The sequence below is a fragment of the Lissotriton vulgaris genome, chromosome 5 (assembly GCF_964263255.1).
Source record: "Lissotriton vulgaris chromosome 5, aLisVul1.2, whole genome shotgun sequence".
Classification (NCBI taxonomy): Eukaryota; Metazoa; Chordata; class Amphibia; order Caudata; family Salamandridae; genus Lissotriton; species Lissotriton vulgaris.
Genome location: NC_141693.1, coordinates 1,580,928,649 through 1,581,072,827, shown reverse-complemented (window position 1 = coordinate 1,581,072,827; position 144,179 = coordinate 1,580,928,649).

Genomic DNA, 144,179 nt, shown 5'->3' with positions numbered 1-144,179 from the left:
ATTAAAATACTTGAATTTGATGACATTCTAAGTTGCCATTATACTCCATGCTACCTAACGGTTATTTATAGTATAGGAATACGTGAATATATTCAATTTGTATGAATTCATTCATTTACTGTTTTTTTAAAATGCCACGGGTGATTTGACTTATTTTTGGTTAGTTAGGTTTAGTTTATCTGGAAATCTATTTCTGGGGGCGTTGGCCTTTTCACTATCTTATTTTTCTCCTTTGGTAAATTTATAAAATGTGGGACGAATAATTTCTGTTACCTCATGTGTTATACTCTTTTGATTGTAGACATATATCCCTGATGAAGGCTCATTAGCAGCTGAAATGCATTGGAGGATGTATATGCTATAAGGATGTGATTGAACATAATTCGTTTGGATTTTGAAAATGAGATACATTTAAGAGAATGAAGGAATCCTTGAAAATAAGAAAAAATAAACGAATGTGAATCAAATAACGTTGTGATTAATTGGAACTTATTATCAATTGGAATACCCCTTCGGGGCGAAAGAGCTGTGACTAGGGGACGTCTCCCAGATGGGACACGCTGTTGAATTTTGATTTGGACGCACTCCAGCACGGAGGGTGCACCCTAGAGCACGCTGGAATTGAATATTTAGAGAAAACAGTGCAAGTGGGACAATTATTCGAGTTGTTTTATAACCCAGTCGCTGCCCGAGTCTCCTCCACCACTCCCACCCACTCGCTGCTGCTCTGCCTGTCGCTCTACTCTGGGACTTTAAATGCAGGAGATTCTTGTCTGGCACCACACACATCTCTCGGGAGTCTCTTCTTATTTGCTAAGGCAGTCACAGTCATACAAGGCAGCCGTGTATTTGGCTTTTCAAACATCAACAATTATAACTTCTGATGAAGTCGAATGACTACACATTTCAGGTGCAGAGTTTTTAGAGCTTCCACCTCCAAACACTGCAAACAGTGCCACCTCGTGGTAACTGTGCAGCACTCCAATATCAGGTGCGTCAGCTGGCTTGTCCAGGGGGAGCTAAGACTCGCACTTCCCTTCCCCAACCATTCTGGGTGAGGACACATGCTGCTATATCCACGTTTCTCGCTATAAAAGCCTTTTTAGGTTTTACGGGTTTCATTCAGTTTGTAGGCACACATCCCATTGTCTACAACCACCAGGCCGTAAAAGCCTGTTTTGGACTCTTAAGGCCGACTACAGCCCTGGAAAAGTGATGTATGTGTATGAGGTGGGCGATGAGGGGCTGGTTCGTACTGTACATCACCGAGGTTGTTCCTTCGGATATTGAATGGGTGCGAGAGATGGCTAGTTCATTATACTCTACATCCCCAAGAATGCCCCTTCCGATTTGAAGATTCTGCCCGGGATCCATACTTCTGAAGGCGCAGGGCAGAGTCTAAGAGGAGTGGAGGAGCAGGGCAGGCGCCAGAGGGGTCATTTGGAAGAGCTGGGTGCACACGGGTGAGAAAGGCACTCGAGGACTGCACACTCAGAATCTCCCAGGGATCCGGGCCGGGCCTGGCAGCAAGGGCCGCGGAGACGTGCAGGACGCTGCCGGGTTCTCATACAAGGCAACCCTGCTCTTGATCTCGCAGCCCCTCCTCTCTCCAGCTGGACGTGTAAAGAGGGGGTCGGAGAACCTGTCCGACCACCAGGTCTGCTGCCCAACACTGAGGGAGAGGCCACGAAATTCTGGAGAACCACTGGACAAGAGGATACGAGAAGGCATGTCCGCAATGAGGGGGGTAGGGGATGGGAGAGATAGAGGGAGGATGTCAAAGGGCTGATAAGACCAGCAGGTGACCCCGCACAACAGTACTAACCTCAATGCCGGAAGCCATGAAATGTTGCATTCACAAACATTCATATTCCGCTGTAGGTTCCACCCAACCCTTTAAATCAATGCTTTTTTGTGACCCCGGAGGCAAATGAAAACTACTGGGACACTTTTACTCAGTTGCTTTGGGATGTATTAGTGTGCATACAGACCAGAACAATGGATAAGATGCCAACGCTCATATCTTTACTAAGCAGTCGCAAAACTGTCTAATACAGGACAACAAGTACTCGCCATTTGTCTCTAAGGCCCGTCCTTTTCAGACTGGGCGCCCAGACTTCCTGCTGGCATAAAAGGTTCCTTATCTTCTTTATGGGGCCATCTGGACCCATAAAGAAGATAAGAAACCTTTTACTTCAGCAGTAAGTCAAGGAACCCAATCTTTAAAGGACGGGGCTTAAAGAGAAAGAAGAACGTCACTAGGACCTCTTCTCCAATGTCTCGCCACCGTTTAGGAGGCCAGCCAATGGAGAAGAGGGGCGGGGCTTAACCTCGCAGTGATGTTCTCTCTATCTCATTAAATCTCGCCAGCGAGACTGCGCATGTATGCACAGCCAATGCAGGCTGAGACCTAAAAAACACTCACCGAGGAAATCACATAAACAAAATAAAATGTTTAATACAGGTTTGTATTGAAATGAATAATATCTTAGGGCCTGATTTAAAGTTTGCAAGACGGGCATTCTGCAAATCCACTCCGCCTTATTAAAAGTGTATTGTTACATACGGACTGGAGTACCGGCCACCAAATTCTCAATCAGGCTCTTAGCACAGATACCAAACAGGAAAATGTTTTCAAAGAATAACAAAAAGAATATGGGAGTATTCCTCACATTCACGCGGGAGGGTGAGATGTGTGGTATGCCCATGCAAATTATATAGAACATGTGCGCTTAACTAAGGTGTACAGGAGGAAGATATGGTGACAAAGTCTGTTTCCTACAGCTTGCGTCCAATTCCAGAGTTGAAATTCACAGAACTCTCTGTGTCTCTCTTGAATGATACACCGACTAAATATGGATGTAGGATTGCCAAGAAGGAGAAAGAAAAGCCCTGAGGTGCTGGAAGCATCTTCATGGCAAATCACAATAGGAATATCTATAAAGAAAGATCAAGTCTCTTACTACAAATACTTGAGGAAATCTTCATCGCTCAAATCCAGTAACCAACAGGGAACACAATAGGAGGAAGCTGTGCACATCAAAAATGATTCCTGCTCAGTACCCATGAACCTAAATGTATCAACACAAGATATACTAGATCTGGACACCTGCAAAACAGAAACTACACTGTGGAAATTTGAAAAAACAAAACTGTATTCATGGAATGTTTAAACATATTGAGGGATATCGATTTTATAAAATTCTTAACAAGACATGAAATTCTAGCGCTACATGAAACTTGGATAATTTCAAAATGGGAAATTCTGAGGTAAATAAACAGTCCAAAATGCGCGAAACACTTTCAAGTCGTAAAAAACAGCAGAGGCTTCTAAATATACTGTAGAAGCAACAATTGTGGTGTAGCATTTAAATCAGGGGGCAATCTGCATGAGAACATACAGATGTGTGATATTATGTTATTAGATAAGTCCATTCCGAGTTTACTCAAATTTTATGCGCCATAACAGAAACTGGAGGACTTTACACACCTGCTCACTTGTATCAGCAAAGCATGACTGAAACCTGCTAACTCAAAACCATTCATTGTATCTGTGGAGATTTCAACAGCAAATTGGGTAAATGGTACTTACATAAAGAACAAGCATTTGCAATGCAATTTGTCTCGTATTTATGAGAGTTTGAGCTATTGGCATTGTAAATGACAATGCCTTTTATTTATGTGTTGTTTTATAAACAAATAAATGAAAGGCCTTGTCATTTATATTGCCAATAGCTTAAACTCTCGCAAATGCAAGACTAATTGCATTGCAAATGTGCACTATTAAAATTTTTAAAAAGCGTTAGGAGACAGTGTGTCCTGCCTGCTGTAGTAGTGCTCAGAAGCTGTTATTAAAGCCTAGCGAGCAACAGCACATATAAAAGTGTCGCCATCGGAGGTTACAAACTGAAACAAGGCGGTACAAAGGAGGAGCTACTGAGCCTTTTGACTAATGAACAGCCATAGTTTAAAGTGGACAATGACACAAGCCGTTGAAAAAAGTGGGCCAGAGTGGGCGGAGCTCCTGCCCCCACCTCAATACAACATGCCTCGCAGAGCAGCACATGCGCTCCCCAGGCTTGACCTAAAAAAGGAGTGCACATTTTACTTTATACACTTGTCTACTGCCACAATGTTAAACTCCTATAAAATCCTATTGCGGACCATGCGACTCATGTACAAAAAAGGAGTCTAATGGAATGGCAATACGTGCAAAGGTTACTGAGATATGCTCCTCCTTCACAGGTTGTAAGAAGAAATATAACCAGAATTTTATTTTGTCAATATCACATTTGACATGAAAATCTGCGGTCGTCAGTGCATTAATCAATCTATCTGTGAACCATTATAATTAATTTGTATAATAGTGTCATGTTAAACGGTCCAATATACCCAGGAAATGTCTCAAAGCAACTCAGGTAAATCTGCAGGACCCAACCAGCGTTGCAGGGAGTATATGAAGAAATTAAGTTACTTGTCAAAATATTTGGAAAACTGGTTTGATGTTGGTCTTCAATAAAATGTGTAAATTAGCGTTGCTAATGGTGCTTATTTTGTCAACCTGAACTTTAGAAAATGAAATTAAACCCTGTGCATTCTTTATTTAAAGCAAAAAAGCAAAAAAGTAAAAGCCATAGTCAGCTTAACATCTACTCTCTTGAACTAAAATTAAGACAAAATCTAAAATAGTATTCCAATTAAAATCATATCTGTCATAATTATCTTCATCCCATCAATAAATTATGTTTAATAAAGCACCCCAAAAATTTTGAACCACAGTACGATGGGAAAAGAAACTCAAGTGTGTCTGGCAATCAAGTAACATCTGCATATGAGCTTAAAAAAACCATAATGGGGATTTTGGAAAGAGCCAGGGGGCATGCTGCTACTCTATGTCGGAATAATCAGTTAAGATCATAATTTAAAAAACACCAATGAACATGGACACACACAATTCCTTTATGCCACTTTAAACAGGACACTCATATCTCCTGCATACCCCCACTGGAGTGTAGGTTTACTGCTTGCCACAGAACACATATCAAACCTGCACTTGCATTTGTAGTTCAGATTATGGTGGGAACATTAAAATGGCTTCCATGCCACAATCGAGCATTCTGAAGCATATTCGCTTCAAAATCCTTAAAGTGCTTTTTTGGAAATCATGAATACATGTAGAAAGGTCCATAGAAGAAAAGCCACTGTTGCAGCGCTGTTGCTGGTAGCGTTTTGATTCTGCGGTGTGTGCTGCATCCACTGGCGAACTTTTCTAAATCAAGGGGAAAAGAGCTTCTGAGCTCCGACAGGAGTGTCACCTTCTGCGCCCTGCGCCCTAAGTGAGAGAGGCGCTACTTACATCCTTGCTGTTGTTTCCGGGGGACTACGAGTCCCAAGACTCCCTCTGATCCTACACACCTGGCCCAGACCATCGGCACGCCCCCAGCCTGAGGCGTAATTTAAGGATCTTAGTCTCCCGCGGCGCGGGAGCGCGCGGTAGAATCCCGGGACAAGGGCGGGACCGTTGTTGGCCGTTCGTGGCCAGTAGAGGCCGGGCTGGGCCACCCCTCTTGGCCCCCCTGTGACTTGTGTGTGGGGCCAGTATCTTTCGGTAATCATATTGGGAGTTTTACTCTACTATATAGCATTTATTCTAATATAATCCCGGTATTTGTGCTTTGTTTGGGGATTGTAGGAACCAACTATGGGGAAGCGAAACACCGGGACCCTGGCTCCTGCCCCTGAGGCCACAAAAGCCCAGTTCCCTACACTTACGGCTATTGACCGCATGCTCCAAAAGACAATTGGAGTTGTGGCCAACGCCATAGAAAATACCGAGCGTCGCCTCTCGCTCCCAGCGGGCTCCATTCCTCCCTTACCATCTTCTTATATGACTATCCTGTCCATTAATTCACAAGACTCGATACTCGCACCATCATTTGTTGCCCTCCCTCGTGGAGGACCCCCACTACCCCTGATGGACATAGTACTCTCGCTCAATGACCCTAACCAAAGCATCACTCCTAGGCTGTCAATGACCCCCGCATTTTTAGCTCCCAGATCTCTGTCTGCAAGATTCCACATGATGCGGGTAATGATGATATTTTGTTAACCGACTCTGCCAGTGCCAATATCTCTCTTTCTGACACTGACCTTAAACTTGAGACAACTATAAAGAGCGCGACTCCTAGCCCTAGCGTAAAAACTAGAGGGCAGCTGGCTAGGCGACAGCTGAAAAATGCTGATAAGGATTACTTAACACCTAGAAGTGGGACTAGATTAGCTGAATGCTCAAAGCAAAGAAAAGTGCCTGTCAGGCATTGCACAGTTAAAGGGAAGAACACTCAGACCAATGTAGCTGGGAATGCCCCTATTATTAACGAGGATTCGGCTCTACCCCTTGATCTACGCTCCCTAGAGAGGCAAGGGATCTTGTTAGCTGAAGCTCCTGCTATTCAGGAAATTAACGATCCTGGCAGCGGAGGTGTAAATCCAGCCCATAACTCTGATCCAAGAATATCGATTCCCCCCAGCCTTGAAGGTGATATGCTCTTAACTAATAGCATCGAGCATATTTTAAGGTCCCTTATTCTACCAGTAATAGAGAGGCTCAAAGAGCTATCAGCAAGGCTGGATCGTTTTGAGCAGGGAACTCTGGATAACTTCTTTTCTGTGAAGACTCTTATAAAGACACAATCCAAGATTAGCCCTGTAGTAGTTTCCCAGAAAGAGATACCATCCGTACCTCCCACTAAACATACTAAACCTTCACCCCTGAATAAGGGACCTCCAGAGCTGCAAATACCGTGTTAAGAACGGCACCAACGCTTAAAACTCCTGTGGTAGCCGCTCCAAATAAAAAGGCAAGTAAGCCACCAGTTCATTCTCCATCTGTCGAAGATAAGGGGGGCTCCGTCTCTACACCAACACAGGCCCAGAAAGGCAGGCTTAACCCCGGCATTTTAGAGGGAAATAGTAAAAAACTCCCACTAACTCCCGAATTAGCTTACAAAAAGGAAGAAAACCCCCCTTGTATCAATCTGCCCCCAGCCTCTATGCCTTATGTTGTTGCTTTGGCAGGAGTCCCCTGCCTTAAGCACGGGAAGTCAGAGTCTTACGTCGAACTCAGAAATAAAATTTTATTCTGGCTAGCAAGTAATAGACCCCTTCCAAGGGATCTAGACGGCCAGATCATTCGAGTAAGACGAGTTGGTTGGCTGGGCAAAAGACCAAAGGATATCGAAGGAGATTGCTTTATAGTCAACTTTAAGGATATTAGAGTGGCTAGGTACATTTGTAGTCAGCAGGACATGGGTGCCGATGATGGCATCAGATCTCTTGATCTGGGGTATTTCTACTCACAGCATTCCAGCTGGTGGCAGAGGCAGGCCCAAGGCATTCCTTCACGGGGATGGCAAACCAGTAATTTTAATCCCTATGATATACCTGCCACCGACAGAACTGATAACCCGTATGGGGGCCAAATTGATTATCGAAATTTTCACCCAGGCTATATGCATTCCATGGGCAACCCATATTCCACCACAATCCTTATATGAACTATGTGACTGATAGAGGCGATAGATATGGTGAAGGCTTTAATGATCATTTTAGCTTTTACCCAGATTACCAGCCCGCAAGAGGGGACAATTTTTATCGAAACAACTATGGGTATAGACGCGGCAACCATCTTCTTTCAACTCTGCCTTTGGTTCCCGATGACTGTAGACAGCCCAATGAATGTAGGCCCCCAACTTCCCCCCACTATATCTTAACCCAATCCCAAATTCAAGAACCAGCAGAGGGAGCTAATGGGGGGAGGTTGGTTTTGCAATCACCACAGAAGGAGAAGATCAACAAGCATTTGATTACTCAGGAAGAATGTGGCACGATCTGCCAATCTGGAGAAGGATCTCTTTCCTGTAACAATATGCCAAATATTCCACCTAGGGCTGCCATTTTTCTGGTAATCCCATCAGCCCAGGTTCGTTTGCTCCCTTTCACACATGTCCCAATGACAACATCTCTAACATCAGACACGGGGCAGGTACTTTATCCATCACATTGCGCAAACTACCCTATTCAACCTGGGGACGCAGCTGTGGTTAATGGGCCTGTTCTGGGGGTCATGAGTTGGAACATAGCGGGCATAGCTAGGAACTTAGGTCTTCTCGAATGGCACTTGCAAGTAGAACAGCATTCCATTTGCATCTTCCAGGAAACTTGGAGTCTTGAACCCGTTTATAAACCTGGTTATTCTACATATTTCTTGCCCGCTCTGCTGTCACCCTCGGGGAGGGGCCGGCCCTCGGGTGGACTCCTTATATGGGTGGACATTTCCCTGGGGTGTAGCATTACCCAGAAGCATAGTGACTCAATGGATATCCTCAGAATCTCACTGAAAGGCCCAGGTAGCAGGTGGCCGCTTGAGATCCTGAATGTATATGCTAGAGGCACTAGAGGTAGCTCCCTCTCCCCCACTGTAGCCCTGCTTGAGAGAGCCTTAGATGATTGTGGCGAGGGTGTACAAGTTATGATTGCAGGGGATTTTAACTGCACGTTTGAACCCCTTGCGACAGAGGATATTTTGGGTGTTTCTGAGGATGACCTGAGGAGGGGTATACCAATCCTGGCTGTTGAGCCAATAAAGAGATGGTCTCAGAGGGCGATCCAAATAAACGCCATGACCCTGGAATATGGCCTGCGAGCGGTAAATTGAAGAACTGACCCCTTGGGCACCCATACATACAACAGGGTAAATCACACCTCCAGGATTGATTATATCCTCCTCGATCTAAATCTCTGGCAGCATGTCATGGACATGGTTGTAACACCTACCACAGATAGTGACCACAACTTCCTCTCGCTGACCCTAAAGCATCTATGGCTAAGTACTCCAACTTTATCGATTGTAAATATGACAACATCGAGTACTACCCTGTCTAACTGTGGTAGGCGACTTAAGTGGCGGAAAGTGGCCCTAGACGAATCAAAACTTCAGGCCATAGACCAACTCCTGGAAGTCTCACTGAGTAAGATGGCAACATTTTCCTTAGAACATCCTGGCACATCCAGAATCACGCCATTATTCCAGGAGACCATAAACTCGATAGGTAACCTGTTTATGGTACAAATGCAAGGAGGTAGGCCAGCTGGACACCAGAAACCAAAAGCAAAGCAGGGGTGGTATACACCTAAATGTAGAGAGAAGAAAGCGAGCCTCATTAAAGCTGTTAAGGCAAAGTCACAGCCCCCTGTTCTGCAAGCCAGAGCAGAATATAAACGAGTGATCGAATGTGCTAAAAAGGAATGGGAGGATGCCTATTGGCAAACTTTAAGAGAGGCAAGCGCTGGGCGGGATGCAGCCCACTTTTGGAGCACCATAAGGGCTAGGAACAGGCCTGACAGTGAACGTATAACCTGTAACATAACTGGGCAGACTTGGTTTGAGTATTTTTCTAACCTGTACTCATACCAACCAAGGGCTCCTGCCTCCCTTGCGCCTTATAGATCTCCAGTACCCACGGGAGACGAAACGACCTTCCCATTTACAATCAATGAGGTAGAATATGCTATTAGCTGTATTGTGCCCCAGAAGGCAGCAGGTCCCGACGGAATTCCGTGGGATCTGCTTCGTTCCAATCTGCAGAAATGGGGGAAGCTTATCCACATTTAACTTACTGCGATTGACAAAGGTTGAGCCATCCCCACTCTTGGAAGGGGGCAGAGGTCGTCCCTATTTTTAAAAAAGGCCGAAGGGAAGACCCTGCCAACTATCGTCCAATAAGTTTACTGGATTCAACCCAGAAGGTCGTGGGTAAGGTGGTGCTGGAGAGAATCCTCCAATGGGCAAATGATAAAGAGATCCTCTCGGACTATCAGGCTGGCTTTAGGGCTGGCACTGGTACGATAGAGCAGGCCTTTAGGCTCCTATTACTATATTGGAAGGTAGTGGTTATAGGCAGATGGTAATTTTGGCAAGTTCGATGGGGCACTGATGGGCAGAAAACTAGCAGGATACCGGTGGGGAAAGGGGTACGACAGGGATGTGTTCTTGCTCCAACCCTTTTTTTCACTTTATGTGAATGGGGTTGTGGAGCACTAACTAAACATCCTTCAGATGCACCATCCCTGGCAGGGGAGAAAATCCCCACTCTTCTCTTTGCAAACGATACGCTATTAATTTAAAAAACTCCGGCTGGCCTCCAGGGCCTCTTAGTCAACTTCCAGACCTTTTGTGACCAACGGGGCCTAGTAATAAATATGGACAAAACGAAGTATTTGGTTTTAAATCCCCCCAAAAAACTAGGTTGTCCCCCTGTACTAAATAAAACGCCTCTGGAAAGGGTCACGGTTTTTAACTATCTAGGTATCCGGATCACGGATACTATGCAGTGGACCCCCCATCTGCTGAAAATGTTGCTCAATCATAAAAGGGTCACAGGGGCACTCGCTAAAGAACAGTGATCAACTTCAACTAAACCTATTGCCCCTGTTATGGACATTTACAAGGCAAAGGGTGTTAGCTCCGCCTTGTATGGCGCAGAACTTTGGGGCATCTTTAACACCGATCTCCTAACTAGGTCTGAGAATACGTTTTTAAAAGGTATTATGTCCCTCCCACAGAGCACACCTACGCTACCCCTCCTGCTGGACCTTGGATGTCAACAAATTAGCGATGTGGCAAGACTATTGCCATTACTTTTATGGGCTAGGCTGTGGCGTGTTCCCGAACTTGCCAAATATGCCATAGGCCTAACGGAGGTGATGTCATTGGCGGGGTGGCATAGGATAAGAAGGCTAACTGATGTTAAGGCTTTGCTCGATAAAATGGGACTCAGTAAAGCTTGGGAAAGTCGGTCCTCCCCGCCGAAAGCTGTGCTAAAAACTATGTATTGGAACTGGGTCAGTAGAAGAATCACTACGGACCCATCTCTTGGTAGGCTTTCAGAGGAATTTCTAATACACAAGGACATACCCTACCGAGAGCTCTATTTGGATATGGTCTGGAAACCTTATGATAGGGCCCTGTATTTTAGATTCAGAGCGGGGTCTCTTCCTGTACGTGCCCTAACAGCCCACTGGAAACCACCGTACCAGTCAACTGCATTCTGTCCCTTCTGTGGCACCATCACGGAGTCAGTAGAACACTGGGTACTAGGCACTCTTCCGTGGCACTTCGAATCTTAATATCAGATACTCTGCCCATGTATGTTTTTGGCCTTGCAAAATTTTTATCATGGGCATGCTCCATCAGGACTAAACGGCTATTAATTGTTGTTTAATTGTCAGAGTTTTAATATTTCGACCGATTGATAAATGGTTATTCCTTTTAAAGATTGTTAGGACTTGTTTTTATTCTATGGAATCAGGCCATTTTAAATCTGTATTTCTTCTTAACTTTTTGGATGAAATTTATAATGCATGTAAATAGTTTCTAAATGTATCCATGCTGTATTTCCTATGTCTTGCTTTTATGACGTAACAATCGAAATAAAGCAGTTGAACTGAACTGAACTGAACTAGACACATTTACTGGACCAAGGATCCTCAATGCACAGCCTTGCTTTCAGTGTGATGGTACCTAAGGGATACATGATCTAACTTAAAAAATGTGGTCAGCTTTTTCTAAGTACACAAAAGCCCACCATCACTTGCAAAGGTCATGGGGAGGATGTTTTGAATGATTCGGCAGGAGCAATTAAAGAGAGGATTTTTTTAGCTCCGGATTGGTGGTCTAATGAAATAAACAACTAATAATTGCTGACTGTCAATAACTGCAGCAGGTACAGTCGGTACTTCAACCAGCTTAAGGTCATATTCTGTACCGCCTTGAGCTAAGATATGGATGCTTGTTTTCGGTACAGGGAGGACCTGGCTTGGCAGTTTGGTCTGGACTGTTCCCATGAGGCACACAGTGAAGACTGATTTGCATATGGCTGGGTCCAAACTGGGGTAAAGTAGTGGGCAAAAGAACAATGGATTTAACACAGATCTCTTGACTGGGGAAGAATGTTTGAATAATTCAGCATTCCGTCCATCATTTGTTGCAGTTACACTTTTTGCCCTAAGTGGGACGGGTATGCCCAGACGTTGGTCCCTTGCTCACTCGGCCTCTGCATTCAAGCTAGCCTGGCTGATGAAGGATGAAATACCCCAAATCCTGTCCAAGGATGCTTGTTTCTGGTCCAGGGAGGACCTGGCTTGGCAGTTCGGTCTGGACTGTTAAAATGAGGCACAGGGTCAAGACTGATTTGCATATGGCTGGGTCCAAACTGGGGTGGCGTAGTGGGCAAAAAACAATTGATTTAACCCAGATCTCTTGACTGGGGGAGAATGTTTGAGGCAGTCAGCATTCCGTCCATCATTTGTTGCAGTTACACTTCATTCAAATCAAGGCTGTTCTACTGTCCTGTGAAGTTGGAGTACTGTTGCCATCGTCTCATGGTGTTGCCACCCTCCTTTTTGTTTTTACGTTTTGTAGGTATGTGTTTCAGTCATCATTTGTATGACTTGTGCTGTGTTTTTGTTTACTGTTTTATTACCTTCTCTCTAATGTTACTTTATATGGCTCTACTCTCTCTTTTCATATTTCCAATCCTTTCTCCTGCCATCCTTCTTTCCTTTCCCCACCTTAATAAGCAAAAGTCTTATTCTTATTTCTTCCAATATTAGATCCATTTTGTTCCTAAACTTGCTACTGTAGACATATTAATTGCTCATTTTACTGTTTTAACATTATATTCTGAGTTATCACATGCAATATTAGAGGGTTAGGTAACATGCTATAATAAAGGTTTAGGTAACCCTATTAAAAGACAAAGGATGTTATCTCATTTAGCTAAATTAAAAACATATATTTCGTCACTTCAAGAATTGCATCTTTCTGATCTTGAGGCTACCAAGTTAAAAGATGGTGGGTAGGTAATGTGTTCGCTTCTCCAGCTTTAGGGAAGAAAAACGGAGTACTGATTCTTTGCCATAAAAAGTTACATATTACAGTTGTTAACCAAGAATATGATTCTGAAGCTCGATGGTTTATTGTTAAGCTCCTTGTTGATAACATACCTTCAATTATTTTTAATGTCTGAGGTCCAGTATCTATTGATAATATTTTGTGGATCAGCATTTCTGCAAAATTGCTTTTATGTGATGAGGAATATATTATATTTGGTGGTGACTGCAATCAAAATCATGATCCCATTCTGTACAGGCATTCGATAGTCAAGTTTGTCCATACTACAATGCACTCACAACTTGCATCCACAATAAAACGTAAATCATTCGTTGAAATTTGGTGCTTGTGTCCCCCGGATCTCCAGGAATCCATTTTTTACTTAGCTCCACACCACTCATAATCCTGCACAGATGATCTTTTTCTTTGTAAACCTTCAGCCCAACAAGCCCTCCGGTCTGACATAGGATCAATTTTAATATTGGATCATCCACCAATATATATATGGATCTTGAATGTATATCCTTCTCACCGCATGCAGGCAGATGGCACTTTAATAACTCTTCACTTTTGGAATCCAAATTCACAGTCCATTTGAAGCTTTGGCTTCTGAACTTTTTGCTGTCAACACTACACCTGACTTCTTTTGCAATGATTTGGTATTGCTTTAAGGCGACTGCAAGAGGTTTTATAATAAAAATTTGTCTCACAAAAGAAAAGTATCTATGGATGCCTGAGCTAATCAATTACTTGTCTAAGGGCCAGATGTAGGTGGCCCAATACCGGTCGGTAACGGCCGAAATTACCGAATTTCAGCAGTTACCGACCGGTATTGGGCATTTGGTATGTAGGTGGCCTAAATTGCAAATTTGGTAATGTACCGATTCGGTATTTTAAGGAATCGGTAAATTACTGATTCCTTAAAATACCGAATCGGTAAATTACCGAATTTAATGTAGGGAGCACTCAAATGAGTGATTTTCCCATTTTAGGATTCGTTATTTACCACCAACTATAAGTTGGTGGTAAATAAGGAATACCTTTGAAAATGCAAAACTGTGCATTTTCAACTGTGCCATGTGGCAGACAGACATGCCCTTAGGGCACTGAAACTGTACTGAAACTCAAACATTGACTTTCCAGAAAGGGAAGGCTTTCAAGTCCCTGCCCCTTCATACTCTGGCGACGAGGAAAGACACCAAAGGGCCTCCAAGCACAGCTCTTCTAGAGAAGTGCTGCTAAGAAAATGAATTAAAAATAAGCAAAGCAAATACAATGTAAAGATCTCCAGAAACAACAGAAATTCTGATGATGTCTTCAAAATCAATTACACATGACTGCAAGAAGTAAAAATATTCACATACCTAGGACTGTAGATTTCTGACAACATTAATGGAATATACACATCAAGACAGCCATGAACAAATCAGTAGCCCTCTTTAAGTGCTATTCGTAAAATAACCAAGAAACTAATGTGCGGAATTATGGGGACTGGCCAAACTAATAGAACAAATGGGAACCCGCGAGGAAAGTCAGTTTCTCCTGAATTCAGAGAAGATGGGAAACTGCACCAATAAAATATGGGACGAAGATGCTAACAGTGGCACGAAACAGCTGTTGACAAAGCATGGAGAGAACATTTTAAACTCAGCAATAAATCAAACTGTGCAATATGTTGGATTAAATAAAGCAAGACACTAGGCCTAGATATCTCTGGAGCAAATCTGGGACAGCAAATAATATCAATAAAACATTAAAGAAGAAAATCAATAAAACAATTACCACACTAGGACTAGAAGGGAAACTGAAAGCTCTCAAGTCCTTTCGGCTATTAGGACAAACTGGCCCCCTTTGACCCATCTGTTCAGCCTTTTCTAACAACCCTGTGAATCGAAAGGAGCCTTTTTGCTCTAGCAAGTAAACTCCAACACCTGTTTATGCGGATAAACAGGAGACCTGAGCCACTTCCTGCTGAACTTTACATTTTATACAAGGGTCGGAGGCTGCACTTTCAAAAGCTTGATTGACAGGGAAAACTGGATGGTGATGAGCGATTGCTCAGAGAAACAACTAAGCCAATGGGAAGATTTCTTGTAAAAAGTTGGGAACTCAGAAACAAACGGCAGAAAAATAATGACCAGGATGAAAATAACTCTGGAACCCCTGCATAAATATTTGTATGTATAGAGGCAGAGGTAGAACCTGTAGAGTTTGGCGTGCACTAGGCCCACATACTCATAGAAGAAACACACAGACACATATAGTTGGGGTAGATAACTGGCCACGAGCACGTGCGCTCAGCCCTTTTATTGTCAGGGTCACCTGACTGGTGACGCCTGTGGTGGGTGGGTGTTCAGTGTGACTCAACAGGCAAAAACACTAGAATGTATCCAGCCGGATACTACATCCCTCCCAAACTTTAATGAAGGTCCAAACAAATGACGTCCAAACCTGTGGGAGAGAATACAATTTGCAAACAAAACCATAACATAATAATGACGACTCCCACGTAGTCTCTTTCACTGCTGGTCAACCACTGACGATGGTGTCCTTGCCTCCAGGACCACTAGTTCTCCTTGGCACGATGTCAGGGTGCTGCGTGGATGTAGTCTTTTCTTGGACTTGAAACCTGGACGTGGGATCTACAGTCTCTCTCTTCCTGTTCCACATCCAGTGAAAGCACAGATGGAATGATGGTGGATCAGTTATGTGCTATTTCCACTGTACAGTCCTAGGTGAAGTACTTTCTCCATCTGGTAATTCTCTTCATCCAACGGTATTTGCAGGACGTCCCTCTCACGGATGCCCCTCTCTCATGGGTGTCTCCTGTCACTGGATAACCCGGAGGCCCTTTGCTGCCAGGCTTCCACTGGACCGGTGGGCTGCCGCCTTGTTGCTCCAACCGCGTTGGAGGAGTCGCTACGGGTCCTCTATCCATGTCCGAAGCTCCACCTGAAAAGGGTGTTATTGGCACTTGTTCCTTTGCATGCTACCTTTGTTCTCCCCGGATTTCCAGAGCGAGCTTCAACAGTCCGTCTCTCGTGTTGGGACCCGCTGCCACCGGTGTCCCAGAGGCCTCTGCCCCATGGATTTCCACGGCCCTGTGTCCGTTCCATCCCAGAGGAGGTTGTTACCAATGGACCGGCTTGCTCGCCTCTGTCGTCACCGGGTGATCTTGGGATTCACAAGTAGATGTGTACTGCCAGTGATACTGATGTTTCCCAGGCACTGTGTGCCGATGTTCTTGCACCTTTGCACTTTCTTCTTCAGGTGTTCCCCTTCTGGTGTGTATGTTGATCTGTCACGCACACCTCTTTACTCTTCTCCTCTCATTTTCATCTTTCACCATGGCGTCTTGCCACTCAAGTTCTGTCTTCGCTTTCTTTCTTTCGCGACGCGGTCTGGTCTTCTCTCATGCCTGTTCGCTCTAACCAGGCTTCTCTGTGTAGTGTGCACTCCACGCATTTCCCCCTGATCTTGTCCTAGCACTAGGACAGTCTTCACTTTGCTCTGTGACTGGACCTGTCATCGTGACCTTCTCTCGCTTGATTACTTCTGACTTCTAGTTACTGTTGTGAGACTTCTCGCCCGTCTCTTCCTGGTCCTCTTTGCGGACCTCACCTGGGTCCTCTTCATGGACATCTCAGTCGTTCTCTTCATGGATGTCTTCTCCGTCCTTGTCGGACATCTTGTCAGATCTCTTCTCTCTCGCTCTGACCTCTTGTAAGTCTTCGTCCTCCTTGCAACCATCTGGCAGGTCGGTTTCTTCCCGTTGCGACCAACTGGCGGGTCGGCTTCTTCTTTTTGCGACCATCTGGCTGGTTGGCTTCTTCCTCCTTGCGACCATCTGGCAGGTTGGCTTCTTCCCGTTGCGACCAACTGGCAGGTCAGCTTCTTCTCCTTGCGAACATCTGGCTGGTCAGCTTCTTCCTCCTTGCGACCATCTGGCAGGGCGGCTTCTTCCCTTTGCGACCAACTGACGGGTCGGCTTCTTCTCCTTGCAACCGTCTGGCTGGTCGGCTTCTTCCTCCTTGACCCTCTGGCTGGTCGGCTTCTTCCTCGCGACCCTCTGGCTAGTTGGCTTCTTCCTTGCGGGTCTTCGTGCTTCTGGTGGTCCGTGCAACCACGTCCTCGTCTTCTCTGCGGTCGCATTGCTTCGGCATGCTTCTGACTGCACCCTCTGGTTGCTGCGTTGGATGCATTACTGCGCATTCTCTTCAGTCCTTGCATTCTTGGAGCTTTAGATGCTGTTCCTGCGCTGCTGTGCAGTTGCTTTGTGCTGGGTTCCTGAATCGCCCTTGTCTGTCTGGTGGTGCTCCTGCCCTTTTCCTGCTGCTGCAGCGATGACCTGTGGCCACCAGGCACCGCTGCATTTTCTGTCTTTGCTATGTTCAGGACTCCCTTATAGTCAATACCCTTCTCGCTGTCGGTTAGTTCTGCAGCTCCTGTTCCTGAGCTCCCTTTCACCTTGGACGCTCTTCAGGGTTCTCTTGACGCCATGAGCTTGCTCCTCGTGCGCTATCTCTTGCGTATCTTCATCTTGCTCTGCTTCCGGATTTGCTTGTCCCAGTATTCAGAGCTTGTGTACTGCCTTACCAGTGGTTGTGGGTTGCACATATTTTCCCATCAGCTTTACTGTTTGACAGTTGTTCCAGAACTGCTGCACATTTCACCTGGCCCTCTGGTCTTTTCTTTGGTTTGCCTTCTCTTAAGCAGCCTGGATCTGCCTCACTTTGTACCTCATATTGGTGCCTCAGTGTCCTTTACATTATTGCACACTTTGTACTGCTTATTCGACTGCTGGGCACAATATCCCCTGCTGGCCACTAGGTGGCAGTGTTGCTTTCTTTCCCCTCCGCCTCAGAGGCTTTCCATCTGTTGCAGGCTTTGTGCGCTTTCACTTTTGGGCAGACCGTGCACCTGGCTCATTCGGGCCTGCCCCCGGACTCTTGATGGTATCACATTTATTACCCCATGAGCGGGCACATCCTCAGACGGTCGCCCTGCCGCTGGACCACTTCTACCTTCGCGGTGAGTCTTTTATTATTTATTTCTTTAAAAAAAATTATTTTTATTAACAAAAATCAACAAAAAGACACATCAGGTAACTTACTCATAGATCTTTCAAATTACTTTGTGACTTTCCAGACATCCAAAATATTATACAGTGATGACAGGTAGCGGATCAAGGGGGCTAGTTCGTCTCTGCATCCTCATGCCCACTGGTGCCGCGCAGACACCCCCCTATAGTGATTCAATGCTCCCCACACCTTACCCCATTTCCCTGGGCACCCCCTAGCAGAATAAACAGACCTCTCTCTAAACATACACCAGTCTAAATCCTCTTTCCATTTCTCAATCTGGGGCGGCTGACTGGCTCCCCACAGTTGAGCAATATTGCGCTTCGCTATCTTAAACTTTAACGTTTCCCACTGCTTTTTGTCTCTGGGTTCCCAAACGTTTAGGATACATCTGCGGGCCTCTGGTCACAGGCCCGTCCCCAGGACCTGCCGCAGCGTACGGAGTACCTCCCGCCTGTAGGCTTGTATCTCTCGACAGTGCCACAATATATGCGTGAAAGTCCCTAGTTCCCCACAGCCCCTCCTGCACTCTCCACTTTCCGAGTGGCCCATATGTACCAAGACTTGTCCAGTAACGCATGACCTGTGCATTATCTTGAGCTGCACCAGTCTCAACCTCATCTGAATTGCCACCACCCGCGGGGAGGAAACTGCTTCTCACAAATCCTCTTCATCTAGCTCAAGACCATCGTCATTCCAGTACTGTAGCTCCGTGACTAATGGATCATCCATGTTATTGATGAGCTTCTTATAGATCAGAGAGATAGTTTTCTCGGGAAGATGCCCATCTAATACTCTATCTTCAAGGGGAGAGGCCTCCGGAAGCATCGTACCCCCGGGGATGTGTGCGAGCAGCGCATGTCGGACCTGGAGGTATCGGAAGTATTCACCATCATTCAATTGGTACTGCTGCTTAAGGGAATTGAATGTGTGTACCGTCCCCTCCCCCATATGTCTTTCATGTGTGTGATACCTATCATGTCCCATTTATCGAAACCCTTGGATTTCCATAGACTCCCCGGCCTCTCCGAGTTCCAAAGCGGGGTGGCAAGTGTGAGCCTCCCCTCCCATTTGAGGTGCCTGTTCGCAGGATGCCACACCTGAACGGCATGTGCCGTAGGCCCTGTGAGCAGGAATCTGCGTATCCGGGATCATTTGGGGGTCCGTAGATCCCATGGTTTACCACCGCCAATTGGGAGGCCAAATAATATTTCCTTAGGTCCGGCAGTCCGATTCCCCCGTCATACCAAGAAAGGGTGAATTTAGAGAACGCTATACGGAGCTTTCCCTCCCAAAGTAGCTGCCTCTGGAGAGACTCTATTTCCCTGAAATAGGACGCAGGAACCAGATCCATAGCGTTCTGTAGTGCGTACATAAACCGGGGCAGAGCCAACATTTTAAAAAGCACTGCCCTGCCCAAAAGGGAAAGCAGGAGAGCCTTCCATTGCGTCACATCTTCTCTGAGGCGCATCAGAGGGGGCCCATTTTATTGGCAAATCGGACCTGCGGGTCTAGCGTAATATAAATGCCAAGGTATCTGATTCCTACAGGAGCCACCTGTATTGGTCAAGTGTCCGGCACGACACTAAGGACATAGAGCACCGATTTGGACCAGTTAATCATGAATGCCGAATACCTCCCAAAAACAGCCAGCACATCCAAAAAATAAATTTGAGAGCCCCTCGCGTTAGTTAGGTAAAGCAGAATATCATCGGCATAGAGTGAGATTTTATCCTCCCATTCGAGTGTCCATCTCATGCCACGTATCGAGCGGTCCTGTCGGACCCACACCGCCAATGGCTCCAAGGTCAGGGCGAAGAGGAGCAGAGACAGGGGACATCCCTGTCTGGTGCCCCTACTCAACAGAAAGTTGCAGTTGTTCACTACGACTCGGGCAATCGGAGCCGAATATAGCAGGCATAACCAACCCATGAATTCTGGGCCGAACCCCAGCCTGTCCAGTACCGCAAAAAGGTATGGCCACTCAACCATGTCAAATGCCATGGTGGCATCTAAGGATACAAGTGCCACCGGTTCCTGAATCGTCGGGCCCTTCCGAGGACCTTGTGCAACCGCCGCAGATTGAGGGCCGTATTCCGGTGTGGCATAAAGCCCGATTGATCTGGATGTATCATGGTGGTAATGACTTTGGCCAGTCTCGTCGCCAGCAGTTTTGCCAGTACCTTAGGCTCCACGTTAAGCAGCGAGATGGGACTATAAGACGAACAGCTTGTCTTAGGCTTGCCCTCCTTGTATATGACTACTATATTAGCTACCCGCTGATCATATGGGAGTTGACCCCTGAAGCAACCTTGTTAGAGTTTAGTTTATAAAGCTCCACAGGAATGTCGTTCGGGCCTGCGGCCTTCCCGGGGCGCACTCCCCTGTTCGCTTGCACCACTTCGTCATCTGTGAGTGGGGCGTCTAAGTATTCCCGACTTTCGTCTGAGAGCCTGGGCAGTTGGATATCTCTGATCATCCCTATATTATCTGTTTCCGTATATACACCCGTCGAACTATACACCTGACCGTAGTAGTCCGCAAACGCTGTGGCAATGGCCTGCGGGTTCGTGACAGAGGCAGTCACCCCCTGCAGCTCCGGGACCAGCCGCTATGCCCACTCCATCCTTTCTAGTCACGCTATGAGCTTTCCCACCTTGTCTCCATGTTCATATACCCTGCTCTGGATCTCTCTCTCTGCCTTAGATCTGTCTCTGGTAAGATCAACAAACTCAGCCTGGCCCAGACGTAGACGGTGAAGACCCTCAGGTGCCACTGTTTTAGAAACCTCCATTTCAAGTCTTATCACTTCCTCCTCCGCTTTTCCCAAGTCTGCCTGCTGTTCCTTCTTTTTCCCCGTGATTAGAGATACAGCTTCATCCCAAACACTATTTTATATGCCTCCCACAGAGTCAGCGCCGAGTCTACCGTGCCCTGGTTCTCCTGAACATACCTGTCTGTGGCCATAACTATTCCTTTCTTTGTGTGAGAGTCTCTCAAGTGCCATGGGTTGATGGGAGGTATCCTACCCGCAGCGACCTGGTCGAACTCCATCCAGAGCCAGAATGGGCAGTGGTCTGAAATGCCCCTGCCAAGATGCCGCACCTCCCAAAGTGGCCGGAACAAGAATATAGTCCATTCTGGAAAGGCTTTGGTGCGCATAGGACACGTGCGCATACTGCACACAGACCGGGTTCCGCAGCCGCCAGCTATCTACCAAGCCTATTGTATTCATATAATCCGGGAGCCACCTCTGCGCCGGTCTCAGCGTTCGGGCAGGGTGTCTGTCCAATGCACCGTCCACCACCGTGTTAAAGTCACCTCCCAGCGCCAGAAGGCCCACGGGCAGAGTCAGAAAAATGGAGCCCAGGTCATGAAATGTATCCGACTGTAAGCCGGACGGGACATATATAGAAACAAAGGTGGCAGTCTTCCCCTCCCACTGACCTGATATTCCAACATATCTACTCCTCTGGTCGGACCATGTGGCTTGAATTATCAGGGGAAATGTGTTTTTCACCAGTATGCCGACTCCCCTCGACCTTGTAGTGAATCCTGCGTGCGCCACTAGCTTGTAACCCCCTTATGTAGGGCCATGCACCTGTTTCCTATGAGATGTGTCTCTTGTAAGAGCACCACATCTGGAGAGTGTCGTCTAATAAACTTGCTGACCATCCCCCTCTTTATTTTGTCACTCAAGCCGTTCACATTCCAGCTGAGCACACTTATCCCCGATCCCCGTCTAGGTGTCGACATTAAACCGGTACAGATAAGTCACTGGCACCCTGATGTCTCCTGATTTGCGAACAAAAACATAAACTACAAACAATCCCACAAACAATGAGATCCCCGGAAACAAGAACCCCACTAATCCCGGATCCCTCCCCCCCTCCCTGCACCCCTGTACAAGACGTACGCCCATCCCCAACTAGCAGTGTGTCTTTCTCTCCACATTCTAAACCTAGTGGTTAACTGAAGGTAGTAATGAGGAATGAGGCAGGTGCCCCGTCACTCCCCCCAGCCCAGGTTAGAAGTTCCACCAAAGCCTTCATCACCAAATCAAATCGTTAATGTCTCTATGGTCTGGCCGACTCCCAGGCCCGGGCCACAATCCCAATACCTGGCAGTATACACAAGTCAGATATGTCACGTTTCCGCCCTGATTCCTGGTCCTGCAATGCGTCCTCTCCGCCAATCTCTTGTTCGCCGGGGTTGACGGGGAGACGACTATCGATCCAGTTTGAGGCCACCTCCGGGTTGTCAAAAAACCAGACCTTCCAGTCCAACTCCACCCTCAAGCGGGCCGGGAACATCATGGCATATTTCAGTCCCTTGTCCCTTAATTTTTTCTTCATGGCAAGGAAGCTCTGGCGTTGTTTCTGCACGAGCTGCATGAAGTCGGGGAAGAAAGTGAGGGTGGGGTTCTCGTACCGTAGAGGGGGCCCCAGACGGGCGGCCTGCAGGCTAGCATCTCTGTCTCGGAAATTTAACACCCTGGCGATCATGGGGCGCGGGGGTGCACCAGGTCTAGGGTGCCCCCCTGGGACTCTGTGGGCACGCTCGATTTTAAAGAAATTACTCAATCCCTTGGGTTTGAGGTGCGTGAGTATAAGCTCTTCCACAAATAAATCCGGGGCCAGACCCTTGGATTTCTCGGGCACCCCCAGGATTCGAACGTTGTTCCGCCGGGCCCTTCCTTCATAGTCATCCAGTTTCCGCTCGGTCAGCTCGTGAGACGCCCTGAGGTCCCTCACCTCCAGCTGGAGTAGTGCCACATCGTCGGTCAGACTGACAGTTTTAATGTCCAGCGACTTGACCTTCTCATTAACTTTAGTGAGGTCCGCACGGATGAGATTGACCTCGATGGTAACTGTGTCCAGTTTATTGTCAAGTGAATCCATCTTCTACCCCAGCGACGACTTAACCCCATCAATCGCCGCCATGATATCAAGCAACGTCGGCTCTGATGAAGGGCCCAAGGGGTCACCCCCGGCCTGCGACGCCTGTTTCAAATCAATGGGGGGCCCTTGGGCATCATATACCTGTCCAACTTGTTAGACTGGACCTGTCATGATCGCTTAGACGTCCTCTGCTGGAGTCTGATGCCCTCAGGCCTAGCCGCCTTTTGAAATTCCGGGCACAGGCCCCTGCTGCCTTAGTCTCCTTGCACTCTCTTGTGCTATTCATTCTATTTCTCTTTCCTCTCTCTTCTCCCTCTCTGATCTCTTTCTCTCTACCTTTCCTCTCCCTTCCTCTCTTTTCTGTTTCTTGAAGCCTCTTCCTGCCTGCTGCCTGCAATTAACCTCAGGGTGTTGAGGACATTGACAAGTAGGGGCCCTGGATTTTCAAAGCTGGTTTCCAAGGGCTCCAGCCCATCTGGGAAATGTCTAGCTGAATAAAAGGCCTGTCTAGCTCTGATGTTGATTCCACAGTAATCTGTCAGCACAAATGTTGGTGGAAGCTTGCCTTGTCACCTGTGCAAAATAGCTGCGTGACTGACCGATGGCCGTGGATCTTCACTTCATCTGTGTTAGGCTCTACACTGGACTGTGGTAATGCACTTAGGCAGTCCCAGCTAGGCTGGGGCTGTAATCCAGAGGCCAATGAATTTACCACAGAGGAAGTGGTGGCCAGTGTTGACAGTGCCACAGAGGAATTTGGGAATTCCATTCTGAAGAGGGATTGGGTTGAGGCAATGAAACAGAATGCAATGCTAAAACAAGTTGTGGAGTTAGTCAGAGGTGATGTAAGGAGAGAGAGCAACCTATCAGTGGGAGTGAGGCCTTTCCTCAAGATTGTTAATGAGCTATCTGTGATTGATGATAATCGTATTGTGAGAAATGAAAGGTTTGTGCCACCCACTACACTTCGCACAAGATTAATTAATTTAGCACATGAGGGACACTTGGGGCAAACGTTGACCATCAAAAGATTGAGAGAGAGAGAGTTATTGGTGGCCCCTCATGGACAGTCAAGTCAAAGATTGGGTAGAGTGGTGTGAAGCATGTAAGGACTCGGAAAAACATGTGTCAGAAGTAAGGAATGTCTAGGAGAAGGTGTGCCTTGATTTTATCGGACAATTTGGGTATCTTCCAGAACAAGAGAAATTTGCAGCTGTTTTAGTTGATGCCAAGTCAAAATGGGTGGAGGTTGTATTTATGAAAGTGGTCACCACATCTGCCACCATTCAAGTGTTAAGTGAAATATTTAGGAGGTTGGGGGTTTCTCCAGTACTACTGACGGCCAATGGCACCCAACTGCCTTCACAAGAGATGAAGACTTTCCTAGACACTGTAGGTGTGAGACACATATGTTTCTCATTGTATAACCCACATGGTAATGGGTTAGTTGAAAGGATTAACTGATTGGTGAAGGGCACAATGCAAATAGCATATAATTCAGGTTTGCCTGTGAAAACTGCTGTCAAAGATATGTTGTGGGCGTATCGCACCACCACGAATAGCAATACAGGAAAAACTCCCTTTGAAATGATGCAGGGTAGATCACCTGGAACAAAATTGGTACCTTCATTGATACAGGAAGTGTCATACAACGGTTTGATAAATGGAAGTACTGATGCAATTGAGGAGAAACTTTAATTAATACTGGAGTTTGGATGAAAGTGAAGCCTGTAGGTGGTGGTGAAATTTTAAGTAAATTCATGGGACCTTTCAGAGTAAAGGCAGTGGGAGGCAATTGGGTCAAATTAGAAAATGGCCAGACATGGAATCTCAGGCGCGTTGCTCTATACCAGAGGAAAGGTCATGTTGATAAAAAGTCTTTGGAAAAGGATGGTGTAGGCAGTTCAGGTTTACCTTGGCTATTGAAGAGTGACAGGGATTTTAGAAGTGGTCAAGGTGATGCTAGATTTCAGAAGGCCACATTGGAGATGGGTTTGTTTTAAGAAGAGGAGATGAGTCCATGAGTACATCACAAGTCAGGAGGGAAGCAAGGGCCAGAAGACCTCCTGCCTATTATGGATGATTATGTTTGTGAATAACATCATTCACTCTTTTGTTTTCCTTTAGCAAAGTGACTGGTGGTAGTGTTTAAAATGTTTCACTCATGCTGTCTTATATGTGGTTCAATTGTGTGTCTGTTCCTTTCCGTGTGTTCATTTTGTTTGTCATTCCTCCACTCATCTTGTATATGTAACACTATGCCGGTGTTGTTTCAGGTCTTTATGTTGGGTAAGTTGGGGGATTTCTGATAATGCACTTAGTCAGTCCCAGGTAGACGCGGGGGTTGCAATCCATTATGATGTACATGTGTTCTAAAATGATCTAATGTGGTTGTATGGATCGATCTAGCAGTTGAGCCCAGCTCTACCTGGCATTACTGCGGTGTGGGGTTTTACCTCTGCATTAACAAATCTTTATACCGAGTAAAGCAGTGTCCGAGTTTTATATACATCACAACATGAACATCATTGCAGGTCCTCTCACCACATCCTGCACCGACCTAGTTCAGCTATGCACTACATTTGGCCTGGGACTATGAATACTGTATTTTAAAGCTGTGCTCCTCACCCTCCCTGAAAGATACCAAGATTAAGCCTCAACCCTCCATTAGTTTATAGGTCTAGCTTGACAGCCCAGTGGTCTCCTAACCTTATGTGATCAACCTCAAAAAGAGTTTTCAGGAGTACTACAGAGAGGGTCTTTGTCTCAACCCAAATGTTGGTAGACAGGAGACCATGTCTTGATTTGGCAGAAGTTGTGTGTGTCCACAAAAATGCTTTTCCTCCATGCAGCTGTAATTATTTTGTTATCTAGTTACCTGAGCAAGCAGCAGAAGCTTCCTTGACCTTTTGGGTACACGCACATGGCACTGTTATTCTGAGGTAACATCTTAGATGAGTATATAATAAGGGCTCCCACTTTTTTTGTATTTTCTTTTATATTTTCATGTATATTCATCCATATTTATTTTTGGGCATCTTATTGATATCTAGCTATATTTATTTTGTATGTTTGAGGATAAATGGAGTCGTAAAATGGTATGCTTCCTTGAAAAATAAGCACTCAAACCTTGAAGCAACCAAATATAACCAAACACTCCACCCAAAGGTAAATATTAACATTTTACACAAAAATATGTTAACATATGCCTCTATTTAAGGAAATCTCATCCATTTATTTAACTCCCCATGTTGTCTATCAGCTCTGCTGTTGGCCTGGAATTTATGATGGACAGTATAGAGAGCCACTTTATATATATATATATATATATATATATATATATATATATATATATATATATATATATATATATAGTGATTATTTCTCTCTGGTATCTGGCAGCAGCACAGATGGGAGGTTAACAGTCTTGAGGAATGTATTGCTATTTTGTAGTGCCAGCTCCCTCCCCTGCCCGCCGGAAGGTAAAAGCACAAACGGGTTTTTGCACCGGGTGGAATATTCCAAATGCCTTCTATTACTTCTATTCTCTCACCTGATGGTTCCTTCGAGGACATTGCTTTATTTAGATGGTGCAATAAACTTCTAGGTTGAAGAAGACCTTGAGTGCCAGGAACGTGGTAACGAACAAGTGGCTGCCTGTAAATAAACACCATGCTGTCATTATTTTCCTATGGTTGCTGCATCTGACTTTACGTTCAATTGGCATCACAAGCAGTACTAAAGTGTGCAAAAGGCACAGGAAAATGCGAAGTACAAGAAACATTACACAAGGATCACAGTAGTCCCTAAAAAACACAGACACAGAACATAGGTTACAGTGTAGCACCTGAGACCTAGAATACAAAGGTCAAAGCATATCTCCTGCACATAATAGGCCCTTAGACTACAACTATGCATATGTCAAATCAAGAATACAAAGATCACTACAGCCCCTTAAACAAAGTGCAGGGGCTGGTGATGACCAAGTGCTGCCTTACAATGAATGACCACCTTGCTGCCCTTAATGTACAGCTGCCGCTAGGCTCTGCAGGACAGTGGTAATTAAAATAGTATTAAAGTGTTCGAAAAGTACAAGAAAGGGCCAGCTACAAACTAGAAACATCACACAACAAGCCTTGGCATAGCCAATAGGTCTCGCCTTTGGGACCTTATAAGTGTTTAGCCATGCAACACTTCATGTTGTTGCACCAAGGATATTGTGCTGGATAACTAAACAGTTATAGGGTCCCAAAGGCGAGGCCTATTGGCTATGCCAATGCTTGTTTTAACATGGTGTTGTTCTGTCAGGGTCGGTCTGGGACAAAAAATAAATCCAGGCACCAAAATAAAAGTGGCCCCAGCAAGCTAGACAGCTAAAAACTAGTAATGACACACTGTATGATTATTTTGCAAGTTATGGGAGACTGAAGGAGGCTCCGCGGATCCTCCGGCCAGCTCAGCCATGCTTGCGCCGAGACAAGCTGAAGTTGACTGCCAACTGTGCCATAAACCAGCAGGTCAGTCTGGAGTTGTTTTCGAATCTACTGGACGCAATGGGCCAGGTAAAAAACTGTAAAAAACCCTAATACAAGGGCAAGAATGTGTGTGTGTCTCCCTGGGAAGGAGCCGGGCCTGTGCAGGGCGGGGTGGGGTGCCTTTGTCATCTCAGAGTCACCACAAGCTGTTAATCCACCTCTGTCTTTGTTTCATTTGTATTTTAGTTGCAGCTAAACTTGGTGTCTGCGAGTGATAGACAACAAGGAAAGACGAGGGAAAAAGAAACCAAAGGTGCCCTGGCCGCCAGACACTGAGAACAGAACAACTGCACATGTACGCACGATGCGTGAATGTTGCAAAACCAAAGGAGAAACGTTTATGAGTCACAGAATCGTTTCGAGTGGGAGATGGCCAAATAAATGCAAGGTTTGTTGCCAGTTGCCAAGAACATCTGTATGTGTGTGACAAGCTGATCAAAAGGCATGATTCTATCCTGTGCAGGACGTATTACATGCACTAAAAGTGAGGTGCACGGCCAGGAGCTAGAGGTCTGTAACTGTGGTAGTGAAGTGCCCCCACCCGACTTTGGAAGGAATATGGTAAAACAATCAGTCTTGAAGGCTGCCTCACAAACACACGAAAGCCTTACAGGCTCAACCCCCTTGCAAAGCAGGAACTTCCCTCTAAATTTGCCGTGGGTTCGCAGTCGCCATTAATGCCCATCACAGAAAACATTTATAATCAATTTTCTCATTGAGACCCCTCGGTTCCTGTGTTTCTAAGTGTTGCAGTTCACCTTTACTTTGATTATTTTTATTTTCGTTTTTATGTCAAACGGTGCGAATTACAGGCAGGACAACACGTAATAAACGTTGTGACCCATGGCTGATTAAATGCTTAACAGTGAAAGATATGTGAAAAATTCAGTTCATATAGATTGAATGTTCATTGTCAATAAAGTTTTATATTTCTTTAGTTTTCAGGCCCCTGAAGAAGAGCCCATCGGGCTCAAAATGCATTGGGCATTCATTGGAATCAACAAAATATGTCAATAATATTGTTTGTTTACTGTTTAAAGTCTATTGTTTAACCCGTTTACTGCGACCCCAATTTTCCCGCAGTGCAGCACTTCCGCAAAACGGGCGGGGCCGCGTCGGCCATTGGCCGACGGCAGCACTGGGGAGGTAGTGCTGCCTCCGGCTAATGGCCGACAGCAGCAAGGAAGGGGTTAAAATGTGGCAAATGCTGATATGATCATTTGTAATTCAAAGATGAAGCTGGAGTTGAAGCTTTACTGTTTATGAGTACTATTTTTGTAATTTCTAATATTGATGAAGTGGAAGATTATTTAGACAGTTTGCTCAATTATATTGTGTTTAAAAGTCAAAAAGTGTTTTTTGAGTTCAGAGTAAAGTAAATCACACTAGCAACAGTGCACAGAGGTCGAGCTTTCAGAAAGCCCATTACTAAAAGTAGAGCAAGCAGCGCATGTGCTGCTCTAGGCTCGACCTAGAAATTACAATATAGTCCTGCATACGCCAACTACACTGGTCACACTCAGATGAAAACTTCTAAGATCGAAGAATAGACATTCTGATCAAGAATTCACAGGTCACAGTATAGCTCTTTAGATTAAGATTAAATAGGACATGGTAGTCTCCCTTCGGGCGACTAAGCCCCTCAGGTCTAAAGTAAGAATACACAAGCCACTGAGATCCAGATTACACGGGTCAATTTATATGCCTTGAGGCCAGTGTTAAATTTGAGGTGGTGTTTGCAGGTTGGATACACCGGCGCTTATTTTTGGGGATGGGCATTTTTAATTTTCTCTACGGACTTTGACCCAGAGCAAGAGAGAGAAAACAGACAAGCGTTGGCAAACTTTTAAGTCTTGGCTTGAAAAGGAATTAGCAAACCTTTTGGCTTTGTAATTCTTATTGCCAATGCTGTTCATCGTCGGTATAAATAAAAACATCATGCTGCAGATGCTGAACAGCCTGGCAAAAAACGCCGAAATGAGTACTGCGTCTAGATGCACATGCATTGCCATGCATGCATGCACAAACGTCATGCTGCATCGCACATTTTTGTTGGTATTTTTAATTTACTGTTACATGACTGAGCACATCCATATTGATTAGTTAAATAAACAAACCTTTGCAATGCAATCGGTCTCGCCTTTGGGAACTTATATGTATTTAGCTATGCAGCACATTAGGCTGGGTGCTGAAACATCTACTGTTATTAACATGGAGAAAAAGTAAGCACCTAAATGCGTGACACACCAGGTATGGGAACACATGGAGAGAAATATTGCCTTTCAGTGGAAAATTATATAGTCCAAAGCTCTGTTTTTAATATAAAAGCAGGGCCTTCAGTGGTCATATCACTTAAAATACAAGATTTGACAAAAATATTATTGTCTACGGTTGCTTGTAGAAGACAATTTCTATGGACTGGAATCTAGAGAATGCTAAAGTAATACTGGTATTTTACTGACCTATGCTGGTCGTTTTCTATCAAGAAAGTTCATTAGTGGCAGTTGCAATATTTGTTTTTAAATAAAGTACCTCAGCCAAAAGCAATTCTGGTATTTTACAGACCTCTTCTGGTCGTTTTCTATCAAGACACTTAAATAGAGGCAGTTGAACAGAAAAAAAGTCCCTATGCGGAAGCACACAAGTCCTAGGGCTGATCTCCAGAGCCCACAAAGTACTTACACATATAAGTATATACTAAAGTATGTACAAGAGGTCTCGAATTCTCAATCTAAAAAAAGGTGAACCATGCACATTATCTGCAAGGGCCCTGTAGTAGGTTGCAACTGCCATGCCCTCTGAAAAAGAAAGAAAGTTAGGAGAAAAAAAAATTCCACAGGGAGGGATGAAGAGTAAAAAAGGATCGGGGTGGAGGGAATGGATCAACGCTGCAGAGGATGAAACGAAGGAGCTTGGGAAGGGGGTTTAATTTGTTATTTTAAACAATTAAAAAGATCAGCAGGACAAGGAGGAGCAGGGGAATCAAAGGAGAAACATGGAAGGTGCAGGTTCTGGGATGTGAGAATATTGTCTTATATATATTCAGCTTACAATACCCAGTCTCTGTTTTTTCAGCTGCTACATTATTGTCTTTAAAGTAAAAAGGATCAGCAGTGTTCCTTGTTGCAGGTTTCTTTCTTTTACATAGAAGTCTATGCACGCACTTGCACATCTGAACTGTTCCAGTAGGAATAAAGTGAACCTGTAAGAGCTCGGAGTTGCATTCAAGCAGGGAATATTCGGCCCTTCCCTTGAGTGGAGATTGGCTGAAAGGAAAAAGAATACCCTATTTATGAGGTTTAAAGTTCAAACAAAATTAAGCCTACGGTGGAATTTTGCAAAATATCCTTTTTAGTGTAGAAGTTTCACTTCTCCTTTTCACTTTCTGCGCTGGTTGTTTTAGTAAATATAAGAAGATTGTTAAACTGCTGCAGAAGCTGTGTGGGAAGGTGTACCACCTATGTTGTAGGCAGTGGCGGCTACCATTTAAAAAATATAGGGGCATAATATCAAGCACGGCGTTAACATTATCGCCGCTTTAGCGGCCGAAAACTGCAGCTAAAGCGGCGATAATGGGCTTGATAATACGCCGTAGAGAATTCACAAGGGCGTATTATCAAGCCCATTATCGCCACTTTAGCTGCAGTTTTCTGACACTAAAGCGGCAATAATGTTTACACTGTTTCTTGATAATGTGCCCCCTAGTGAGTCCCGATCGCTCCAACCTCACCATATATGCCGAACTTCTCTCTGGCGTTCCACGAGAAGGAATGAAAGGACTTCCTTCCTGCTCAGTGAATTGCAATCCAACCAATCCTGGAGCTGTTCTCATCAGCGTGAGAGCAACTCTATGATTGGTGAGACCAGGCTAACCCAGCACTCATTTTGAGACTAAGGGCTTGTGCCAGCAATCCCTCGGCGGTTTCCCAGCCGGGGGATTGTTGAGTCTGCAGTGCGCATGTCAGGCTGGCCAACCCAATATGCACACTGAAAGGGGTAGCAGTAATCCTGCATTAGCAGCATTCAGCCCCGCCCCCTGCCTCAAGCTTGCGCTGTACACAGCTTGAGCTGGTGGCAAAATAAAATGCCATTATTATGCCATTTTTATATTTGTGTGTTTGCCTTCTGCGCTCGCGGACGCTCCTTTGCTCTCGTGGAGGAGTCGCTGCTGGTTGTAGGGTATGTGCAAGTAGATGTCTCTCGTCTGTTGTAGGTGCTGAGAGAACAGATATACCACCTGTGCTGTAGGGGATTTGTGAGCAGATGTACCACCTCTGCCATAGGGGATGTGTGGACAGGTGTACCATTTCTGTTGCAAGTGCTGTGTGGGCAGGAGTCCCACCCCTGCCATGGGGGATGTGCGCACAGGGGTACCACTTCTGTTGTAGATGATGTGTAGACAGGTTTACCACTCCTGTTGTAGGTGCTGTGTGAACAAGCCTACCACCTCTGTTGTAGATGATGTGTGGACAGGTGTACCAATCCTGGTGTAGGTGCCCTGCGAACAAGCCTACCATCTCTGTTGTAGATGATGTGTGGACAGGTGTACCACTTCTGTTGTAGGTGCTGTGCGAACAAGCCTGCCACCTCTGTTGTAGATGATGTGTGGACAGTTGTACCACTTCTGTTGTAGATGATGTGTGGACAGGTGTACCACCTCTGTTGTAGATGATGTGTGGACAGGTGTACCACCTCTGTTGTAGATGATGTGTGGACAGGTGTACCACTTCTGTTGTAGATGATGTGTGGACAGGTGTACCACCTCTGTTGTAGATGATGTGTGGACAGGTGTACCACTTCTGTTGTAGATGATGTGTGGACAGGTGTACCACCTCTGTTGTAGATGATGTGTGGACAGGTGTACCACTTCTGTTGTAGATGATGTGTGGACAGGTGTACCACCTCTGTTGTAGATGATGTGTGGACAGGTGTACCACTTCTGTTGTAGATGATGTGTGGACAGGTGTACTACTTTTGCCATAGAGAATGTGTGGGCACATTTACCACCTCTGCTGTAGGGGCTGTATGAGCAGAAGTACCACCTCTGGTGTAGTTGCTGTTTGGACAGGTGAACCTCCTCTGGCATAGAGGATGTGTGGACAGGGGTAACACTTCTATTGTGGGTGCTGTGTGGACAAGTGTAACACCTCTGCCACAAATGATTAGGAACAGGTGTACCGCTTCTTCTGTAGATGATGTGTGGAGAGGTGTACCACCTCGGTTGTATCTGCTATTTGGACAGGTATACCACCTCTGCTTTCAGGGCTGTATGAACAGATGCACCATTTCTGCCATTGCTACAGGTGCTGTGAGGGCACGAGTGTTTCCACTGCTTTAAGTACAACTTATGCTATGGGTGTTCCAGATGTGAAGTATGTAGCCATGCAGTGAAATGTGTGGGCAGGTGTACCACTTCTGCTGCGGCAGCTGTGTGACCAGATGTACCACCTCTGCCAGGGTACTTCGGTGCATCCTCTTATGCAATTCGCTGAACACAGGTTTATTAGCACAGTGTACCACAGGCCCCCTAGGTGCTGTGCAGTAAATGAACCACCTCTGCTCAATATGTTGTCTGTAAAAGTGTACCGTCTCTGATGATGGTGCAATGCTGACAAATGTGAGGGAAAAAGGAGAGGTACCCCTTAACTCAGGTCAAGGGAGATAGGGTCAACCAACCAATATAAAACAATTCCCTTGAGACAAAATCACATGTATGGTAATTAAAACTGGCAAAATTTATTGTATACACAAAAAATTATTAAAAAAGCAGGAACAAAATGTACTGCTCAACACAGGTTAAAACAATTATAGCAATAAAATAGCAAACAGAAGAGTCTGTACAGTGTGATTCATAACTCAGACACTGATGTTGACACATCAAGTTTTAAGAGTGCACAACATCGGTGTTATAAAAAGAGACCAGAACACACATCCTGTATTGCACAAATTGCATGTCTTACTGTTTTTCTGTCTGCCCCTAGCAATATTGCTGGTCAATATTGAATGAATGTTTGCTATTTTATTGCTATAATTATTTTAACCTGTGTTGAGCAGTACATTTTGTTCCTGCTTTTTTAATAATTTTTTGTGTATACAATAAATTTTGCCAGTTTTAATTACCCAATATTTCCTTGTAATAGTCATTAGCTTTTGTTTTACACGGTGTTCATACATGTGATTTTGTCTCAAGGGAATTGTTTTATAATGCTGACAAATGTGCCACGTCTGCTGCAGTTGTTGTGTGGAAACATGTGCCTCTTCCACTGGCTCTCCTGCAGGCTGTATTGTGTGCAGAGCGTCTGGACCCTGCTGCAGGTACTCTGTGAGTCCTGATGGGCATGCAGTTTAAGGCTTTGGTGGGGTGTGGCGCATTTTGGTGGTTGTGTAGTCCACTTGATTGTTTAGTACAGCCCCTCCACTCTCGCCAATATATGTGTACATACATTTAGAGTTAAGGAAACAAGAAAAATGTGTAAGGACGACCAAAACATCATTCTTTATCCCCCAAATGTTTCTGCTGCTTTGAAGCAAGAGCCTGGCTTGAAGGCCGAGGGTGGAGGCAATGTTGTGAGAGCTTCAGAAAGAGGATACATTAACCAAGGGGGTGTCTGAAAAGTATTCACTTGTGAAACCAACAAAGCGACTTATGCTTTTGCACTTAAAGGAGCAAAGTGCTTGTAAAACTCACCTGCACACAAAACAAGCATTTGCAATGCAATAGGTCTCGCATTATTAAAATTTAGACCTATTGGGGCAAGATGTATCAAAGGTTTTTTTAGTCGCAAATGCTGTGAATCGCTAAAAAACAGCGTTTGCGACTAAAAAAATAGGAAAATTGTATGTATGTAGTAATTTGCATAGCAAAATAAGTAATCGCTATATTTGCAATTACTTATTTTGCGAAAACACATTTTCTGAGATTTTTATTGCGATTCCTTATTTTGCATGGTTCTACATTTGCGAATTTCGCAATCTAGAATTCGCAAATTAAGATATCGCTAAGAGATGTATTAAACAAATCACAAATTGTGAAAACATGAAAATCGCAAAATAAGAAATCGCTATTAACACAACTACATGCAGGTGGTAACCATTTCCAAAGTATAAAAAGAAACCCACAATGCATTGTCAACTTACAAAATGGCGGGACTTTACCTGATAGCCAGGAGGCTGCACATCCAAGCCCTTGCACAGAGGAGACAGAGACAGGAAAGAATATTTAGACTGCACATTACGCTGTTCCAACAAACTGAAGAGGACATCTATGACAAATATAGACTTCAACCTCATACTATTTTGGATCTCATTGATGAATTGAAACCTTTTTTGGATCATCAAACATGCAGGACACAATCAATTCCTACTCATGTGCAGGTATTGTGCTCACTGCACCTTTTGGCTTCTGGTTCTTTTCAAAGCGTCATTGCAGAGGTTGGTGGGGTGTCCCAGAGTGCTCTGTCACGCTTTTTTCATGCCTTTCTGGATACAATGATGAGTAGGCTTCAACATCACATCTACTTATCAAACTACCAACAAGCCTTGCAAGAGACTAAACTGGATTTTTATCAAATTGCGCATTTCCCACATGTAATTGGTTGTATTGATGGCACCCATATTGCCATCACGCCACCAGCAGCCACAGAATATGTATATAGAAATAGAAAAAGTTACCATTCACTGAACATCTAGATGGTGCGCAATGCAAAATATATCATCAATGACATTGTCGCAAAGTACCCAGGCAGCACACATGATTCCTTCATTTTCAGACATAGTGGAATTCATAGACGTCTGAGTGCTGGACAGTTTGGAGAGGGATATCTACTAGGTAAATGAACCTCAAACATACAGTCATTCACACAACAATTACTCATTGATGTAACGCACACTCACTCTTTTTTCTCCATCATGCAGGTGACAGTGCCTACGCAGTGCGCGATTTCATTCTTACGCCGTATTTGAATCCAACAAATGCAAGTGAAAGAAAATATAATAGGGCACATCGGTCAACACGGGGTGTCATTGAACGCACATTTGGAATTTTAAAAAGCCGTTTTCGTCGCATACACAAAAGTGGAGGTGCATTACAGTACAATCCTGAAGGTTGTATGACATGACAGCGCGTGGTATTACCAAGCGTGCCATTACAACGCAGGAATTACAACGAAAGTCGTTACAACGGCAGTGCGGGGTAATCCCTGCGTTGTCATGGCTGTTCACCATCCGAAAACATGCTGTAAAATTGTAACTAGCTGTGCAAAGCTACATAACATGGCTATGAGAAAAGGTACAGAAATTGAAGTGAGTGACTCAGACTCATCTGATGATGATGACATACCTCCACCTAGAAGGGCTACAGCAGGAGTAGGAGCTGCGGCAGGCCGCCAAAGACGGGCTGAGATAACATGAAACTACTTTTAAGTGACACAAGGTATTTGAAAACATGTTTTTCTTTTGAAAATGAATGTTTTTATTTTCGTTACAATAAGCTTAGTATTGTTTGTTCATATGACAGGTTACTGCACAGTCATATTTTTTGTTAAGTTGACAACAAAAATATCCTAAATGTTGCTAATGTTCAATGTCTAATATTTAAATGCACAATGTCATTTTCTACGATGGCGGCTTTGCGCAGAGCGCTGCTGACATTCTATGCTCTCCATAGATGCTGCATATCCAGAATTTCTGCCACTTCTGCGCTGCGTCAGCTGTGAAGTAGGAGTGGGATTGCTACTACGTTTGCTGGAAGTGTCCTCACTGTCTGCTGCTGCCAAAAGTGCACTTGCGCCAGAGTTAGATGTTTGAACAATTTCCACAGCAGATGTGACCATCTCCAGGCCTTTAGCTATGTTTGGTGTACAGTCACAAATTTCTCTTTGCATGTTAATGCTGCGCCTTGTAAATTTGCATGTGACAGAACATAATCTGTTAATGGCTTTAGTGTAGCCATGCATTCAGCCATGCGCACAGTGTGCTGCCCTGTTGCGTGAATTTTCAGTGCGTTCTAGAGTCACACACAGTCTGTCTATGGATGCAAGCCATTGTTTTCATTCCATCCCCCATGTTTTTTTGGTTGTTGTTTAATTTTAACAGTTGCCTATTAATAGACCTCAGGGCCTTATGTTGCAGGCGCTGCACATTCAACATATCCTGCTCTAACCCTGCAAATAATGTTGGAGTTTCAACATGCCCACTGCTGCTCCTTGATGCTTGCAAACTATAGATTTGTGACCTTCTAGGATTTTGGGCTTAGTCCACGCGGGACCACTGTGTCCAGATCAGTGTCTCTTGTAACATCTTCATTATTGAAGTCATTATCTAAAGGAGGCAGAGGGGCAACATGTCTGCGCGTCCTATGCACAATGGGAGTGGAGACTGTCTCATCACTGCTGATGTCTTCTGCAGCAGAAACATCTTGGACATGTGAATCATTGCCCTCAGTTTCATCTCGTGAAAGCCTTGACTGTGCTGTGGATGTAGAGTGAGATATATAAGTTTCTTGTTTGATGAACTTTATAAACACAAGAAAGTTTTTCAATTTAAAAAATAAACATCACGAAGAGTAGTTTTCAATCTTCTTTTGAAAAGTACTATGTGGGTCTGTGTGGTAATTGATGACAAAATCAAAATGTGAAAGGTAAACTACAACACCCATGATGCATTGCTGTCTGTATGTGAAACAGTGTACCAGTACTTAAACTTTGCTACCTCTGTGTACTTGTACTAGAGCAATGCACATGCTTTACACAGTAATTTAAAGACATGAAATCATGCCTCTTCCCTTGTGCACTTTGTGTAGGGTCAGAGCTGTCTATATCAGCCACACCACTCACACTCTCAGGCAAGAGAGTGGCCTCCACCAGTTCCTCGTGTGGGGTAGGTTGCACTGCAGTCGAAGTACCACCCCCAGTCTCGTTAGCCTCCTTTAGTCTTTCTACAACCCTTTCTTTCGGCCTCTGGCGCATGTCGTACCATCTTTTGCGCAATTCCTCGATGGTACGGTTTGTCACTCCCACAGAATTTACTTTGTGCTGTATGTCCATCCAGATTTTTCTTTTTCTTGCTTCTGGCACTTTTAGTGCTTTTTAACAGAAAAGCAACTCATGGCTGCAAGCCATCTCTTCAATGAGTATTTCTTGTTCTTTTTCGGAAAACTTATGCTTCCTCTTTCTTTTCTCTCCAGCCATTCCCTCCTGTGTTTCTTGGGACTCCATCTCAGCTCAAACAGGTCTGTTCAGCCTCCAAACAGTCTTCCAACTGCCACTGGGTGTGGCTCAGGCAAGTAGGTGCAGGTAATCACTCCCACTTCCTGACTGTGATGTCATCAACCAGTTCCTGCATTGCAGATTCCCGATTTTTGCGATTTCTTAATTTGCAAATTTCGAAATTTAAGAAATCGCAATAAATTCCGGGAATGTTTCGCGATTTTTAGGAAATCTCAAGAAAAACGCAAAATCGTTCATACATCGCGTTTTGCGAATCTGCAATTGCGAATCGCAATTACAGATTTGCAAAACACATTCTTGATCCATCTGGGCCTTGTTGTTGTAAATGATAATGTTTTTCTTGTAAAATAATAGCACCGCGGTAGCATACGTTTTTAAATAGAATCTACGAAGAAAGGAAAGGGCGTAGGTCCACAGGCAGTTACTAAGGATGACACAGGGCCTTCAGAACAACACTTAGGGCAGGTGATGCACATCTGGCACAGGGATGCACAGCAGTATGCAGGGTATGCAGACCAAGGCTTAGGCAGTGCACAGCTGCCACAGGGACACACAGCATGACACAGGACCTGCAGACCAAGGTGTAGGCGTTCACAGATGGCACAAGGGATGCAGAGCACGATTAAGGATGTGCCAAGCGTTGTAGAGCATGCAAAGCATGCCACAGGGCCTGCCGACCATGGCTGAGGCAGGTCAGAGCATGACACGGGGCCTATAGACCAAGGCTTAGGCACTGCACGAGCATGACGTATAAGTGTCCTCCCACACTAAGCTCCAAATGAACTGGACTTTAAAGAAACATAAAAGAAGTACTTGTGTATGTTCAAATATTAAACTGTTCTGCTGTTTTCCACAGTAATAATGAGATTATTGCAAATACGTACCTGAACCATTGCGTATTGTCCAAGGAAAAGGCGGGCGCCCTGTAGGAAGTACACAGGAGATATGTTTTTCAGCATAGATGCAAAGCATATGCTGGAGGTATTTACACGTGCTTAAAAGCCTTGACCTTCTGTAAAACAAGTGATCTGAAAATGATCCACTTTTTGTTATGTAGTGGAAGAGATGGGAAATTGCAACTATTATTTCCCTAGAAGTGACCATTCTTTTAAAACACTTTTCCTATAAATTTAAATGTGGAGAAGCTATAAAAAAGAATGCGGGGTGCAGGCACATGGCCGCACACCATTTTCCAGAATGCACTGGTGAAAGATTGTGCTAGAGCAGAAGGCCGCGAGGCCAGCTCCTTCTCCTCAAACGTGCAAGAAAGGTGTTTCTTTTACACTTGCAAGGAAGGAGGCGGGGAGGGCTAGGTGACTACCGGTGAAAGACAGTGCATGGCAGCACCACACTTAGTTCAGGTGGCACAGCCCGAGCCTGGAGCTGGGGAGGAAGTGCACGGAATATGGAGAGCTTGAGGTGCAGAATTAAGCATTTTTTTGGGGAGTCTGACCCTACCCACCCTCCTGGTTTTATCTGGTCCACGGGGCAGTGGGAGGCCGCTGGGTAGGATGGACTGATGGAAATGTGGGCGATCCGTCTGCTGCTGCTGGTGGCCTACCCCCTGCCGGGCTCCAGGGCAGACACCTCTGATGATTACAAATGAATTCACACTTGCGAAATACATGAATTAATAGTGTTTCATTGCTACTCCAGACTATTGTGTTTGCCTGACTAGCAGATGCCATTACTCCTCCTTCCAGGCCCATGTGCGTCAGACGGCGGAAGCAGCAAGGGTCCTAAAGCAACGTTAAAAAAAGTTCTGTAAGAAAAGAGATGAAGAAACTAAGTGTAAGGAGGCCGTGCTTGGCCAGTGCTCCTTAGCCTTTACCGGAAGTCTTGTATCACTGTGTGAACGACTTAGGAGGCAGGAAAGAAGAGCGACGGAGGAGGAAGCCAATGGTAAGTGGCAGGCGGGAAGAAATTGGTTTTATTGAATACCACAGGTCTTGCAGATAGCGCATGCGCGCTGATGCTCGACCTAATAAATGACTCCACAAAGCGCTCACACCTCCACACACGAATAAAAAGCACAAACATGTGTGGGAACGGTAATTAGATCGGGCACCTTCTGAAAAGGTACTGCTTGAAGACATCAGCTGGCCACTATTAATGGGACAGAGAGACAAGGAGAACTCCTAAAACTACACCAGAGTTGTTAATTGTGTTGAATTTAATAAAGGAGTTTTAACTGCATCAGGCTACGAAAACATATTCAAAGTATTGGAATAGGAACATCAACAAAGCACAAATGCCATCCAAACCCGATACACCAGCTCCAGATACATTCAGTAACATGAGATACACTTCATTCCCTGGCAACTCCCTTTCAGCAAAAGTACGACAAGCATTGGCAAAGTCAACAGTTCTCGGCTTAAGGACACGGAAGGCAGGGAGAAGCACAAGGTGGAGATCAAGAATATGGAGAGCAATGTGGGGAAGAGCAAGTGACCTTGTGGCCAGGGCTGCGGGCTTTGGACCTGGAGAACCAGTTTTGAGTTCCGGCTTTGGCTCAACATCCTGTGATTCTAGGCATACCACGTATTCTTCCCAAACATAGGAAATTAATGTGAACATGTGCAATGTAACCGGTGCTCAATGTAAAGCACCCCTATGTCTCTAGGGCAGAGTTCCCACTATGCAAAAAAAAAAAAAACAGAACTATGCGAGAGAGAGCAATACAGGTGCATGCTCATAGGGGCTGGAAGTAGGGGTGATGGGGTTGCTGCAGCACCCACAAAATAACCATGCTGGAGTTCAGAAGATAAATGCTCAATAAAGGGGTCTTCTACCATTTGAGGTGTGCTCAGACACCGTGGTCAACTGTCAGGCTATGTCTTCTGATAAATTACTGCCTATTCTTTTAATGAAGAGAGAGTGGTGTTTTCTTTCTATGACCACAAAGTGAGAGAGTTTGTTAACTATGTGATCGTCTTACTGGGGGACAGGAAGTTTGCAAGGAAAGGCAGTAATTTGTCAAATTTATCATAACATACAACATTTCAATACATGTAAATAAACTGCACAAATATGTAAAAATACATCACCCATTAGGAAGGCACACGAGACACAGTTTTAGGTATCGCCAAACAGGGTGCATGTGCTGTTATTGCAGGGAAAGGGTTATTCTATACCGTCAAGGGCTTAGAGCATGTCCATTACTTACCATTTGCTGGCTTGATTGTCATTCTTTTTAGCTGCCTCTTAATTGGCCATCATATGCCTCATGTCACTTTTATTTCTCCAGAGCATGGACCAAGTACTAACTGATTTCATTTGATTAGTGTCCTTCCGCTGCTCGTGCTGTGATTCTGGGTACTTTTTTCATTTTTCTAACCATTTTTTCCACTTTCATGCCACACTTTTGAGTTACTTCTAACTTCCATTCTATAGGTATGTTTGTTGTTGTCTTAACTTATTTTGGAATTCAGTAATTCCTTTTACAGTTTTACAATTCTATGCACCAAATAAATAGTACGGAATAGTGAAGAAATCCACGTGACTGCATGTGCTTGTGGGCTTCGACTCTTCTCTGCACATACAAACTAAGGGGCAGATTTACAACCCCCTGTGCCACCCGTACGTCATTTTTTGTGACGTACTGGAGGTGGATATCACTTCTCCATATTTACAAGGAGAGGAAAAGCCACCCTGCGTCACTTTCCTCTCCTTCTAAATATGGCCCTTCACATGTAGCACTTTACGTGGAAGGGGCGTTCCATGGGTGTTGCTGTGGTGTTCCCACGCAACACCCATGGAATGAGCCACATTTCCAGATTTACGAGGAATCGTAAATCTGGAAATGCATGTCAATGCTACACCTCCCCAGGGGAGGCCTAGCGAGGCGCAACTAGGAGAAATGTTTTTATTTTTTCTATGTCTCCCTCTTTCAATGTGTGCTGCATTCTACAGCACACATTGAAAGAGCAAAATGCCTTTAGCAATTGTTTTATGCAGAAAGGTGCCCCTTCCTGCACAAAAACAATCTCTCTATGGCGCAGGCATCCTTGCACCATGGTGCGAGGGTGCCTGCGCCTGCGCATTGCAGCTGTTTAAGCGCCAGCGCAGGGGAAAGCACAGGAATGCGACATATCATTGTAGATATTCCTTTGCTGTGAAAATCCTGCTGTGTGGCACAGCCAAAGGGCGTGTGGTGCCATGCTGCGGCACCTGCTTGTAGATCTGTCCCTAAATGTCTATTTAAAGCATACTTTAGTCTGAAATCAGACTCCCAGCATCAATCCAGACAAGTAGTGCAGTCACAAGCTTAAGTCTGGGCTGCTACTAAACAAAAACATTTTGGACACATCTGTGCCTTTGCAAACACAAAGAATGTGGTAAAAATGGCCTCAATTTTGGGCAGTGCTGCAGTTAATCCATTCCTCCTTAAAACCTGTATCCTCAGTTTCATATGTATTCTACCTCTTCTCTGTGCATACAAAGTATGTGTCTGGTTGAAGCGCTTCAGTTTTGTGCAGTGCAGCAACTACTCAATTTCTCCTTAAAGCCAGTGCTTAGATCCTCATTCTCATATGTACTCCTAAAAGAAGTACTTGTGTATGTTCAAATATTACACTGTTCTGCTGTTTTCCACAGTAATAAAGAGATTATTGCAAATACGTACCTGAACCATTGCGTATTGTCCAAGGAAAAGGCGGGCGCCCTGTAGGAAGTACACAGGAGATATGTTTTTCAGCATAGATGCAAAGCATATGCTGGAGGTATTTACACGTGCTTAAAAGCCTTGACCTTCTGTAAAACAAGTGATCTGAAAATGATCCACTTTTTGTTATGTAGTGGAAGAGATGGGAAATTGCAACTGTTATTTCCCTAGAAGTGACCATTCTTTTAAAACACTTTTCCTATAAATTTAAATGTGGAGAAGCTATAAAAAAGAATGCGGGGTGCAGGCACATGGCCGCACACCATTTTCCAGAATGCACTGGTGAAAGATTGTCCTAGAGCAGAAGGCCGCGAGGCCAGCTCCTTCTCCTCAAATGTGCAAGAAAGGTGTTTCTTTTACACTTGCAAGGAAGGAGGCGGGGAGGGCTAGGTGACTACCAGTGAATGACAGTGCATGGCAGCACCACACTTAGTTCAGGTGGCACAGCCCGAGCCTGGAGCGGAGGAGGAAGTGCACGGAATATGGAGAGCTTGAGGTGCAGAAATAAGCATTTTTTTGGGGAGTCTGACCCTACCCACCCTCCTGGTTTTATCCGGTCCACGGGGCAGTGGGAGGCCGCTGGGTAGGATGGACTGATGGAAATGTGGGCGATCCGTCTGCTGCTGCTGGTGGCCTACCCCCTGCCGGGCTCCAGGGCAGACACCTCTGATGATTACAAATGAATTCACACTTGCGCAATACATGAATTAATAGTGTTTCATTGCTACTCCAGACTATTGTGTTTGCCTGACTAGCAGATGGCCATTACTCCTCCATCCAGGCCCATGTGCGTCAGACGGCGGAAGCAGCAAGGGTCCTAAAGCAACGTAAAAAAAAAAGTGCTGTAAGAAAAGAGATGAAGAAACTAAGTGTAAGGAGGCCATGCTTGGCCGGTGCTCCTTAGCCTTTACCGGAAGTCTTGTATCACTGTGTGAACGACTTAGGAGGCAGGAAAGAAGAGCGACGGAGGAGGAAGCCAATGGTAAGTGGCAGGCAGGAAGAAATTGGTTTTATTGAATACCACAGGTCTTGCAGATAGCGCATGCGCGCTGATGCTCGACCTAATAAATGACTCCACAAAGCGCTCACACCTCCACACACGAATAAAAAGCACAAAAATGTGTGGGAACGGTAATTAGATCGGGCACCTTCTGAAAAGGTACTCCTTGAAGACATCAGCCGGCCACTATTAATGGGACAGAGAGACAAGGAGAACTCCTAAAACTACACCAGAGTTGTTAATTGTGTTGAATTTAATAAAGGAGTTTTAACTGCATCAGGCTACGAAAACACCTGCCGCTGTCCGCGGGCCCCGCAGGGGAGCATCGGCGGGGCAGCGCCTCAGTCCCACCCGGCTAGCGAGCAACCTAAAGGCGCCCCTCCCTTGGTCCACCTATCAGGGGCCAAGGGGAGGGCTCACCCGGGGAGGAGGGGCGCCCCCTCAATACTTAACGCTGCAGCGCCGTAGCGCGGCCTCAGGTCCCCCGACAAGAGGGTAGGGATCGACTTTCCCGCATTGCAGCGCATGATGGACATTTTGCCATTAGTGACCAATTCAGCCTTCGAAGCCCAGCTTTTTGCGACAGCCTTCTGCTTGGCGTTCTTTGGCGCCTTTAGAGCAAGCGAGTTAGTTGCCAAATCCAAGTCAGATAGATCTGGGAGAGCTTTAGATATGATGGATGTTTGGGCAAGGGACACCCTGGCACTGAGGGTTCAAAAATCCAAGACGGACCAGGCCGGGAAGGGAGTAACAATAGTATTACAGGCGTTGGAGGACATCAAGGTATTGCCCGGTTGCCACGGTTAGAGAGTACTTGAGGATCAGGCCACTTTTGGGAGGGCACTTCCTCATACATGCGGATGGCACGCCCCTAACCAGGTTTCAGCTTGAACGTGTGATGGGCGCAGCCTTGCCCAAGGCAGGTTTGTCAGGGGCAGGTCAAAAATTCTCCAGCCACTCGTTCAGGATTGGGGCAGCCACAGCTGCATTCAGAGCCTGGTTGGGTGAGGAAGGAGTCAAGAAGGTAGGAAGGTGGTCATCCTCTTGCTACCAGCGCTACATCCGCCCTTAGGAGGGTTGCTCGAGTGTTATACTGTACGAAGTGGTTATATCTGTATCATATGTAATCAAATGCTACGCTCATGGGAGCAGGTCGCTGTATTTATGTGTCATCACGTCTTTCGGGTGAAGTTTGCAGTGTGTACTAATAAACAAAGTGTTAACGTGACGGTGTCTAGTCCTCTCCCTCTTTTTAGTGTCGTTTGAACATTGTCTTGTTTCTTTACAGCTGACTGTTGCGTGTGGGTGATGGGCCATTCCTATGTTCCCAGGCTGGAACAATGGGCGACATCCAAGAAATGGAACTTGGCTTTCACGAGGACAAAAATTCTGTGGTTGGATGTTCCTGGGATGAAATGGGGTCACCTGAAGTACAAGCTTGAACAATGCTTGGTTGGACGGGTTGGTCCCCCCAATATCCTCATTATTCACCTGGGAGGGAATGATCTGGTCACGTTGGGGAGGAGGGCCCTGATTCAGGCCATGCAGAAGGATGTGGCAGCGGTAACCAACAGGCTAGGGGCCACCAAGTTATTCTGGTCTGAAATTGTCCCTCGCAAAGTGTGGAGGGGCGCTAGATCGCTAGTTGCAATAGAGCAGTCCCGCAGGCGGGTCAACAGGTCCATGCAGAAGTTCATGGAAAAGAGGGGCCTGGGGTTTATTAGGCATGCACTCATACAAGACAGAACCGAAGGGCATTACGAAAAAGACAGAGTGCACTTGTCTGGGTTGGGTATGGATGTTTTCCTCCTACACATACAAGAGGCTCTGACAGCGGCGGGTTGTAAGTAGCATGGTAGGTGGAGGGGCTCTTTCATCGACGGGGGCCTCCTCCAGAGCTGTGGCGGATTACAGGGCGATCTGGAAGCAGATGGACAGTAAGGGTACCTCTGCGGCAGAAGGGTACAGTAAGGGTACCTCTGCCTGGCACAGTAAAGGTGCCTGAGCCAAGGACCAGGAGCCAAAGGAGGTTCCGGGAAACCGCGACGGCGCCCCGTTAGTCCTTCGGGCGGTCGGGGGGCCTGAACCGACTGGGGGTGTGCCACATCGCTCCGCCCTGACAGGGGGGGCGGGAGTATAACGAAATGGTAATGTGCTGCACCGTCAGAGCATCGACTCGCCGTGCAAGATGGCTCCTTAGGCATGCGGGACAGCGAGGTGCTGCCTGCTTTGGATCGCCCGTAAGATGACCCACCATAACATCATACCTGTGTTGTATGAAATAAACCTGCAGCAGTTCTTTCCCAAAATATGTCTCCTGAATTTCTTTCCTTTTGAGTGGGAATTGTAATTGTGTATTGTACAAGCGGGGGGAGCGCATGGCGGTGTGGGCACTATTCAAAGTATTGGAATAGGAACATCAACAAAGGACAAATGCCATCCAAACCTGATATACCAGCTCCAGATACATTCAGTCGCATGAGATACACTTCATTCCCTGGCAACTCCCTTTCAGCAAAAGTACGACAAGCGTTGCGAAAGTCAACAGTTCTCGGCTTAAGGACATGGAAGGCAGGGAGAAGCACAAGGTGGAGATCAAGAATATGGAGAGCAATGTGGGGAAGAGCAAGTGACCTTGTTGCCAGGGTTGCAGGCTTTGGACCTGGAGAACCAGTTTTGAGTTCCGGCTTTGGCTCAACATCCTGTGATTCTAGGCATACCACGTATTCTTCCCAAACATAGGAAATTAATGTGAACATGTGCAATGTAACCGGTGCTCAATGTAAAGCACCCCTATGTCTCTAGGGCAGAGTTCCCACTATGCAAAAAAAAAAAAAACCAAAAAAACAGAACTATGCGAGAGAGAGCAATACAGGTGCATGCTCATAGGGGCTGGAAGTAGGGGTGATGGGGTTGCTGCAGCACCCACAAAATAACCATGCTGGAGTTCAGAAGATGAATGCTCAATAAAGGGGTCTTCTACCATTTGAGGTGTGCTCAGACACAGTGGTCAAATGTCAGGCTATGTCTTCTGATAAATTACTGCCTATTCTTTTAATGAAGAGAGAGTGGTGTTTTCTTTCTATGACCACAAAGTGAGAGAGTTTGTTAACTATGTGATCGTCTTACTGGGGGACAGGAAGTTTGCAAGGAAAGGCAGTAATTTGTCAAATTTATCATAACATACAACATTTCAATACATGTAAATAAACTGCACAAATATGTAAAAATACATCACCCATTAGGAAGGCACACGAGACACAGTTTTAGGTATCGCCAAACAGGGTGCATGTGCTGTTATTGCAGGGAAAGGGTTATTCTATACCGTCAAGGGCTTAGAGCATGTCCATTACTTACCATTTGCTGGCTTGATTGTCATTCTTTTTAGCTGCCTCTTAATTGGCCATCATATGCCTCATGTCACTTTTATTTCTCCAGAGCATGGACCAAGTACTAACTGATTTCATTTGATTAGTGTCCTTCCGCTGCTCGTGCTGTGATTCTGGGTACTTTTTTCATTTTTCTAACCATTTTTTCCGCTTTCATGCCCCACTTTTGAGTTACTTCTAACTTCCATCCTATAGGTATGTTTGTTGTTGTCTTAACTTATTTTGGAATTCAGTAATTCCTTTTACAGTTTTACAATTCTATGCACCAAATAAATAGTACGGAATAGTGAAGAAATCCACGTGACTGCATGTGCTTGTGGGCTTCAACTCTTCTCTGCACATACAAACTAAGGGGCAGATTTACAACCCCCTGTGCCACCAGTACGTCATTTTTTGTGACGTACTGGAGGTGGATATCACTTCTCCATATTTACAAGGAGAGGAAAAGCCACCCTGCGTCACTTTTCCTCTCCTTCTAAATATGGCCCCTTCACATGTAGCACTTTGCGTGGAAGGGGCGTTCCATGGGTGTTGCTGTGGTGTTCCCACGCAACACCCATGGAATGAGCCACATTTCCAGATTTACGAGGCATCGTAAATCTGGAAATGCATGTCAATGCTACACCTCCCCAGGGGAGGTGTAGCGAGGCGCAACTAGGAGAAATGCTTTTATTTTTTCTATTTCTCCCTCTTTCAATGTGTGCTGCATTCTACAGCACACATTGAAAGAGCAAAATGCCTTTAGCAATTGTTTTTATGCAGAAAGGTGCCCCTTCCTGCACAAAAACAATCTCTCTATGGCGCAGGCATCCTTGCACCATGGTGCAAGGGTGCCTGCGCCTGCGCATTGCAGCTGTTTCAGCGCCAGCGCAGGGGAAAGCACAGGAATGCGACATATCATTGTAGATATTCCTGTGTTGTGAAAATCCTGCTGTGTGGCACAGCCAAAGGGCGTGTGGTGCCATGCTGCTGCACCTTCTTGTAGATCTGCCCCTAAATGTCTATTTAAAGCATACTTTAGTCTGAAACCAGACTCCCAGCATCAATCCAGACAAATAGTGCAGTCACAAGCTTAAGTCTGGGCTGCTACTAAACAAAAAGATTTTGGACACATCTGTGCCTTTGCAAACACAAAGAATGTGGTATTTAAAATGGCCTCAATTTTGGGCAGTGCTGCAGTTAATCCATTCCTCATTAAAACCTGTATCCTCAGTTTCATATGTATTCTACCTCTTTCTGTGCATACAAAGTATGTGTCTGGTTGAAGCGCTTCAGTTTGTGTAGTGCAGCAACTACTCAATTTCTCCTTAAAGCCAGTGCTTAGATCCTCATTCTCATATGTACTCCTTGGAAAACACTTTCAGGTGTCCTGTATTCATATTGTAAGAAACTGGCTCTGTATATACTTTACTAAAAGGAGGTATAGTGTGCACAGAGTCCAGTGAGTCCCCAAAGGTAGGGCAGAGGTTAAAGTAGGTAATACCTTACTCTCAATGTAGTGGTAGCTGGACTAAGCAGTTAGGCTTATCAGAGGGTGGTGTTAAGCGTTTATTGTACACACTCAGGCAAGAAATTATGTCACACACTCAAAGACTGAATTCAGACCAATGGATTGTACAAAAAGTTGTTACTTTGTTGTTTTATTACTAGAACCAAGAATCATTTAGTGCAGGTAAGTTTCAGTGTTTTAAAAGTAGCAGCACTGTTCAAGAATGCAGTAATGCTTTGTAAATGCAGTTATATACTTCACAGATTTAAAAATGTTTTCTGAAATGGTCAATCGAGTACAGTTGTATGCTTTTGCAGTGATAAGGTTAGACATTTCAATGCAATGGATAGAACTACAATGCAATCCTATGGAGGAAAGCAATGTTAAACAGTTTGCAAGTAAGTGCTCGACTTACTTCCCCAAGCTTCAGGGGTTAAGGATAACACAGGGCAAGGTTCAAGACCAGGTGGGTCCTGCACCACCAGTGGCACTCGGGCAGCTGGGTGCAGAAGTCACTGGGCTTAATATTAACCAATGGAGCTTGGGGGTACCTCAAAGAGGCACGGTTTGCAGGTAGGTACCTGTGATCTTAGGGCAAATGCCCTGGGGGTTGAGGTGAGCACAGGGGGGCAACAAAACAGTACCAAAGCTACACCACCAGCAGCACAGGGTCAGCTGGGTGCAGGGTGCAAATCAGAGTTGGGCGCCCAATGCTTTCCAGTGAAGGTCGTCGGTTTCGGAAAGAGGCTGCAGGCTTGGACCGGAAGGCTGAATGAAAGCGACCAATGGCTGGTTGGGTATGTTGTATAGCTGGGGACACCTGGGCACCATCAGCTAGGCTCCCTAAAGTCTGGGGTGGAGGATGCAGGGGTGCCTTTTAGTGTCTGGTTTTCTCAGCTGGTTCTGTTCGCGGTCGGGGGGACCCTTCGTACAGAGTGGTTGTCTGGGGCAAAAAAAATTAACTTAATAAGAAACTTACCTTAACGCCGCCGCCGTCTACTGCTGCATCGCCTTCTTCCTGCATCTGGGCATAGGCTCCCAGACTGCACCATGGCCAATCGTGATACTGCATGAAAGCAGCGTCTGGAATGGCCTGAGCGCCCGGCAACCTGTGCTCTCAGTTAGACTGGGAGCCTCTGCCTGCTCTCTCCAGCCTCAGCAATGCAGCTGTGGCTACAGAGAGAGCTTCACTGCGCATAAGGGTTTGGTCGTCCTGAGACGGCTGGTTAAACACTCTTGCACATTGAAGGGAGTGCCCACCACTCCTCCAACAGCAGTGTCATCCCCTAGACCAGCTCCCAAGACTCGTCAGAGTCATGGGGCGGGTCCAGGGAATTAAAATAAAACGATAATAAAATGGGTTTACTAACCTGTTTTATTATCATTTAATTTGCCGGTGGTGGCAGGGTGAGCAGCGGACGCTGATAGTTTTATGATTAAAACTGCATGACTGTGCAAATTTAGGTGCCAATTCAATAGAAAATGTGCTATCTATAAATGACAGTGTGCTACTGATGGAGCAAGTATTCGCACGTTACGCAACTTGCTTGTATTCAAGAACATCAAATAACCTTAACTTTGTAATCAATCCGTTTGTCTTACTAATATTGCACATTTTACACTACACGGGGTGTCCCAGTGAAGCTTGCTTATGTGTTTACTAACATTAATACGCTTGCCTCTAAAATGGCTGCTGCTTTGCGGGAATTTAGACTGCGCATGCGTTGCTCATACCCATGTGATGTGACACACTCGCAGTTCTGGAGGGAATTTGTTGCTCATGCGCAATGCACCTAAGATGGCCGCTTTGTTTTCTCATATGCTCCAAGCTTGCATTGCCGCTTTTGCACAGCTGTCTGTTCTGCACTTATCCTAATGCTATAGTTATTATAAAGTAAGGGGTATAGTATAGCCAATCATGGTATACAGTGTATTCATTTTTTCTGTGTTTCTAAATTGTTTTCGCTTGCTTTTCATGTATCTTATTCTTTGGGCCTGGGAGGCGCTTGCTACTCCATCTTGAAGAGCCCGTATGGTACTTGTCATGTGATGAGGGAAATTAACCTTGCAGCAGTGGAACCCAGCCAGCTGGCAGCCAAAGCAAAGATGCTCCTGGGAATCGACCTGTTACCCAGCAAGACGAAGCTGACTTGTACCTAAATTTGATACAATTGTATTAACTTATGCATACTCTATTGTTCACTGTAAATCATATGTCATGGGAAGCTAGAAATTAAGGGGTGGGTACGAAAATTGAATATCAAGCCTGAGAAAGTCTAAAATCTAGGTGGTGTGATGACTTAACGCCCTCCTTTGACCAATCAGAACGTGGGGATTCTTTCACTTGCAAAATTGGGGGGTGGTACACTGACCCGAAAACTGTATAACTAGCCTAGGTTTAGCTAGAGAGATTGTCTGACTTGTCCGAATAGCTGACCTGTCACTGACCCAACGAACTCTATAGGTGATTGATACAGAGAGCTGCGGAGCACTCTGTCCGTAATTTCCACAGACTCAGTCGGGGTTTGGGAAACCTTAAGTGCTGGCGAAGCACGTTGCTGGGAGATTCGAGAACCCAATCGGGGTGATTGATAGATTCCTTGCAGAGAGGGTGTAGCGCAGGCGTTGCATCCGAAGCTGCAGGTGTTGGTCGTTCCTTTGGTGAGCCCAGTCCTGACCTGAATCCTGGGGTTATCCTGTCCTGACTGTCCATGAGCTGTATCTGCTCGCCTACTGGCAACCTATGTCCTTGAGAGTCCTTTCCCGCCTTTTCCAACTGACCCGTGGCCAGGGTTAGTCTTCAATCTGTCCTGGGTAAATATAATTTATGTGGGTGTTTGTCTTTTCTAGAACTCTTTCCTAACGTCCCGAATAAAATATACTTGCATACGTTCTTTTTCCTCCCAATGTTCTATAAATGAGATTTTCCTTGCATTTTGCCTATTAGCTTGTTCCACTTTCTACCTACCTTTAGTCAAATGCAAAATCGTTTGCATATATAGTTTGTTCCATTCTTACCCTCCCTTTATAGAATAAGCACATCTGGATAAATCAAATTGCATAAGTTTCGTTTCTTATGAACCATTAGTGAATTTCGAAAGTCTGCTTTGATTAGTATGTTCCCTTTCTTTACCCGCCTTTAGTGAAGTTGTGAAAGTCTGCCAAGCTAAAAATAGCGTGTTCCTTATTTCTCCCTTTCCTTTATTTTCCAATTTCTAAATGTTTCTTACTCTCATTCATAGCTATACGATATTTCTAATTCTAGTTATAGACAGTTTGATCTGTGTAAACCTGTGGCTCATGGCATATGACGAAAATGATGATTAGATAAAGGTGTTCAAAACTTTTTGCGTCTGTGGTCATTATAAAAAGTACAAACCGTTATTTCAATGTTTCATGGTATTTTTGGTGCTGTCTACTTACTCTCACAGCTAGCTCCTTGATCCATTGAGATCATAGGTACCTGTTTCAAGGATTGGTAAGCCAGGTACACAGAAATAGAAAGAAGTGAAACTGAATAACTGATAATAGTGTGTAGGTTACCTGATTACAGTAGAGTGAAATTATTATTATATTTTTATGGGTCCAAGTGTGCACTATTTGGTAATAAAAGTTAGTCGGTGACCTGCGCGCTTTATCAGTAATTTTCTGGTAGCAGTAGTATGGTTAGGGACTAGTTAAGATAGGTTGATAGGTTACTTGTTGATAAACTGTGAAAAATAAAAATTGCTGCTAAAATGTTATTGCTGCTAAAAGTATTGATCAATCAAATATAAAATTGCTTTGAAAGGTTTTTGAAATGTTTTGATGAAATGCTGCTATATTGATATATGTATTAATAACTCGTTAATGATTGTTATATGTTTGTCTGGAATCTCCGGAGGCAGAATAGCGGGTGGTGAGGAGAATCCACCTCGCAGTGAGGTCAGTGGCTCGAGGAAAATTAGTGCATGGTTAGGCAGAGCTGGAAGCGCTAAGTAGGGTTTTCTGTATGAATAGTTGAATTAATGATAGCAACGAGTTCGCTAACAAAACTTCAATTGTGATATAACCTAGTAAGGGTCACACGGAAGGAGTAGTAGGTTCGTTGGAGCTTGAGTGATAGCAAAAGAGTTCGCTAGTGAAACTTTAGACTTAGTTTATATCCCGAAAAGAGTGGATGAGTCAAAGAAGTAGCAGGTTCTCTAATGCTTGTGTGAAGGATAGACAGAAGGGATCTGTCCGCAGTATATGAAAAGTAGACCGAAGAGGTTTACTTGCAGTGAAACAAATCTTTCTTTTCTAGACACTCCAGTATGGTGGCAAATGTTATACGTTGTAAATTAAATAGAGCACTTGCACTTTAAGAAAGAAATCTAGTTTCCGTTACCTTGTGAAGGAGGAAGTCAGTCGCGGAGCTGCGCTGACGTTACTCTGTGCCGCGCTGGGATTGGTTAAAATAGTGGGTGTGTAACGAAGCTGGTATTGTAAAGGAGGGGTGAGCGCCAGAGCGTGAGACCGCGTCTCGCGAAAAGGCCGCGCACCCATTGGTCGAAATTATTTGAAACCACAGTGTTGATTGGTTGTTGAAATTTAGAAGACGCGCTAGTATTGGAAGAAAAATAGCAAACAGGAGTACGTAATTCACGCACGAACTAGGTTTTACGAAGTATATGTGTTATCCCGAATTTTTACCTGATCCGAAATACTTAGGTTTTGGTAAGGAACAGATGTTAAGAGGCAGACCTTATAATATGTACGGAAGCAAGAGAAAAATGACTTTCGTAGACAAAGTTAAAAATTATTTCAAGAAGGATAAACCAATCAAAACTAGAGAGGGTATAATCATTCCACCACCTAATACTCCCGCATCATTCATGTTATTTGACAAAGGGTATCATACCTGTGTATGGTTGGAAAATTGGGTGGAATATACCAAAGATGACAGAGTTTTAGCATTTCCTTTAGATGGTACCTTTAATGGTAGAATCTTGTTTAATTTAAGGACCCGAATGAATGATTTACATCCCAGACCAAGATTGACGCAATATGAAGCTTTAGAAGAATGGGAGATTGAGGCCTTTGATCGAGATAGACCTAGATTTAACAAAGGAATAAGCAAATGGTATCTGAAAATGCATGGGGAAGCAAAAGAGAAAAAGATGAAGCAGTGGAGACAGAACATGATGATAGAAGGACTATTCCCAGTACGTACTGTAGACGAACCCGTAGGAGGAAAAAGTACAGAGAAAACCAGACACTTAATGACTGCGGGTGATTCAGAAGATGAATACCTGGAGGAATTATTAATGAAAAATCCACCGCCATATGATGAGGAGTCTAGGTCAGTGAGTACGAAAAATCCATTCTTCAGACCTCCCAGTAATAGAAGGGCAAGTGCATCTGATCCGACAGGTCCAGGTTATAGGCCTGCCTAGTGGTAATGAGGGTAATGAGCATGCCTGATCCGACTGTTCCATATTATAGGCCGTCTTGTGGTGAAGAACCAAGTATGACAATTCCAACTGCACCAAATCTTTACCCTCCTTTAATTCCACAAGTAATACATGAAACCTCCATGGAAAAGGTTTTACAGGAACGAGGAAGAGAAGCTCTAGATAAACAGAGAACGGAACTTATTAAAAAACATCCCAGTTAAATTCAAGTCCTGAAGCTCTGACAATTCCAGTAACTATTGGCCCAGTTGTTCCTCTTTATGGGGATAAGAAGCAGGCTAGTCCAAAGACTCCAGTTATTACTCCAGCCCTTAATAGTTGATGACCAGGCAAGTGAATGCGAGTCTGTAAATTACCTAATGGATTTGCCCATAAGGGAACCGGAAGGTAGTTCACAGAGAAAGAACACTCAGACTAGTGCAAGAGAAGTCCTGATAGAGTCATCTACAGGTACTCGAAGTGCCACGGTAGTGACTCCGGAAGAAATAGATCGATGGACCCGAGAATTAGAGAAGATAAATCCTCAGCCAAAACCATTAGATATTTACAAGTTAAGAATAGAATTGGAAGAATTGATGGCTGGGAACGTGGGAATAGACAGGCTGAACACCCTTAGTGAGGAAGAATTATTATTCATTTGCAAAAGTATTACCAGAAACACCAGAGTGTTCCATGAGAAACTAATGGACACAGCAGCTAGCATGAGAATAGACGTCAGCAGATCTAAAGTGTTGCAAAAACCCTACAGAGCAGAATTTTCTGACAAAGATTTAGAAAACATGAACGTGTCAGGGAACAAGGTGCAGATAAGAGAATTGTTGAATCTATTACAGAAATAGGGAGATCTAGAAAAATGGAAAACCAGGTGGGCAAAGAAAAAGGAAGACAGTAGATCCAGACAAGTAACTTCTGAATATGTCCTAAAAGAAGCTGACAAGGCAGAAACATTGTATCCTATGAGAGAAGTGCCAGGTGGAGGATATGTACATGTTCCATGGTCATTCACAAAAGATTTCCCAAAATTACGAGAAAAACCCGTAGAATGGTACAGACAGGTTGAGAGATTTATTAAGGTTCAAAAAATATCTCCTGAAAGATTTAGATGGGTTCTTTGACATTGTAGTTCCCGTAGATTTATGGACAGAATGTAAAATGTAAAATTGCTGTTGATTGGCCAAGTGAAGAATATCCCAGAGACCCAAAGACAGGAGCTCCTTCGGGAGAAGTAATGAGGAAATACAACCAGGAAAGGAAAGGTGCCTGCTAAAGAAACTGATTGGACCCGCATAGATAGAACTACCCAAAATCGAGATGAAACTGTGCATTCATATTATGAACGTTTGTTACAAGTGTTCAAAACGTACAGTGGGCTAGATAACATTGAAATGAAGGACATGACCCACTTCATTTATCAATTCGTATTAGGGTTAAGACCTGAGATTTCTCAGTGGATCAAAGACAAAATCTGTTGGAAAGCTAAACCTATTGACGAAGTCCTGAAGTATGCTAAATATTGTGAAGATGGGCTTGAAAATAAACGAAAAGAATTAAAAGAAAAAGTTATGTGGGCACAAGTAAAATTAGCAGAACACCAAGAACAACAGTTAAGTAAAATGAATAATACCCAGACCCAAGGCCCTGGGGGTGGAGGAAAGCCCAGAGTAAAAATGAGCCAAGAAGAGGCACGAAAGAAGTTTCCCTGTCACAGGTGCGGAAAGATAGGGCACTGGAGGGACGAGTGTAAGGCTGTGCAGAATGATAATGTGCAAATCAATGATTTAAATCCGCAGGTGCAGAATGAGGGACCACGAAAGACACAGCAACAGGTAAAACAGCAACAGTTGCCTTGTGTACCTAGGCCAAACTATAGGAGCAAAGCACAACAGGGTGAGGAAGCAGAGGTTTGGGAAGGAAGGGAGGATAGAAATGCAGCAACTTCGCAATTCCTGTTGAATGATACATTCCTCTGTGATGAACCTTACTGACGGTGCCTGAGGGGGAGGACGAGGAGTGCGTGCTTGGCACCTCCTTGCCGGTGGACCAGTCAGGGCCATACATTGAAGGAAAGGTTGAAGGAAATGACGTCACCTTTCTGTTGGACACTGGTGCTACCCGTTCTACTGTGAGAACAGTAGATGTTCCAAACCTACCCCTCTCGGGAGAAGCAATCCAAGTAGTGGGTGTTTCTAATCAATTGATTAGTACCCCAGTTACTGAACCCATGGATATTACATTAGAGAATTTTAAAGAAATGCATAGATTCGTTGTCTGTGACTCAAGTCCTGTGAATTTACTAGGACGAGATATGCTGTGCAAATTGAACTGCGCCATCTTTTGCACACCAAAAGGAGTTGAAATTCAGACCCCAGATGAAGACGGAATTTACAAATTAATGTTAATAAGACCTGACTCAGAAATTAAAAGACTGACAATACAAGACTTACCCGCAGAACTCCAACAGACAGTGAAACCAGAAGTATGGGATGTCACTGGGCAAGATGTCGGACTAATGGCAAATGTTGGTCCAATTAAAATTATCATAAAAGAAGATGCAGTTTACCCGAATACTAAATAGTATAAAATGAGTGCAGAAGTAAAAGCAGGGGTTGCCATTGAAATAAAAAGATTTTTAGAAGCAAACATTATACAAGACGTGATGAGTAGTCCTTGTAATACGCCCATAATTGGAATCAAGAAACCTAGTGGGAAGTACAGGGTAGTGCAGGACGTGCGCAAGGTTAACAACATTTTCGTTCCTTGTTGTCCTATTGTTCCAAACCCTGCAGTGATTTTGTACCAAATTCCATGGAATGCTGGATGGTTTACCGTCATTGACCCATGTCACGCATTCTTTTCAATTCCATTGCATCCAGACAGCAAATTTCTTTTCTCATTTGAATTCGACAGTCATGTTTACGTCTGGAATCGTGTCCCTCAGGGGTACACAGAGAGTCCTTCGATTTTCAATTAAATTCTGAAAAAATGCCTTGAATCTTTGGTATTACCTGGAGAATCAGTCCTATTGCAATACATAGACGACCTCTTGGTGGCGTCTAAAAGTCGGAAAGACTGTGTTGTTGACACCATTGCATTACTGAACCATTTAGGTGAAGGAGGACACAAAGTATCACCAGATAAATTACAGTTCTGTACCTCCTCAGTGAAATATCTGGGACACCAGATAGAGAGAGGTATCAGGAAGGTTACCACAGAAAGAATGAGAAAAATTCGAAACATGGAACTACCAAATACTCAGAAAGAAATCAGAATGTTCCTTGAAGTTGTGGGGTACTGTAGACAGTGGATTGTGGGATTTGCAGTCCTAGCAAAACCATTGATAAAAATGACAAGGAAAGGAGCAAAAGACCCAATGGAGTGGGATGATGAAAGCATGTCAGCTTTTACAAAGTCACGAGAATGTCTGTGCACAGCTCCCGCATTGGGAATGCCTGATTACTCGGAAGACTTTGCACTGTTTTGTGACACGCGAGACAATTGTGCACTTTCAGTCCTAACTCAAATGCATGGCTTGACTAGACATCCGTTGGCATATTTTTCTGCTACTTTGGATCCAGTGGCTGCTGGATTACTTGGATGCCTGAAAGCAGTGGCTGCAACTTGCATGAGTCTTGAACAAAGTGAATCCATCATTATGGGACATCCTGTAACTGTGTATGTTCCACATGTAGTTGTAATCTTACTGACCAGAACCAAAACACAGTATCTCACACCTAGTCGGCTGACTAAGTATGAGAGAATTCTAGTGTGTGCAGCAATTGTAACCATTACTCGATGTAACATACTGAATCCAGCTACCCTATTACCAAATTCACTTATTGCAGAAGCAAAGGGAGAGGTCGAGCATAATTGCATCGATCTGACTGAGTTTAGTACAAAACCACGCCCAGACATCAAAGAAATGCCCCTGACTGTAGAAGATTTCGAGCTGTTTGTAGATGGCTCATGTCTGAGACATGAGGATGGAGGCCTAAGTGCTGCCTACGCTGTGTGTACATTAGAACGGGCAGTAGAAACGTCCTATTTGTTTGGAGTCAAGTCTGCACAAGTAGCCGAATTGGTTGCATTGGCAAGAGCCTGTAAAATTGGGAAAAATAAAAGAATAACCATATACACGGATAGCCAGTATGGTTATGGGGTTGTGCATGACTTCGGCCAATTGTGGCTGCAAAGAGAGTTCCTGACTTCTTCAGGTACTCCTATCAGAAATGGGAAAGTTGTACAGGAGCTACTGGAAGCAATCCAGTTCCCAAAAGAATTGGCAGTGGTCAAGTGTGCTGCTCACAAATCTGGCAATGACAATGTGACAGCAGGTAATCGATATGCTGACCAACTGGCCCAACATTGTACAAGACATAGAATGTCAGTTAATATCAAGTTGGGGGGAATTGGAAACAGCTGCCAACTTATGGTGTTTGAAGATGTACAAACATGGGAAGAACTAAGAGATTTGCAAAATGCAGCAGGACCAAAGGAAAAGAGAAGGTTGATAAAGTTTGGTTGTCAGAAAAGGAATGAGGATGGTGTCATGGTTTACACTGATGGTATGCCTGTATTGCCTGACAGCTTGCTTGCTCCTATGGCCCGGCTAATTCATGGAGATGCACATATAGGCAGAGATGCAATGGTTCGTGTTTTTAGACAGACATGGTTCAATTCGAAATTCAGAAACATGGCAGAGGCACTCTGCCAGAGGTGCTTGACCTATCAACAATACAATCCTAGTTCTACCAGGTACAATTGGAAAAGCAGAAGGTCCTTTTATCAGATTACAAATTGACTTTATTCAGTTACCCCCCTGTAAAGGAATGAAGTACGTCCTTGTCATTGTTTCTCTATTTTCAAAATGGGTAGAAGCTTATCCTGCAAAGAAAAATGACAGCATTACTGTAGCCAAATTGTTACTGAGGGAACTAATACCTAGGTACGGTTTTCCAGTCACAATTGAATCAGACAGAGGTAGGCATTTTCAGAATTAAATAATAGGCCTAATCTGTGAAGCATTCAAAATTACCCAAAAACTGCACAGTGCATATCGACCAGAGGCTTCTGGAGTGGTAGAACAACTGAATGGCACTATCAAGTCAAGATTGGGAAAAATGTGTGAATCTACGGGAATGAATTGGATTGACGCTTTGCCCCTTGTCCTGATGGGAATCAGAAGTATTCCAGATCGGAAAACAGGCCTGAGCCCCCATGAGATACTGATGGGAAGAGTAATGCGACAAGCATGGGTACCAGGACACAAACTGATAAACATTTCTGATGATTTGGTGCTAGAGTAATGCAAGCAACTGGGTGACCAAGTGCGTTCTATCTCTCACCAGATTGGGGAAGACGCCGTCGCCAGGCCAGCAACTCCAGCCCATAATCTGAACCCGGGTGATTGGGTTGTACTAAAGAAACACACCCAGCCGAGTTGCCTTGCACCGAAGTGGGGAAAACCAAGACAAGTGATTCTTGTTACCACAACAGCGTTAAAGTGTGCCGGTGTGCCAAAGTGGATCCATGCCAGCCATACGAAAAGGGTGACAGAAGACGAAGAATCTGAGGCGGAAGGTTGTGCAGCTGAGGGGTCTCCTGAAGTTGGTCCTGAAGTAGCTGATGACGAACACCCGAGCACCAGTCAAGATGAATGGGTCCCAGTAATTGACCTGACACTCGACCCAATAAGAACCAGAAGACAAACCTACTTAGATAGAGTGGGATAGTGAGGGTGAGACAGGAATAGAAGGAGATAATCAGCTCATCGAAATCCATGTCAAAGCAGGCGAGGAGGAAGGTCAGATAGGGACAGAACAGGTTATCGACACACCTCCAAGAACTCCTGAGATTGAAAAGGGACAGATAGAAAATAGGGCGGAAGTTCAAGTGGAAGAAGATCAAAAGTTTGAAGTGCTTGAACAGGATCAGATAGAGCTAGACGAATGTGTTCAGGAAATAGAAGTTGAAACAACCAAAAGTCAAAATCAGCATACACCTGAACAAGGCCAGTTTAGTAACCAGGCAGAAGAAACCGAAATAAGACCTGGGACTAGTCAGACAGAAAGGGAAGAAGAAGATGTTGAAGCAGATGTGCCACAACTAAACGAGAATAAAAAAGCATTTGAAGAAAGCCAAATTACAGTGCCAGTTAAAAGATTCAAGAAGAAGAATAGAGAACCAAGATTTGTCAAAAGACTAAGACTAAAGACTGTAAAGGAAAAACTTGAGCAAGAGAATCGAGACTACAGCGAAACTGAACAGTCTGGAGCAAAGCCCAAGAGAAGAAGTGCCCGAATAAAGAGACTGAACAATAAATATCCGAGTCCTGAATGGACTTATCTGGTATTGGAGGAATTTGAAAATCTTGATATAAGTGATGAAAGTGATGAAGAACTGATTGCTGACCAGGCTTCCGAAGAGGAGGAACCAACCTGAACGTTGCCCTGTTTAAGCAACCTGTGGAAAGATACAAAGATGGGTTGAAAAACTTATTTTGAGCCAAAATGTCTGATTCCAATGTGAATGGAAGGCCTAGAGGTAATTGTTGTAAAACATGCTGCAAAGTATGTTTGTGTAGTATAGAATTAGTACTGATATTATGGATAGGACTAACAATTACTATTCCTTACATGATGAGTAAAGATACTAATTTGTATCCTACTAAACTAGTGACAAAAGACATAGAAGAGCTGCAAACGAAAGAGACCCCACAAAGTGTAGAAAGACCTGGGAAAACACTTAGCCTTAGACAAACTAGAATGGACTTATATGCATCAGATGAGGAAGGACTACACTATCACAGAATTAAGAATAGAACTCATTTAAATGTATTTGCAAACCTGTTAGTACACTACGTAGAAGCAATGGAAATAGAGGACTGTTACGTTTGTATGAAGCTACCTACTTCAGTAGCTGAAGGTGTGACCTATCATCATTTACCACTAACATATGGAATTTCCTGTAGTATTTTAGCTAGTTTGTTCTATAAAAGAGGACCGTTACAGTATTATTACTCTAACTCAGACGTGATTTTTTCTGAACTTCCTATACGTGGGAATTTGAATCCTGTACGTACTAAACGTGATGTAACACGTTATATGGGAGAATATTTTCTAACCATAGGTACAATAGATTTAGGTGAAGCACATAGAGATAACTTGACATGTTCATTACATGAACAAGAGAAAATGTTTCTAAATATGGCAGAGAAAAGAAGAGAAAGTTTTCAAAGGAAAGCGAATGATAAAAGACAGAAAACTCCTAAGTGGGCTGAAAACATGGGGAGCACCTCAAATGGTGGAGCTAATCCTGCTTTGTTGATGGATTTCGAAAGGAAAGGGAAACTTTGTCTTCACAGAGAAAAGACTAGTTATTATAATAACATATTCATTGGTTCCAGTGAATGCGAACACAATTACAAGGTAATTCTAGGTTGGGGTTTCAAAAATGGGTCAGAACCTGTGTTTCCCGGAGTTTATTATATATGTGGAAACAAGGCCTATTTCAAATTGCCGGATCACTGATATGGAAGCAGTTATTTTGGAATTGTCTTCCCAAAAATATACCATGTGAATGAAGTCACTGGAAGCAATGAAAATACTAATAGATTAGTGCGTAGTAAAAGAGAAAGTGTAACAGAAATAATGGGTGATATATTAAGTGCATTGATACCTGCAGTGGGAGTGACTCTGAAAACACACAGAATTAGCAAATTGTCTACAGTAGTAGATCGGTTATCAACTGACACTGCTGCAGGTTTCCTGATGGTCAATACCGAGATGGTTGCGATCAGATCTATGGTTTTACAAAATAGACTTGTTCTTGACACTTTATTCGCAAAAGAGGGCGGAGTCTGTAGAATGTTGAAAGCGCAACATTGTTGCACTTACATTCCTGACAAAAGTGTTGAAATTAAGAAATATGTGAGAAACATAACTAATTTGGAAAAGGAGCTCAAACCACTGGAGGTTGACAGTGCCTGGAAGAGACTAACTGATGGTCTCTCCTCTATAGGTAGTTGGTTTTCTAACCTAAGTAAAAGTTTTGTGAGTAAAATACTGATGCCAATAGCAGGAATAAGTTTAATTGTGCTGATCATAATAATTTGCTGTAAATGTCGAGAACACAAAAAGAAGGATGATGTGAATAAGAGAGGAATGAAACGGAATGTTGATGAACTCGAATTAGAAGAACTGAATAATCAAATGTACAAAAGAGCAAAGAATTTCCATCCTAATAAGGATACAGGGAAAAGGCTGAACAAAAAGTTTGAAGAAATTGAATTGGGTGAAATGTGAAAAGTTGGCATCTGGTTCCATTAATAGTGATGATAGTAAATATCATCAAAGAGGGGATTGATGGAGCAAGTATTCGCACGTTACGCGACTTGCTTGTATTCAAGAACCTCAAAAAAACTTAACTTTGTAATCAATCCGTTTTGTCTTACTAATATGCACATTTTACACTACACGGGGTGTCCCAGTGAAGCTTGCTTATGTGTTTACTATCATTAATACGCTTGCCTCTAAAATGGCCGCTGCTTGCGGGAATTTAGACTGCGCATGCGTCGGTCATACCCATGTCATGTGACGCACTCGCAGTTCTTGAGGGAATTTGTTGCGCATTCGCAATGCACCTAAGATGGCCGCTTTGTTTTCTCATATGCTCCAAGCTTCCATTGCCGCTTTTGCACAGCTGTCTGTTCTGCACTTATCCTAATGCTATAGTTATTATAAAGTAAGGGGTATAGTATAGCCAATCATTGTATACAGTGTATTCATTTTTTCTGTGTTTCTAAATTGTTTTTGCTTGCTTTTCATGTATCGTATTCTTTGAGCCTGGGAGGCGCTTGCTACTCCATCTTGAAGAGCCCGTATGGTACTTGTCATGTGATGAGGGAAATGAACCTTGCAGCAGTGGAACCCAGCCAGCTGGGAGCCAAAGCAAAGATGCTCCTGGGAATCGACCTGTTACCCAGCAAGACGAAGCTGACTTGTACCTACATTTGATACAATTGTATTAACTTATGTATACTCTATTGTTCACTGCAAATCATATGTCATGGGAAGCTAGAAATTAAAGGGTGAGTACGAAAATTGAATATTAAGCCTGAGAAAGTCTAAAATCTAGGTGGTGTGATGACCTAACCTCCTCCTTTGACCAATCAGGACTTGGGAATTCTTTCACTTGCAACATTGGGGAGTGGTACACTGACCCGAAAACAGTATAACTAGCCTAGGTTTAGCCAGAGAAATTATCCGACTTGTCCGAATAGCTGACCTGTCACTGACCCAACGAACTCTATAGGTGATTGATACAGAGAGCTGCGGAGCACTCTGTCCGTAATTTCCACAGACTCAGTCGGGGTTTGGGAAACCTTAAGTGCTGGCGAAGCACTTTGCTGGGAGATTTGAGAACCCAATCGGGGTTATTGACAGATTCCTTGCAGAGAGGGGCTAGCGCAACCTAAGTCCTTGAGGGTCCTTTCCCGCCTTTTCCAACTGACCCGTGGCCAGGGTTAGTCTTTGATCTGTCCTAGGTAAATATAATTTATGTGGGTGTTTGTCTTTTCTAGACCTCTTTCCTAACGTCCCGAATAAAATATACTTGCATATGTTCTTTTTCCTCCTAATGTTCTATAAATTAGATTTTTCGTGCATTTTGTCTATTAGCTTGTTCCACTTTCTACCTACCTTTAGTCAAATGAAGAATCGTTTGCATATATAGTTTGTTCCATTCTTACCCTCCCTTTAGAGAATAAGCACACCTGGATAAATCAAATTGCATAAGTTTCGTTTCTTATGAACCGTTAGTGAATTTCGAAAGTCTGCTTTGATTAGTATGTTCCCTTTCTTTACCCGCCTTTAGTGAAGTTGTGAAAGTCTGCCAAGCTAAAAATAGCGTGTACCTTATTTCTCCCTTTCCTTTATTTTCCGATTTCTAAATGTTTCTTATTCTCATTCATAGCTATACGATATTTCTAATTCTAGTTATAGACAGTTTGATTCTGTGTAAACCTGTGGCTCATGGCATATGACGAAAATGATGTAGATAAAGGTGTTCAAAACATCTTGCGTCTGTGGTCATTATAAAAAGTACAAACCGTTATTTCAATGTTTCATGGTATTTTTGTTCTGTCTACTTACTCCCACAGCTAGCTCCTTGATCCATTGAGATCATAGGTACCTGTTTGAAGGATTGGTAAGTCAGGTACACGGAAATAGAAAGAAGTGAAACTGAATTACTGATAATAGTGTGTAGGTTACCTGATTACAGTAGAGTGAAATTATTATTATATTTTTATGGGCCCAAGTGTGCACTATTTGGTAATAAAAGTTAGTCGGGTGACCTGCGCGCTCTATCACTACCACACCATGCTTTAGTAAAATATTTACAACAGTGTGCTTCAAAAGGCACTTCTAGCGACATACTGTACACTTTGCACTTTCCTGCTGAATGGACGTGGCTCATTTGCTATAACTTGTTCTCTGTGTGAATTTTCACAATCATGGTGACTTTAGAATAGTTACCTTAATGTTAGTATCCCCATTCTGAAAATTGTTTCAGCACCACTGAGTGGGCGAGATGGCGGAACCAAAGTGAAGCACTAACGGAACGTGTCGGTGACACAGAAGAAGTGCACTGTGCTTGGCAGCGACATGGATGGGAGGAAAGAAGCATAAAAGGGAGACATTTAGATACAATTGGCACTCTGATGGAGTGCTTCATGGAAAAGAAAAAAAAGTTCCTCAAAGTAAGTACTATTGGAAGAAATATAGAAGCTTATCAGAGAGGTGGTAAAGCCAATGGTAAGCAATGGGTGGAAGGTAAGCTTTTCATAAGCATTTCCCAAATATGACCAGACAGTGGACCTAAAAATGGCAAAAGAAGGATGAAGAGAAAGACAAAAAAATAGAAACAAAGCGAGAAAGAAGTAATGAAAAAGAACATTGCAAGAGTGAGATTCAGGGACTAGGGGCATGGTGGGAGGGGGAATCAAGACTCTTTAATAGTGGCATCTGTGCACAGTTTTGGGTACCGGCACTCATTATTTTGCAAAGTAAACACTGTCTGATACCATGAAGAATCAGGTACAGCCCAGCACCTCGGACAGAGACAGTTCCAGTCCCATTTCAGCCACATAGACCCAAAGTGCCAATGCCATGACCCCAGAACACTAAACGCAGACCCAAAATACACATCTCATGGTATAATCACTCAGACCTACCGTGTACAGGTCAAACCTGCCCACCCTCTCAGGCGAAGAGTGCAGAGGTCATTGTATAGCAAACTCAGATCCAGGATTCACTGATCACAGTGTATTACCTCAGATCCACAATACATATGTCATACAGAACAGCCCATCACATCCAGGATACACTTGTACAACAGATGTCCAGAATCAGAATATATAGGTCAATATATATTGCCCTCTAAGACCCAGAATGCACTGGTCACAATGCAGTCCTCAGATCCATAATAGATTGGCCACAGTTTTCAGCCTTAGGTTCAGAAACGGCAGGTCCCACTATTGGGCCCCCACATCCACTCTCATAACAAGATCGCATCACTGGGGGATTTCTATTCAGACGCTGACTGGTCTCAATCATCCCCTCCCCGGACACAAAATACAAGTTCACGTAGTTGTAACCCCCTTGAACCCCCCCCCCCCCCCTCCCCCGCCACCAAGACAGACTACGCAGCTCCTCCCTTTAATATCCTAACAGACCCATAAGTAACAGGGCAAAATATTTACCCATCACTTTCAGAACTAGAATACAAAAAAGAGACATTGTTAGGGTTCACATTCAGCCGCAAAAACACGCAGGCCACAGAATCCCCTTCTCCAGATGCAAAATGTACACGTAAGCGGCTCTATTGGGGTTCCCTGGGCACAAGGGTCATTTCATTTACAGGAGACCTTGCTTCTCAGATCTAGAATCCGACACAATACTAGGGCAATACTGGGGGCCCATGTGTAGGCACAGAATACAGAGGTCACAATTTTGTCCCGACCGGTCCCACATATCACACACAGGCTGCGTTATCGGCGATTCCCATTAAAGTAATATTACACAAGTCACAGCTTCAATGATACTGCCAAGGGCCTTGCCTGTTATAAAAAGGCTTTGTACTGCGGTTTAGTTTTTACAGTCTATAAACTCTATTTAAAAGATGTTTTACTATTTAGTATGAAACAAATTAACGGTAGTATGTTTTGAAATCTCCTCAGATAAGGTAGATACCTTGGTTAACCAGAGGCTGCTAGCTTAAGTCACAGCGCCAAGACACCCACGGGTATATGCTGCGCTTTATAAATGTTTAAAATAAATAAATAAATAAACAAAAGATAGGTCGATACACTGTGCACGCCATGCCTCCATCCTTTACTCACCGCGCCTGCATCCCAGACTGAGCGCAGTGCTGCCGCTTCCACTGGCTCTGTGCGTGCAAGCCCCGGCATGTCCTGTGCACAGGAGCAGCTCGCGTGTGCTGTTACTTCCTGGAACCTTCCTCTCTGGCCCATCGAGAATGCCATCTTGGGTGTGGGGCCCGAGGGCGGCACGCAAGACACACCTTTCCTCACACGAAGAAAGGCCTTCTTTACACAAGCACCGAAAGTGATTCGCACACACTGGCACCACATTCGCAACTGGACACAGGGAGAGCAGTGGCGTATCGGGGGAACCATGAGAGCAAGGAAATGGCCCCCATCACTTGGTTTGGTAGAGAAAAACAATGATTGAGGTGATGTGTGCTCCTCACCCCGTAGGCCCCGGTGCCATTGCTCCTGCTGCACTGTTGATAGCTACGTCCCTAATGGAGAGTGACAGATACAACATACAAGTCTACTTGACATAGATAGATTAACAGTATGAGGTAGTGGTCTCAGGCAGTAGTGTAGCACACATATTTACACATTTTACAACAGGGGCCTCACTACTAGTATGATCAGCTGCGTTTTCAGGGAGATTCCCAAGTCATATTTATGTGGAAGTGGCAGAGCCCAGCATTAGCCTCCTTGGCTTAACGCCGCTTTCCGCTACACCTAAAACGCAGGGCTGCACCGTATTTACAAGGATATGTTGTAGCCATTCATTTTCCACTGCACTGGTGCTAATTTAGCCGCCTAGTGCCAATGCAGACACCCTTGCTCCACAGAGCAAGGGTGCCTGCATTGCCGGGGAGGGGGGGGGGGGAGGGGGGGAGATTGTTTATGTGCAGGAAGGTGTCCCCTGTAGATGAAGTTAGATATTCACTGCTTAGTGCTATAAAGAAGTTTTCACTCACATCAGAAAAATCATCTGGGATGGGCCGTTTCTTTGGCGAAGAAATTCAGTTTGGGCGATGCAGGAGGCACCAGGCCGGAGCAGAGTCAAGCTCTTCTGCTTTCAGAAAAACATGTAAACGTGCACAGGGGCAGGAGTGGCGCTTTCTTCAGGGCCTCTGCTCTCAAAATTTGCTACTGCATACACAGGTGATAATAAGTGAAAATATAATATACATTAAACTAAATACTTGCTGTTATTCATGAATGTAATAACGTGAAAAGCTTGGAGTAAATACAACCAGTAGTGATCATATCCTCCGCATCAAGGAATACAGATGGCATCCAGCTTGACCGGGGACTGGACCTCACCTCACCTGAGCATAGTCCAGGTGAGGTGAGGTCCAGTCCCCTGAAGAAAGCCTAAGGACTTTTAGCCCGTCTGGTAGAAACATGTCGGCCCTTTTTGGCAGTTATTTGTTTAAATTGCACATTGCACTGTTCTGTTTTTAGTTAGGGACTGTGCCCGCACTTCAATAAAAGGTTCTTTATTCTGGGGCACACTACCCTATTTTAATTCACCACCTCACATTCTTTGTGTTTTGCACTGCTTTTTATCTTCTTGGTGGTCAAATAAGCAGTTGTTCACTACGTTTCCCAGAGTGAACGTGGGTATGATCCAGCCCATTACCTTTGGTATGGGGTTCTCTATGATCAAGAGATACATCATTCCGTTAGCTGGTTGACCAAATGATAATATTGATCACTACGAGAAGTTGATGGTTATCCAGACTGTGTGAAGGGTGGATCCTTACCACTTATCACGCGTAGTGTTTTGTTCTTTGGTTTTGAGTTCCTTGGTTTGTGGCTTTTCTGCGCGATATAGGTAACACTTTACTTGAGTGAGAGTGTGTTTGGCCAGCTATTTAGTTGTGTGCCATGATTAATGTAATTTTTCTTTTCAAGTAAAATATCTGGTGGTTCAATGACTTTTTAGATATTGTTATTTGCTTGACTAAGTTCTAGGTTTCTATCCCACACCACCTCCCATACTAATCCTTGCACCACTCACCTTCACCACCCTAAGGGTCAGATACTAAAGTGGTATACTTGGTGCTCAGTTTTGGGTCCAACGGGTAGTCAAGGCCCCAGTGCGCCAGTAGTAAAAGCCTATCATTATTAGAGTATGAGCCCAATTAGCAGTGATTGCTCTCGGAGGTCTGAAAACGTTCCCATAGTCCAAATTTTCTCCATTTTAACATTGTAAGGCTTTTTCTTTGTTCCTTATGCCGTATTTGCTTAATGTTAAGAAGCTTTGCGAACACTAAAGGCAGACTTAACTCATGCAAAACGTGTCAAGTGATAAAACTGCAAATCAGGTCATGATTAGTGAGTTTTATTCTGCGCATTAAAAAGGAATAAAGAGGCACAATAAAGTAGAAGATACAAAAATCCCAGTAGTGTAAACCTTTCCTAATGCTAATATTTTTTTAAATAAAAGGCAACGTTTCTATTTGGCTACACAGTCAATATAAACATTATTAATATCCAACCAGATAATAACAAAATGTATAACGTTTTACAGCTTTTCGTGCTTTTATACTGCAAACATAAATTATGCCTAGGGAATCGCAATCTCAGGTGCGGGCGTACTAAATAAACGTAGAAATCTGTTGTAGCTTGATCTCTCCTCTTCTTTCTTTGCACCAATACTCTCCCTTCTGTTCAGCCTGTATGACTGTAGAATGTAGGATGATGTCACGGAATGTTGGTGTGTGGTCTTGGTTAGAGTGTCAGTTGAAGATGAGAGGCTGAGCAGCAGGGAGGCTGCTCCTGGTGGGGCTACTACTGATTTCCATCTTATCTACTACTTACCTAATTTCTACTAACCTGGAATCGAATATAATGAATTACATCTTGGAACATACCACTCTGCCTACATTTGGACTTCTTTACTTAGTACATTTTGGCTTGTTGCTTACTGTGTATGCTTGAGACAGCGCAGCTTGTTTGCGTTATTGGGTTACCTACTTTCTATTTGCTACATATGTACTTTTCTATGTTCCGTGATTTGGTCCTGTCAGGTTTTCAGTGCTGGTTCGCAGTTTTCTTCTTGGCTCATCCTTGCCTACATCTTTCTGTGCTGCCGGTGATGGGGTCCACTGATTGTAGGGCTGCCTGAGGCGTCAGGCGTATGAGTGTTGTACGTGTTCTGTGCTTTTCAGCGCAACCTTATGTTCTACTTGTGGTTCCCTTCTTGTTTTGCCTGAGACTGTTGGTCCCTTCAGGTGTGCGTATTTCATGGCATATATTTTGTTTTTGGGTTGAACCTTTCCTCTGTGAGAAAAGGGGATGGTGTGCGTGCCATTGTATTACTGCTATTTCTTGCATTACTCAAATTTCTTACTATTGTATTGTTGCATTTTCATGCCGTTTTATTATTGTATTGCATTTTCTTGCCATTGTATTATTGCAATTTCTTGCCACTGTATTATTGTGTTTAAGATAGTACCTCTTGCTATCTTTAACCCTGTTTCATTTTCTTTCAATTGTTGAATTTTCTTCTTTGTTTTTTTTCATTCTTTGTTCCTTTCTTCAGTATATTTCTTTTGTTGATGTAAAGAAAGAGGAACGTTGTAGCGTGATTTCTCCTCTTCTTTCTTTGCACCAATACTCTCCCTTTGTTCGGCCTGTATGACTGTAGAATGTATGATGATGTCACAGAATGTTGGTATGTCGTTTTGGTTAGAGTGTCATTTGAAGATGAGAGGCTGAGCGGCAGGGAGGCTGCTCCTGTTAGGGCTACTACTGATTACCATCTTAACTACTACTTACCTTATTTCTGCTTACCTTGAACCGGATATAATAAATTACATCTTGGAACATACCACTCTCCCTACATTTGGACTTCTTTAGTTAGTACAACATCATTAGAAACTTTACAGAAGCCGCATGGTTTTCCTTACTATGAGAGTACCTGGAGTGAGCATGACATTCTGCTAGACTAGAGGCAGTCCTAACCTCATAATCAAACAATACCGCTGTTCACAGACATGGTTCAGGTTCCATTGGTATACATTGGGAAAGATCTGACTCTGTCTTGTGCACTCTCAGTTGCATAGTGAGTACTCCATGTTTTCAGAAAGCAGACAAGAAATACATTTTCCTTTGGGATGCATTCAGTCCAGTCCAGCTTGCCAGTGTCATATAGCCTACCATAGCTCCTCTTTAAACGTGACATACATTCATGGAGAAGAGTAGCCCAAGATGATTCACAGCTGCATAGTTTGCCTATGGGGGCTCCCACCCAATGCAGCGGTCCTGCCTCCCAGAACTTGCCAATGAAGTTCAGAGTCACTCTCTCTTCTGGATCCTGAGAGATATGAGACCATTACCTGTCGCAGAGCTTACACTATCATGCACTTAGGCAACTCAAGCACATTTCCAATACTTGTCTCCCCAAAGAGAAACATGTAATAACTTGTAATGACAAGTGGCGTGAGAACATGTAATGACATGCAATGACCAGCAGAGCAAATATAGGGCCTTTACATATGGCTGTCGGAACAATTTTAACAATGCAAGCCGATTTTAAGGGATCCAACTAGACCACCCTAAAGTAGATGAAACCAAATTAGATTGGACGAAGCTGGTTGTGTTCTGCTACACCGTCTCTCCATGTGCATTCCAAATCAGGGAGTGGTAAACTATTTTCTTAAGCATTTCTACCCATCAGGTTTCAAAATCGAAGAATTGGATATCCATGGTTTGAAGGTGACCTGCCTCCTTGTTCCTTGTAAAAAACAAACCTAGTGCTTTTTATATTTAATCCTCAATTTATTTCCTTTACACTCGGAAGAAAGAACACTCAGCTGTCTTTGGAGACCAAAGGGGGAACGGTCCAGCACAAACAAGTCATCAGAACACAGGAGAAAACAAACAGCATAATAAAAAACTTTTGAAGGAAAACGCCTAATCTTGCAAAGTGAGACTGAATATCACATAAAATATGCCAAGCAATAGGGGTGCGAGTACACACCCCTGCTTTAAGCCACCTGTCTCTTCCTCGGTTAACTCTCTGAGTGTGCTAATGTGTACTTAACACCTGGTTTTATGCCTCTAATCCTTTTATTGTTTTCAAAGAGACACATAAACCATCGCCTAGTTTGGCAAGTGAAGAAAGAGGCAAAAAACAATACTAAACTTGAAAGAAAATGTAAAACAAGCCAATGAGCATCCACATCCAACTCTCACAATCCATCGGTTACATGAAGGAATGGGAACAGAAAATAACGTAATGGATTTTAACCGGTATGTTTGGGCTAAACCATAATGCTTCCACTCCTATTAATTCTTCAGACTTGTTGCAGTAACTTGGTGCAACTGAGAACGCTAAGAAAATAGATACTATCTGTAGAACCCTGTAACACCCAGTTTAGGTTAGTTCTCTGAATTTGGTAGACAGGCATGATAGGGAAGGGGCTCAGTGTCTCGAACGTCAATGACTTTTGTTCTAGCCCTGCAGAAACTTTCTCCATCCCTAGAAGACCCCAAAGTGGGTAAAACCAACCTCTCAAGTAAGTGGCGTTATTCCTCTCCAAAAGGGCAAGAACGGCTTGCCGCTCTGCACACAGGTCGAGGGGCATTTACTTTTCCCTAAGTGAGTGTAATGTAAAGGTCTATCTATTTGGGAGGCCTATTAGTGTTTACACTGGAAGTCTGGGATGGCTCGTATAAACATCTTGATAAATAAAACACGCCACCCATGGAGCTCTCTAACAGACGTCTTTATTCTTCAGCAATCACACACACTTTTATTTATTTTTTATTTCCATTTATTGGGTTTTTCAATGAAAACAGACAACAGCATAGTACATTGATAGCAACCACTTCCATTGGGACAGAGCTTAAGGTACAATTATCAACTTGAATTATCCCATAGCATACATTATGAAGTTTGTCCAGTGTCCGAATTGCAAGTACTCATGTCCTGATACCAATGTACTGTGCATCCACCCCTGGCAAAAACATCGGGGCAAATAACAAGAAAGAGAGAGATAGAGGGAGAAAGAGAGGGGCGTGGAGGGGGTGAGGGTGTACTCTCTGGCCTCCAAGGGGGGATGCACAGGGGCAGCACCAGCTTGTCCAGTGTCAGCATTGGAGGGTCACATATTTTCCTCGCAGTCCCTACTTGTCTGCTATTACAATCACACAACTTCCTAGCGGTACACATTACATCATGATTTTAATAACCACACCTTAATACCTCCAGCAGCTTACGTAATTCCTGTTTGAAGTCTTTTTGTTGTAAATGAATCTAGGACCCTAGTGTAAATTTTCCAGATTCATGCCCTTATATAGGTATACTTTATCATATCCTTATATAGGCATAGAAATCAGTACCATATTTGGCCTGAGCCTTGCAGCCCAAATACGGCATGGCTACTTCCACTAAGTTCCGAGAATCAACAACGATTTCTTGGAAAAACCTGCCTTCAGCAGCTAGGGACTTCCCCCTGCTTGAATATTAAGTTCTCCAAGAACTCCTGGCATTTTCCAAGAATGTAGACTTTGAGTGACGTTATTAAGTCCAAACATGCGTCAAACTCGGCACCTTCAAAGTATAAATATGCCTAGGTTTGCCCAGACAAACACACAGTGGTTTGGAGCAGATCGACTATCTACTTGCCCGACGCCCTGCAGCAGCAAGTGCCGAAGGAAGCCGACCCTCCAACTGACGCACTGAGAGAGACGCTGTCTTTTCTCTTGCCGAGCAATCCAGCTCCAGTGTTTCCGGCTTACCCTTGTGTCCTGAGAGAGAGATACAAGACCTCCTTCATTTTAAAACCAAGGTACGGAGATGATTAGACCTCTTAGCGAATTCTTGGAATAGATTCCTGGCAGAGAACTACTAAACTTAGGCTACTCCTCACTTACTTCCTCCCTAGTACTAGACTTAGGTTAGGTACACCGGGGTAGGCGTATTTTAGAAGCACCAGTTGAGTACTTTTAGTAATTAATTATTTATTACTGTATGTATTTTATACATTTTATGCACGTTTATGGCTTAGAAACCATATCATGCTTTTACAGTACTACTTTATAATACTGTTTGTATTATATGCCCTGTACTTTATAACCAGTATTACGATTGTAGCAGTTCATTTCCAATGCTTGAGAAAGAAGACTGTTCAATAAATACTTTTATTGAAAACGCCTGTCTCTCTATTTCTCTGCAACTCTGGTGAAACGAAGCATGCACGATTGACTGAGTAAAATAGTTATCTATTGTTTCCGCGACTCTAGAGATTTGATTTCTTATTCTTGGGAAACAAAGTTGTCATGTTTATACGGTTGTCAGAAACTAATCCCTTCTTGTGAATTCGAGAAAGTTTCTAGTGACCTCTGAGCTAGCTGGCACTCACTATTAAGTTTAATATATTCGGTAGAGACCTAGTAGACCTCAGTCCTACGTCTAAACTACAGTATATATTATTCCAATGCACAGAGCCTATTGGGAATATAGGAACTACACTGCATGGCGCCCAACGTTTGGTAAGGCGATAATTTAACGCTAGATACTAGAGTAACTCAGTTGTGCTTTTCACACAGTCCCCTTTTTCCCGTAAAATACTCCAATAGACGTCTGGAGTGGGTAAAAGGATAATATCCGCCAAAACTGAGAATGACGAAAATTCTATGCATTAGATTTTGGTTTATTCAACGTTGAAGGATACAGTGTTCCAAAATATTGTGCACCTAATCTTTGTTTCCTTTAAACTTTGCTCTGCAAAAACATTCAGTCGACAAAATGTCGGAGAGTGACAATGAAAGGGAGAGAGCTAGAATAGCAACTTAAGCAGTCTTAGATGACACAAGTCTCCTACAAAATGACGCAGATGCAATAATCATCCCGGCAAAGTAAGAAAAACCATAACTATAAAACTTATAGAAAATGGAGTATCATCAAGAGGTGGTAAAGTAATCTTTGTTATAGAGGCACATGAATATCGGCAAACAGAGGTATTCTATTCATGGATTATGTTTCCTGCAGCAAATGCATTAACACACGAGTTCCACTACTACAAATTAGAGGAACCTTCAGCGGAATACATTCATTTGGAGGACGTTGAAATTCCATTAACTTACCAGGAGCATCAGCTCTGAGTTAAAAGCGCCCTACAACATCAAAATCACATTACCAGGCTCGGTGCACTAGGTAGACCAGGAGCTACATGGCCGGTACTAGCGAGCTATACACCACATCCTGACATTAACGGAATGACAGGTCCAGAACTGTTAGCTCAGCTGAAACAATTAATTAAAATATACAGACAATTGGTTCAATATGTCATGCGGACTTTAACAGTCCAACCAGCTATAAAAATTCCACAGCACACCCCTCATTAGGGGAACACAAATAAAATAACACCACAGACTATACAATCAGTCATTGGTAAATTACCCGCAAAGAGGGAACAAATTCCGTTCTGGTTAGCTAAAAAAAATACTCAGATAGAGGCAGTATTCCCTGATAGTACACCTCATGAGAAACACAGAATTCTGACAATCTGTCTACCAATGGGGATCGCACCACATGTGGAGGACTGTGAAACTTGGGGTACAGTCTTTGCTTCAATCTACACAAAAAAAACACGGTGTACCGTCTATGGCAGTAATACCAGACGTTCTGAGGCAGATTCAAAATGAATACGGTCCAGAACCGGCCTTAAATCTAGGTATGAAGTTACTGAAAGATTTCAAACAGGTCTCAGCTATATTATCAGCTAACATTAAAGGTGAAGCAGCATCCGTGGCGATCCGCCAAAAGTTAAAAGAAACCGATATAAGAGATCAACCATATGAGCTTGCTAGAATTATTGAAAATCTTATGAAGAATTAGGAAGAGATAGTTTGGGTGGGAAATCAGTAAAACCCGAATTAACAGAAAATCCTGAAAAGATGTTTATTAAAAATAATCTCACTACTACTAAAAAGAAGTGGGAAAACACTAACCAGACTCTTCCTAGAGAGAAACGTTCTCAGTCCAGAGGAAGATCTCCCCAAAGGGGAGGTAAGTCTTCCCAACGGGAGCCCTCTGAAAAAAGGTATAACCTTAGGAATAGGAATAATTAGAAAAAACCTGATAGATATCAAGATAATGATATACGTCCCTCTCGATCTTTTCAGACTTCCTCAAGAAATCGGAAAGAAGAGGACGGTCAGAACACAAGCAAGAATGCGTCAAGTCCAAAGACAAAGAACCTGTTCACCGAAGTAAAAAAGCTCAATTTCCTAAAAAGAAGGTAGCAAGCATAAAGATCAGACATGCCGAGGATCTTGAGGACACAACTCAGGAACGGGGAGTGGGTTCAAACAATGGTAGACAGCGCAGCAGAAGTCACCATAGTTCGCAGGATCCTGAAGGATCATCTCACAGTGGACTTGAATGAATGTATTCAGGTTGAAACTTCCGACACCATGGTTAGTGTACCCCACAAGTTATATGAAGTAACACTCCGGATGGAGGGGGACATAACTAGAAAAAGAGCACTCTCTTGGGAGAAGCTCTCTAAGGGCTATGACATTCTTCTAGCTGAACAAGACTGGCCACCTGAATTTGTCAGGGAGTGCCCACATGGCGAAGAGATAATTATGAAAACAACAACCGGAGCATAGTTCAACTCCTTCTTCAGGCGCCCAGCTTACCGTGTGTATCTTGCATCATCTTAATCATCCACTTTTCCAAATTAAGACGCAATTGAAGAATGTAATCCAAAACGTTAATTTAGCTTCATTTATTTGCTTAGTTCTTAGATTTACACACATGAACCAATTACAGCTTAAACAGCTTCAAATGCCTCAGATATGCCCATCCGAGCCTTTTTCTGGGCAAGTGCGAAAACGTGAAACATCCTCAGATGCAATTTATGGATTACCCAATGCATTTCGGGCTTTATATAGCCCTTCTTCAGGGGTTTGCTACAAAAGAAAGAACAAAGTGATTAATCTATGGCTATAGGCTGTTCTGATTTACGCTATTCACTGTTATTACCAACGAACCCACACCAGGTTTTAGATTGACCCCGTGTCTGCGCTTTCCCTCTTAATAAACAAATCTGAAGTATCCCTCGTAATAACCATGTCCACAGCTCTCAACCCTCCTGCTTTTTTGCCACATCCTTACTCCCTCACAACTCTGAATAATGACCCTCTCTTCTCCAGAATCCTTACATAAACACTTAACCCCCTTCTAACTCCTGTCAGTTCACATACCTTCATTACTGTTTCCTTCATGTATCCCATCTCCAACGGTGCAGGAGAAAAAAATGGTGTTCCCACCCATTCTCCTCTTCCACTGCATTTAAACTCAGGTGTTGTCACCCCGCCTCTAGTGGCTAGCCAATCATCTCCCACTGCCTCGCTATGTACTCTCGAATGACACCAAGTCCCATGATGCACCACATTCAGCCTGTAAGCCACTGAATGTAATACATCTCACTGTTCCCCAATCCTTCAAATTCCCAAACATTTAGAATACCCCGCCCACCCTTCTGTTGTAAATCTTAGCACAGAAATTACCCTCTGACGATTCGTCAAGAAAACAAGCATGTATTATATAACATAACTGGTAACATGTAAATTGATGTTAAAACATTGTAACCACGATACATGATTTCTTTCCAAGCGTTATATGCATGATCTTCATGTCCATCAGCTTAATAAGCACCAAATATTCACTTCGCAAACTTTTCTTCGTTTCTTAGATGTCAAGTTCATGTGTGGACATATATCGATTTAAAGACAATTTGCCGATTTTATGTCGTAGGTGCAACTTGTAGTTAGAGCAGATTTCTTTGTGATAGACATTATGAAAGATACAGTGCACACTTCTTTTTCCTTTGTTATCTTAACTTGTGAGCTTTATCCTGTTGATTGTCTTGCTATGATTGTGCTTGCTTTCATCAATGATCGTCAATGATTTTCTGCTGCTAACTGATGTGCAATGTTATGGAGCTGTTTTTTTTAAATTTAATTTTATTCTTTCAATAAAAAGGCTTTTAAAAGAAAACGGACAGCCCTGACGTGTTCCTCTGTGTATCATGTATTCGCCCGAGATGTGCCTACCCGTGCTTGTAGCGCTGTCAGAGCTTTGTATAGCAGTCGCAGCCAGGTCATGAACCCCTCTGGTATCCCAAAGCGTGGCAGCGCCCAAAACATATATTCCCAGTGGATCCAGTTGAACACCTGCCTTAGGTCCAAAGAGAGACAGCCCGCGTGGGGAAACTGCTTCGGCGCTTCCAACATCAGATGGTGCAATTTCCTAATGTTCAGGGAAGTACTACGCGCCGGCAGGAACCCTGTCTGGTCCACGTGGACCAGATGCGTCAGGAACGTCTGTAATCTATTGGCCAGTACTTTGCTTAGTATTTTTTACTCAGTGGGTAAAAGCGACAGCGGGCGGTAATTGGCCATTTCCGTATGGTCTCTGCCGGGCTTAGGCAATGATATAACCAGCGCCTGTGCGGTAGTGAGAGGTAGGAAGCCCTCCTCCCAGATCGCCTTATACAAGTCTGTTAATTTGGGCACCAGTGATTCTGCATATGTAGCGTAAAATTCGATGGGGAGACCATCCATGCCAGGAGTCTTATTATGAGGAAGTCCCTTCATAGCAGTTCTGATTTCTTGTGAGGTTATGGGCCCCGCTTGGACCTTTTGGGCCGAAGGCGTCATGGTGGGAAAGTGCAGGGCGGACAGAAAGGCATCCGCCTGGCCGTCGGGTATCCCGTCAGGTGCGCTATATAAGGAAGCATAGTATGTCTTAAATGCCTCATTAATCTCTCCCTAGGTACAAGCTCTCGTGTTATCTTCTTTCCTAAGTTCATTAATCACTATTGTGGGAGGGGTATCCCGGAGCAATCTAGCTAGTAAAGTGCCTGCCTTATCCGCTTCTACATGTGTTCTTCGGGTGTATTCCTGGTAATCTAAGACTCTAAGGGATTCCAACAGGTCAGCATGTTTAATCCTCACTTCCTGGAGGGCACCTGAGTGAGTGTCGTCAGTCGCCGCCATCTGCTCTAATCTGCCCATTTGTGTTTCAGTGTCCACCAGAGACCTATGGAGTTCTTGTCGCGCACCGACCGTCGCGCTGATTGCCTTGCCTCGTATAACTGCCTTGAATGCATCCCACTCAATCAATCTACTTGTCGATGTGTTGCTATTCTCTGTAAAGTAGCGGTCTATGGTGTGCAACAGATCTGTACGAAACACTGAGTCTTCCAATAACTGTGCCCATAAGCACCATGTGGGGATCGGGGAAGGCACCCTGCCCCATGTGATACTGATCTCCTGTGGATTGTGATCGGAGAAGGTCTTGGGTAAGTATGTAGAGTGGAGTACCTGCATTGCTATACCCTCAGAGCATAGAATCCTATCTATTCTAGTGTGCAAGGCATGTACTGCCGAATAGAAGGAGTATTCCCGGTGGTCGGGGTGTCGCATCCTCCAAACATCACACAGTCTCCACTCCGTTATCCATCATACCAGTGCCTCAGTTTTTTTTAACACCCCTGCACCACGTAATGGCGGATATGATCTATCTAAGGACACATCCATCACCGCATTACAATCTCCCCCAATTATCCAGGGGCATGTATCCCACCCTGCGAGCGCTCCACTAATCATGTCCCAGTATTTGTCCTGGTCGAAATTAGGGGCGTAAATGGATCCCAGCACCACCAATTGTCCGTCCAGCGTCCCCCTCACAAATACATATCTGCCCCATTTGTCGATTTTCTGGTCATGCGCTACAAAGGGTACCCTATGTCTCACCCAGATCGTGGAACCCCTAGCGTATCCTGAGTAAGAGGTGGAGAAAACTTGTCCTCTCCATTTCTTTCTAAGTTTTACTACTTCACAGTCCACCATATGCGACTCTTGTAGATAAGCTATCTGCGCTTTGCATTTTGTGAGTGGTGCCCATGCCTCGCACATTCCAAGTAAATATTGTATATTTATCCAACACATGCATTGTTGTAATCTGTAAATCCCTAAGGGTGTTAACATTATTCGTGATAGAGCAAATATACATGTAGCTACATTAAGAAAGTGACCAACCCACCCCCCAACATTCCCAATACACGGTCTGGGTCCGGAACCCCACCAGACCACACCATAACATTGTAGTGACCAGAACAAATATAACAAACCAAGGGCCTTCGCCATACGGGGGGCGGTGCCTGCACTTCGCGTGGGCGTCGACGTGTCGACCCGTCTTGTGGGCTCAAGGGGAGTTTGGGGCCTCGGCCTGCGGGTCTTCCTCAGGACATGGGGGCAACCTGAGTAACGGTGTGGCTACACAGTTACATACCTACGGGGCAAGAAAGGGGGGGTGTCAATGGTTGTGCATATATGAGCCTGAAGAATTGGTAAAGATAAGTGACCACATAGCTTACCTGCTTCTCTTATGTGCGGTCTACAGACTTTCCAATGAGAATCGCCACATCTGCAATGAAGGGACTAGGTTAGGGAGGGTATAAACGCGTTAATCTACTTATGCCCACTAGGTGATTAAAGCCAATGACACTTGCCCAATTAAAGGTAATGGCTAATTTTCCAAAAACGCTTATCCTGCATGCAGTATAAGTGCTCTCCACTATGATTTGTGGGGACAGTCCACATCTGCAAAGAAGGGACTGGGTTAGGGAAAAAAGAAGCACATAGATCTGCTATTGCCCAATGAGCGGTGAGTATGCTTTTGTGTGTTTGTAGCAGCAATAATCTGTTCAAGTGATGGAGCTGCTGGTTTACTAGATCTCACAATAAAGTTAACATACTCTTCAGCCACTTCGGATGTCGAACTGTGGCACGGTAGCAGCACTTGTGGAAAGTAATCAGCAGGGATATGATCTTTACCCAGCTTGTGTACAATTTAGTAATCATATTCTTATAGTCGCAATCCCCACCTCTCAATGCGAGGATGCATTTTTGCCTTCGGGTTTGGAAAGATGGTGAGCAACGCCTGATGATCTGTGATGATGGTGAAGTGTTTATCATACAGAAACACATGAAAATGTTTGCAGGCCCACAGCACAGCCAGACTCTCCTTCTCAAGCTAAGAATAGGCATGTTCAATTTCAGACAGACGTCGACTGGCATAAGCTACAATGTGTATCTGAGCATTCGTAGGACCATTGTGTTGAGCAGGAATAGCTCCTAGCCCCACTGGACTTGCATCTACTGTGATCTCAGTATTTAATTTGGGGTCAAAGAAGGCAATCACTGTTGCATTTTCAATTGCATATTTTATTCTTTTGAAACTTTGATCACATTCTTGGGTCCACTTGAATGGGACATTTCGCTTTGCCAAGTCTCTCAATGGGGCACTCGCAGTAGCAAAGTCACAAAATATACCTTGAGCAATAACTGGCCATGCCCTAAAAGGTTCAGAGCATGGTTATATCTTGTGGGGGGTCCAATTAGATGAGAACGTTTGCAACTTATCTGAGTCAGGGAGTCTATCCTCCCTTCAAGAATATGTGCCCAAAGAACTTGAGTTTGTTCTTGAAAAACTCACACTTTGCTGCATTCAGAGTAAGATCTGTATCATCAAATAACTGGCACACTTGTGTAAGAGCTTTGTTGTGTTCCTTTTCTGTTATAGCAAATAGCAATATGTCATCATTGTAATTGAAAGCATGTGTAACAGCTTGAATTATTCGGCGTATAACATCTTGAAATATTTCTGCAGAGGAATATATTCCAAAAGTTCAACTTTTTTTATCTGAGCAAACCATCATGAATTGAAAAAGTAGTAATGTACCTGCAATTCTCTTCCAGCTTGAGTTGATGGTATCCCATGTTCAAATCGACAACCCCCCAACCTTTCTCTTAGAGCAAGAAGAAATTTCAAGCAGAGACTTATTAGACAGCACAAAGAAACTCTATTTATGGACACATATCACTGCTCCTCCAAAGGACAGATTAAGATGGACTTAATCTTTCACACTGAAAGACCAGAGGAATGGAACACCACTTTCAGAACTCAACTCTGCATCTCTAAAACCACAACTACCTCGCATAGTTGCAAACTAACAAACTCGCTCCCTAATCGCTCGTCAAGGGGTGGAAATACGTCTGTGATCATCTACACTAATGGCACTGTCCTGATACAGGCAAACAATGAGAATCTAGAGGCTTACGACTCCCTCTTCCCCACACTCCGAACCGCTTTTGTCCACCTGTCTCGACCCTTCCTGACGCAGCTCCCACCAACAGATAACCGGCCTCACCAGGAAAAACACACAATCACCACCTCGCCCTACGTCTCCTCCTACCGCCTCCCCTGAGTCACCTCCCACTCCAGCGCCTCCACAAATCGTGTTCTCCAACTCCCAGAGAAACTTCAAACAACTTCCTCATTTAATTCACCCAACTCAACACCACGACCCCGCCCTGCCGACATCGAACTTTAATCACACTAGAACTTGCGCAGACCTCAGGAGGTCAAAATCATGTCATGACCCAATGCACCCCACTCCCAGGGTCCCAAAAGGAGACAACATGTTCTACACAAGTACTAATAGGCAACATAACCTAAACACGACCTACACTGCACAGGGCGACCCTTCACAAGATCCCCTCACCCCTGACCACGACATCATGGTGCAGCGTCTCGCTTCACTAGAAAGCCAGCTAGTAACAATATCCCGGGGCTTGAATGAAATCCTCTCCAACCTCGACAAGGCCCGAATGCCCCAGTAATCCCCTCTCAAGGTGCCCTCTCCATCCAGCTCCAACCACCCTAAGCACCCTACAAGGCCGTAGCAACCCTGCGACACAGTTACAGAGACCCTCAACAACGGACGTTGAGGCCCTGTCAGAGAAAACCCTAGGAAACACAGCCCTTTTTCCTAGGATACATAAATACCGACATTGAGCCCATGAATTCAAGACCCACTAGGACCGAAGCCACAATGTCGTATGAAGAAGCAGACGATCTAGCCTCTTCATACAACACACCTACCACTGACTCCCCAAAATCCAAGATCCAAGTGATCACAGGTTTCCAAAGAGACCATCCTTTCACGAAATGCCTTAGAACACCATTCCTCACCACCTTACCTAGGGTGCCCAGGGGAAGGAACCCCAGCAAAAAAGAGCTTTCCACAACTGCATGCTCATCAACTGCAGATCGGCTTCTGTGCATGCAACCAAACTAGCAGAAGCCATCCTCTCACAGGACGTTGACGTTGCGTTCATCACGGACACTTGGCTCAATGAGCTCTCCTCACCATGCTAAGACATGCTTGTGCCCCAAGGTTTTTCCATTATTAACAAAGACAGAAAAGACCAACGAGGGGGAGGGGTAGCCATCATTCAGGGAAATAGACTCACCTTTGAATGTCTTACCGCCAACATAAACACTAAAGATAATGGAGCACTACTCTGCCACCTTCTCTATCACCCACCAGGCAACACCTCTGCATTAGGGGAACATTTATCTTACCTGATTGCTCACTGTGCACTCGGAGGCGCCAACAACCTAATTCTTGGTGATCTAAACCTCTGGTGGAATGAAACAAGCAACTCGCTAAGTCAAACGCTATCCAATCTTCTCTGTGACAACAATTTAGCCCAAAACTGCACAGAGGAAACGCACCACAAAGGAGCTACCTTGGATGCCATTAATGCTCATCGAGACACAATTACGATCAACCACATACTCCCCATGGACTGGTCAGACCATCACTTGATCTTATTTCATATCAACTAAAAAATATTCTCTCAATCACCTATGCAAGTCCCCCCAAATGGGCCAGAAACCTCACCCAGATTCCCATGGTAGCCCTAGAAGAAAGGATAAGCTTGTTTCTTCCCTGCACCAACGATCACCTCTCCACAAGAGAACTCACCTCGCTTTACAACTCAAACTTGGTGGCTATGCTAGACCAACTAGCTCCTCTAAAGCTAAAAAAAAAGCTGAGCCATTCCGTCCAGGTCATGGTTCAACACTGACATCAATTCCGAAAGGAGACAATTAAGAGCCAAAGAAAGAAGCTGGAGGAACAACCCTACTTCCACCCTCCGCGAACAACTCAAAACAGCTCGTAGGAAGTACAACAGTCACATAATACAAATACAGGCGTCCAAAGAACTCTGCGCCAACTTCGCCAACTTCTTTAATGACAAGATTACTAAGACTGAATTCTCATTGGACACTATCAATACTCGCCCCACAAAGAGCAGCATGTCCGGGGCGTATGATATCGCTCTTTGTCCCTCTTCCAAATCTTGGCTAAGCTTCCGCCCCATTCAGGAAACCTTTGGAGATCAGTTTGATCTCCACCACCAAACCCTCATCTCAGTCCTAGACCCCATTCCACCCCTACTGACCAAACAAGCTGACGTGCTCCCTAGCACCGCTTTGGTGCATGATCATAAACAGCTCCATGAAAAATGGAGTCGTTCCAGACTGCCTTAAAGTGGGACAAGTCACACCTTTGCTGAAAAACCCCGGCCTTGACAGATTGGATTTGAATAAATTTAGACCTGTATCTAACCTTCCCGTTTAGTCCAAAATCCTAGAAAGATGCGCACTCCAACAACGAACCCAACACTTGGACAACATCAACCTCCTGGACTTCCATCAGTCTGGCCTTAGAAAATGCTGCAGCACCGAAACCGTGATCCTCAACATCATCGACGATATCCACAAATCACTAGACTCTAACAAATGCTGCCTCCTCATTCTCCTCGACCTATCGGCAGCATTCGATACGGTAGACCACAAACTCCTCATTAGGGCTCTCCAAGAAAGAGCCGGTCTTGGCGAGGTGGTCCTCCAATGGTTTTCTTCCTTCCTGCACAATCGCACTCAAAAAGTAAGAATAAAAAACTTTGCTTCCGACCTTCACCCGGTCAACAAGGGAGTCCCTCAAGGCTCAGTGCTCTCCCCACAACTCTTTAACATCTACATGAAACCTCGCACAGAACTACTCAAAAAAGCCAACATCTGCTTCCATCTTTATTCTGACGATACTCAGATATATTTGGAAACCATCTCTTTCAGAGACATTTAAAGACTCAATGACGTACTGAGAGATGTTCAGCCCTGGCTGTCATGTAATCACCTTAAATTAAACCCCGACAAGACCGAGATACTCCTCATCTCGAACAAAGAGGAGAACCCCCAAATTGCTGAATGGCTAAAAGTCGTTGATGCGCTCAACGGGAGTCTCACCCTAGCAGACTCTGTCAAATCACTAGGCATCACGCTAGACCCGAAACTGGACATGACCAGACACATCAAGAATTCGGCAAAGAGCACTTTCCTTAACCTAAAACTATTGAACAAAATAAAACCTTTCATTCCGCCCAGTGATCTTAAACAGGCCACTCAAGCACTGGTTCTATCAAGACTGGACTATGGGAAACACAGTCCTCACAGGAATAGCAAAATCACATCTGGCTCCCATCAAAACAACTCTGAATGTGGCAGCCAGAATGGTCACCGGAATCAAGAAATTCGACCATATTTCTCCTGCACTCAGAGAACGTAAGTGGCTCCCAGTCGAAATGCGGGTTAGCTTCAGAACAGTCTGCCTCACTCATAAAGCCCTACACACCGGCAAACCCGAATATTTGGCGACCAAACTCAAAAAAGCTGGTCAGGCCAGGAACCTCAGAAGCTCAAACTCCCTCATACTCATCCCGCTAAAAACTCGAAAACAAAAAACTGCGACATGATCCTTCGCCGGGAGCGCGCCTAAAATCTGGAACCCTATTCCCCCTTACATCAGAAACATTTCCTCTTTGGAAAATTCAAAAGCCAACTCAAAATCCTCTTCCTCGACCTCTCCCTAGGGATCCGATAGGATCAATCGGAGCGGGGAAGCAGACACCTCGCACTGCTCCGACTCCTTCTCCCCAAGACTGCGAAACAGATCTCCCAACCATCGTCCTGCACTGTTAATGTGTTTTTCTTGTTTGTTTTGTTTGTTGTAAATCTCTGCAATGTATCTGCTGTAAAGCGCTCCGATACCCTCGGGTCAGGCCAGTGCTACATAAAACTTCTCAAATAAATTGAGAAGGGAGGAGACTTTGGCTCCATTCAATTGCATGATCATAGCCGCTATGTGAGGATTAGGATAACTTTCTCTCTCGATTGCTTTATTGGTCTGACGCATATCAACGCAAATACGCACGGCACATCCATTGTCTTTTCTTTGGCACTCCCACTGTGGGCGAAACCAATGGCATAGGACCGGTTGAGCATCGATAGGACGGTTGAGCGTTGATAGTGATGCCAAAGATCCTCTGCATGATGAGCTTGATGACGATTGGTCTGGTCTTCTTGCCATTTGTCGTAGCTAATGTTGCTCTTTGGTTTAGTTGGTGTGAAGAGCATGCTTCTGGCATGTTCCGGAGCCCATTTTGTTCTTCCCTCATGATGCATTTAAATGTTCTTTTGCTCTGCAGACTGTTATGAAGTGTTTTTCTTTCCTGCAACCTTTAAACTTCTGTCCCATATGTAGACATTGACCTTCCTCGAAAAATAAAAACCCACGTCCGAAGTGTAATTTTAATTTTTTTAAAGATGTCGACTTGCTTGCATCTTGTTTTAGCTGGTTCTTGCTTTTCACGTTCAGGGCCAATTCATGTGGGGCTGTTCCTGCTTCCATTACGATTCAGAAAAGGGGGGTGGTGATAAACAGAGTGTCTGAATTAAGCAGACCACTCTAACCCAGTCAAGAGATCAGAGCTGAATCCATCACCGTTATTTAGCTCACTGCATCACCCCAGTTCAGAACCTGGCTATATGCAAATTAGTCTGACCTCGTGCCTCATGGGAACAGGGCAGACCAAACTACCAAGCCAATTCTTCACTGGAAAGGAGACAAGCTTCCGGGGACCGGTTTCTGGCATTTCAGCCGTCGTCGGCCCGGCTTGCTTGAATCCTGGTGGTGCAGTGAGCAAGGGACTCATGTCTGAGTATACCCTGCCACACCTATAGTGGCCAAAAACGATTCAGAAAAGGAAGTGGTGATGAACAGAGTGTCTGAATTAAGCAGACCACTCTTACCCAGTCAAGAGATCAGGGCTGAATCCATCACCGTTATTTAGCTCACTGCATCACCCCAGTTCAAAACCTGGCTATATCCAAATTAGTCTGACCTCGTGCCTCATGGGAACAGGGCAGACCAAACTACCAAGCCAATTCTTCACTGGAAAGGAGACAAGCTTCCGGGGACCGGTTTCTGGCATTTCAGTCGTCGTCGGCCCGGCTTGCTTGAATCCTGGTGGTGCAGTGAGCAAGGGACTCATGTCTGAGTATACCCTGCCACACCTATAGTGGCCAAAAACGATTCAGAAAAGGGGGTGGTGATGAACAGAGTGTCTGAATTAAGCAGACCACTCTTACCCAGTCAAGAGATCAGGGCTGAATCCATCACCGTTATTTAGCTCACTGCATAACCCCAGTTCTGATGGTGACGGAGCTCTGTAACAGACGTCTTTATTCTTCGGCATACGATCACACAACTCCCTAAGGGTATGCATTACGTCACTGTCACCACTTTGATGTTACCAAACTCAGTCACAACTCTTGATTGAGCCATGGAACATGTTACCCATTAAGAGTTGGGAGCATAGATTAACCCCACTGCAATCATCATATCTATTGTTGGATATCTGCTTAGTCTGTCCATGTTTTCTTTACTTATACTGCAGAGTGATGGAAAAGAATGGCTACTCCACAATTTTTTGAGGGGGCCGTCGGATGTGATGTTGGTGTGGGGGTCCGTCATGTCCATTGGTGTGGCTGCTACTTACCACTCTACCCACCAACTCCATTTTCTACTCCGGGTGTGGGAGATGTGGCTGTTGTGAAAGAGGAGTAGTAGGAGATTCTGTGGCTAGGTAAGTGAGGACATTTTTTCTCTTAATGTAGTGGGACATTCCATTTACATTTAGGGATATGCCAGCATAGTCTTATGTTCTCCTTAGTCACCAAAGACAAGAAGTGCTCTTAAACGAAGCAGTTCATCTTTGTAGTCACAGGTCCTTGCTTTTAAATTTGCAATGACCTTACTGTACTACCTCAAATGTTCTTCTCACACTCTGATTTCCATATGCGCCTTGTCGCTCTTTCAACTGTGTGGCTAAATGTCATTAAAAACGCTCATTCAATATTCAGAACCCGCTGTCTTCTTGCACTTCATCATTCTTCCTATTGCCTGCCTAAATGTCATTATGACAGCCACTAGATGTTCAGAGTGCCCTACACACAAGGCTGTATTTCTTTGATAATCAGATGTCACACACACAATACTCCATACCAGAGGTCTCCAACCTTTTTTGTAACAAGAGCTACTTATGTTCAATGAAAATCATCCTGCACTACCAATACCGTGATGTAAGAGTGAACACCCAGTCCAAGAGTTTCAGCAGTGATAAAATTGATGCATTAGGCAGGCTTTCCAGTAGTAATGTAAAAAAGGCTTTGACAATTTGAACTAAAATATTTAATGGGTAGTACAGACAAACCATAGCTGCTATCCCACTGGTACCCAGGTATAAATATAAGTAATACATCTCTCCAACTCAAATAACAGCTTTAAGCACATTTGAAAATTCAACTTTTTTTCTACAGACTTCAGCGTATGAGTTGTGAAAATACTCACATTTTTGTCTTGAATATATGTTTTATTATATAATAATTCAACCAAGCAAAAGCTTTGATAGTCATAGGCTGTGCTGTACACAGGAGAGCTACTCACAGGTAGCTACTCATTGGAGACACCTGCTCCATACTGACTCCATTGTCAGGAGGCGGTTGCGTGTGCACCAGGAAGATTTCACTTTTAAAGTAAGGCGTATCCCAAGGCGTATCCCAAGTAGATCCACCGTCAACGTCTTACTTATTGGAACACATGCACAAGGCAAGTCAATGCATAGGCCCCCAGTCCAGTGGTACACTGCCATGTCAGAATAGTGCTGTTGAAAGGACTAAGAATTGCTTGCCAACCCTTCCCCACACGGCAGCTCACCTTCATGTTCAGGCTTTAACTCTCCTTTATTCTTTTTTTATGGGTTATTGCACAAGCAACTCATTGATTTATTGTTTCCAGTCCAAAAACATCTGCTGAGAGTGAGGTTTCTATGTTTATTGTAAAGAGAAACACCCCAGCCATCCAACTGCCACATGTTCAGTTCCCTAACTTCCTTCTCGTATTCAAACCCCAGTACCACATTGTCTCAACCCCCTTTTGTAATCTCCTTTACACCTTTAAGGATGCCAGAGCATGCCAGGAATGTTGTGGGACTCCCTGGTAGTGATTCCATACAGAGACAGTTGGAGTCCTGAGTTGGAGTCCTGAGCTGTGCTGGCGACTGTAGCGCTGTCGCTTAGGGGTCTGGCTGCACGTAAACAGGGACACACACACGCTCGTTAGGTGGTGGCCAGAACCAAACTGAGCCACGTCCAGCTCCCTGGGCTATTTATTAATTACTTTGCGTGCCGGCCGTGCACGCGCCGGGCCGGCCCAGTTTAGGGTCGTAGTCGGGGCCTGCAGAGACCACCCCCTCTGGTTATTGCGAGGTGGGCTGGTCTTGCCTGACAACATTATATTCCTCCTTTGCCCAAAGAACAATCAAACATAGCGAGTAAACAACATAAACGTTTAAGCAGTAGTCATCAGTCTCTGGCACATAAGACACTCAAGGAACAGTCTTACTTGGTTTGCCGGGGTTCTTCTATTTCTGGCTTACAGCGGTTGACAGTGGGCCACAAAGTCTCAATACTTCTGGGACCGCCTCAGATGGGGCCGCAGGCAGTTCCGTCTCTGGCTGTTTCTGTCTGGAGGGGCCAGAGGCGCCTCCGACGAGTCTTCAGTCTCGGGCGCTGGCTGGTCACTTAGGCGCTCCTGATTTTGTGACTCCTCCGCAACCAGGGTGGTTCGGCCATCTTCCCCTGGCATGTGCAGGTTGTCTGGTTCTGCGAGGGCTAGCTCGTCGGGCGGTATGAACTCTTCAAACTCTTCAGCGGGAATCCTCTTGAAAAACGATACATTCCTGGTTACCTTTTCGTTCCCTCGAGAGGCTCATTGTGCCCTTGACTTCTGTCACAGTCCATGGGTCTATTTCGAATGGCATTCTGAACTTCCCACTTGGATGGCGGTCTCGCACCAGTACACGATCACCGACAACAATGAGACTGTCTTCCGCCCACCTCCTCCGGGATGCATCTTGGGTGGTCTTTTCTCGCCCGGCCATTGACCAATTCGGAGGGTTCGGGGACCCCGTCCACACCGGGTGGTGTGGGATGGTGTCGTTCACCACTCGGCCAAAACAGAGGCGGTTCAGGGAGATTCCGGTGGTGCAGTGGGGTTTGAGGTGATACTCTCGAAGGAATTGGTATATGGCTTGTTCAAGGACGTGGCCGTCGGATAAAGCTATTTGGATTGTTTTGTTCAGCGTCCGCATCAGCCTCTCAACTTCTCCATTTGCCTGGGGCCACCTGGGGGTCACCCGGCGATGCTTGATTCTGTAGGACTAGAGATATTCTGAAAGTTCACTGCTGGTAAAAGGTGGGCCGTTGTTCGTCTGGAGTTCTCCCATCAGGCCGTGAGTTGCCATCATCTTTTCTAGTTTGGGAATGACGTCTCCAGCGGCTGTGGAGGAAAGAATCTCTACTTCAGGGTATCATGAGAAGTCGTCTACAACTACTAACATGTATTTTCCTCCCGGGAGGCTGTTGAAATCCGCACTGGCCTTTTCACAAGGGGAGGTTGGGCCCGCTTCAGTGATTATGGGTGCTGGATGGCTGGGAAGGCCGGTTGCGAGGCACACTGGACAGCGCTGAATGATGGCTTCCACTTGTTGGTCTAGGCCCGGAAACCAGACTTTGCTCCTAAGGCGGTTCATGGATTTTACTATCCCTTGGTGTGCTCCATGTATGAGCAGGGATGCTTGGTAAGTCAGGCGTCCGGGCAGGACAAGGCAGGGGCCTCTTAGGAGACAGCCATCGGCCAAAAAAAGACAGCTTGTTGCGCACCTGGTATAGGGCTTTTAGAGTAGTCTGCGCTTCGGTGGTGCGAAATGACGTGCGATTTTGGAGGAGCTTCCATTCTCCTGAGGAGAGTGCTTGGATGGCGATCTGGAGACATTAGTCGACCTTAGTGGCCTGTCTTACTTCTTCTAGCGAGATCGGGAGGGGCCTGGACTGTTCCATGATCATCCGTACGTACTCTTCAGTGGCCGCGGCCTCCACCACTTCCAACCCCGTGACTGGCCGGGCGTGTTGCAGGTACCTGGTCTGTACTCCACCGTGAACTGGAATTCTTGAAGCTGTAATACCCACTTCTCTATTCTCGGAGGGGGTCGTGATGAAGATCTTTGGAAGAGTGGAAGTAAGGGTTTGTGGTCAGTTATTACCACTAACGGGTGTCCATACAGGTAGATATGGAAGTGGCGACAACCCCATAAGATTGAAATAGCCTCTTTCTCAATTTGGGAATAGCGCTGCTCCGTGGGTGTAAGAGTCCTGCTGGCGTAGGCGATGGGGGCCCACTCTCCACATGCTTGCTGTTGGGCCAGCACCACTCCGAGACCTGTGGGGCTACCGTCTACCACCAGCTGAAACTCATCCCTGGGGTCAAAGTACGCTAAAGTTGTGTTGGCTGAAAGGGCGGCCTTGGTCTTCTGGAATGACTCTTCCTGTTCTGTTCCCCAGACCCAGTGGCTGGTGGTCTTGGTGAAGTCTCGCAGGGGACCACTCAGGTCCGACAGGTTTTTGATGAAGCTTCCGCAATATGTAACCATGCCTAGGAAACTACGGACTCCGGACACTGATGTTGGCGCAGGAGCATTTTGGATGTCCTTGACTTTGTCCGGATTGGGCCAATCCCTGGAGGGTGAGTCCACTGTCTCGGAGCTGGGTGAACACAGCGTGGAGGCATTGGAGGTGTTCTTCCGGGATGGGTGCGTGCACGAGAATGTCGTCGCTGACGTTTAGGACACCGTCCAGCCCCTGGAGGACGGTCTTGACTATGTTCTGGAACACCTCCGCAGCACTGGAGATTCCAAAGTTGAGACAGGTGTAGCGCCACAGTCCTGTGGGGGTGGAGAATGTCGTGATGGGGCGAGAGTCCGGATGGATCGGGATTTGGTGGTATGCTGAGTAGAGGTCCATTTTTGAGAACCATTTTGAACCTGACAATTCTCCAATTATGTCATCCACCGTTGGGGTCAAGTGGCGCTTGCTGTCCATATTGGGGACTCTCATTTCCACGCAGATGCAGACAGCATCAGGTTGCTTTGGTTTCTTCGCATGGACGATGGGTGACACCCAGGGGGTTGGGCTGCGCACCCTTTCGATGATCCCGGCTCATCTCTAAATTACATGAGCAGCGCCACCTTGTGGCAGACTGCCCTAAGTGTAGTGTTGACAATTAGGGGCCAGTGCCGAGCACCGGACACTAATTGAGTGCAGGTGCTCAGCACCTGAACGCTCCGGCTCAAATTAAGCACTAGTAGCATTGTACTCTCAAGCTCCCTTATATACTCAGCGTGTGCTGGCCGGATGTGTGCTGGACTGCTTAGTGAGAGCGAGGACATCGCATTCTCGAGTTCAGCGTTTGCCAATGGCTGCAGGTTTCCTGATCCTCATGGTAGCGGCTGTACAATGCGATGGTGTACGCGCATGACGTGATGATGTAATGCACATAGCGACGTGCCGCCATTGTGGGTGTGAAGCAGAGTGCTTCTTGTAACACCGCATTGCATCGCTGTTTGGTTTGTGGTTTTGACTTGGTTCAGCATCCTCTGATTTTTGCGCTGAATCCAGCAGTGAGCCCTTGGTGAGATTTTTTGTTTGTTTGTGTCTCTTCTTCCCCAAATTATTGAGATTCAGTATGGAGCATACTTTTCATTGTTGCCTTCCAATATGATGACCACTAGTATATCACAACCCCCTACTTTTCTCTCAGAGAAAGGTGAATCTCTTTGGAAGAGATGGAGAAAGTAATTCGAGTCAGGAAATAGTTAGGAGTTCTGGAAAGTTATAAATGCCCCTTATTTTAAAGATACAAAAGAGCTGTCGCTGGACACGCACGAAGAGGAAGAGGCATGGATAGAGTGTATCTTTGGGCCAAAATCCATTATGGAGCCCCCTCAACTTATTTTATCGCCCCCTCCCCCCAGAATCCTGACATTCCCATTACATAAAGTCAGATTAGGGTTGGAAGATTGTCTCCCGGGAAAGGCCCCGGGACCCGATGGGATTCCCATTGATCTGTTTCAGGCCAATTATGATATGTGGGTCCCCCTATTAAAAAATGTCTTCAACAGCAGTGTGGTAGAGGGCCCCCTCCCCCCATCCTGGAAAAATATGTCATAGTCCCAATCTTCAAGAAGGGAGACAGGGGCAGTCCGAAGAACTATAGACCTATCTCCCATCTGGACACAACTGCCAAATGAATGGGCCGGCTGTTATTAGCCAGGCTGTAGAACTGGGCACAGGTACTAAATATTTTTTTGCAGGCACAATACGGTTTCCAGAAGGGGAAGGGGAAGGGGACAGTGGACCAATGTCTCAACCTCTTACTCTGCATAGATAAATATACAAAGGCCAAAGGAGGGAAGTTATACATGGCCTTTATGGACTTGTCAGCTGTCTTCGACTGTGTGTCCCACCAGAAGTTATGGCTGATGAGGGATGAAATGGGGATCGATCCCCTGGTCATCTGCTTTATTCGTCAGCTGCACGCTAATGCCACCGCTTGTGTGAGGTATGGCGTAAATGGGGAGTGCACACGCTCGTTTAAAATCGAGAAAGGGGTCAGGCAGGGATATGTCCTTGCCCTGTTTCTTTTTTCCATCTATACTAACGGGGTGGAGGCAGCCCTGTCTGGCTCAACTCCAGATGTGCCTATATTTGTCAACATCCCCCTTCCAATACTAGCTTACGCTGATGATGCAGTGTTAATTGCTAGGACGGGGTAGCCCTCCAGAATCTCATAACAGCATATGCCTCATTTATGGCCTCCCTAGATCTTAGAATTAATGAACCCAAATCCTTTGTCATCATAGCTGGAGTCGCCAGAGGAGCAAAACACCCTCACTTCCATCTGGACTCAAAGAAAATACCAGAAAATAATCAAGCGATATATCCAGTGGGCCAGATATGCTCGAAAGGATAGGAACTGTCAGCTAAAAGCGTTTATTGCCTTCTCCCTCAATCCGCCAAGATCTGGGAAAGCCTATTCTTACCTCTCACGTATCATTATAGCCCAGCATAGATTTATTTTGCTACGTTTTCGTTTGAACTTCATCTCATTGATGCTGGGGTTTCCAGAGAGGAAGTGCAAGCCTGCTGATATAACTCTATATCCCTGTGACAATTTCTCGCCCAAGTCTGAGTCACACCTGGGACTGTTTTGTAAGTTTTACCAAAGTGAAAGAGAAGCGTTTATCCTTCCTATTTTAAGGCGCCATAATTTTAAACAATGCTAGGTGGCACTGTTTTTTTAAAGTCCCTACCTAATCCCTATGTTTGCTTCTCGGTCGCATCATTTCTGTGGGCCTGTAGGAGAAAAAGAAAGTTGTTGGGTGCGTTGTCTTAATGTACCATAAGGGACCTCTAAATGAGTCCAATATTGTGGCTATAGGGGGGAGAAATTCTCAGCTTATAAGAAGCAAGCCAAATTGCTGCATAATCTTGGCACTGAGGGACACAATATTTATGATGGCATTGACGAACTGCCAATTGGTAATGGTGATGGAAATCCTTTGGATGTTTAGTAAATATCCATGAAAATTCTGTAATGATACTTTGGCCCACATATCAATGTGGTATTAGAACATCACTGATTTTTTACTTGGGTACAGGAACCCAGTGAAAAGGTAGAAAACTATGTTGTGTCCTTAAAGACTTTGGCTCACCCATGTGGGTTTGGAGAGTTGTCTGATTCTCTTTTTAAAGGTCAATTGGTGAGATGCACCAATAGCAAGAGGGTGCAAACAAAATTATTCTCCAAGAATCCATCTCTCGTAGAAGCTGTGGCCATTGTAGAAGGGATGGAGAACACATCAAGTTGGGTGAAGGAGATGAGGAAAAACACTGTAGCTTCTGACACACTCTACACAGAGTAGTATTCATCGAGTCACAAAAGAAGCAGCACTTCAGGCTGGAGGAGAAAATGTCCTAAAAATTTATTTTGGTGTGAGGTGGATGAATGTTAAGCACGAGACACATGCTCATGGACATGCGGATGTGCAGAAAATCAAATATTTTACATGTGGCAGTTTTGCGCATTATTCAAATAGTCCAAATTGGTATCTTAGAGGTTTGGTGTGCAAGAAGTGTGGCATCAGAGGGCATTATGCATGTGTGTGTGTGGGTGTGTGTAGATCCACAGAGAAAGTGAAAGCGATGAAGAGTACGCCTGACGATGTGCGCACTGTAGTTTTGAGTGTAATTGATGAGAATGGAGAGGTTGATTCTGGTAAGATGACAATGCCAGAGTGGGAATTTGAGGTTGGTGGAAAAACTTATGTGGTGCTGGAAGACTCTGGTTCACCATTCACCGTGAATGGAAACAAGCAGTGGGATGAGAAATGTGCTAAGGAGAATGTGAAATTATTTCCTCCGGATATTAATTAAATTAGCTATGGTAGGTCTAGCATTAAACTGCATTCAAGTGCTGGGTTATATAGTGACTAAAACTGAATTTAAAGATACGCAAACCAGGTATACGTGGCAGAGAGAGGTGACAATATCTTGGGGTGGAGGCACCAACGTGATTTTGGAATTATTTTGAATTCCAGCACTGGTAATCCAAGATATCAAGTGATGCTTATGACAACTCAGGGAATGGTGAATGGTTTTTCTGAGACTTTCCTGATGTATTCAATGATGGGATGGGCCTTCCGAAGGGCTTCGAACATCGTATCATTTTAAAAAAGGGAGCCAAACCGTGTGTGCATAAAGTGTGTAAAGTTTCGAACATGATGGTTTAACCGTTGAGAGTTGAATTGAAAAGGCTGTTGGATATGGGAGTCATTGAGGAGATTGAGGTCTCCGAGTGGTTGGCGCCAGTGGTTCTGGCACCCAAGGATGGTGGTAAAACCATCAGGATGTGCTGTCTGAATGAGTGGATTTGGTGGAACTTAAACCACTTCCAAATATCTTCAAATTTATCAGTATGTTGAAGGGAGCTAAAATGTTCAGTGTCTTGGTTCTCTCATCGGCTTATCACTAGGTAAAATTGCAACGAGATTCAAGACACATGACTTCTTTTGTAACTCCTTTGGGTGCTTACTGCCTTATAAGGATGCCATTTGGATTGGCCTGGACAGCAGCCTGTTTCCAAAGGATCATGAAACTTGTACTGGGTGACCTAACTAATGTCCTCTTTTATGGTAAGAATGAGAGTGAGCATGAGAATGTGTTGGGGAAAGTGTTGAGAAGGTTGGGTGAAAGAGGCTCAACGTGAAGAGGCAGAAATGCTGGATTGGTGTGACGTCAGTTACTTACCTGGGACATGTGATTTCAGGTGAGGGCACCCAACCCAAACTTGAACTGGCACAGAGTATAGTAAAAGCCTCGACTCCTAGTGGTAAAGAGCAAGTTAGGTAATTTATAGGGCTTGTAGTGTTCTATTCAAAATTTGTGAAAGGGTTTGGGAGTGTGATTGAACCCATCGGGCAGTTACTGAAGAAGGGTAAGCATTTTGACTGGTCTGAGGAGTGTGAGGAGGCTTTAAAATGATTAAGTCAGAAATTGGAAGGATGCCCACCTTGGGGCACTTTGATGACAACTTAAAACAATCTTGACCACTGATGCCAGCATCAGTGGCCTGGGTGCTGTACTTTCACAGATAGTTGAAGGAGAAGAAAGAGTGGTTGCTTTCCACTCTGGTACACTCAGAGGTGCGGAAGAGCATTACTCGTGTATTGAGAGGGAGGCTTTGATCATATGTTTGGCTGTGAGACATTTCAAGTTTTACTTATGGAAAATTCCTTTCCTAGTAAGGAGAGATCATCAGCTCCTGATGCAAGCCTTTTCATGTCATTGCAGCGATCATCTGACTCCAAGGCTCAAACGTTGGAGTGAAGGTCTTGAAGAGCTCAATTTTTGTGTACAATATCTTCCAGGGTCAGTGAAAAAGTCAGAAGACTGCTTACCACGGCAGCCGTTAGAATACAAACAGGATGATGTGGATGCTGAGAGGGTGAATTGGGTTATGGAGCCGACTCTGTTGGTGGAGGAGTGGTCTAAGGATGTGGCTGAGGATGCTTTGTTCTCTATTGTCAGCTCATTTGTGGTGAAGGGTTGGCTAGAGTATAAGTCATTAGATAAAGACCCAAAAGTCGGTAAGGAATGAATTAACATTATGTTACTGGAATCTTATGAGAAGGGACAGGAGTGTTCCTCCTTGTGGTCTGAGAGGCAAGGTAATTAATCTTAGTCAGAAATGACACCTTGGGAGAAGCCTCACTAAAGCTTGTGTGAGGGAAAGATACTGGTGGCCAGATATGGACTAGATGGTCGAAGGGGTTGTTTAGGAATGTCATCTCTGTGGGGCTAATGACAAAACTCATGTAACTAATTGTGCTCCTTTATCTTCAGCTGCTATAAATCAATCAATCAGTCAATCAGGTATTTGTTAAGCGCGACTATTCACCCGTAAGGGTCCTGTACCGGAAGAAGTTTAGTTCAAGCTGGGTCTAGATATCATTGCCCCTCCGAATTGATGCCTTCAGCTGATAGATTTGTGCTTCTTTTAGTGGACTACACTTCTAAATGGGTGGAGACTAAATGTGTGAATGCTGTCAATACCCGGACTGTGCTTGAATTTCTTAAGGATGTTTTTATGAGTGAGGGTGTTCCTAAATAACTAGCGACTGACCGGCAATTTGTGTCACAGGAGATGCTAGAATTCTTTAATGAACTGGGTATTGTACACCAGAGAATGGCTCTTTATGCGTGCCCAATGGTTTGACAGAGAGGATGAATAGAGTGGTCAAGAGTTGTGCACAAAGGGCGTTGGAAATCAGGGTTTCTTTTAAAAGTGTGTTGAGGGAGACATGGTGGGTGCATTGTACTGCTCCTAATCTTGTCACTCAGAGGTCCCCCTTGGAGGTATTAAGAGGTAGAATAGCTAATTCCAAGTTGAATTCAGTATGGTTGCCTCTCAAAAGAGAGGGTGATGTTGACATTGATGTGAGGAGGGCCTATCAACAAAAATATACAGAATGTATGATGTCAAGAAGTTGGTCAGAGTTAAGAAATGGAATGGGGGGATCAAGTTTGGGTGAAGAAGCAGAGGCAAGAAAGGAAGGATGTGTCTGGATTCATGGGCCCTTTCTTTATTACTGCTATAAAGAATGTAGTGATGGTGAACGCTGGTAGTAGCAGAGTATGTAAAGACTTGTCAAGTACACAGTGACACACAATCAATCAATCAATCAGTCAATTTATATAGCGCGCTACTCACCCGCTAGGGTCTCAAGGCGCTGGGGGGGGAGGGGTCCGTTACTGCTAGAAAAGCCAGGTCTTGAGTTGCTTCCTGAAGGACAGATGGTCCTGGGTCAGCCGTAGGTGGATGGGGAGGGAGTTCCATGTCTTGGCCGCCAGGTAGGAGAAGGATCTTCCTCCGGCGGTGGCTCTGCGAATGCGTGGTACGGTGGCGAGGGCGAGGCTGGACGATCGCAGCTGGCGGGTGGGCGTGTAGAAAGTGAGGCGGTTGTTGAGGTACTTGGGGCCCAGGTTGTGGAGAGCCTTGTGTGTGTGGGCGAGGAGTCTGAACGTGACCCTCTTGCTGACGGGGAGCCAGTGCAGGTCTCTGAGGTGGGCGGAGATGTGGTTGTGGCGGGGGATGTCCAGGACGAGTCATGCGGAGGCGTTCTGTATGCGCTGGAGTCTTTTCTGTAGTTTGGCTGTGATTCCTGCGTAGAGGGTGTTCCCGTAGTCCATTCGGCTGGCGACAAGTGCCTGGGTGACCGTCTTCCTGGTTTCGGTGGGGATCCATCGAAAGATCTTTCGGAGCATGCGCAGGGTGTTGAAACAGGAGGACGAGACGGCGTTGACTATTTGGTCATCGAGAGGGAGGATTCCAGGATGAAGCCCAGGTTTAGTGCGGAGTCCGTTGGCTTGGGGGTGGTGCCCAGGGCAGGGGGCCACCAGGAGTCGTCCCAGGCGGAGGGGGATGATCCCAGGATGAGGACTTCCATCTTGTCTGAGTTCAGTTTCAGGCGGCTGTTCTTCATCCACTCGGCGACATCTTTCATTCCTTCGTGTAGGCTGGCTCTGGCGATGGCAGGGTCGTTGGTGAGGGAGAGGATCAGCTGGGTGTCATCGGCGTAGAAAATGATGTTAAGGTTGTGTTGGCGTGCGATGGCCGTGAGGGGGCTCATGTAGACTTTGAAGAGGGTGGGGCTGAGCGAGGATCCTTGAGGTACGCCGCAGATGACTCGGGTGGCTGCGGATCGGAACGGGGGGAGGCGGACTCTCTGGGTTCTTCCGGCGAGGAACAAGATGATCCACTCCAGTGCCTTCTCTTGGATTCCGGTGTTGCTGAGGCGCTGTATTAGTGTGCGGTGGTAAACTGTGTCGAACGCTGCAGAGAGGTCCAGGAGGATGAGGGCATCTGTTTCCCCGTTGTCGAGCAGGGATCTGATGTCGTCAGTGGCTGCGATGAGGGCGGTCTCGGTGCTGTGGTTGGCTCAGAAACCGGACTGTGAGGGGTCGAGGGATCGGTTCGTCTCAAGGAAGGCGGCGAGCTGTTTGTTGACGGTCTTCTCGATGACTTTGGCAGGAAAAGGGAGGAGCGAGATGGGGCGGAAGTTCTTGAGGTCGGTGGGGTCCGCTGTCGGTTCTTTCAGGAGGGCGCTGAGCTCGGCATGCTTCCAGCTCTCTGGGAAGGTGGCGGTGGTGAAGGAGATGTTGATGATGTCCCGGAGTTGGGGTGCGATGATGGAGTCGGCCTTGTTGAAGACGTGGTGGGGGCAGGGGTCTGTAGGGGATCCAGAGTGGATGGTGTTCATCGTGCGGGTGGTGGCTTCGGTGTTGACCGGGGTCCAGTTGCAGAGGATGGTGGTGGGGGGCGTTGGTTCGGTGGTTGGGTGCGTGGTCTGTGCGCCGAAGCTGTTGTGTATGTCAGCGATCTTGCTGTGGAAGAATGAGGCGAGTGAGTCACAGAGGTCTTGCGAGGGTGTGATGTCGTTGTTTCCGGCGCTGAGATTGGAGAGCTCTTTGACGATGCTGAAGAGTTCCTTGCTGTTGTGGGTGTTGTTGTCCAGTCGTTCTTTGAATGTTGTTCTTTTGGTGGTGCGGATCAGCTGGTGGTGTATGCGGGTGGCGTTCTTGAGGGCTCTCATGTTTTCTGTAGTCTGGTCGCGGCGCCAGGCTTTTTCGAGGGTGCAGAAGTTTTTCTTGGATGTCTTGAGTTCGTTGGTGAACCACGAGGCTTTCTTGCTGCCGGGTCTGCTGGGTGGGTTCTTCAGAGGTGCGAGGTCGTAGCGCAGTTGGTGAGCCACTGTGTAAAGTTGAGGGCAGCTTTGTTGGGGTCCGTTCCGCTGGCGGGAGGGTTCTGGCTGAGGGAGGTGGTGAGCTGGTCGGCGGTGATCTTGTTCCAGCTCCTGTGGGGAGCCTGTTGCGGGTGGTGGGTCGTGGTTCTCCTGAAGTTGAAGTGGACGCAGTTGTGATCAGTCCAATGAAGTCTGGTGGAGTGGCTGAAAGAGATGTGCTTGCTGGAGGAGAAGACGGGGTCAAGCGTGTGGCCGGCGTAGTGGGTGGGGGTGTTCACCAGTTGCTTGAGTCCGAGGTTGGCGAGGTTGTCCAGCAGGGTGGTGGTGTTGCTGTCATTGTTGTTTTCCAAGTGGAAGTTGAGGTCCCCTAGGAGGATGTAGTCAGAGGAGGTGAGGGCGTGCGGGCTGATGAAGTCTGCGATGGCTTCACTGAATTGTGTGCATGGTCCCGGGGGTCTGTAGATGAGAGTGCCTCTGAGGGTGGTCTTGGGGTCAGTGTATATCTGGAAGTGGAGGTGCTCGGCGGCGGTGAGGGTGTCGTTGGAGTTGGTCATGATGCGGATGGTGTTCCTTTGGACGATGGCGATGCCTCCTCCGGTCTGGTTGACGCGATCCCTCCGGGTGATCTTGTATCCGTCCGGAATGGCTATGGCCATGTCGGGGGCTGAGGAGGCGTTCATCCAGGTTTTCATGAGGAAAGCGATGATGTTGTGTCGAGCAGGTTCCAGAGTTCGACGGCGTGTCTGTGGACGGAGCGGGTGTTGAGCAGGATGCACTTGAGGTGGTTGTTGCTGGTGCCTGGCCTTTCAGGTGCGGTGCAGGTCCGGAGGCAGGTGAAATTGCAGGCTTGGCAGGTGAAGGGTCCGTGGGTGCGTTTCGGGTTGGCTCGGTAGCAGGCGGGGTTCCGGCCGGGTTTGAGTGCATTGAGGGTGGCGGCATCGTAAGTCCGTCGTGTGGGCTGGCATCGTCAGGGGCCAGGGATCCTGGCGCTGGGCGCGGTCCAGGCGCGGACAGGCGCAGACGGGCTTACCTGCGCCAGTGGCGCGCCCGCTGCGTGCGTCCGCTGCGCGGCCGTGCAGCGGTGTCAGGACCTCAACACCTCAAGTGTCCACAGTAATGCACCAGAGGATTTGGAGGAAGAGAATAACGCCAAGGAGGGTTTCCTGGGCTGAGCTGATGCAAATTCGGCATTCTAAGATGGCTGCCGATTGCGCGTGCAGTTCAGCGTTCTATCTTTCCATCCCGTTGTCGCTGCAGCTCAGGTGAGGCGCGTGCTGATAACGATCTGCGCACTTCACTGAGTTATTCAGCCGGAGCAGTCGCGGGTTACGTGAGGAGAGAGATAATTCGAAGAAAAGAGAGTTTGGGCCATAGAGTATAGTTTAATCATTAGTCTAGTGAGTTTACCTTTTCCGGGCTCAACTTCGGCAGCACAGAAGCGATTCCAGGAAAAGCCGCGTAGGAGACGGCGAGTTCGAAGAGGAATTCGTACACCGCCGCCGTTGGCCGAGCACCTGAGGAGGAGAAATACAGAAAAGCAGAGATAAGTGACAATTAGAAATGTGCACGACTTTCAACTTACTAAAAGACATTGTACAGTTTTAGAATAGTTGAAAAAGATCGTTTACCTGAAATCCAGACCTCGCATCAAATCTACAGAGTAAAGAAAAGAATAAGAAGTTAGTTAAGGATATTCGAGGAGAAGTCATAGCAACAGAGTTAACAGTTGGCAGGAAATAACTATTTGAAGAAGATAAAAACCACATACAGATAGCTAAATAGTAAGTATAGAATCTAGTAAACATAGTAGAAGTTAGCGTTAAGAAAAGGAAAACCAGACAGCTATTAACATTTCTATGATTAAATATACAGGAGTGTTCACACTAAGAAGAGAGAGAAAATAGGAAGATAACTGACAGCCAGAATACCTGAAGAGATAAAAAGGAATAGAGTAGCTTTCAGACTTCGACCAAACAGCGCAGAAGAGGGGCTAGATCTTGGTAGTACACTGGTAGGTGTAACAATAAGAAAATAAGTAATTAGGAAGATAGAGTAGGAACATAACAGGTATTAATATTTTTCTTTCCATTAGGTTTCAGCCACCAGCTAAAAGTCTGCAGGCCGGACAGGTTGAAGGGAGTTAGCCCAGACAGTCTCTTCTCTCTCTCTCAGTTTATTATTTTATCCAATATCCCCCTTCCCCCTGGGATAACGATTTAGAGACTCGTGAAAATAGAGCTCTGGGTTGTTGTTGGGGGTGGATTCGGGAATAGGCATCTCTGTTCCTGTGCAGCAAAGTATAACAGAGTTTTTTCAGGTTCTGACAAGCGGCCTGCATTAAGAAGGGTGGAGGGAGGGAGGAGCAGCAGCTGGGAGGCGGGTGGCAAACGGGAGAGGATGGGGGCGGGCCGCAGGGAAGGCTGCGGCGGGAAAGGAGAGCGGGGGCGGGTGGGGGGAGAAGGGCACTGAAAAATAAACAAACAACAGTGAACAACAGAGAGTGAGAGAAAAACAGGCAGGCTAAAGGCAGAAAGGCTTATGAAAAATAAAATGAGCAGAGGCTAAAGGCAGAATACAGTTAAGAGGAAAAACAAGCAGGCTAAAGGCAGAAAGGCTTATGAAAAATAACACGAGCAGAGGCTAAAGGCAAAATACAATTAAGGGCAGCAGACAAGCAGGAGGAGGGAAATCGGGAGAGAGAGAGACGGACAGAGGAAGAGGTCAGACTTGATACTTACCGCCCACCACTGGACCACCAGGGATGAGGCACAGGCGGGAGCCTGCAGGTGGAGGAGGGCCTCGAACTTCCAACAGCAGCAGCGGCGAGGGCAGCAGGCAGAGCACCAGCAGGGAACGCAGGCGCGGTGGGGGGGCGGACCTTGCCTGAGAACGGCAAGCACGTTCAAGCCTAGTGATGACACAGTGTAGTGTGGTGACTGTTCTTTAGGGGTTGACTCTAAGGATGTGTTGTGTAAACCTTTTTCATTAAGACCCTGAAGAGTTCCTGTAAGATTTGATGACTAATTTATGCAATAATGTGTATCTCTTTATTTTATCGGTTGTTGATTATTGTTTTCCTAAAGGCTTCCTTTCTTTTGTTATATTTTTGTTATATTATTTTGGTAAGGGAGATATGTTGTAATCTCCTTTACACCTTTAAGTATGCCAGCCTTCATACTTACATGGCTGATATACTATATCCGCATCACAGACACTTGTTGCTAGATGCCACACTTGTCTACCGTTTTCTCAAGGTTGTTCACTTGTATTCTAAGCAAAGCAGTATCTCTTTTTAACTCCTTAAAGCAAGATTTGAAGTTAGCTCTGATAGTGCTTACCTAGAGCCTGATTTCTATTAGGATTTTTTGCAAGAGCTCTTGAGTGATTTTCACTTTTCGCATCCGTCTGCATTTTGTCAGGTGAGTGGTGTCGTGAGTCTGCTTCCGATTGATTCTTTTCTTTTTTCAACTGCTTACTTTGAAGAAGGCCTTGATCAATGGTTCTCTTTAGCCCCTGCTGACAGCCATGCACCTTTTTCAGGAGGACCATTCTAATAGATGTCAGGACACAGTATTGCTGAACCAGTACGCTCAGGTAGAATTTCATGCTTCAGATACATCTGAAGCAGGCGCCTGAAGACAATTATGCAAAGGACTCGCCTTTGTGAGTACGTTTCCACCAACTTTACTTGCTGCCATGTTCAAAGTGTTGGTCCTGTGTGGTTCTATTTGGATCTGAAGCAGATTCTCCCTGGAACAGAAGCCACAGAATGTTGGTGTCTGTGGGCCTTACCTTCACGTTTTGGGAACTAAAGATTCACCAAGAGTAGTGCTGTGCTTTTTGTCCTCCTCTATAATTCAGTTTTCTGAGGCACCATTGGTCAGTTCATTTGAATGTTGGTGGTATCACCATGAGTAGAGAATCTATAGTTTAGTCTGAAATGTAGTGTTTAGTCTCCAAAGTCTACTTAGATATATGTGGACTAGCCAAAGAAGTGTATATGGTAACTCTATCCGGACAAGTATTGGGCAGTGGCGTAGTCATGCAGTCCACTCGTGGGCCAACAGCACGTATCCCGGCTTCAGTCCTGCCTACCACTCGGGCCCTCACCTCCAGGTGCCTTGGCAGTTACAATGGGGATAAGTGACAAAGATCGCACTGCCAAGTCTGGCAGTGCTGTGATTCCTTTGGTGTTCCTGATTGGCGCGTCTCTGTCGAACAGATCCTACGCCAGAGTCAATTACAGAAGCTCCATTCATGATCAGTTCCTCCTGCAGGGTTGGAGCTGCCTTCCCTTGATCACAGGCAGGATTTCTTGGCACCCAGGACAGTCCAGTATTTCTTCCTTCTTTCCTTACTCCAGCCTATGTTGCCCCACCTCTGGGGAGTTGGCTGTCAACACAACACCAACCATTGGCTTCTTAGTAGTCCCGGAGTAATCTGCGTAGTACCCCCACCTTGGTTGAACAGACCAAGAACAACAAACAAGGATGGGTCTTGGGCTCCCATTGTTATACCGGTTTCACAGACTGAGGATGGGTATTCCAGGGCAGGCTTCCTTGGAACCGGTCTGGGTTGGTTCCCCTGTCACGTGTCCTGTCAAGGATGTCTTCCAGACCTGGGCTTAGTCTTCAACACTGCTCTGCCCAGCAGCACAGTCTCAAGATGGAGTGTCCATCTCAGGAATACAAAGATGTGTGAGCAGGCTGAACTCATCTACTTACTGCCCTTCACACAGATATCAGGAAGAGAGACAAGATTCTGCACATTTTCTTTTTTTTATTTAAAAAGGTTTTTTTATTGAAAAAAATATAAGTGGAATATACATTTGGCAGATCTTGTATACAGTACAGTGTGTTACACTCTTCTCTTTAAGATTGCGTAAGATTCTGCACATTTTCAAAGGGCTAACAGCAGGTTCTGCAGGCCTCACCCCGTACCCCCTGCCATTTACCTAACAGCAGTACAGCCGATGTATCAGGAAGGGCCCTAGCACTTCTGAAGACTGTTCTCCACTCCCAACTAGGGGGTGCAAGCAAAAAACATATGCTGTCCGGGGAAAGCAACCTCTCCTCCATCTTATACTCTGGTCCAGGTTGTGGGTTTACAAAATGGAAAGCCCAGGCTTATATCACTTGTGCATTCCACACCGTCCATTCAAGCACACATGCACAACGCACAGAATGCTGGGTTCATCGTGAGCAGTGGCTCTTTAGATGAATGGGTCTGTGAGTGTGTTTTCATATCTCACAGGTAAAAAGACCTGTCGCTATAATTCACCAGCTATGGTAGGTTGTTCCCACTGCACTCCTTGTATAAACCCAGCGACAGGGATGGCAGTCTTCTGTCACTATGAGTGTGTGCTCGGTGCGACCCTTCGGGGCAGGACAAGGTCCAGAGTCTATCATCGTCAAAGACCGGGCCTGGGCCAATGCGCGCATGGGCGATTAGTGTGTGGCATGACCAAAGATAAAAAATCAGGATCACGGGTGTATTCAATGTGGGCACACAGGGCATGGGCACACTGTACATCATTCCCGTCCCAACACCTACATGAGATATTTGTCTTGTGAGTAGTTCTGTGTGTGCAAAGAAATACGTGATCTTCTGTTTATATTGAAATTGCATACTGGTGGGTTTATTTTGTAATATTTCTCCCAATCCCACAAGTTTAAACCCAAAAGCAGGAAATGCTATGACCATACCTATCACATACGGATAGTCAACATTTTTCTGCCGGGTTTTAATGCCAGAAACCCAGACCCCGATCACTAGATCTTCACCTAATAATAAGCTACATGCATTATGTGCTGGGAGTATGAGATGGAGACACAAAGGGCACAGAATTCAGCACATATTTTGACTTTCTAATAGCCCGGAACAATATCCGGTGAAGATAAACGTATTACAACATTAGGCATTGTCCTGTCACACTCTAGAAAGTATAGAGTGCAACTACACCCTATCCCATTTGGAATGCTTTAATTTTTTTTAAATATATTATATTACAGAGTACAAGAGTAAGCACGTGGAACCTTGCCTCCACCCAAAGACACTGCAGCATTCACCTCAGGGCCGGCTCTAGGCATGTGCAAGCTGTGCACCTGCACAGGGCCACCAAACCCCAGGGGCCACCATGCCAATATATATCCTTAATATATTAATCCTCTGAGGATGGATACATATTTGCGTGGTGGCCCCTGGCAGGGATTTGGCGGCCTCCGGCTCTGTTCCACTTCTAAACTCCCTGACCCTCCCCCCCCCCCCTCTTCACTGGTCTCCGCGCTCGGCCCCGCATGGGCCCCTCTTCCGGGCCCCCTACCTACGCTCCCTGCCCAGGGCCACCATGAGCCTAGAGCCGGCCCTGTTCACCTTCATGGGCACAGCACACCATTCACTTGGAAGCAGCTAGGTAAGTCCTGAGTCATGTAGTTGGGTGTCCCTGCATGAATAGCTTACCCAACATAAGTTAAAAAAAGAGGTAAAACAAATGTGCTTGTTTGCACAAACAGTGTACTTAACAAGCAGTGTATGAGTCCAAAAACGTGTCTCTACCAGTGCAGCCAGATCCCTGAGCCCGCAGATGTTTTTGACGGATCCAGCATCTGGGCGACTCAATGAATGATGCTAAATCAATAGCGGGTGACATTCTGCAGCGCCTCCACCTTGTCTGCTTCATTTGGAGCAGCAGCATGCAGGTGGAGAGGGGCATTTCTTATTTTCGCTTCCAGCAAAAAAAAGCCACACATCAATCAGTCAACCTCTGTTGAAGTCTCATCCTCGCTAGGGGCTATCTAGACCCTAATACCTAGATGCCAATGCAATGGAGAGAAACAAAGGCCCACAACTTTCACAAGTGCTTAAGAAACACTAGGAACAGGAGAAGGTTTTTGACTTAGTTCAGCATCGGTGTGTAAAAGGGAGTTATGCATGCACTGTAAGAATGTCAGATATATCTGTATGAGTAATTGCACTAATAATGTTTTAAATTACACTATTTTATTTAATTTATTTTAAGGCACTACTCATCACAATTTGGGGCGTCAAAGCGCGTTACATTACTCACACATATATCATGCAGAGACAATGACTCATACAAGTGTGTAAGTCAATGAACAGGAAATGTTACATATGATGATGAGTTGCACTAGGCAGTCAATGCAAACAGGTAGGTATTCTATGTTAAGGGTGCGTGGTCTGTGCTCGTCGAAGCTGGTACTCCTGCATGTTATGGACGGAATTGGGGGCAATATGTAAAAATGCCATCTTATGCTACTAGGGTTTACCTTGGCTAAGAGGGATATCGCCAGTGCCTGAAAGGCACCAATGGCGCCCTTGGTGTCGGCGTGGAAGAATGGCACGGATTTTTGAATGGGCTTGGAGATTCCCATCTTTATGACCAGGAGGTACCCGCTTAAACACTTTAAAATTTGGAAGCGATGGGCGGGTTATTGCGGCTCGGAGTTGGAACCCGTCTCAATGGCCAGGTCCCTTGACCCGACTTCACACTCAATTTAGTTGGCATAAGACACTGCCTCTTGGGCGATGATGGATCATGCTTGTATGGACAATGCTGTTACTTTCCTAGTGTTGTTCTGGAGTAGGTGCTAGCACGTTGCGGGTTGGGTTCGTGGGGTTATAGTTTTTTTCTGTTTTGTTGATAATTAATTGCTCTTCACTTGTCCTATTTGCTCATCAAAACTGTCAAAGTCAGAATTATGTACATTTCGTATGCAGAGGTTTCTGGGTTACAGTGCTCTGCGTTATATGTGCTATTTGACAAATACATTTTTTTTTTTTTTAAAGAGTGCGTGGTCTGCAGACACACAAAGTCTAGATTGAAACATAATGCAGTGGTTGGAGTGATCTGTACTAATAAGAGTTTATCACTGCCCAAAGAAACCTTGTTTAGCAATTTTAGAATAAGGAAAATTGGGAAGAAACAATAATGTTCTAAACCTATGCCTTGCGGTGTGTTTGCAGTTCCTTCATGCCAGTCCAAAGGTCAATATGGAGGCTCAAGACCTTCTCGGAATGCGGAAAATTCCTTCTTGAACCCCCCTCCTTCAAAAGAGAAAAACTGTTGGCACAATCGTTCTCAGGTAATGTGGTGAGAATCTGGAACTCGCTTCCTCCTTCGCTTCGTGCCATCACCTCCATCCAGATCTTCAAAGCGGACATCAAATCCCTTTTATTCCAAAGACACTTTCAGAACTAATTCCCTCCTTCTCAGACCCTGCCAGGAAGTTCTTTAGTCTTTGTAAATTTGTCACATATGTTTATATTTCTGGCTCGGCGGGGTCTTGAGTCCTAAAATGTCCATGGACTCGACAATTCTCGCTCCGGTGCCTACTCAACTCACGGGTTCACACTCTGCGACTCTGGGCAATAGCTTGCTTAATCTCCACAACGGCCCCTCGCGGCGGGATTCCTGGCTTTCACCTTGTGGATACCCTGCCGGGGTTATCTCACAGGGGAATACCAGGACGGGTTCCCTAAGCAAGCGCTTAGAAACCGCTCGATGATTTGCGCTATATAAGTTCCAGTACATTTACATTTACATTTGCTGTACATCCTGTGCTTGCTGTGTTTGAAATTGTTTTCCTTTTGCCTGCACTGTTTTGATTCTATGGCCTGCTATTGTTCGCCAGGAAGTTCTTTAGTCATTGTAAAATGTGTCATATTTATTCTTACTTTTGCTTGTACAGTCTGTTCATGCTATTTTTGTTTGTTCTATTCCTGCAACATTTCTCTCATATAACGTAACTGGTTCTATTGTACAGTGCTCCGACACCTTCGGTTAAAGTCCGTGCTTTATAAAAATGCATTAAATAAAATAAAAAAAATAAAAAATAAAATGCTGGAACCAGGGGCGGCTCCTCCACTAGGGTGGAGGAGCATCGCCCTACTGCTTTATCACAGTGCGAGAAGCAGAAACATAAAATGGTAAAACTACCATTTTATGTTTCTGCTTCTCGCAGTGGGAGAAAGCAGAAGTGTTTGGTTGCGGACTAGCGGGTGAGCAGGTCTGCTCTACGATCAGGGCTGGGCAGGAGATGAGTGGTGTGCCCACTCCTGAGTGAGCATGACTGGTTTGGTCGGCCCTCCAGTCATGCGCATTCTGCCCTTTCTCCATGCAGGCTGCAATGCAGCCTACATGGAGAAAATGGCCTCCCCATGGGCGCCTGGCTGGGCGTGGTCCTGACCAATCACAACACTGCCATTGCAGCATTGTGACTGGCTTAGGGGAGGGAGGCCGCCTGCTTCCTGTTCCTACTGGAGGCAGGAGAGCAGAAGCAGGCGCCGAGAAAATGCAGGACCCCTTCCCCCCGCAACCCCCCGCCTGTGATTAATGCTGGCCGCGACTGGCTAGAATTATACAATTCAGAAATGAATCTGTGACAAAAGCAGTAACTCACTGAACCATCCTCACAAAATATAAATGTGTGCTCTGCATGTTACACGCTTTGTTTTGCAGGAAGCACTTTAACTGTGTATACTACTCTATTACTGGTCAAAACTGCGACTAGACCAAATACAGATCTCTCCAGCAAGCGCATTGACCACCAGAATTACCTCACTATTTTTATCATCCCCTGAAACTTGTTAGGCACACAAAGATCTCTGCAGCAGGTGCCTTAACCCCTCTAGCTTATTTTAAAATACAGGCTGTTAAGTACGTTAGCATATTTACTGTCACATATGTCCTTGTTGACAATTTCTTTGCAGAGTTTAAAAAACATAAATGTATAGGTTGACTGTCAGACTTTGCTTTTTAAGACTCCTCTCCTCGTGACACCTCCCAGATTCTGCTGTCACTCCTTAAATTCTAATTAATGGGTTCCTGAAGTGGTTATTTCCCCTTTCCAATACTGGTCCCGAAAGTTGTACATTTACAGCATTTCCAAACCTCTTTCCCGGTTGTGTGCACCATACGTAGTCCACGCCCGTACATCTAGTTTTCTAGCATCTTGGTAGTTCATAGGATCGGGGATGCCCAGGTAAAATGTAAACACACGCAATAAACCAAGTAGACGAATTCTCGGTGTTGCATTCAAACACAGGCAGACTAATTCTCTCTCTCTTGCAGTAAGTCGGTGGCAGTGACACACTGCAGGTGCAGAGGAAGCTGGAGAAAATATAGTGATGAGGGGAAGTTAAACAGATGCAGGATACAAGGGCATAAATGGAGAGTGGCGAACATAGAAGGAAAAACGCGATGGGGTACAGAAAGACAGACATGCCTATTCACAAAGGTAACATACGCTTATGAATAATTTTCAGGTGTAATTAATTTACTCTTCCATTTTTCAGTAACTGGACAAAAATATTTTAGTTTTCCCTATACTTTACCATACGGAGGTCTCAGCCCCTACTGCGGAAACTCCCTATGGTGAACTCCAGGGAAAAGTAATAAAGTAAAAAGGATTATTTAACTCAAAAAAGTTAGTAAAGCTATTTTTACGTTAAATATTATTATATATTATACTTTTATTTTAAATGTAGAGCAAATGAAAAGATGTGACAGCACTGGTAACAGGGGGGACATATTATCAAGAACGGTGTTAAAATTATCGCCAGTTTAGCGGCAGAAAACTGCAGCTAAAGCATATATGTCACCTAGCAGAAGCGCACAAATAAAGCAGCACATTTAATATCTACCATTCTTCATAAAGTCCAGCTGGATACTTCATATATCTGAAAGAGTAAAAAGATAGACGAACACAACATGGATAAACAGTCACAACATAGACAAACACTTAAGCACACATAATAAAAGCACATGCCACCAGATGATCAGCCGCATTAATGTTGACAAAGACAATAGGTTGAACAAAACAATATTAGTTATGTGTTACAAAACAGACTCGCAAATACAACATGAGCACATTAATATTAATCCTGCGTGTGATGTGAAGTAAAACTTTTAATCTAGGTTGATTAATACAATAAATCATGCAACAATTCATTAATAAATTAGTTCATGCTACAGAGAATTAATTTCGCGAGCCAGAATAAAATAATTTCTGAAACTCGCTCCATCAATAGAAAAGCAGACATTTGAGGTGAGCAACTTTAGAGTGTCGCTGGTGTTGAGGGTGCTCTATACAGGAGCTGTCTTTCACCTAAACTTGGGAACTACCCAGAGTTCTCTCCTTCTTTTTTGCATAATTTATGCGTCACTCTATGCCTGCAAGGGAATTGTTTTGACTTATACTGGGTGCTTCCATGTGTTCCGACAAAGCTAAACCTCTCTGAAGAGCTGTAATGACAGCGAAACACCTGTCAGGGGTTACTTTTATTCATTTCAGGTTGGCTTTTATGGTATTTTACCAATCCAAAGCTGTAATACTGTACCTGGAGTGGTAAAGGGCTTTTGTCATATTACAGCTCGTGGATAGCACTGTTCTAATCCTATGCTTAAAGATTTTGCTGCACAAATGGCAAAAGACTTTGTCCATTTCTATAACGGCGGCGTGGATAGCACTGTGGTAATCCTACGCTTAAAAACTTTGATAGTAAAGCAGACATTTGAGGTGAGCAACTTTAGAGTGTCGCTGGTGTTGAGGGTGCTCTATACAGGAGCGGCCTTCCACCTAAACTTGGGAACTACCCAGAGTTCTCTCCTTCTTTTATATATATATATATATATATATATATATATATATATATATATATATATATATATATATATATATATATATTCCTCCTAGAAACGCCCGTGCATGAGGACGCCACTCAGCAGCAGTTTGTTCAAAACTTGAATTTATTTTAGGCATGCCGGCATTTTACATCCAGGTAATTTCAAGCGCCCAACGCGTTTCGGAGATGCCTATCCCCTTGTTCACGGGCTTGGAAGCGGCTGCATTGTCGAGCAGGGAACCTCCGACATTTTATCCTTTTTGATAGCCCTCCAATGGGCTTCATTTTTAAGAGTTCAAGGTTCACTCCCGGTGCAGGCTGGTCTTTGTGGTTCCCTTAGTAATTTTAACCCTCCAATGGGTTCGAAAATGCGCCGTGAATTTGTCCGTATATTTATTACCCTCCAGTGGGTTTCCAGGATGCTTGTGCCGGATATTTAACGAGGAAACTGCTGCTCCGCATTAGAGACAGTGGACAGTCCGGTGTCTCTGCGGTCTCCTTTTCTGTTTTTTGGAGATGGTGCATCCTCCCGGCTCGGACCCGCCGGAAAACATTCCTCCTAGAAACGCCCGTGCATGAGGACGCCACTCAGCAGCAGTTTGTTCAAAACTTGAATTTATTTTAGGCATGCCGGCATTTTACATCCAGGTAATTTCAAGCGCCCAACGCGTTTCGGAGATGCCTATCCCCTTGTTCACGGGCTTGGAAGCGGCTGCATTGTCGAGCAGGGAACCTCCGACATTTTATCCTTTTTGATAGCCCTCCAATGGGCTTCATTTTTAAGAGTTCAAGGTTCACTCCCGGTGCAGGCTGGTCTTTGTGGTTCCCTTAGTAATTTTAACCCTCCAATGGGTTCGAAAATGCGCCGTGAATTTGTCCGTATATTTATTACCCTCCAGTGGGTTTCCAGGATGCTTGTGCCGGATATTTAACGAGGAAACTGCTGCTCCGCATTAGAGACAGTGGACAGTCCGGTGTCTCTGCGGTCTCCTTTTCTGTTTTTTGGAGATGGTGCATCCTCCCGGCTCGGACCCGCCGGAAAACATTCCTCCTAGAAACGCCCGTGCATGAGGACGCCACTCAGCAGCAGTTTGTTCAAAACTTGAATTTATTTTAGGCATGCCGGCATTTTACATCCAGGTAATTTCAAGCGCCCAACGCGTTTCGGAGATGCCTATCCCCTTGTTCACGGGCTTGGAAGCGGCTGCATTGTCGAGCAGGGAACCTCCGACATTTTATCCTTTTTGATAGCCCTCCAATGGGCTTCATTTTTAAGAGTTCAAGGTTCACTCCCGGTGCAGGCTGGTCTTTGTGGTTCCCTTAGTAATTTTAACCCTCCAATGGGTTCGAAAATGCGCCGTGAATTTGTCCGTATATTTATTACCCTCCAGTGGGTTTCCAGGATGCTTGTGCCGGATATTTAACGAGGAAACTGCTGCTCCGCATTAGAGACAGTGGACAGTCCGGTGTCTCTGCGGTCTCCTTTTCTGTTTTTTGGAGATGGTGCATCCTCCCGGCTCGGACCCGCCGGAAAACATTAATGGGCTTCATTTTTAAGAGTTCAAGGTTCACTCCCGGTGCAGGCTGGTCTTTGTGGTTCCCTTAGTAATTTTAACCCTCCAATGGGTTCGAAAATGCGCCGTGAATTTGTCCGTAAGACCAGCCTGCACCGGGAATATATATATATATATATATATATATATATATATATATATATATACACACACAGTATTCATTATTGTTCTTTTTTTACTTTTTATTAACTTCATAGAAAGAGACAATAGTGTACATCACATTTTGAGCATTTTCCGCATTTTCGTACAGTATTCATTATTGTTAAAAGTGATGTTTAGGATTAATTCAAAGAAACGTATTTATATTTTATTAATATGTATTCTTACATTAATTTGTTAACAAATATAATAATAAATATGCTTTATTTGCATATATTCTGAAACCTTACATTATAGTGATTTCTTTTTTTTTAACTATTTTAAATAATTTAATTTAACTTTATTTCCTAGATTTTTGAAAATGCCTACCTACATTATGTTGTTTAGGAGAGTGTTGCAGTACCAGTAATTGGGCATGTGTGCTGCTGGCCTTACTTTAGCTCTGAGCTGGAGTAATTTACTACTGATTTTCAGTCCCTTTGTGGCTGAATAGCAATGGGATTACTATTTGTGGGTGCGCTCACGCATTTTTTTATCGCACTATTCCCAATACGTCTCTAACCCGAGTTAGAGACGTATTCTTGATGTCATCTATCGCCCCGCGCTGGGGGCGATAGATAACGCTAATGGGATGCAGGGTGGGCGATCCCACGTCCAACCACATGTAAAATGTGGTTGGAGGTGTTAACACCCTATTATCAAGGCAGGCGTTGGGAGAAGAAGACTGAGTTTATCGCAGGTCTCCTTCTCCCAACGACTGCTTTGATCAGGTGTTAGGCATTGATAACATGGGGGTGTGGATCATAAAGCTGAATCCACCCCCCCATATTATCAAGGCACACATTAGCGCGTGAAAACAATGCTTGTTTTCATGCGCTAATGTTCCCTATTGCCGACTATCGCCGGATTTAATTTCACCTACGCGTTGCGCATTGATAATTACGCGCTATCACGGCGATTAAATCCGGCGATATGGAAATGTGCGATGTGCTTTTATTAACACACATCTTGTTAATATGCCCCTGAGTTTGTAAATAGGCCGCTTAGAATGGAAAAGTAGGATGAAAATGCAAAGCGATAGGGGAAATAATGAGGAATATGGAAATAATAGGGGTAGGAAAAAGAGAGGTAAGCAAAAGAGGGCTAGAAGGAATGAAAGTTGTGGACAACAGATCCCATGGAGGAAAAATAAGAAGGATTCAGAAGTGGAAAGTGGAATTTCGAGGAGTGAGTGTATGAGAGAAAGAGAGACATCAGGGAAGAAGGACGAAGAGGAGAGACAAGAGAGAAAATGAGAAGAGATTAACGAAGAGGGAAAGATGGAAAGATACGAGGGAAGAGAAACCAGAGAAAAGAGTCATGAAAGGAGAAGGGGAAATTGAAAGGAAAAGGCAGTGTAAAAGAGAGGGGAGATAGGAGAGTGATTAATGAGACGATTGACCGGAAATCCAGACAGAGAGAAAAGATCGAGGTAAACATAGAGGAGGAAGCAACAGAAAGACATGAGAAAAGAAGAAAGAAGAGAAAAGAAAAGAGAGAGAAAGGGAAAAGGGTAAAGGAAAGAAAAGAGACTCAGAAATACATAGAATAAAAGCTGAGTACAGATGTGAGGAAGAAGCAAACAGATTCAAGGTAAATTGAGAGGGGGAAAGAGAGAGGCAGTGAGGGTAGGCCGGGGAGAGCCACGCAGGCGGCGCAGGGGAAGTGGGCGAGCAGCAGATTACTGCTCGGGTAACGCTTTTTTTTACCGTTTGTCTGTGTGATTTATATGCCTCAGCCTCTTGCTTTCCTTCTCAGAAGGAAATATGAAATGTTCCCACAAGATGCGAGAGAGGGCTCCGGAGACTTTTTAATTTTCCAAATAATTAACAGAATCGACGGTGTGCAGGAAATTAATAGGACGGAGGTAAAGGCGCGGAGCGGGAGTAAATATTTAATAATGACAAGGGCCTCGCTTGGTGCGCACACAGGCCACGGAGCGCGAGGGAACAATTAACCGGTTGTGAGGGTTGGAAGAGACAAGAGGAAGGAATTACAGATGAAATACAGCGGCGTGTTTATTACGGCGCCTGACGACTGGCCAATCCGAGCAGAGGCTGGATGGCCGTGATTGGCTCCCGGGGCGAGGCTAGCAGGCGAACATGCACCCCTGGGGGACCTCTGTGAGGGGGTACAGAAACCAAAAGGAGCAGATTTGGGTGTATTTGCTCAAGTTCGCCTTAGCCACACTGGCTCTGTCGAGCACCACCCCCGCCACATTGCCAAAAAAGCTCTTTTAGTAAGTCCCGTTTTCCTAATACGCAAGCTCACTACAGCTAATACCAAGAATATTATCATCTTATAGTAATAGCTTTGCAACTGCATAATTTTACACTTGACTTCATAGTAACTGATTTACTGCCTCTCCCTATGCCTATGCTCTCTGATGGACCTGAATTTCAGACTGCGGCCAGCAGAGGGCAGCAGGTTTAGCCAGTCTGGGATTTGGATGATAGTGGAGTTGCTTCCTAGCAACAGCTGGTTCCTGTGATGGGTGCCATATGGCCACTATTGGATGAAACAACTATGGGTCTGATTTAGAGTTTGGTGGACAGGGTACTCCATCACAATTTTGAAGAAGTACACGGTCTGCCCGGCCTATTTGCAGTTGGGCAGACTGAGAGCTTTTCGTCAGCCGTGCACCTCTTGGCTCCATCGATGAAAAGCTTACTCCGATGGCACAGTGGAGTGATGTCTGCTGGGGTAAGGGCATCAGACACAAATATGGAAATTTAGCGGCACTTTATTTTACTCATAATCATCCATTTTCAGCTTTACAACAATGGAAACTGTTTTAGCAGAGTATTCCATTTTGAAATAGGCATCGTGGGATATGGAACCGTGGAAGCAGCCCACAGGTGAAGGCTGCTCTCCCTTGGAAATGCAATCCTCCATTTGCTTAGCCCATTCTTGTAATCGACACACCGAGTGAGAGAGGGAGACATTTGAAAGACTGTATCCCGCTTCCTGGACCTGTGACTGGGCGTGAAGCTTCAAACAAGTCCTCATTGGGACCACCAGGGCAGCTTGTAATTCTGAACACTGAGTGAAGGAAATGTGCTTTGTTTCTTAATTGCAAGTACCAAATGTCACCAGTGGCTTGGCATGGCACATTTTGCACTACCCAAACCGTCACGCACCGTGAAGGGAGTACACTATCACTACCCTCAGTGCCTGTCACCACCCAGAAACCGCCCCCAAGACTCGTCAGGAAAGGAAAAATGAAATGAGTGTTTATTATTGTTTCATTTTCCTTTCCTGCCATTTTCTGGGGTGGAAGGCTACGCTCCTCCACCATAGCGGAGGAGCCGCCTCTGATCTTATCACTGCCTGGATGTTTTGTAGTCAAACCAGATGCGTAGTCTATCCCTCCATTATATGATCATTCCAATGACCCTGAGTTTATCTAACGTGCTATCTCCTTCACTGTACCTCAGTCTGTGCACATAATAGCGAAGCACTGCTTGTGATTTAGTCAGTAAATGTAACACATTATCTGTCACACTATCACCCTGTTGGTGAATCTGGTGCAGTCACTATTGCACAGTAGGTAATAGCATATATATAACTCTTGAGCCCTGTTGCTGCCACACTGTCCTAATATAACGTCTCTCACTCTGCCACTCAGAACATCTAAAATCATCCATACAATAACGTACCAAACTCTGGGGCACTGTTTCTGTTAAGGTGTCACGTGACAGTATCAACAGCAATAGCGTGCTGTCACTGTCACAGCTTGTGCGTGCTAAAGAGGGAGGAAAAGAATAATCAAGAACAGAAGCTAGAACATATGCGATAGAGAGTGAGGAGGAATATTGGTGTCCATTTTAGGTCAGGCGTCATCTTTAGTCAATAGGCACCAAAATGCCAGCCTCATGGAAAGAATCCAGTTGCCGTTTTCTAAACCAAGTCTAACATGATTAACATTTTTACAGAGATTGACAAGTGCAACACTCAAATAGTTTTACATATGTTTTTAACATTTATATTGTCTCACATGGTAAAAAACCTGAGTCTTTCATTTCACATAGAGTGTTTAAATAGCTATTTATCCCTACAATGACCCACCAGGACTGGCTAGTCATAGAAGAAAGACTAGAAGCTGGCAGCGAATATGGATACAAGAAAGATTATAAGTACTCATCCAGGATAGACGACAAGTGCAACAGACATACAGGGCCAGACACCTTCTCTCATTCTCTCTCTCTCTCAAGGAGCTTGGATTGAGGACTGAGGATCCTGCAGACTTCCTACTGTGCTACATGACGGAAGCTGATGCAGAGCGGCTTCTTCATAATTTCTAACTGCGGAAGCACCAGTGGAAATTAACTCACCCCATCCTTTCCCCCAAAAAAGGGACATATATTTAATGTCACAGGACTAATCAACTGGACAAAATGCCCAACAAAGTGTATCACTTTATTATGACACAGAATATGAAACAAAAAAGCATAGACTTAACTTTTGTACAATTTATATCAATGAATGAGAGCTTCATTTTGGTATTCAAATCTGTTGCCCAAGATGACAATATACAGCATCTCACATGTAATGACCACTGATCAATGTGCATGGAGAAGAGCATGACCACCCTTTTCGAAGCCAATCCTTTCCCTAGCACCCTAATCTTGCTTGCTCTACTATTTGTAATCAGCATTTCCTACATTCCATCACTTATGGCTTCTGGGCTCTATATGCACTTCCCCCTACAACAGCAGTCTCCAAACCTTCTAACCCATCAGCATATTTCACAAATCATTGCACCAATACATATATATAATTTTCACAGGCACTTATGTAAAAATCGCTGCATTTTTACAAAAGTGCCGATTTCGCGGGCCCTGTTGATCGCTGCATTTTTACAAGAGTGCCTATTTTGTGGCAAACCACGAAATCCTGGAGGGTCTGATTAGACTATATTGGCACTATTTTGGGCTCATGGACGTATGGCCTTTTTAGGTTTTTCCTGCACTGCGCTTGCGCTTTGCCTGTGAAATCTCTTGAATTTAATATAGCTTAAAAAGGGGCTCCTGTCAGTTCCCATAACCAAATGACTGTATTAATTTGCTTTTAAGTGGATTTTATTTTTAACTTCCACTGGCTGCACGTATTTATGATACTTTCATTAAAGCTGTTCACACTGTTTAAGGCCCATACACTGCCAAGATAAGATCTCTTCCCAAGGAAAAGGCAGATAGCTTCTACCAGTTTGCTAGAATGCTTGCATTTAATTACTTAGTTGTGTAAAGCAGATGCTTTAGTCTTAGAACATTTGTGGCATTTCCTATTCATTCCTCAGTACCTTTCTTTGCACTGTCTAGGCATTATCGGATTGATTTTTTCAATTTAATCCATTTGGTCATTTAGATCAAATTCTAAATGTAATAGACATTGGCATAGATTCAGCAACCAAAATTGCTATCGCAAAAGTTGCGAAACAGCTATTGCAATCGCAATTACTGATCCTGCAATTCATGATAGAAAAAACAACCAAATTGCGAATTTGCAAAATATATTTTGCGAGTTCGCAATGAAATTCGCAGAATCAACGTGGAACCCCCTTTGCGATTCTGTAATAGCAATGTTCCACTGATTCTGCAAAATCATTTGCGAACTCGCAAAATATTCGCAAAGCAAATTCATCAATAATCGCTATTTGCGAAAAACCCCAAAATCGCTATTAGCGAGGCACTATTTAAGGAGAAGTCAAACCATGTGGTAACCATAAAGTGCAATTGGAAAAAAAAAAATAATTTTCTAACAAGATACATGTGCGGGGAAAAACAAAACACTTAAGGAGACACAGTAGGAGCATGAGGACATTCACAATGCCAGGACTCTACATCGTGGTAAGGCGACAAAGGCTCCAGGCTGCAGCCAGGAACCGACGCAGGATCCAGGAGCGCATCTTCTGGCTGCGGATCACACTCCTGGGCCAGACTTAAGAGGAGATCTACTCAAAATACAGGGTAAATGGGGCAATGATAACCAAGCTCATCTGAGACCTTGACCCCCTGATGCAGCATCCAACAAGGAGGACCAATGCCGTGCCCACCCATGTCCAGGTCCTGTGCTGCCTGCACCTCCTGGCCTCCGGAAGCTTCCAGGGGATAGTAGCAGTTGCAGGGGGGATCTCCCAGAGCACACTGTCCCACTGCATACAGAGTTTCCTTGATGCAATGCTGACCCGGATACACCATTACATAACCTTCCCAACCACCCAACAGGACTTAAATCAAACAAAGCTTCAATTCTACAACATTGTGCAATTCCCCCATGTAATTGGATGCATTGACTGTACCCACATCTATATCTGCCCACCCGCTGAGACAGAATACATGTACCGGAACCGCAAGTCCTACCACTCACTCAACATCCAGATCGTCTGCAATGCAAAGACAATCATCACCGACATAGTGGCCCAATACCCGGGGAGCATGCATGATTCTTTCATATTCAGACACAGCGGCATGCACACCCGCTTGGCCAGGGGTGACTTTGGCGAAGGACACCTCCTAGGTAAGTACACATGCCCACACACAGTACATTAAGGCCATGTAGGCACTGACCGTCTGCACCTTTCCTTCAGGTGACACCGCCTATGGCCTCCGTGAGTACCTCCTCACCCCATACTTCAACCCTGCCTCACTACAGGAACGGTGTTACAATGCTGCGCACATTCGCACCAGGATTGTCATTAAACGGACATTTGGGATGTTAAAGAGCCGATTGCACATCCTACATAAGACTGGTGGGGCCCTCAAATACCAGCCTGAGGTCTGCTGCCGCATAGTGGCCGTGTGTGCCATACTCCACAATATTGCTATCAAGCGGAGGATACCTGTGGAGATCTCTGGCAGTGAGTCGGAGGGGCACAACCGCCCACCTGCACATGTGCTTCATGCACGCAGGGAGAATCCTGCTGAAGGACACAGGCGTCGCAACAACATCACACTGAATTATTTCTAGTGCTCCCATACCCCTCACACAACACTGCGCTCATGCATGCCAAATAAAATAATGACATGAGTCGGATTTGCGTTTGAAATAGATTCTTATTATTATGTAAACAGGATCTTTCATTTACTTTTTGTGTTCAGAAGACATGAAAACTGTATTACATCATACAGCCCCATGATTGCGAAGCAGGCCTGCTTGGTACTTTAGCATGGCACTGCTGCTAATAGTCAATCTCTAGCGCCTCCGGCCGGACGCGTCCTGTCGCCTCTCCACATCCACCTCACCAGTATCGGCCCTTGATGCTGCAGTGGGCCTGGTACTGCGGCGTCGTTCTTGTACCACCGACAGGGACAGGCTGCTCAGACTGGATGTGCCCTCACTGGCATCATCAACCCCCCCCCCCCCTTGCATGGGCATGGCCACACACCTGCTGGTTTTGGACAGCGGTTGTGACCTGTTCCAACGCCCTAGCAACATCCTGGAAGCATTGCACCATCTGGATTTGCATTGCCACGGAGCGCCGTGACAGTTGTGAGGTAGCATTCCAGATCAGGTGGTTTGACCTGGTGTATGCTGAGTGCCGGGTCAGCAGCTGGCGGTGGCGGCGGTGGCTGATGTCCTGCTGTGACACCAAGATTTGGCTGTTCTCCCTCACTGCAGCCGTTAACACCTGCACGCTTTCGGTGAGCTGGCTCACGTTGCGCGCTGTCTTGTAAAGCTGCAGCTGCATGGCTGCCATGTGCCATGCCTGCTTTTGATGGACAGCTAGCATCCGGCGTTCGATGCCAAGCCCTGTATCTTGATCATGTTGCCCCCAGTCAGCCCGTGTTGCCACAGTGCGCTGCTGCCTCATCCGGCCATTCGACTGTGACCGCACAGTGGCTGTGCGCCGTGTCTGCCTCCTGGGTGGTGGTGTGGCCTGTTCCACTGCCATGTGTGACGCATGGGGTGGTTGCTCCCCTCCTGCGGCTGCAGGGGTGGCCCTGTTCACATGGGAAGGTGGTGGTACTGGTGCAGGTGTGTTTGAAGGTCCAGGTCGTGGCGCAGGATGGCTCTCTCCCTCAGTGTCCTCTGTGTTCTCCTCAATTTGGAGTGCCTCGCTGTCTGTGCTCTGTGGTTCTGCAGAACCTGTGATATGAATGGGTGCATGATTAATGATATGAATCTTGCACATGGGATGCTGTGACATGCATGCAGGCTTGCATTCCCTGACTGGCTTTAGGGACATGTTTCACTTGACAGGTCTGGCTGTGTGTGGCTATCAGGGAACTATTTTCACACTACAGGTCCCACAATGCAATATGGCATTTCTGATGTGCATGGCCTGCATTACTGTGATTATCAAATGGCTGGCTCTGGGGGCATGGGCATTGTTAGGGGACGGGGTCACAGTAGCATGGCTCTTACCTTGGGATTGTTGGGTGGGTCGGGAGGTGTCCAGCTGTGTGACCGCCACGCAGGCTGCAGGGTTGATGGTGTCCTCCACAAGGTCTTCAAGTGGTGTGTTGGGCACTTCTGTGGGGTCTCCTCCTCCCGTGGGATGTTGCTCCGCCAGCCTCTCTGCAATGCGCTCTTTGGCACGGCCTCTGAGGTCGTACCACCTCTTCTTTAGCTCATCAATAGAGCGCTGGGTCACTCCAACAGAGTTTACCTTAGCCCTGATACGCTGCCAAATGCGCCTCTTGTCTGCTTCAGGCACCTTCCGGGATTGCTTCCCAAAAAGCCTATCATGGTCCCTGCTTACACAATCGATGAGGAACTCCAGCTCCTGTTCTGAAAATTTAATTTTTCTTTTTCTGCCAGGTGCACTGCTTCCTGCTGCTTCCTGGGATATTCTGGTTTTGGATGTTTGTCCTGTTGTGGGGCTGCAGGGTGTGTCTGATGGAGCTCTGTGCTGTGCTTCTTCCACTCTCAAGCTCTGTGTTCAGAATGAGTGAGGGAACTGCCTATTTCCTTGTTGTGATGTCATCATTGTGCTCGAAATGCGCCTTCCCGTTTTTGCGATCTCGCAGTTAGCAAGATTGCAATTTGCGATTTCGGTAATTGTGAAATCGCAATTTCAACATGGGAAACAGGCGATTCTGCGATTTTTGTAGGATTTAGCAAAATTCGCAATCGGCGATTGCGGCAGACTGCGAATTGCATTTTTGGTTAGCTTTTATTGATGCATCCCATTCTGCGATTTCTAATTTGCGATTCGGTATTTTTCGCAAATTAGAATTCGCAGAATCTGGGCTTGATGAATCTGGGGGATTGCTCATTAAAAATAAAGTTAATATATAAGTGCTATGCTATATTTTACTACTAAACAGACAGTCACAAGTGCAGTTACCTTGAAGACAACAGAGTCATGATTTGAATGGTGCAGCAGGTGCAGTAGTACTGGACCCAAAGGTTGTCAGTATTCGCCTAAACACGTAATATTGCTATATTTGACTAATAAGCAGGCAGTCACAATTACAGTTACTTTGCAGTTAAAAGGGACTTGATTTGAATGGTGCAGCAGGGGCAGTTGCACTAGGGCCAAATCTCTAGGGACCCCGCTAAACCCAGATTATTGCTCAAATGTAAAACTAAATAGGCAGTTACCTTGCAGACAGGATCATTTAATTGGTACAGCAGGTGCAGTGACATAAGGATCAAAATCTCTAGGCACCCTACCAAACACCTACAATAGCTATATTTTACTAATAAACAGGCAGTCACAAGTGCAGTTACCTTGCAGACAAGAGGGTCATGATTTGAGTGGTGCAGCAGGTGCAGTGACAACAGACCCAAAAGTTGTCAGAACTCCTCAAAGCACATAATATTGCTATTACATGAAATAATTCAAAACCTTGCTATTACTTACCCACACTATATCACTGGTAGCAGCACAATTTATTGCGTTTTTGCACATAAACTAATCATAACACTTTGACAGACTTTCCATAACTTAAATTAAAACTACTAAGCAAGCTACAACATACAACAAAAACACAGCTTATTATAAATCACATAGCCACATAGGCGAAACTTAATGCTTGTTCTGTTTGTCACTACCAGCATTGATGAACAGAAAAATACAAGTAATGACCCTCAACACCCTGGCAAAAAAAACTCTCTGGGTGTGGCAGTCATTAGTTATTTTCTTTTCGATAACAAACTCTCACTTTAGACATTTGGTTTTGAAAAACAAAAGGTTTAGTCGTTAGTTCCAAAACTGACTTCATTTGCCCACCAAAGATTTGGTACCTTTAACGGAACCATGGTGAGGGTGGTTCCTCTGAAGGTACAGAGCTCATCAATATGCCAATGGTGATCTCTACATTTGGCTGGAGGTAGTTCTTCACAGTGGCAGATGTAATGTTTTCTACCACTCTGATGTCGGCAGTCTGCCCTCAAACACTAAATCAGCCCCATTTTTCTCTGTCAAAATAGATGTAATAGATACACATCACCTATGAGAATAAAGTTATGTCGCCCTCCTTTACCTTCATGACTGTTCTCGGCATTCAACTGAGCTCCACTTGGAGTTTGTTGATGTTCCTCTCAGTGCATGTGCTCTGTCTCATCCCTTAAAAATGAAGGAAGACTAGATATGGTATATACAAATGTTCAGAAAGGCCATCTTATTGGTGTAAAGTCAAATGTTACATGTGGACCTCAGTGCAAACATGCACCATCCATGGGGCTTACTTTAGAAGACTGGCTTTAGGTATATCCTGAAGACCTTTCATGGTGGTGGCCTTCAGCAGTTGGCCCTTGTCAATGATAAACTTCATTTGACATGGTGAATGGCTTACTGATTATTTGTGGCAATCATAATTTGATGTGCATCTTTCATTCTATGCATTGCATCTGCAAGAATAAAATGTACCTTTTTCTATAGTGCTTTAATAGTTGTAGGAGGGTGGGCTTACCTTGATCCAAAGCCGAAGGAGATTACATCATAATGACCCTTAATTAGGCCTATGATAATCCAAAGGGAATGAAGGAGGACTTTCTGGGACATCTCTGGAAGGTATGAAGGGAAGTAATCTCAAGGATTAAGGATGTCAGGATGAGAAGACAGGCACTTCAGAGGAGCACCAAGGAGATACCCCGATATCATACAAGAGACATAGGGTGAATACCTTCTTCTGGGAGGCACGCGACAGGAGGTTTTAAACTAGTGTCTGTAGGATCCAAGAAGGTCTGCTGTGGGAGGTGTGGCTAGCAAACAGACCCACCTAGGTTAAAAGGAGTGGAGTTCCTTTGGGAGACCGAAGATTTATGCCATCCTGAAAATTCCCAGGAATTACCATTCAAAAGAGTTTTCACCATAAATTATGAAAACAACTGAACAGATGGTGGATACAGGCTTAAGTCAGCCATCACTAGCAACAGTATCATAATCTAGCTCTCCTAACATCTGGGAGACAGAACATGAACAAGACAAGTTCAGATATCGTCGAGACGGGGTGCAGAACAACACTAGGAGTAGAGTAACAGGAGAGTGGAACCGCTGGTCAGCTATTATGGCAGAAGCTAGCTGGAAACAAGGAGTGAACGAGACTCTCAAAGGCATATGAATTGCTGGCATCGTACTGCTTTTGTGACTGAAAAGGAAAAAGAAGCCCTAACATGGAAAATACGAGTGGTTTGAAACTGTCTGGCACTCACTACGCTCTAGTCTCCAGTGAGAATCTCATGGAAATCTTGAAGGTTTTAGCAAGAAAGAGCATTTCTGTGAAATTATCAGTTGACCAACTGGGACTAAAGAGAAAACTGTGAGGAGTTCATCCTAACTTCCACTCACTGTGTGTGTCTGGCATCCTAGAAGCCCTCTCTGGGAAGTCTGAGAGCTCTAGTATTGAACCCAACTCTTGGAAAAGTGGAGGCTTTTGTTTTGGCTGTGACATAGAAGTAGAAGAACAGAAAATTCTACCCTGCATAGATGCCTGCCTGGGAATCTTCAAAAGAACCCTTTCGCCCCTTAATTTGCTTTGCTGACCATTGTGAAAGTGCATGCAGTAGCGTGGGCTATTAACCGTTGCTTTGCATTTGGAAGGAAAAAAGGCTTCCGGTGGTCACTTTTGGGATTGCACAGAACACAAAGAGCTCAATTGACTTTGATAACATCATGCTTGTGTACTTTTTGACATTTAATTTAATAAAATGCAGTTTTACAGACCTATCCTATTTTTGTCTTTTTTGTCATATGTTAAATATAAAATTCAAATGCACTTTAATGAACTTGTCTGAGAATTTTACCAAATGGTTTCTTCACTCAGGGGACATTTTGGGTAGTGCTGGGACCCTTTCCTCTGAGATAAATCTGCCTTTTTGTGCCACTGCTAACAGGTTTCAAGCAAGATTTTCTCAGCGAAACAATATGGGGCAGATGAACTCACAAGCTCTTGCTGTATGTGGAACCACACATCCCCACCTAGAAGTTAGATTGTGTCTTCCCCAAGCCCTTGATGAATGTAGGCCATATCGCAGGCCAGCAAACACCATAGCAGATTGCTTTAAAAATCTTCTGCAAAAGAAAACATTTGACACTGCAGATGCTGCAGTTTCCCTGCAGTGTGTCACCATGTAGTGTTTTTGTTGGACCTGGCTCTTTCTGCAGGGTCACCCCCAAATGTTTTGCCTCCACCCCTCCTATTTTTGGCTGAATTCGTTTTTGTTGGACTTAGGACTCTGTGCCCTTTACCACTGCTAACCAGTGCTAAAGTGCTTGTGCTCTCTCTCCTCTAAACATGGAAAGATTGGCTTATATCTAATTGGAACATTTAATTTACTTCTAAATCCCTGGTGAAGTGTTACTGCATGTACCCAGGGACTGTAAATTAACCCCCTCCCATGCTCATGACGGAGCCGCTCCGTCATGAGCATCGGCTGAGCTGTGCTCATGACGGAGCGGTTCCGTCATGGCCCTGCTGCCGTGCCTGCGCGGCGCTGATTTCGCGCCTGCGCGGCGCGTTTTATTATGCGGGCGGGGCCATGACGGAACCGCTCCGTCATGAGCACAGCGCAACCGCGGCTCTTGACGGAGCGGCTCCGTCACGAGCAGCCGAGCGCCGCTCGGCCCGACCCCCCCAGCGCTGCGGCGGAATTGCCGCCTCTTGCGAAGGGGTTAAATGCTACCAGTGGGTCTGCAGCTTTGATTGTGCATTCCACTTCAGTAGCCCTACTGCTTTTCCAACCAGACAAAGTAAATCTTTTACCAGGCCAAAACCTTCCTAGTTAATACATATGTCACCCCTCCGGTAGGCCCTAAACAGCTCAAAGGGCAGGGTGCAATTATTTTATAGAGTTGGATATGTACTTTTAAGTTTTCCCTGTCCTGGTAGTGAAAAACTCTTACATTTGTTTTTCACTACTACAAGGCCTACCTCTCCCATTGGATAACATTGGAGTTACCTTATTACATTTAATAATCTGCAGTCCCCAAATGGTCACAGGTAACCAGTTCATGTTTGGAGTCTTTGGAATTGTAATGAGAAATCCCATTTTCAGGTAATGTTAGATTTAAAATTACAATCTTGAAAATGCCACTTTTAGAAAGTTGTAACAACAATAGTCACCTTTGCTGATAATGATTAAGTCCACACTATTTTAAACAATGATCAAGTATTTTAATTATCTTGACCTTATTTTTTATTTTATAGTCCTTTGACTCCTCAGAACCCTTGCATCGCCCGATTGCATGGCACAACCTAGACACTGGACTTTGCATCTCAAGACTTCATCAATGTGATCCTCGATGATGATGTAGGACCTCACACAGCAGCCTTGTCGCATCTTGGAACCGATGGATCACTTCAGCAGTGCAACGCATCTTCAACGTGGACCCTCTCAATGCTCCACGTAGAAGGATTTGAGGAACTTTGTGCAGCAGGTCTCATTGGGACCCTGTAGCTAGCCAGGGCTCCATCGCAGTCGACCTGAACTTGTGACTTTGTCCCGGTCTGGCACGACCAGATATGCATAGTTGATGCTTTGTGCTTTTGGGTGCTATTTTTTACTGCAAACTTTAAACCTGCATATCTCCGGTTTCACTGATTGGATTCTTGTCATTTTGGTCTTGATTTATTTATTAGAATTGACTATAGTCTTCTAAAATAGTGTGGGATATTTTTAATGATGTGTTGTCACTGGTTTCACCGTCTGAAGTGTTGCACAAATACTTCATGCATTGTCTCTGAGTTAAGCCTGACTGCTTAGTGCCAAGCTAGCTAATGATTGAGCACAGGTTAATTTAGTGTTTGCTTGTGACTTCAAACTGACAAAGATTGTGGTGTACTTCAGTATGGACTTACCCCCTCAACCGGTAACCCAATTTCTTACAGTCCTGCATCCAAACTGTTAGAGTGCCTGCTTTTAAAAAAAATTATTGCATGCGAGAAGGCAGCCGGATGCATCACAGAGCCAAAAGATTACTTCTTATTGCTGTAAACAAGGTAGATGGATCAGTATATGTGCAAATGCAAACTTCATTGTAAGTATGTGTTAGTCATAGTGGTGAGAAACTGAAGACACTGCTGTCATTTTGTAATGAGATTAGGGCAGCAGGGCCACGTAAACCACTTGAGAACATGGAAACTTTCTATTTTGTCTTGAAGGACTTGGAAAACTCTTCTTGGGATTGCCTCGGGACACCCTTACCAGTTGTTCATTGGTTGTGTAGCTGGAAACAGGATTTTTTTACTGGGTGACTGTCAATGTCTGTTAGTCTCATTGGGCTAGCTCCTAGTCTGAGGATTTAAGAGACATGCTGATCCATATGATCATAATCAGTATTTAGTGCTTGTGAGCACTTGAGGCCATATGAACAAACCACTTTTGTGGTCAGAAAACACTCGGAATTGGAATCTACAAATGCAAACACAGTGTTTTGCCAAATACCCAATTCATTTTAGGAGTTCCTAAAGATTTACTGACTCCTAAAATGGATTAGTGACCGGGTACCAATTTGATATTCTGTAGAGGCATGTTTTGGGCATCCCTTCCAAATACCAAGTGTATCAATGGTTTGAGGCTGGAACTCCAGTCAAAACCCATTGACAAGTTATCGACCCCCAAGTTAGAATGATAATTTAATCGCAAAAGGAAAGGGGTCCGTTTTGGACCCCTTCCGTTTTGTGAAATGTTGAAAATATTTCCAGAGAAATAGGCTGCCAACTTTCAGAAAATCATTTAAAAAGCTTTTTTTTAAGCAGTCCCATTTCATTTACAAAATCTGGCTGTTTTAAAAAAAAGTTTATTTAAATACAATTACAGACATGGTAGTTTTCTGACTCTTGCAGGACACCATCCCTGGGACTGTACATAATCAGAGCGAGTCAACATTTGCAACCTACCTGATGATTATTAATTAGGTAGATCTAATTTAGACCCAATTTGAATCAGAATTTTACAAACTGCTTTATTAGTACGTAGATCGGTTTATAAAATGTAATACCGGTCACTAAAATACTGGCTGGAAAAATAATGGTCTCATGTTGCAAACAGTTTCTGTAACCAGTACAGTGATACATCCGCCCTTAGTTCATCAAGTAAGGCTCATTTGCACTGGATTACACCTGACAACAGATTCCATAGTATGACTGACTGAGAAACACCAAAGCTGTTCCTTCCTCAGGAGTATTTCTGTTCCTAAGGCACTTATGCCCACCCATACCATTGTACCTCAACACAGCTGCTTGCTGCTCACGCCCATGCCCCCCTATATGTGTCACTGCTGTCCCGTGTAAATGCAAGGTTTGGATCGACCTCTGAGCCTTCTCAACCTAGATAGCCTTTCACCTGCTTTGCCAGCTGCAACCATAGTCCAGTTGTGTCCAGGACAGCATAAGTGCTGCAAGAATGAATCTTCCCTGCTAACAGGGTCTTTACAACCACTCTGAAGAGTTGCCCCTCTGCTCTGCTCAGGGTTTGTGGGAGTAGGTTCTACTGCAGATGCCTGTGTGGTGCCTTTTCTCTTTGTGTTTGTTTGTGGTAAGCATTCACTTCTGATGACTGCATTATATCTGCACTGTATGCAAGAGAGAACCTTGCAATACTGATGCATTGTGCTATTGGTTCTGCACATCTGGACACGTTTTCCACTGCTGATATCTATGAAGTACCTTTTTTATGTGTGTTTGGGAACAGTAATCTGCTGATGAGGCCTATGTAGTACGAACCCCTTCCCCTTTGTGAATGGTTGTAAAAGACCGATGCCTGGTCTTAAAAATGAAAAGAAAACTTTTCATTTTACTTTTTGTAAAGCATCTCGTTTTCTTTTAAGGAAACGGGCTACTTTACAAAAAACGATTGGCTTATTTAAAAGCAATCATCCCCGTGTTTTTTGGCATTCTCAGGGGGTTGCAAAAGTGCGATCTACATCATTCATATTAATGAGGTGAGCGATTTGAAACCCCCAGGAATTGCAATCTGAAACTCTTTGAGTTTCATGCATTGTAAATTGTAATGAGTTGTGATTCTCAGGAATTCGCAATTATGTATTTGCAAGTTACAATTTTGATGCATGTGCCCCACAGTGTTTATGCGCCATTTTGAAGAAAGAAAGAAATAGAGGAATAAAAAAATTTTCGTGGACAATTTCCCTATTGTGGGTTCTCAAGGGTGTATAGTAAAGAATATGAGTTTAACAGTCCCTCGCGTAATGTACTTGGCGGAATATTACATATATGCCTATATTTTACAATTATACGAAAAAAGACATTAATGATAAAAGGACACTGAAATAAACGTTTTTTTGGCACACTGATGGATGATACACAATTACCAATCACATTATGTATACGTAAGGATTTTGAGCATCATAATGGCATTGTACTGACATTTAAGATCCTTTCTTTGAGAACGGAAGGTTCTATATGGCAGAAGTCACACAGTTTAGTTCGTTAAAGAAATACATTTCCTCAATTTCTTCAACGTGTTCAGTCCTTGTCTGATAGAATTACATCTATCAGCCCATTTACATTCAAGCCTTCATCTACAGACATTGTGGGTGAAATAAGCAATGTAACAAATTACTTAATATAAATATTAGACCCTTACCAAATGCGATTTTGTTAAGCTGCATGCAAAACACAAATCGCATTATGAGTAAGCATCTCAGCACACAGGAAAATCACCACTCTTCGGTATTTATTTGTGACCTAGTTGTGTGAGTAGCTTGACCAGAAGATGTGGTGTGGCCCGAAGAGTGCTCCCAGTGTGAGAACCCTGCACGAGTCTTTGGAGGAGGTCATTGAGAGGAAGGATGCATGAATGCCATTTCACCAAAATGCTTGGGGCAGCAGAAGTGGCGTTACATGTTATCTGACCCCAATGACAGAACAGGAAGTGACATATGACTTTTGACTTGCTGCCACCCTCTCCTCGGCTGTGTGTTCCTCAACTGTCTTTTTAATGACCTCTCTCTCACCGTTTGCTGTCTCTTTCAAGACCGCTACTTCCCATCTCTATCTCAAATGTGTTTTGCTCACTGATCTTTTTATACTGGTTCATGTCCTTACCTCTCTCACGTGAATCACACTTGTTCGATCTTTTTCACTTCTCTTTTACCTGTCTCCCACCTCTCTTATATTCCGTCGTCTGATTCTTTCACACCTGTCTATCTTAATATCTCCTCAATATTCCTCCCAAACTCTCCTTCAGCTGTATTTTTCTAACCTGTATCTGTCTTCTCATCACCACTTTTTTTTCTCACGCTCTTATCTATTCAAGCTCGCTGTCTCCCACTCAGCTCTGTCACTTTATCACCACTTTCTTAATTGTCTCCCTTCTTTCAGCTGTCATTTTCACCTGCTTATATCTCCACACCTCTCAGCTGCCTTTCTAATTTGTCTCTTTATCACAACTCTCTCTCTCACATGTTTCTCCCTTTCTTTCATTCGCTCTTCACCATTTCTCTCTATTACATCCAGAGTCGGACTGGCCGTAGCGGGCAACAGGCGTTTTCCCAGTGGGCAAGAAGGGTGGGGATGGTTTTCGAGCTGTGGGGGCTGGTTTTGTTACTGGGGGGTGGTGTTGCAGCAGTGCTACAATTTGGTCCCCCAGTAACAAAAGCGGCAGCAGTAGTGCCAAAGCGGCCGGCAGCCGTGCTAAAGCAGCAGTAGGGTCAGAAAAGTATGCTTAAGGAACAGAAACCCCTTTCTACAGCAAGCCCCTTATGGGCATTGCAGTAAACTAGAAAGCTACAACTCCTTCTATCATTGGCTAAGCCTATGTGAAATTGTAATTGCATTTATATTGCGCTTACTGCCCCTGACAAGCCGTCAAGTGCTTTTTGGAGAGGAGCACGCTACTCCGGAATCCAAAAAGGATTAGTGGTGTTTTAGTATAGGGAAATATGAAATTAAATTGAACGGTGGACACGTGACTCTGTAAAACTGGATTAAAAGGATAGTGGATGGATAGATGAGGGAAGGATCTAGAAAGTGTTTATTTGGAGATCATAGCAGTAGGGGGAGGTTTGGTATGATTAGAGGAGAGATGTAGGAGAGAAGAGTCTCTAGAAGTGGGTTAGGGAGAAGGATGAGGTATTAGATGTGTCTCGGGAGGGATACATGAGGTACATGAGGGCAGGGTTTAGAAAGGCTTGTTTGGAAGATTGAATAGTAAAAAAGGATTTAAATGATGCAAGAGCAGTAGAGGAGGGAAGAGTCTAGAAAGGGTTATTTTGGGGATCATAGTAGTAGAATGGGTTTTGGGATGAGTCAGAGAGTGGAAGTAGAGGATATATTGAGAGATGTATGGGGTGATACATAGGGTAGTGCTTTGGAGAGAGTAGTAAAATGAGGTTTGGGATGAATCAAAGAGTGGAGGTAGAGGATATAGTGAGAGAGGTATTGGGTGAGATATAGGGTAGTGCATTGGAGATGTTGAATTATGAATTGAGTGAAGAAATAAATATAAAGATACAAAAGTAGATGGAAGGTATATATGTATAATGAAGGTATTATATCCAGATTTAGGTTGTATTTAATAAATTCAGACTTGCAAATTCTTTTTTCATTTTCAATTCAATAATTCAATAGAAAAGCAATTGTAGATAAATAGTTATGATAAAAATGTACTTATTTATGCAGTGACCTATATACAAGTTAAACACAGTGTTAGACCTGGAATCCTTGGCGTGGTTTCCCCAGGGTTTTTGTTTCTACCTCCTGTATTTTTGACAGAGTGCTGGGCTTCGTTTTTGTTGGTTTAGGTACTATGGGCATTTTATCACTGCTGATCAGTGCTAAAGTGCAAGTGCTCCGTTTGTAAATTGTTATTATGATTGGTTATCCATGATTGGCATATTTGATTTACTGGTAAGCCCCTAGTAAAATGCACTATATGTGCCCAGGGCATGTAAATCAAATGCTACTAGTGGGCCTGCAGCACTGGTTGTGTTACACACATAACTAGTCCTGTAAACTTGTCTCAGGTCTGCCATTGCAGTGTCTGTGAGTGCAGTTTTAACGTGCCATGTCGACCTGGCAAGTGCACCCACTTGCCAGGCCCCACCTTCCCTTTTACTGCATGCAAGGCACCCCTAAGGTAGGCCCAACGTACCCCCTTGGGCTGGGTGCAGAACATGTGAAACGTAGGACATGTACTGGTGTGATTTATATGTCCTCCTAGTGAAATACTGTAAATTTCGTTTTTCCCTAGTGCAAGGACTAGCTCTCCTATGGGCTATCATTGGAGCTGCCTTGTAACATTTTACAAGTATAACTTTCGATTGGAAACAACTAGAAATTTAGAGTTTAGGTTCTCTTAACTTGAAATTTAAAAATACATCTTTTAGTGAAGATGGTTTCTAAACTGAGTGTTTGAATATGCCACTTTTAGAAAGTGGGCATTTTCTTGCTTTATCATTCTATCTGTCTATGCCTGCTTGTGGAATCAAAGTCTGGTTTAGACTGATAGGGGCTGCTTGACTCCAGACACTCACATAAAGGGAGCTGAGGTCTGCTCTGCATATCCTGATGATACTTTCTGAGATAACGTGGTGGGAGAAGTTGTCACTTATACCTTAATAGGGCTGTGCCTGTCTTTCGCAATGCCGTCCCCACCTCCTGTAGTGTGGCTGGATGAGGGAGGACAGAACTAGTTCTAGTAAGCAAAAGAGACTTTCTTTGAAACCTACACACTTCAAAGGCTGAGAGTAATATAACAAGTTTGGCACAGACCCCAGAACTTTAGAACACTTCTGGATTAAGAGGACCCTGCCAAGAAGAAGAGCTTCCAGGAGGAGTACTGCACCTTTGCTGTGTGTTGCCTTGCTTGGTTTGCCTGCAATATCTGCTTCTGTCTGTGGGCAGTGGATAGGACTGGACTTTGCTTTGGCATCCTGCTTATGAAGATATTGAGGGATTGATATAGAGCTTGCCCCTGTTAAGAAAGCTAAGGGACACAAAGACTTCATTTGCAGTATCCCTGAACTCCACTGCTGGGAGTTCTGACCTTCCTAAAGGTATTATTTCCAGCTTTGGGCCCTTTGAGGTTGTTTTGCTACTGAAAACCATCAAAATCTACACATCGCCCTTCCAGAGCCTGTTTTTCTGATGCATCACCGCAGTGTGGGAGAAATTTCCATACACCGCCGGCGTGCGGCTGAAGAAATTGATGTGGCACCTGTCCGCAGCTCAAAAAAACGCTGTACGCCGAGTTCAGTGCACCGTCTCCAAGGTCTGAAATCACTGCACTGAAGCAGGTCCTGCTGTCCTACTGTCAAGATCAACACATTGTGGCAAAGCGGCTGAAGAAACCGATGCAGTGCTTGTTTTCCGCCTCCACATGGATCTCCAGCACAATCCAGATTTTCATGCAGCACAGTTGTGTGCCAAATCTGCATCAATGCTGGGCTTTCAGTAAGAAACCAATGCATCACTTCCCCTTGCAGTAACAAACTGATGCATCACCTCCTCTCCAGTAAGGAGCTGAGGCATTACCTCAACTGCGTAGCAGTGAGGAGCCGACAAATCAAGGAACCAGCGCATCACCTTACTTGCAAGTACAGAACTGATGCATCATCTTATCTGCACCTGTTTTTGTCCTGTAATTTTGATGCATCTAAGGTACTTTGTGCTAACAGTGATGCATCCATAGTTTTCTATGAACAGAACTGTTTTTACCTTTTAAAAGTCATATCTTGAGACCTGTATGTTGGATTTTTGTCATTTTTGTATCGTTTTGTTTAGATAAAGATACTCTATTTTACTAAAGTGGTGCAGTGGCCATTTGTAGTGTTTTCAAAGCATTACTGTGTTTCATATACAAATGCTTTACACACTGTTTCTGAGATGAGCCTGACTGCTCATTCCAAGCTACCAAAGGGGTGAGCAGGGGTTATTTTAGGTGTGTAACTCCCTTATCCAGTGCCGGACTGGCCGTAGCGGGCACAGGCATTTCCCCATTGGGCGGCCAGGGTGGGGGTTGGTTTTGGGACCCTCGGGGCAGTTTTTGTTACCGGGGGTCGGCAATACCGGCCCCCTGTAACAAAGTAGGGGCTCTTCCTTCTAGTCAGGATAAGGGCAGGACTCTGCTCGGCTGCACCCTTCTCCCTCCGGGGGGCCAGCCGAGCAGTTTGCCAGGCTCGGTTTCGGTTCTCAGTCTGGCCCTGCCCTTATCCTGACTAGAAGGAAGAGCCCCTACTTGGACAGGGTACAAACATGCCAACTAAAAACATCAGTTTTTAACATTGGTGGTCAGGACGAGAATAGGACTTGCACTTGTACTTGACCTACAGTGATTGGTGTACACTACTACTGAGTGCAGACTATTACGCAACCACATACAATTTTTGACTTTTCTCTTTTTCAAATCCTGAGTTCATTAGTCTACAGACCATGTCTCTCTCTGGGGAGCCATCAGCTTTACCTGCAGATTTCGAGTTTGAGGAGGAGAGGCTGGAGTCCTACACAGTGCCTTAACGTAAACGTATTTGCAAGGCTTTCAAGTGTTCCATTAGAGGTTTCAAAAGAAAGGAAGAGCTGCGAAAGGCACTGAAAGCCTGGTTGGCAGCTAGAAAGGCTGGTGTCACCCAGAGGAGGATAATGATGATATGGGAGTGGAGGAGCAAAACTTGCAAGTGGATGCTGTGGATCAGGCCCTGCATGAGAATAGGGTACCTTCCAGAGCAAGCAGCAGTGATTCCGCTAAGACTCTGTCCCCAGAGGAGCTGAAGGGCAGACAGGAAGAGAGGCATTTCCAGTTGGAGCTTGCTAGAAACAATATGGAGGAGAAAAAGATGACCTTAGCGCAGGGGGTGAGCTCAAAGGAGTTGGATTTGAAGGCCAAGTCCAGTTCAAGTAGAGGCAGCATGATTTCAATGCACTCAGAATGGAGAGTACATATGCCTATGGAGGTGGTGAAAGATTTCATAGTGGGGAATGACATTGATCAGTGGTTTAGGGGCTATGAGGTAGCAATGAGGTCCCACAAGGTCCCTAAGAGAGATTGGAGAGGGTTGTGGAACCACTTCACATCAGATGGGAGGGGCACCCTGGGGGATCAGATGGAGTATCCCCTCATTAAAGAGAGCCTGGTCAGTAGGTATGGCTTGACCCCAGAAAGGTACAGGCAGAAGTTCAGTGCCTTTAAGACACTTGAGTCAGAAACATAGGTTGAGTATGTTGCTTCCTTCTGCAGAGCATTGGGTGATTGGGTGAAGGGCAGCCAGGTAACTGATTATCAAATGAAATGAAATGAAAATGAAATGAATGAGACTTATATAGCGCACGACTTACCCTGGGGCATCTCAGCGCTTGCTTAGGGAACCCGTCCTGGTATTCCCCTGTGAGATAACCCTGGCAGGGTATCCACAAGGTGAAAGTCAGGCATCCCACCACGAGGGGCCATTGTGGAGATTAAGCAAGCTATTGCCCAGAGTCGCAGAGTGTGAACCTGTGAGTCGAGAAGGCACCGGAGCGAGAATTAACGAGTCCGTGGAATTTTTGAGCCCAAGACCCGCCGAGGCGGGGAATTGAACCCTGGTCCCGGGCCGAACTCAAGCTCCAGGTCTGCCGCCTCTAACCCCTGAGCCACACTTCTCCACTTTAGGATTGATTGCATGGGAGCACTAGTCTAATAGTAATGTTCCAGAGCTGCAGCAGGAGGATGCTGACCCTGAGGGGGACACCCCAGAACCTAGAGGAGAACAAGTGGCTGAACTGAGGGAATTATCCCAAAACCAGTCACAAGATGCTTGTTTCTTTTCCAGGGAAGACCTGGCTTGGCAGTTAGGGCTGGACTGTTCTCATGAGACACAGGGTCTAAACTGAGTTACATATAGCTGTGTCTGAACTGGGATGGCGAAGTGAGCTAAACAATGATGATTGATTCAACCTAGATCTGTGACTGGGGGTGAGTGTCTGAAAGGTTTCAGTGCTCCGTCCAACATCTCCTTGTCTTTGCTTTGAACTGGGGGACTTGCCTGAGCTGAGCTATTGGCAGCAAGAAGGGGGTCCCACCAGGGAGGAATTCTACAGGGAGCAGAAGGAATGTCCTCCTCTTGTGGGTACATGACAGCAGACTGCAGACCAGGCAGCTCACTAGGAGTCTGGATCACACTGGATCTACTGGGCTCCAGTATAGTGAGCCTAAGAGTGCTGAGCCTGGGTCAGCCTGTGTGCTGGTGGCACCCCAGAGCTTCAGAGAATTCCTACTGAGTCTGGCTCCTGATGTGCCTTTGACAGGACATTTGGGGCAGAACAAGTCTTTTGAACAGCTTGTCACCCACTTCTGGTGGCCCCAGATGTGAAGGCAATCTGATAACCATTGCAGGTCTTTCTAAATTTGCCAGGCAAGTGGCAAAAGTGGCGGAAGATACAAGGTTCCACTCCAACATTTCCCTGTCGTGAGTATCACTTTTGAGTTGGTGGGCATCAATATTGTGGGGCCTCTGGACCCCAAGACAGCCATGGGCAACAGATACATCCTGGTTTTAGTGGAACATGCCACCCGGTACACGGAGATTACACCTCTGAGGACAGTGATGTCACCCGTGGTGGGCTGGGCATTGATGTGGATATTTTACCACGTGGGTTTCCCCAAGGAGGGGGTTTCTGACCGGGGTACCAACTTCATATCTCAGTATATGAAGTCTCTGTGGGAGGAGTGTGGTATAACTTACAAGTTCACCACTCCTTACCACCCTCAAGGTAATGGGTAGGTGGCTGTGCCGTCTGCATCTCTGTTGGGCGTACTTTGACTGTGGTAGTGGTGGATGCAGGTCTTGACAGGGGTCTTACAAATATGGAAGCAGATGATGGTGGTTGTGGTTCCATATCCCTTTGAGCAGGTTGAATAGGAGAGGTCATCTCTCTGTCCTCTGAGCTGCCCTCCATTGAATAATCACTGGCTTGTCCTCATCAGTCTCACTTATCATACTTGTAAGGCTTTCAAGAACTACCTATTCCCATGTCTCTTGTGAGTTGGGTCTCTGGCTTGGCTGGGGTGCAATCCATGTCCAGCTCATCAGACGGGGGCTTGGAGAAGATGATAGAGTACACTTTCCTTTCTTGCTGGAGATTGTGAAGCCAGTGATTGAAGAACATTGTCTTGCTCAGCAGGAAGCTCAAACCCCTTCTTTGCTCCTACTTCTGGAAGAACTATTGCTGGCTGTAACTTTGGTTGTCACTTCTCTGCGACGATTGGGTACTAGTTTGTGGCTGAAACAAATCCATGTCAGACTCCCTGCCCATCACAATGACTACAGTGGCAGCATCCCTGAGAGACATGGGATTAGGCTTAGCCTTAGGTTGGAGGGGTGTTGTTGATGATGCAGGAGTGCTGCTCCCAGCCTCAGGTGCCCACAAGAGGGTACAGCAGGTACGCCACATTTCTTGAAAATGGTGGAGGCTGGCACGCCAGTGCTGGCAATATACTCTTCTTCTCCTCCTCACTGCTCACTTTCTTGAACACCCTTCTTTAGAGCAATGCAGGAAGCTGGATCTGCATACGGTATACCACTAAGTGTTTATACTGTGCACAGATGCGAGTGTTTCCCCCAGAAGTGTACAGGGCTCTATGTAAATCCAAAGTGCACAATTTGTGGTCGTGTGGTTGAACAGCCTCAGGCCTAATACAGAGGAGTGTAAGACATTTGTTATGCACACAGTGATTAATAAATTACACACAACCCAAAAAGGAGATCCACACCAATTTTAGAAAAATGCATTTCTTTCAAGTTTTTATTTAAGATCAATATGTACACAAAAAGGTAAGTATGTTTTTCAGGAAAAATACTTTACACTTTAAAAAGTGGACACAGTGCAAATTTCATGCCTTGCAATGTTATCCTACGGAGGAAAACAAGAATGTAGTTTTTCAGGTCAGTATATGACTTACAGGTCTAGTCTTCGGGGTTTCAGGTGAACACCCGGCAAGGCTCAGATTGGAATCAAAACTGCACCACCATTGACCAAGGGCAGCCGGGTGCATAGGTCAGATCTGGGGTCGGGTACCCAGTGTTAACCTATGGAGACGGGGGTGCTCAAAGATGTGCTGCTCACAGGTGAGTAAAGCAGTGTCAGGGGTCGATCTCTTGGAGTTAAGGTAAGTACAGGGGGGCACAAGGTAGCACCAAATCTCCTCCCTCTGCAGTATGGGGCGGCCGGGTGCAGACAGCCAGCACAGCGTCAGGCGCCCATGCAGTTCAATGGGGGAAATCAGTCTTGAAGAAAGGCTGCAGGCTCAGGTCAGGAGGTGGGACAAAAAAACCCTACAGCTGTCCAGTTTAAATAGAAATGCTAGGCAACATAGGGACAGAGTCAGTCAGGATCCCCAAGGCCCAAGGGCTGTGGGTGCAGTGATGTCCTTTGGTATCTGGAAACAGCTTACCAGGCAGGTCACGGTCAGGGGGGGGTCTTCGAGTTGAGGCTGCAGGCATTGACTTGGAGTCTGGCAAGGTGGACTCTTGCTCAAAGCACTGGGGCACCTTCACAGAGCCATTATGGACTCGGGTCGTGGGCATCGGGAGCAGAAGTGGGCTGCTGGGTTGCTGGGTTGCTGTGTCGTTCTTCTTCAGCAGGATCTTTGAGGGCTGCAGACAGGCCGGTAGGGCTGGGGCTAAGTGAGTAGGCTTCTTCAGTCTTTGCCGCTGCACAGCTCTTCTTTGTCCTCTTCTTCCTAGGTCATCACAATCTGATTTCAGTGTCTGGGGGAGGCATCTAAATACTAGATTTAGGGGTGTTAAGGGGAGTAACTGGTAGGAACTAATAGGCCTCTTACCTGGGGGGTCTACACCCACTATTATGCCATCCTCCTGTGGGAGGAGGCATAGCCCTAGCCCTGATTGGATAGGTCCCACAATCATCAGGATGGTGGGCACTGAAATATGTTCTTCTTTCACCTCCTACACCTGACCGGTTGAGTTGGCGAAGGGGGACACACCTTCTATTCTTAAAAAGTTTTCCTGCCGGTTCTCCTTCCAAAAGTGGGGGGCTTACCGGGGGCTGCTATCTGCTCCTAGCAGCAGAGTTCGGGGTCGCATTACAGAGACATTCAAGGCCTTTGAAGCTCCCCTCTTGAGCACTGCGCTCATCCTGGGGGAGGAGGTGTGTCACCTTTGACCAGAATGTGCTTTGTTTCAGGCCTCAGAAAGAATGGGTTCACCACCCAGGGGTCAAGAAACATGTCTGGTGGTGGCAGGCTGCCTAAAGCTAGCTCGAGACCACATCAGGGTTTGTAGGTTTTCAGAGGACACCTATGGGTACATGTTTCAATAAATCCTACACTGGCATCAGAGTGGGTTTATTGAGAGTTGTTTTGACCAAAAACTCATGTGCCTGTATAGCTATCATTGTGCCTGAGCACTTGAGTTGTTGAGTTTCCAGCCCATGTACACTCTGTGGCTTCCCTGAAACTTACAATATTAGGAATAGACTTAAATATTGTAGGGGCATATCTACTCATGCAGATATGTCCACACCTGAGATAGAGCGCACCCTGCCTTAGGGCTTGAAAGGCCTGCTAGAGGGGTGACATACCTATACCTTAGGAAGTGTTGCTTTGCGTTGCTCACAGGCACTGTGCCATGTCAACTTTGTTGTTTTCCTCTGTGGCAAGGCATGCAGGCTGCAATGGCAGTTTGCATTGCCTTGGTGAGGGGTCCCTAGGGCATGCTCTTCAGTTCCAATACCCTAGGTAACAGGGTACCACTTACTAGGGGCTTACAGGGTGGTCTGAAGTACCAATTGTTGTACAGTTTTAGGGAAGGAGCTCTGGCACGGGAGACCTGTGTGGCATGGACCCTCTGAACTTTCAATCAAAACAACATCATTTTCCAGGCAAAAATTGGGGGCTAATCATCTCAAAAGAAGGCCCTTTCTCACAGACAATCTTCTTTCTTAGATCTAGCAGTTGCCACTTAGCTGCACAAGGGGAACCAGAGGAGGACTCAATTGGTGTGCATACCTGCCGGACTTCTGTCTAGCTCTAATGTGTGTGTGATGATGTCTCTTGTGCACATAACAGCAAACAAACAAGGAAAGAAAACAGTGAAATGTGGCATTTGCAGTTGAATCTACAGACAATATAATTTACTGAGGTCACATCACAACATAATTAACAACCGTGTATCCATTCCATACCATAATACCATAATATTTCCATAACATACAGATTGAAAAGTTTGCTTTATGTGCCTCTAAGGGCTATGAGATGCATCTGGCAAGCAGGGGATGCAGGAGGAAAATGGAGTTATCAATAAACAAATTATAGCTGGTATGTGCCTATGGCCTATAGCAGGTGGTGGGGGCAGGTCAGGCCAGGGGAAAATTGAATAATCCTTGAGAACATTATTGATGGTGAACTCATATGGCCTAGAGCATGTGGCAGGTGCAGGCTAGACCAGGCATGGGGAAAATGGAATAATCCTTAAAAAAAAATATTTTTGGTGAGCATCTATAGAATATGACAGGCGGCGAGTGCAGGGCAGTCTAGGGGAAAATAGAATAATCCTTAAAAAATATTACTGGTGTGAGACTGTGGAATGAAAAAACTATGGTACATAGGGAACAAAATTCCCTAGTGTCGTAAGGGCAGAGAGGAAACCTCTAATGGAAGTACGACCTTCTGTGTTTTAAAGCCAAACCACAAAAAGTACCCAATGAGCATGTTAACAGGGTCAACGAGTGTCTAACATTAACCCTGGTAGGTTAGGTGTGGGAAGATACTATGTGAAGTCATGAATGGGTATCCACTGGGGAGTGGGGAGGAATTTTACCCTCACACACCCTAGTGGTGTCATGCTTTATCATCGGGTCACCCTGATCGCTAGAAGTCAGGGTGGGCTTGACCGTGTTCCAGGGAGCTCTTGATAAGACATGGCCAGGGAGATTTAAAATTAAAAATCCTCAAACAGATCCCAGTATCCCTTTATTAGTGGATCTGTCAGGAATATTAAAAACTTGGGTAAAAAGGGTCAAATGGGAGTATTATGGTCCTATGACCCTAATGCCAACATGTCTCAGTCCTAGGTAGGCCATAAAGGTCCTGGACTTGCTTTAGAAGAGAAATAGTCCTCCCTGGATACAGCAGGAGGGGAAGCCCCTATCCTGCTTTTATAAATAAGGGCAGATAGTTGCTTCTTAGACGGTAGCAAAAATATAAATTTATCTTTTACTTCATTCTTTTCTCCATCCCTATTAGAGAGACACAATACATCACTGAGGACCTCAGGAGTTCATGGGGTAGACCTTTAGTTACACAAGCAGCAAGGGTCCTGCTCCGCAGAGAAACCTAGGGGCAGATTTACAAGCCCCTTGCACCTCTTTTACGCCGCTGTTGCGTCACTTTTCTGATGCAGCGGCGGTGCAAAAGATGCGCCATGGTGCGGGATATTTACAACGTGACGCATCTGGGAGATGCGTCACGTTGTAAAGCCCTGCTTCAGAAGGAACGCCTCCCAAAAGTGGCTGAGTGAAATCTACAAGATGACACTCAGTCACTTTGGGGCCCATGCTGCGTCAAAACCCTGCGCCTGGTTGAAGCAGGCATAAGAATGACGCAGCATTGTGAGAATAGGCCCCCCTAGAGCATTGCTGGAGCTGCGTCGCGCTTGCGACGCAACTCCAGTAATGCGCCACTTTTACAGCACAGATGCGTCACGCATCTGTGCCGTTTTTGCCACATGCTGCGCCGCATTGTAAATGAGGCACATCCATGGTGGCGGAGGTTTGGCGCACAATAAGTGGCGTATCCCTGCTGATATGCAGGGATGCGCCACTTATTGTAAATCTGCCCCTAAGTTGGTCTGGGTCCCTGGGCTTGTGCAAAGGGGTGCAGGGAAAAAATCATAGGGACTAGGAGAAATGCTATGGGAGGCAAGAAGGTGCATGGGAAAATGGAAAAAGTGCTCAAAAGTACACTGTACATACATACATACTACAATAATCCTCCAGTACATTAAACTCACATCAGGAAAAAAAAGAAAAAACGTCCAACACCGCAGTCTATCACTGGAAAATTACGCCGTGTTAACCAAGCATTCTCAACATGGCAGGACCATGCGATAGTCTCCAGATAATGCGTCAAATGTCTGCGTCAAAATCAATGCTACGCTGCAAAAATACGACCCGCGAGCACAAAAAATCTTGCGATGAGGCCAATCACGGTACAAAAAGCAGCAGAAACCAGCGACAGGCCTGCAAATCCCACACGTTAGGCGGGTAAATGCACCATAAAAACTACAGAAACAACACACCAAGAACAATCCAAAGTGCGTAGCAACATGGATGCACCCTGACCGAGCGCAGAGGCCAACGCAAACCCCACAACCCACACAGACCACCAGCAAGGAACAACAGGACGGAGACGGCCAAGGAGAAGAGGGAGGGGAAGACGGGGTGCAGTCCGCAGCAAAACCAGATCAGCGTCATGGAGGTGACAGAACACTACCATCAACTGACCCACAAGTAAACTACCTGGAATGCAGTTGGAGTGTCAAGGAGGCCAATCGAGGAGGCCAAGAGGCGCTGGCATGAAGTGACAACCTAAAACAGGCACAAACCCACTGCCAACAGGAAGGCTGCAAAGGCGACAGGAGGTGGGGAGGAGAAGCTGGAGGAAACCAATGCCACAGTCATCAGTGTGGAGACAGTGCAGGGAGTAGGGAGTACGGACACAGCTTGAGAGGACCTCACACAACATCAACAGGGTGAGTAACGACCAGGGACTGGGGAGACGGGGAGATGGGCGCAATGGCACACATGCACAATGAAGTGTAGCACACTGCACACCCACAATGACCCTAGATCATGTCCCTGATCCCCGTGGCACACTGCAGCACTCACACAGCAAGAAAAGCACACCCACATTGACGACAACGTGGTACAATGCATAAAACCGACAATGCAGATCAGAGGACACAACTGGCTCCGCAGATGTGCAGAAACATGCCTACTACATCTGACAGAGCTGGAAACTGTGAAATGGAAATGTACGCGTACGACCTCACATCCGTCATGTAGTCCAAATCTACACAGTGACGCTTCTAAATCCTGCACCTCCTAAAGTCACAATGTACATTGTCATACAGTCTGCATGTGAAAAAGAACAATGTGACAATATACATGTCAACACAATGTCAACATGCATGTAAATTGTAAATTGATACTTGTATAGCACACTACTCACCCGCAAGGGTCTCAAGGCGCTTGTACGAATATCGCTGTGGAACCCATCCTGGCTTTCCCTGTGAGGCATCCACTCCTGGGCACCCCCAAGGTGGAGACCAGGCATTCTTAGCGTTGTGGAGATTAAGCAAGCTATTGCCCAGAGTTGCAGAGTGGGACTCCATGATTGGAATAGGCACCGAGGCGAGAATTATCAGGTCCATGGAATTTTTGAGCCCAAGACCCGCCGAGGCGGGGAATTGAACCCTGGTCCCGGGCTAGACCTCTGCATCAGGATCTGCCGCTCTAACCATTGAGCCACATCTCCCCTTCACATTGCACAGTGGCACACAACACCTCCAGCAGAGCACAGAAGACAACACAACTGTGATGCCCGAGAGGACCACCACGCCTTCGACACTGACGCCCTGCAACAGCACATGGACATCCCACGCAACCCACCACCAGGACCCGGGCAGCCAAGCAACTTAAAGGAGAACACAGACCCTGCAACAGACCACACAGCAGGAAGCACCCGCAAGCACAGCTGGCTCACAACAATTCACCCACCCACACATGGCACCCCAATGCCAGGTATCAGAATGCCAAAAGGAGGTGGCCGAACAGGTGCGGGTGGGGTCTGAACCCATGGAAGACGAACTAGATCTCATAAGTTGGTGTCTGATATCCTTAAGGGACCACCTACACCTCACAAAGGAGACCCACACTGCCATAGAGACACATGCAGATGCCATTCACAGTACAGAACCACGCCCAGGGGCACGCAAATAGCAGTCACA